General features: G+C 48.8%; 1 protein-coding gene across 1 annotated transcript; it reads right to left on the bottom strand.

Moving 5' to 3' along the window:
• Positions 1-26,318: 26,318 nt before the first annotated feature.
• On the bottom strand, positions 26,319-116,064 carry Igsf3 (immunoglobulin superfamily member 3). Its single transcript, XM_059265966.1, has 11 exons — positions 115,954-116,064; positions 114,674-115,349; positions 64,509-64,886; positions 61,777-62,187; positions 56,475-56,864; positions 52,355-52,756; positions 48,310-48,714; positions 35,845-36,255; positions 31,740-32,147; positions 28,755-29,234; positions 26,319-27,121 (listed from the first exon to the last, which is right to left on the bottom strand). Exons 2-11 carry the CDS (start codon positions 114,714-114,716, stop codon positions 26,871-26,873), a joined length of 3,579 nt encoding a protein of 1,192 aa, XP_059121949.1. The 5' UTR covers positions 114,717-115,349; positions 115,954-116,064; the 3' UTR covers positions 26,319-26,870.
• Between the last annotated feature and the right edge of the window lie 28,115 nt (positions 116,065-144,179).

Genomic DNA, 144,179 nt, shown 5'->3' with positions numbered 1-144,179 from the left:
TTTCTGACCCTTCTTCAGCTGCTCTCTCACTGTTCTACCTTAGTTCTTTCCCGAGTCTCTCAAGTTTCAGTATATATGCACACACAATCAGCAAGTCTCTGGTCAAAGCAAAGTCACAAGGCTTGAAGTCTTTCAGGGTCATAAAGGCAGGTAAGAGTTTACACCAAGCAGTGACTGTCAGGTTTTCTTATTGGCTCAAGGAGGGGGTGACTTGTAAAGGGGAAGGGTCAAATGAGAGGGAGAGAGACCTTGAATCAATTAGGGAAATCCAAGGAGGGAAAAAAAGGGGATCCACATGTAGTACTGCATTCCTAAGTGTGGTTAGATAATAAGCTGATTAGTAAACCAAGGTGAAAGTACAAGGAGTTAAGAATTTGTTAGTTCGAGGTTAGCTTGGGGCAGCACTTCCCTATCTGCTGGCAGGACGAGTGTTCTGGGTTGCTAGGCAGCCTGCGTCACGGCATGTAGCATTTGGTTCGTGAAAGCACTTTTCTGAGTTAACACCAACCTGGTGCAAGAAGTAAATCTCTTAAATTAGGGTCTTGTGTTAATAAACCAGAATTAAGGATTAAGGTTAGTGAGGTTATCTTCTCTTACCTGTAGGTGAGATGAGCTAATGCTTATCTATCTATTATTGGATGTTTGAGAAGTATTTCAGATGAAATATTTTTGTCCGGAGATGGCCCTGGCCAGAAGTTTGTTAATGAAAATAAACCCAGCTGGGGAATGTTATCCAAATACCCCAACTGTATAGGGAAAATTGTGCCCAGTAAATGATCAACTACACTGTTAGAAGCTTTAGGAAAAGAATCAAATGGGAAAGCTACAATAGCACACAAGAAATTCACTGCAGGAAACAGCTAAGACATTCAGAAGCCGAAATCATCAAGACTCCTTGAGTTCTGGCTTCCCTCGGGAAGAGTTCTTGGCTCTTCCAGGCAATAGCTTTGTCTGTGTCAGCTGAATTCCTACTTCGTATTTCTGCAGCTCGCAGCACCCACACTCACCTACAGAGCCTTTGGTCTCCAAGAGTTCAGTCTCGGGTGAAGATATCGACAGGTGAGGTCTGGATGAGAACCTCCTTAGCTTTCTTTGTGTTTTCTTCTTAAAAACAAACAAACAAACAAAAAAAGCACCGGGCGGTGGTGGCGCATGCCTTTAATCCTTTAATCCTAGCACTCAGGAGGCAGAGGCAGACGGATCTTTGTGAGTTCGAGGCCAGCCTGGTCTACAGAGCAAGATCCAGGAAAGGCGCAAAGCTACACAGAGAAACCCTGTCTCGAAAAACAAAAAACAAAACAAAACAAAACAAAACAAAACAAAAAAGCCTTAATTGAAGCATAATTCACATACTATACAATGTATCCATTTAAAGGATACAAATCTATGGGTTTTGAATATATTCACAGCTGTACAATTATCATTACCATCCATTTTAGAACATTGTCATCATCCCACAGGGAATGATATATTCTTATTCATATCAATGTATTAAAAGTGCTATTATGTCAGCAAGCAAACAACATAAATGTTGTTAATGAGATGTTTTACCTTTTGCCAGACTAAGTCCTAAAACTCCATTGTACATTTTCCACTCACAATCAGATACACTTGGACGGCCACAGACCCATGTTCCACAAACACTCAGGCTCGTGGAGATGATCCCAGGCACCTGGGCACTCGTCCCATATGTTTCCTCCCCAAAGAGGACTCTGGGCTCAGCATAGAGCTTGGCCAGTGGTCCAGAATTCTCAACCACAGGGTTGGCTACTGTGTGCAGAGCTCTCTGTCCCCTACAACCAGCCATCTAGGCTGTTCACACTCAGCTTCTGCCCCTTCAGAAGGCTCTCTTTCAAAAGTCGCACTGCTTCCCAATTAATGGCTTTAAGGTTAAGTTGCTTATGGAAGGAAGTGTTTCTGAAGGACCAGTTCTTGGAAGCTCCTTGGGATGAACCGTACTAACCACAGGGTTCATCTTCTCTACCTTGAAGGAACTTAAATGAAGTTAGACCAGCATGTTGTGAAGTCCTGTGGGTGCTCTGTGCCCTTCCCCTTAGCTAAGGCATCCGGGGAGCAGGAAATGACCTCGGCTACTGGAGATCAACCTGCTAAGAGATGAGTAATTATAACACTGTGGTGCATTACAGATATTCTCAGGACTGGCTCAGCAGTTAAGAATTCTTGCTGCTCTTGCAAAAGACCAAGGTTCGATTCCCAGCACCCACATGGTGGCTCAAAACTGCCTCTAACTCCGTTCTAAGGGATCCAATGTCCTTTTTGGTCTCTGCGGGCAGAGCATGCATATGGTGCATTTATATGCATGCAAGCTAAATACACACACACACACACACACACACACACACACACACACACAATTACATCTTAAAAAATATATTTAGAGTGAGGCATGGTGGCACACGCCTTTAATCCTGGCACTCAGGAGGCAGAGGCAGGAGGATCTTTGTGAGTTCGAGGCCAGCCTGGGCTACAAAGCAAGTTCCAGGACAGCCAGGACTCTGTTACACAGAGAAAACCCTGTCTTGAAAAACCTATATATGTAGTGGGTAGCTGTTCCAGCTTTGACCTCTAAGCACTGCCCCTAGTGTGGCAACAAGTAAGTGCCAAAGTTGCCCCTGGGGTGTGGCCGAGACAAAACCCCTTAAGACCCGAGATGCATACATGCTTGCTCTCTTGGCTCCTCGTGATCCTGGATGCTGGATTGCAGACCAAGTCAGAGTTCTACAGAGACCCCCGCTGGACTGTACCTCATCTCTCCCAGATCCTGTAACTGACCCTTTATTGGTTGTAAGTTAACTCTGAAATAAACCTCTTTTAATTACCAGATAAACTGTGTGGAATCCCCTCATTAATTGCTGATATATATATATATATATATATATATATATATATATATATATATATATATATATCTCCAAATTTATTCTCCCAAAACATTTTACTCCTTGGGTTAAAACTTTCTTTTGAATGCCTTCTCTAACAGTATTTGGTGGAGAGTCAACAGGCTAATAACCCATTACCAAGGGGGCTTGGTGCTATTTGTAGCTTATGATATGGAAGCAGCACTTTGGGAAATTACATTCAAGAACTAGTGCTCCCAAATAGCTCCTGTTTGAACTGACCAACAGAGCTTTCTGCACTGATGAACTGGGCCTTCTCCGGGGCTAACCTGTATGCCAGCCACCACATGCTACCATGCATCAAACACTTGAAATGTGTCTGTCTTGAGACTGAGGACTGAAATGTAACTTTAGATGTGTGTGTGTGTGTGTGTGTGTGTGTGTATGTGTGTGTGTGTGTGTGTGTGTGTGTGTGTGTGTGTAGTGGTGTTGTTGTTGTCATTTTTATTGTCTTATTATTGAGGTAATTTCTCACTATGTAGTCTTAGCTGGCCTCAAACTCAGAGATCCTCCTGCCTCTGCCTCCCGAGTGCTGGGATTAAAGGCATGTGCCACCATGCCTGAGCTAATTAAAATGTGAAAATATGAAAACAGGATTATATTAACATAAAATAATAATGTGAAATATGTACTTAAAATATGAAAACAGTTTTGTACTAAGTCACCACACGTGGCTACTATTTAGAAATGGCATGCTCAGGGAATCGGAAATCTAGTTTGTTAATTTGATTATAATATCCCAATGAGAAGTGATACAGGTCTTAGATGCCACTCACAACCTCATAGAAAATCTGCTCCGCAGTGTTTCATGTGGAGGAGAATCAGCCAGCAATTCATTTTGGTGACAGCTGGTGTGAATCATCTGCCCCTCCTATTGTCATCCTGGCTGATGTCCTTTAAGACTTAGGGGGTTCCTGGTCAGTAGAAAAGGACAAGCTGAGACCAGGTCAGCAGAAAAGGACAAGCTGAGACCAGGTCACCAGTTCCTCAAGGTGCATGGCTTCCTCTAGAGCTTCTAGGGGACAGAGAAATGAGGAGAAGCAATACCAGAGGATAAGTACATGCTTCAGGTTAATGTACAACTCAGTACCACCCCTTTGGTCCCTGCACCATCACCTAGAAGTGGGGTGAGTGGCAGGCAGGAGAAAGGGGGAGTCTGGCTCCAGGCCAGAAGTCGAATGTGTGTTGAAATAGACCCCAGGCACAGGGAGGCTCTGGAGCCAGTCCCAGGAGCATTGGGCTGTGTTCCCAGGCCTGCGAAGTACTCTGTGACTCAAAGCACTGGCGTTCTCTGGAGGGACCTGGCATGCGCAGCAACTCCAGACAACAAAGAAGACAAAAAAAGCCTTTGTTTCTTTTCAACTGTCTAAAACGTCAAACTCTGAATTCTTCTTTGAGACATTTATTTTCTAGCCTTTGAAAAGTCAAGTTAAGTTTGAAATTAATTTTCCTAAGAAATGTTTGCACCTTTTAAAAACAGAAAAACACTAATCACAGTGACAAGTAATGGGGCTGTTGTGAACAGCAGCCTGTGCCCTGAGCAAACTGCACAAGTAAAGAGAATTAGCTGGCCAGTGGCGGCACACGCCTTTAATCCCAGCACTCGGGAGGCAGACACAGGCGGATCTCTGTGAGTTTAAGGCCAGCCTGGTTTACAGAGTGAGATCCAGGACAGCTAGAGCTGTTTCACAGAGAAACCCTGTCTTGGGAAAAAAAAAAAAAAAAAAGAATTAGCCAGACTCATCAAAATAGACAGTCGCCGGGCGGTGGTGGCGCACACCTTTAATCCCAGCACTCGGGAGGCAGAGCCAGGCGGATCTCTGTGAGTTCGAGGCCAGCCTGGACAACAGAGTGAGTCCCAGGAAAGGTGCAAAGCTACACAGAGAAACCCTGTCTCGAAAAACCAAAAAAAAAAAAAAAAAAAAAAAGACAGTCAAAGCTGGACATGCTGCTATCCCAGCATGGAGAGACTGAGGCAGGAGCATTAGTACAGAAATCACCCTGGGCTACATAGCAAGACCTTATCCTTGTCACAAAACAAAACAGATGAACAAGCCACATACACTGGGGGTCAGAGAGGTGGCTCAGCAGTTAAGAGTACACACAGCTCTTCCAGTGTGGACCCTGAGTTCGGTTCCCAGCATCCACGTCAGGCAGCTCACAACTGCCTGTAACTCCAACTCCAGGGGATCTGATGCCATCTTCTGGCCTATTCAGGTACCTGCATTCACGTGTATGTATACACACACACACACACACACACACACACACACACACACACACACACACGAGAGAGAGAGAGAGAGAGAGAGAGAGAGAGAGAGAGAGAGACAGAGAGACAGAGAGACAGAGAGAGACAGAGACAGAGAGACAGAGACACACACAGAGAAGCATTTGAAATTTGCCCCTTTGATAATATTTATGTGTATTCTTTAATCAATATTCACAGCAGCCATTCTCAGACATGAGCAGAGCCCTGAGGTCCCCCCAGTACACCATTCTCAGCTGAGGTGGAGCCCACCAAGGTGCGGCCCTTGATTTTAGCTGTTGTCTTAACAAGTATTGAGGTTACAGTCAATTCAGAACCATGCTTTTTACATGTTTGTGATTTTTGTGTTGATTTCATGGTTTTTAAAGAGTTCCCATGTGTGGTACTGAAGCTTGGCTAGTTCCTGAGTGTGAGGAGGCTATGATACGTCACTACAAAAGCATTTGTGTTAGCCAAGCTTTATCCAGGTGCTAGCTATAGTGTGGTTGGCTGTGAGTTTATCACTAGTGAATCAACAGTGTGTTTGTTTTGGGGTGGCTTTTTTTCATTGCCATGACAAAATATTTTTGGGGGTATTTGTTTGTTTTTGTTTTGTTTTGTTTTTTAAGACAGGGTTTCTCTGTGTAGCTTTGTGCCTTTCCTGGAACTCACTCTGTAGACCATGCTGGCCTCAAACTCACAGAGATCCACCTGCCTCTGCCTCCCGAGTGCTGGGATTAAAGGCATGCGCCGCCGCCGCCGCCGCCGCCGCCGCCGCCGCCACAACCACCACCACCACCACCACCACCTGGCAAAACAAGTCTTTTTAAACTGACTTTTTTATTTTTATATACATTGGTGTTTTGCCTGTATGTATGTCTGTGTGAGAGTGTCAGATCTTGGAGTTCCAGACAGTGGTGAGATGACACGTGGGTGCTGGGAATTGAACCTGGGTCCTCTGAAAAAGCAACCAGTGATCTTAACCACTGAGCCATCTCTCCAGGCTCCATGACAAAATACTTGACCAGAGTTAAACTTCCAGGAGGAGGAGGAGGGGTTTGTTGGTCTCACAGTTTAAGGATGCAGTCCATCATAGTGGAGAAGGCAGGGTCGTGAAGCAGTTGGTCACTTAGCAACCACAGTCAGGAAGCAGACAGTGGTGAACGCTGCTTAACTCTCTCCTTTTCATTCATTCTGGGACCCCAGCCTTCAGGCTGACGCCACCCACCTTCAGAATAGATTTCCGCTGCTTTATGAAGCCTTTACGGATATACTGCCACAGACATATCTGAAGTTTGTTTCCATGGTGATTCAAAATCCCATCAAGTCGATAATCAAGATTATCCATCTTTAAACGGAAGCACACATGAAACAGAAGCATGGGGGGACTGGCTAGTGAAAATGCTTTGATCAGAGGCTCCTGGGAACCTGACCCTGTACTCCTTAGGAGCATCAGTTCGGGGCTCACTGAGTCAGTTTGTGACTTTATGGGACACAACTGAGACAAAAGAGCAGATCCATCTTTGTTAAGGTCACTACTGCTGTGAGGAAATGCCATGACCAAAGACATCTGGGGAGGGAAGGGTTTATTTGGCTTACACTTCCAGGTCCATCACTGAAGGAAGTCAGGACAGGAATTTAAACAGGGCAGGAACCTGAAGGCAGGAGCCGATGCAGAGGCCGATGCAGTTTAATGGCTTCCTTCCTATGGCTTGCTCACCCTGCTTTCTTATAGAACCCAGGACCTCCAGTCTAGGAACAGAAGCACCCTCAATAATCAGGGTCCTGCTCAAGAAAATGCCTCACAGCTAGATCTAATGGAAGAATTTTCTCAACTGAGGTTTCCTCCTTTCAGATAACTCTGGTTTGTGTGTCAAGCTGACATAAGACCAGCCAGTGTAGACTTCAACTTTCCTCTAAGGACTTAAGAGGCCCCATTCCTCTCTAGACAGCTCAATGCATCCACTCCCAGAGTCTGGAGTCAGAAGGTAGAACATTGTGTGGGAGAGAGCATTGCCCTCTTTCTAAAGGATTTTTTAAATTATGTATATGGTGTTTTGCTTGCATGTATGTCTGTGGGTATATTCAGTGTCTATGGAGGCCAGAAGAGGCCTTCAGATCCCCTGGAACTGCCAGGTGGGCACTGGAAACTGAACCCGGTCCTCTGGAAGAGCAGCCAGTGATCTTACCTGTTAAGCCCTCTCTCTAGCCCACAGAACACCAGTTAAGTCTGTCACTGTGGCTCATGCCCATCTACACAGGCACACACAAAATAAAGAGATCAATAAAATAAACATATTTCTAAAGGAAAGCATTTGAAAGATAACAAATGGGTTTAAAACACAAATCACATATAGATACATGCAGATAATTGTACCAGAATTCAGAATAATCATGTGTGTTTTTGCCCAGTCTTATCAGAGTTTTGTTGCTGTTTGTTTGTTTAGATGTCTTACCCTCCCCACAAGCCCCCATAACAGCCTCCAATTCAATAGACTATGTTTTAAAACTTCAGTGGGTAAAGGCACCTGCTGCCAAGCCTAATGGCTTGAGTTTGATCCCCAGGACCCACATCACAAAAGGAGAGAACAGACGCCTTCAAGTTGTCCTCTGACCTCTACACATGTGCTGTGGCTCATTTACCATGCACACACATACACATTAAATAAAACTATTTTAAACCTTACAATTTATCTTTCATTATTTTGCTAATGTAGAGACAGATGTGTATCACACATATGTGTGTGCGCATTGTTAAGTTAAAGTGGTCTGATGTTTATGTTCCTTTACCCTACCTTTCTTCTGGTGTGTGTGTGTGTGTGTGTGTGTGTGTGTGTGTGTGTGTGTATTTTCAAAGAAAGGGTCTCATTATACAGCCCTGATTGTCCTGGAACTCACTCTGTAGACCAGGCTGGACTTAGACTCACAGAGATCTGCCTGCCTCTGCCTCCCAAATGCTGGGATTAAAGGTGGGTGTCATAATCTTATGACTCCACCAAGTCAACCTATCTTACAATGTTCTAAGGTGCTCATGGATCATAACTGATTGGCATGCGACAACTAGTCAGATCCCCCCCCACACACACACACACACCACCAATGTGTATGGTGTTGGCCTGTACATATGTTTGTGCACCACTTGTATACCTGGTGTCTGAGGAGGACAGGGAGGAATTGGCTCCTCTGGACCCAGAGTCACAGACAGTTGTGATCCACCATGTGGGTGCTGGAAATCGAACCGGGATCCTCTGCAAGAGCAGCGCCTATGCTGTTAACCATCGAGCCATCTCTCTAGCCTGTGAAATGGCACTTTTGTCCCTGGATTTGTCCACTGCAGTAACACTGACATAACTTTCTTCTTGTGTGTATGGCTTTTGTATTTATAGAGTGATGATCAGGAGTAGGGCTAGGGTTGCTGAATCAAAGAGCAAATCAATTTTCTATTTTCATAGAAGCTGCCGTGCTGCTTACAAAAAAGATGTTACAGTTCCCATTTCCATTAGTGGCGTCTGAGACATATTTTCTCTGTGCCCTTTGGTTTAGATTCTCACACTTAGCTATTGGCCACCAGCAACCTTTTGTTGCTATTTGAAGATGTGCTTTTCTGACCTTCGGGCTGGAAGCGTCTTCCCTGTTGATGGTTTATGTTGCTTTTTCTGAGATCAATCTTTTCACATCCTTTCCCATTTTTTTCCCCTGTCAGATTGCTAGTCTTTTTCTCATCAAAGTTTAAGAGCTCCTGGTAGATTATATACATATTTTTTTTTGTTATCAGTCTTACAATGTTTTTAAATCCAGCTTTGCCTGATGAGTTTAGCAAATGGATGTCTTGTGTACAAAGCTTCTAAATCTTTACATAATCAAAATGTCTATCTGTTCTGGCTTGGTGTGGGAGATTGTGGAGGAGCAGGGTGAGAGATTGAGAGGTCAGTCAGCAGGCAGATCCCGTGTCTGCCTCAAGCAACGGTCTCCTGGTCAGACGGGAGGTGGCTCGGGACCAGGATGAGTGGTTCAAGAGACATGTGGGAGGTAGACCTGACAGGACCAGAGGAATGACAGCGTGGGAGTAAGGAAGGGAGGGGGTCTCGGGTACCTTTTCTCCAGGTGGTTAGGGATGTCATTTCCTATGACAGGGAAGGCAGGGTGCTGGAGCTAGGCTGGACGCTGGTGCTCTAAGTTGGGGACAGTGCGAGTGTGAGAGGCCTGAAAACACGGTGAGTGTCCAGTAGCTACTTGGTAACAGGTGTGGGCTTGGGAGAAAGGTGACTCAAGCACAGCATATGAGGATCACGACCAAGGAGAGCATCGGAAGGGAGAAGGGAGGGCCTGTGTGAGCCTTTTAGAAGATGGATGGAGAGAAGCAAAGACCAAAAGCAGTCTGAGACATAGACCAGGAAGGGATGATTCAGTGACTGTCGTAAGCAACAACACACGGGGCTGGGGATATGGGTAACTGATTCAGAGTATTGGCTCTGCAATTGTGAGGACCAGAGTCCAGGTCCAACACCTCAGTAATCAGCCAGTCTGAATCCCACAAAGGCCTGTAACCCCGCCTTCTAGGAGGACACGGGATGGTCTTGGGGCTGGCTGATTTCCAGCCTAGCCAAGAGTGAGTTCCAAGTTTAGGGAGAGACCCAGGAAGAGGTGGAGAGTAGTAGAGGGGGATACCTAGCGCCCTCTCCTGGCCTGCACAGGCATGCACACCTGTATGTACACACAGAGAGACACATACACGGGTAAATACCTCGGAGGGAGGCAGAGTGAACAACGGAGATGCAGATGAACAAAAGACACCAGCTACAGGAAACAGGAAACAGGAAAAAGTGCAAGAAAATTCAGATGCAAGCAGGACTCAACACACACTCGCGTGCACACACACTGTTGATTCCTGTATTTATTCTTAATTAAAAAAATTTCACCCACATGGTGACTCACTACTGTCTGTAACTCTGGTTAAAATTCCCTCTTTTGGCCACACAGATACACGTGCAAGCAAAACACCCATCTTATAAGGATTCATGACATAAGTGCAATTCAGTTTTTAACTTTTTCATTTTGAAAATATGATCACCATATTTTCAACTCCGCAGTTAGTGAATGAGAGTCCCTCAATGCCAGCCACCAACACCTCTGGCAGTTCTGACTTGGGTCCTGAGGTTGCTGCTGACTGCTGTTCTTATTTAGTTAATCTCAGACCTGGATGGTACTTGCTTAGAGGCAGGCTAACCATCTTACAGAATTTGGAGGGCAGGGTTTCTCTGAGTTTGTTCTTAAAAATGGATGATACAAGTATAAACATTTTATTCTCATGCTCTTTGTGGCCTGTAGATTTAAGCAGCTTTGATGCTTAATTTTAACTGTCAATGTGACACCATCAAGAATCACCGGGAAGGGTGTCGCAGTGAGGAACTGTCTGGATTGGGAGCCCCTGTGAGGGGGTTTTCGAGGTGGAAAGACCTGCCCTGAATGTGGACCACACCACTCAGGGACTGAAGCCTGGATGAATGAAAAGGAGCAAGCCGAGGGCTGGCAAGCATGCACGCATGCGCTGTCTCTCTGCTCTCGATCATGGAGACGGTGTGGTGGTTGTTTTGTGTTCTGGCCGTCTTTGCTTTCCGCCCATGATGGATGTAACCTGGAACTGGGAGCTACAATAGGCCCTTTCTCCCCTAAGTTGCTTTCTGCCGAGGTTTTTTAAAAAAAATCATTTGACAAGAGGTTTCAGCACTCAACTCTGTAGACCCTGATATTTCCTTCTGGATGGTGACATCACAGGTTCAAGTCTTGTCCCAGCCCTGAGACAGCAGGGGCGGCCATAGGGCAGCTTTTCTCCCCAGTGAGCCTCTCCTTGCTGTAGCTTTGGGATCACACAGTGGCTCGTCTCTGCTCTGCTGATGCTCATGCATCAGAGCACACTTCCATGAGAAGCTCTCCTGGATGATCAGAACAGTGGCCTCTTGGGAAGAAAAGCTTCCCTCCACACATCTGCACATCTGCAGACCAGAAACAGCCAGTGTTTAAAACTCTAGGCCAGCTTGGATATCAAATCATCGGTCCTCTGAAGTCCAGAAATTCTCAGGTGAGTTGTTCCCAGTTTGGGGGTGAGCATGCTCCCTGGGTATGCAGACAGAAAAGAAGGTTACCACTGTCTTTATACTCAGGCAGGCGTGAGCAGCCTGTTTCTTCCACCAAGCTCTACAGAAATCCACTGCAGTGAGACTGAGGCTAAGTCCCCTCAGCAGTAATGTTGAAGCATGGAAGCTGCACAAACATTTACAGAGGGCTCCCCATGTGCCAAGCACTTCTTCTAAGAGATTTACTTATCAACTAATTTAATCCTTAAAACTCGGAGAGTCGGTCTCATTCCTTTATTCATTAATCAAATGTTTGTGGAGTCCCTTGTATGTGCCAGACACTGTAATAAGTGCTCAAGACACACTAGAGAGCAAAGAAGATAAACCCTCTGCCCTCTTGGATTCCATGCTACAGAGGACACAGAGCACTATGGGTGATGTTAAGGGCTGGTGAGAAAAACCCAGCAGAACGAGGGCGGGGCTGATGAGTACAAATAAGGGGGGGGGGTATGGTTGAGCAGAACCCAATAAAGTAAGAGTGAATCTGAGATTATGGGGGTAGGGGGTAGAACACCCATAGGGTAAGAAGTCTCAGGTTATAGGTGAAGATTGTCTTAGTTAGGGTTCTACTGCTGTGAAGAGACACCATGGCCATAGCAACACTCACAAAGGAAACCATTTAATTGGAGCTGGCTTACAGGTTCAGAGGTTTAGTCCATTATTGTCATTATGGTCAGAAGCATGGTGGCATGCAGGCAGACATGGTGCTTGAGAAGGAGCTGGGAGTTCTACATATGGATTTGCAGGCAGCAGGAAGAGAGAGTACCTTTGGGCCTGGCTTGAGCTTCTGAAACCTCAAAGTCCACCCTCAGTGACACACTTCCTCCAGCAAGGCCACACCTACTCCAACAAGGCCACACCTCCTAATCTTTGTCAAGTAGCACCACTCCATAATGACCAAGCATTCAAACATATGAGCCGATGGGGGCCATTCCTATTCAAACCACCACAAAGACTGAGCTCAGAGGGGCTGAGACGCTAACAGCAAGCACTCCGCAAGTCAGGGGCACAGCTGATGTCCAGGCTCTGACAGTAGCTTTGAAGCCAAGTGTCACCTTGGTTGGGGTCATCCTTGTCTTGCCTTGTCATTTTACCCTCAGTTCAAGTTCGTGACTTCTCTCTGACAGCCAAGGGCAGAGATCTGCCTGTTTCAGCCATATCATCACAGCTCCCCTGCCTCCCCCGGTTTTGGACTGAAACTGAAGCCATCTGTCCTCTCAAGAGGCAACAAGGCCCTGTACCCCAAGAGTAAGACTTCCTGGAAACGTGCCTCACATTTAACCTTGGCAGCCAATCAGTTTCTTGAATGGCTCGTGCAGAATTGAGCTGCCAAATCAGCGTCTTTTTTTTTTTTTTCCTAAAAGTTTTTTAAAGACTTATTTCGTAATTGTGTGTGTGCATGCATGTGAGCTCACAGGCACATGAGCACGGATACCTGAAGAGGCAGGAGGACATTGTGTCCCCTGGAGCTGGAGTTACAGGTGGTTGTGAGCCACCCGATGTATGTGCTGGGAACAAAGCTCCCGTCCTTTACAAAAGCAGTGCATACACTTAACTCTTGACTTTCTCCTTTTATTTCTTTTCTTTCTCCCCCCCCCCCAAAAAAAAAGGGTTTTCTCTGTGTATCCCTGACTGTCCTGAACTGGCTTTACAGAACAGGCTGACTTCAAACTCAGAGATCAGCCTGCCTCTGCCTCCCAAGTGCTGGGATTAAAGGCGTGTGCCACCACTGCCCCGCTCCTTTTATTTCTTATCCTTGGCACTTAAAATCTTTCTCCTTCTTCATGGTGTTTGCCTTAAGTCTGGGTGGTCCAATGCAGCAGCCGCTAGCCACTCACCACTAGGGCAAACAGGAATGTGGCCTGAGTGTATAGTAGACACCACCCTCTGAAGCCTTCATATAAAAGAGCAGAATAGAAAATCTCATTAACATTTTCTTATAACAAAATGTTGAAAGAAAATGTTGTGGATTGAGGTTAAACAAAATGCATCACTAAAATTAATTTTACCTGCTCCATATTATATCTGTATTTGATGGCTCTATTTCAGCCTGTCCTTTCAAGACACTCAATACCATCATGCTTGAAAGTCACATCTACTTCTGGCTATTCCTGTGTTGGGTGGGATGGAGCAGAGAGCTACAGCATGCCTTGGGGGGATCCGGTTCTTACAGGGCTATTTAAAACTCCACAAGCCTTTTAAAATCTATTCTCCAAAGTCTGATTCACGGCATTTCAATACATTATTGATCATTTTATTAAAATTCCTATAAAATCCCTGCTATTTTCCAGACACTCAGTCCCTCGCTGGGAAACTGCACTTTAGTTTCTGATTTTATTCGTGGAACTTCTTGCTTTCTTCCCGTTTTTAGTTGTCGCATAGGGGAAAAGCACACAAAGTTATGGAGCAGCCAGCACAGTGGAAACTTGGCCACATATTGGAGAACCCACAGCCATGCAGGAGAGCACTATGTATGGAGAACCCACAGCCATGCAGGAGAGCACTATGTATGGAGAACCCACAGCCATGCAGGAGAGCACTATGTATGGAGAACCCACAGCCATGCAGGAGAACACTATGTATGGAGAACCCACAGCCATGCAGGAGAACTCTATGTATTTTTGCTTATTTGTTTCTGCAGTGCTGCGGATTGAGTCCAGGGTCTTGAGCATGGCAGGCAAGTGCTTTTCCACTGAGATACATCGCCAGCATTTTTGATGAAAAATAACAACAACAACAACAACAACAAAAGCAAAAATCGGTAGGCTCCAGATGAGTCCATTTCCTGAGAACAAGCCTATCTGGCTCCCATTTTGACGGAGGGAGCAGGCATGCGGTCATTTCGGTGACCCGAGGCAAGAGCTTCTTCTTTTACTTGTCCTGGTTTCAGTTTGATCCGAGGAGCCATGGACTACAAAATCACCAGCACAGGCACAGAGGTGAGAAAGGGGAAGGTGGCCATGGGGAGGAAGTGGAAAAAGAAGATGACCTGGGTCTACAGGAGGGCGAAGGGATGTTCCTCTCAAGCTAGCAACAGATGCTGGGTGACCTCACGCCAAGGGCTGCCCAACTCTTTCCTCAGGGTTTCCTGGTCACATGTCATATTCATGTGTCTGGGTTTCGCTCACAGGCCGGAGGTGGAAGGTTTGATTGGTGACTGCAGAATGTGAGAGGTTCCCTCAAGTACAAGCTTCTGGTCGCCCCACAGAAAAAGCTACGGACAGCCTTCTGTACCTGAGCAGGAACTACCTGAGAAGAAGCCAAACAGAGAAAGTGTGCAGACTTGTTCTAACTCTGTCGTGGACTCTTTGTTTTGGTAGTAGATAGGTTCATAACATATATTTGATATTGAAAGTGAATGATGTAGTGCAAAACTTCACATCTTCCATTCTGAATGCTAATTCTAGTTGTACATACGTTCATTAAGTTCCATAGTCTTTGAGTCTGTTTAATTTTGGTGTGTGATGTTTTTATTTATTCCCAAGGTTTCTTTTCTAATAAAGAGAAAAAAGAAGAAAGAAAAGAAAAGAGGTCTGGGAATTTGTTTTATTGCCTTCCCCATCCCCCCAGTGTCTGTATGTCTAGTAAACCCAGGTAGGTACTGGTTTCTCTGCTTCAAAGCAGGAAGTCTGTCTGCACAAGCCAGCCAGCCCCACTTCGTACACTTTCTGTCTTTGAGTATATCACATGTGACCAAGTGAACCGATGAGTTGACCAGGGTTGCTTATATCACCATGAGTGACAACTCAAGAGAGTTGCATCCCTGAAGGTTTGCTCAGTTTCAGAGGACACACACACACACACACACACACACACACACACACACACCCTCCACCCTCCAGCAATTGCATACTGTTTTTCTAACCCTGGGGGAAGGGGTGAATCCTGTAACTTTCCAAACTTCCTTTCCTCCTTCCTCTTGCCAGGAAGGAATGTTTCAGCTCAGAGGAAATAGCTCCCTAACACCCAGCCCTTCCTCTGGCTCACACATTCTCTTCCTCTGGCTCACACATTCTCCCCACCCCTCTTCCACCGTGTTCCTTAAGGCTTGGAGTGGGAAATACGGACGTCCGATTATTTTCTTCCTTTCAGTTATGAGTCTCTGCGGTAGGCACCACCTACTGCACAGAAGCCGTTTCTCTGCCCGAGCAAAGGAAGCTGAAAGCATCAGTAACCTGTGGGTGTAAACACAATCAGAAGACAGCCTGACGGTGCATCACATCCATTTAACAACACAGCAGTAATGGCCTCCCGATGAGACCTGTGCCCTCCCTAGCCATGGCTTTTGCCTTGTTTTATTGTACCAGACATGGGTGCCCTCCTGTGCAGTGGGCCTCAAATCAGACCAGAAAGCCACTGTCTGTGTTCCTAAGGATCATGTTATGTCGCACCGTGCAGGCACATCTTCCTGGACTCCAGCCAGAGTCCATAACCAAGTAGGACTTGCTGGAGACAACCCTCCCCCAGCAGCACACCAAGCACCTTCTCTTGTGACAGATGCCGCCACCCATCGGGGAGGGAGCCATCAGCTGAGTCCCCTGACTTCTTGCAACCAAAGCATGTGATATCTTCAATGGTCATTCTAGCATAAAAGCAATAATTGTGGTTATAACTTTCATGGTTTATGGAATGTCAGGGGCCTCCATGGCTAAAACTTGTAGGGAGGTTAACTCACCCTTTACACTGGGATTTTTGCCTAAATGTATGGGTTTTGAGACTGCCTCTTCCCACCCACGTAGGATGCCTTTGTTCAAACTCTTAGCTTCTGTTTTTGCTGGTCTTTCAGATGCTTTCCAAATCTGCAGCACACTCAAGTCTTAGTGTTGTATAACGGAACACTTTCATGGAGCATGGACAGGATCACGGAAGGCTGCTGGTCTGCTGAGCAAGCTCCTGATGGACTGGCATAGCTAGAGAAATACTAAAAAAGAAGTGTTAGCAAGGTCCAGGGAAGCATGCAAGGGCCCTACTACTTCTGCCAATTGTTTCATCACAAGAACAATGAGTGAAAGGCACTACTATCATCCAGCCTTCCGAATCTACCGTCTTTCCCCATGATGCATCCTGCTTCCTGGGCCCAGTGGCATTCATTGCTCTTGGAGGGCTGCTATGCCCCTCTTCAGCACTACTGGTCTGGGTGGGACTGGCTTATGTTGCATAGCCTAGCCCCCTGTACCCGCCACTGGTGATGAACCTGGGTCTGACGGACTCAGGCCAACTCTGTGGCTCTTGCCTTTCCTCTGGCCACACCTGGCTGGTGGTGAAAAAGTCCTGATCTGGGTGAACAATCTCCACTCTCATCCCCATGTATACTTAACTTTTGGGGAAGAAACGTCTACCTCATACTATCAGAGGACACTGTCCACAACTCAGGCAAGCAGCAGGTGACTCCACTAAAGCATTCGCTCTCTCCCAGAAATCACTTTCTGCTTTTATAATCTTGGGGAAGGACCTTAAAAATCTCGTGACCTCCTGCATTTATTTCACCAGCCCTGTAAGTTGTGATAGTTCATTAGGTCTTATGACTGCTCCCCGCCCCCCCCCACTCCCATCCAGGAACACACAGGGAAAAGCTACACACAGATAGGTTCAAGATACTGTGCCATTTATGTATTGTGTGGACTTGGATAAGGTACTTAACCTGCCTGAGCTTGTTCTCTTTACCCAATAAAACTGGTGTTATACCCAGGTGCCATGGTGAGCACTTAGAGCCTCGGCTACTTGGGAGGCTGAGATAAAGCAATTGCTTAGGATCCAAAGTTTAAAGCCAGCCTGGACAACATGGTCAGACTTTGAGAGAAAGGGCGGGGGAGGGAAAGAAGGAAAAGGAATGAAAGGGGGCGTTGGAGAGATGGATCAGTGCTTAAGAGCATTGCTGTTCTTCCAGACGACCCAGGTTCGGTTCCCAGCACCCACATGGCAGCTCACAACTCTAGTTCCAGGGGATCTGATGCCCTCTTCTGACCTCCATAGACTCCAGGCATTGCTTATATCCACTTGAGTAGAAGATAGTACACATTTTATAAGACAAAGAATAAGATTTAGCACATTTTGAAAGTAAAAAGGTAAAATACATGCAGGTAAAACACCTGTACACACAAAATAAAGTAAATTTAAGAAAGGAAATGGTGTCTATACAAAGCGTTCAATAATATTATGTTGCTACAAAGCATTATTTCCTTTACCCTGTGTGACAGTTCTGATTTGATTTTACTATTTCTCAAGAAAAACACAAGACTCTCTGAATGTGACTGTAGCGAATTGTGCAGACATGGGTCCTGGGAGGATGTGAACTAACCAGATGGACAGACAACTGATGAACTTTATCCTCTAATGCTCCCACTGAACACTCTGTCATGGGGAAGACAGATACCATAGCAAGGCAGTGAGAGGCAACTTTGGAAAGAGGAACCAGTGCCTGAATACATGGGATCCACTTTCTAGATGAGGAGACAACTGGTCAACTCGGGCTCAGCCACAGCCACAGCAGAACAGCAGGTCTGCAGAAAGTGGTAGGTAATAACGAAGCTGCTAACACTTGTTGTCAAGGTCAGGCTATCAGGCTAGCTGTTTTTGTTTGGGTTCTGGTTTTTGGGTTTTTTGTTTGTTTGTTTATTTTTATAAGACATTTCAAAGAATACAATTTAGCATATTTTAAAAGGAAAAATGTAAAACACCTGCGCAACAGATTTGTATGTCGTGTAAGGTATCATTTGGACTCCTACTGTCTCTTATTTTTTTAATGATTTTTTTTTTTAATGTCCATTGGTGTTTGGTCTGCATGTATGTCTGTGTGAGGGTGTCAGATCTCCTGGAACTGGAGATACAGACAGTTGAGAGCTGCCACATGGGTGCTGAGAATTGAACCTGCGTCCTCCAGAAGAACAGCCAGTGCTCTTAAACACTGAGCCATCTCTCCCATCTTTTATTTGTAAAAAATTAAAATACATCATTACGCCTTCCTTTTCCTCTCGCTGGCCCTTCCCATGTCCCCTTCCTAGGTCCTCTCAGATCTGCGGCCCCATTTTCCTTATTATTTATGTATATTATATATTTACACACACATGCAGGCATAAATATATAAATCCAACCTCTGAATACATTTACTGTTGCTCGTATGTCCCGGATTTCAGGGCTGACCACATGGTATTGGATAACTAATTAGGGGACTCATCAGTGGGGAAGACTAATTCTCTCTCTCAGCAGTTGTTAGTTGCCCGTCCGGGGTGAGATCCCACAGGATTTCTCCCTTGCCAGTTAGGTTAGCCTGGTTTACTGGGGTTATCATTGCTCGGGTCTGTTTTAGCAGTCATTGGGTTGCAGTATCCTGAGGATAGCTTCCCCATCATCTCCAGGAGACACAATTGCAAGGCAGACTCCCCACGCCTCCGGACCTTACAATCTTTCCATCCCTCTTCCCTGAGTCTTGGGTGCAGGAGTTGTGTTATAGATGTTTCCATTGGGGCGGGGCACCTGGTGACCAGTTGTTCTCTGTGTTTTGACCAGTTGTGGTTTTCTGTGATGGTGCCTGTCGGCTGCAGAGAAAAGCTTCTTTGACGATCAGGAACAGGTGCTCACGAACCAAAGCCCCCAGCTCTTAAGCTCTTGCCTGGTCCTGTCCACGTGCCACTGAAGTCAGCCGGTGCCAACCCATGCCAGCTCTGCCTTCCTAACAAAGCCAGACGCTTCTCACTTCCTCCATTGCCTGTCCAAGCTTCTCCTCATTTTGTTCCTGTGCTATTTCTGGGACCCCTGTTCCTCTCTACAGACCATTCTCCACTCAGTGACAGAGTTATTAAAACTCACACACACTTCATAATACATATTATATTCATAAATCAACATGTGCTCCTTAAGCCCGTTGATAAAAAGACTCTGGGAATGTGCCTGGGGGTGGGGTGGGAGGGGGATCATTTGTCTCTTCCAAAAAACCCACCCTGTTCCAGGTCAGGCTGGCCCCTGGCTGTGTAATGGGGAGAGGGAAAAACAGCAAGCAGCTAAGGGTATTAAAAAACACTGTCCTTGAGAACACCTAGAAAGGAACCCTTTGCCAACAGAGGTTACTATTGCTTATTCCATAATATAAAAATGCCTGCTGTGGGAACAGGAAGCTGTGAGCCCATCCATGAAAAGCAAGTTCCACCAAGAACTCCCAATGACTACCTCAGCTTCCCCAGTGGATTTCTGCTGGATGTTGGTAAACCCCGACAGATGATGTTACCTCAGGCTACTCCAGTCGCTATGCTGAGTGTTGTAAATAGTTTTGATGATGTCTTGCTACCTGTCTGCTACTTATGATCTGTTCGTTTACTTTTGCTCCTAAGTACTTAATAGACTCACTTGTTCAAAACTGAAAGCACAGTCATCACAGGCCATTTTCCATACTATAAACTTGCTCCATTCAAAACCCTCAGAACTTTCCGTTTCACTGATTGTCCATTTTTTGTTTGTTTGTTTGGTTTGGTTTTCTCTGTAGCTTTGGAGCCTGTCCTGGAACTTGCTCTGTAGACCAGGCTGGCCTCGAACTCAGAAATCCACCTGTTTCCGTCTCCTGAGCACTGGGATTAAAGGTGTGCGCCACCACCAGTGGCCTTGCCTGACTGTCCATCTTCAAGAGTTCCCAAAACTCATGTGAAAAAAGCCAGACATGGGGCTTGCAGGCCTCTGAGTAGATGATCTTTTATGAGAGGCAACCTAGTGCCCAGTAAGACATGCTCTAGCTGTGGCTGCAGGAACATATTGATGTCCTGAGTCCACAACGAGGTAGGGAGAGAGAAACATTGGTACTCGGCTGGCTTCCTTTTTTCTTCTTTATTCAGTCTGATAGCACACCCCACGGGACAGTGCTACCCACACTCAGGGCGGATCTTCTCTGCTAAATCTCTCAGGAAATGCGCTGATAGACTTACCCAGAGGTGTGTCCCAGATGACTCTGAGTCCATCTGAGAAGGAGGTTTAAACTCCAGGGGAAATTACTACCTAGAGTGAATTATTGCCCTTCGTGTTTGTGAAGTCTTACTTACCATTCCCTCCCCCCTCCACCACGGGTTATGTTGGGTCTAACTATAGAGTTAAGACTGCTCACTACTTTGTTTTTCAGGTTTCTGGGGAGGCAGGCTAGGCTCCCATTAGAGCTCACCTCTAATGGGGCCAAAACACTCTTCATTTACAGCTGTGCAGAACAGATCCTAGACACAGGTTTGCTGGCTGAAATGACCTCTGAATGGATTCATGAATTCAAGGAGACACCATTTCGGGAGCTTTTTCTAGCCTGGGTTCTAGAAGTTCCAAAAAAAAACCCCAGGAGTCCAGGCACTCGTCCCAATATGTCAATGAAGAAGGCAGAAAGAAGGGGAGGGGAGGAGAGGGGAGGGGAGGGGAGGGGAGGGAAAATAAATAATAAAAGCAAAGGGAGACTGATTCAATGTGGTCACATTAGGAAGAGGAACAAATACAGAGGTCCAGTGACCCCCACTCCCAAGTCCATCTTCCGGAGTCCTGACATAGGTTTAGTTTTAAATGGTAGGCACAGTGTATGCACATAGCCCATCGCTCCTCCTACTGTCCTGTGAGGCTCTCTCCTGCAGCCCTACGGACTTGATGAGGGCAATCAGAAGTGGAGGGTCAGGCTGGGGCGGTCACTCCCAGAGAGCTGTGCCCTATGGGGCTGGCCTTGAAGTGACACTATGATGGACCGAAGTGTGCCATCCCACCAAGAGGTGCGTTTCCTCTTCTCATTACTCAGCCTGCACAAGATAACCTCCCTCCCACGTTTTCCTCAAATATTAGAAGGGGCCCTTTGAGACAACTGCTAGAATGTGGGGGTTCCTTGGAGTGCCTCACACAAGCACTTCTTTTCCTGAATCTCCCAAGGACTACCAGTTGCCTTGGTTTCTCTCTTCCATTGCCCCGTTGTTGGGTGTGGATTCCATTACTTTCAAATCTATGCATATGTGTTTGTGTGAGTACATGAACACCATGTGCATGCAGTAGCCCGAGGCCAGAAGAGCGTGCCAGATCCCCTGGAACTAGAATCACAAGCCTTGTGAGCCACCAGTAGGTGTAAGGATTTGAATCTGGTTCTCTGTAAGAACAGCAAGTACTCTTAACCTCAGAGCTATTTCCATAGCTCCTTGCTCTTTGTTTACAGACAGGATGCTTTGTAGCCCACGCTAGGCTAGAACTTGACATGTTGTAAAGGGTATCCTTGAATTCCTGATCCTCTGTCTCCATCTCCCAAGTGTTGGGGTTACAGACTGATTTCTCAGTACCCCCATAGAACCCAGGGCAGGAAAGCACTGTCAACTGAGCTACATCTCCATTCTCTCCCTTGGGAGCAACCCCCTGACCCCCGTGCACCCCAGCCCGAGACAGTCTGTTAATTTAGCTTTCGTAGGCTTGGACTCTTTCAACCCACCAGACCCCAGGTCAAATTACTATTCTCAGACCTGTACTTTCAGATCCTCCTTCCTGGCTGTCCCTGTTCTTGTAAAGAGAAGCATCAAGCTTGGCCCTGTGCAGCTGACGGAGTGAGGGAATGCTTGTCTTGTGAGGACTCTGCTGTCCAAATAGACACCAAAGCATGTTGTCAGTCGTGAACACGAAGCATGCTTCTTGTTATCATCTCCTTTACCTTCAGGTAGGGACCCAGTCACCCAGGCATGTGAACAGGAATTCACGTATGTCTCAAACCAGCCATAAAGTCGTAAAGGACTTTCTGTCACTGAATTCCTGGGACCCCATGAAACCTACTTTCTATCACATGTAGATCCTGGGAACCAGGCAGGTGCAAGGTGTGGCCCAGAAAGTGAGAAAAGACACTCTCTTCTCCACCCTTGACAGTCAGTCAGAACGTTCCACCTGGGAAAGGCAGGAGAGGTCAGACTTCATGCACCAGGCAGCTGTTAGAAGTCTGTCTTGGAGCGGGGCAGGAACGAGGAGTATGTTGTGTGTGAGCCTATCACCTGGCTGGTTTTCACAGGCTTGCCGCTTCTGTCTTTACTGTGAGGAAACTGGCTTGGAGAGAATACACAGCTTACCTAAGACCCAGTGGGGGCCGAGTCCAAAGCCTCCCCTTTGCCCCGCCCACACAGGAACGGACGGAGATGAACAGGGCTTTGGGACTGAGCTGCAAAGGTTGTCAGTACAGGCAGAGGCCAGCTGCAGAATGGAGAGCCCTATCACCGGGTGCTGGGGAAGTGCCTCAGGTCATGGTCTCCATGTACTGGGTGAGGGTGGACTTGTTAGACCCTTGACTGCGCTCTGACCAGTGACCAGGGCCAGGCCTTTCATTAAGAGAACGGCTGTGTTTCTATCAAGATTCTCTAGATGTGCCGAGAGGCCCTGCACAGCCGACTTCATGAATCAAAAGTGGCTTAGGATGCCCCATAATGCACTTGGCAGAGAGCCAACCAGCTCCCTTCACATGCTGAGAACTGTCTCTACTTCCCTTTTTAAAAGGATTGCCTGATGTGTGCTCATCCTGTGACTGGCGTTTGTGTCTAGTTCTTCCTTCTCGCCACTGTGGGAAGTTGTGGATGAGAAGGTAAGAGATGGCCCAAGAGGCTTGGACCACACTTTGTGGCACGCCACTCTCTGTTGTTCTGGGCTTTAGTTTTGCCAACCACTTGGAACTACAGTGTAGAAATCTGGGACACGGTGACAAGACACAGCCTCTAAGTCCAAACACACAGATGGTCATTTTCATCATACGCCTCACGGGGAGGTACATGCTCATTTTAACCCCAGGGCTTCATAGGGGTAATCTTACTCTAGAATACTCTACTCCCCCTTTTAAAATTTAGTTCCTGGTAGGAAGAGGGCATTTGGGTGGGGGGGAGATCATGCAAAAAATAATGGGTAAGACTTAATAGGGAACCATTTGTGGGTACCTAAGAAATAAACAGTCACGTTTTCACCTCCTAAGCAAAAATAATGCATAAGACTTAACACGGAATCATTGTGGGCACCTAAGGGATAAGCAGAGGCAGTTTTAACTGTGGCCAAGCTGGCAGCTGCAAGAAGGTGATAAGAACAGAGCAAATGGGGCCGGGGGCAGAGGAAAGCACATGGCAGAGCCTCGGGACGGCCGACTGAAAATGGGAAGGGAGGGGAGGAGCACACCTCCTCTGCTTTTCTGTTCCCTCCTCGGCACCTTCTATGAACTGCAAAGACCCAACCAAGTGAGATCACCACCGGGGCCTCCATCCTCCCTGTGCTTCTCTGTCGACCACTCACAGCAGTGACCGGTGCTCAGTCCCACCGCCTGGGACTGGCCAGCTCCTAGCCTTACGTCTACCTGGGAAAATGCCTGCTGACCACGTCCACTCGTGAACACTAACGGGGCTGGGGAAGGGACGGTGGGGTCTGTGGCAGAGACCCGAGGGAGCCGGCAGGTTCTTTTCTTCCCGTGTCTTTTGACCCTAGATTTCCCTCCCAAGAAAAACCAGTCACGTAACCCGTAACAGCGTCAACTTCCCGGTCTGCCTTGCGGGGCCCCAGGGCTGCTCTGTGTCACAGCTCCTAGGGCAGCAGTCTAAATGGGGTAGGGGTAGAGTTGTAATACATTTCAGCATGTGGCGAAAGTGTCTTGAGAAAGATTTTTATCGTTTGTACAAAAACATAATTTAGGCTGGGCGAGGGCATGCATAGAAAAGCTACAGCTTGTAAAACTCGAACCTGGTACCTCGGTCCCAGGGGTGGGGCTCCAGGCCACCCACCGAGCACAGTCCCGCAGGCAGCCGGAGGTGGCTGGTCCAGTGAGGGGCAGGAGGACATCAGACTCCAGAAAAATGTAAACAGCGTAGTGTCAACGTAATTTACTACAGTCTCTGCAGTGTCTATAAAACGTCTTAGTGCAGTGGCTTACAAATAGTTTCTCCTTTAAAAAAAGCGAAACAGACCAACAGCTCTCTACTTCATGCATGGATGGTCTTCTCACTCCATCTCTCTTCAACAATGAACGCAGAGAAACCATTGTTTGAAACGAATATGAAAACTTGCTACAGAGACACCCTGGTGAGAGAGGGTGTGGTCGGGTAGTGTCCTGGGACATGCCTAGCACAGTGGAGCGGACAGGTGTCAAGGAGTCTCTCGAGTCCTTTTCGTTCTGAATTTAGAAGACCAAAGCCCCGGCATACAATGTGCAGTGAGGTCTTCCAGCCACTGGAGGGCACCATCACCATTCCTCTGACAACACATGTCCATAGAACCAGCCACAGAGAGAGGGCCTGGGTTTTTGTTTCTTTCTTTCTTTTTTTTTCATAAAAAGCTCAGAGTTCAACGTTTGATTGCATCCCCCAGCCCTACAAGACACACACACACAAAGCAGTTGTTAAAATACTGACTTCGGTTTCTTTCCTCCTTGCAAACGCCCTGCAACTGCTTCACAAATGTACGTGCAGCGTCAGTGCACCGCTGCTACAGAACCCATCTGAAATCTTAATCCAGGCCAGCCCTCTGGCGTCTCTCCATTCAGAGGCAGAGTCAATCTTTCCTCATTGACTCAGCCTAAAAACCAGGAGTCAGCATTACCCACCGAGGGCCCACACCCACAGAGGGAAGGAACAGAAGAAAAGACATTCTTTCTTTGTGACGGAGCCAATTTGGTCCCTCTGAAGTGTTGGTGCAGCATAGAGAATCAGCAGGGTAGGCACCCGAGGGATTAGGGTGGCTGTGCCTGGAAACTTCCCAGAGGATCAAGGGGAAAGAGGAAGGTTTGTCTTGCCTCCCCTGCCCTCCTCTGCTACCCAGAACGTGGCCTACACCCAGTGGACCCCTTGAAAGGACCTGTAACCACGTGGCTCAGTGGCCTGGAAATCCCACAGCCTCCGTGTTGTGCTGACCATTTATTCCCATTAGATTTACTTCTGCAATCTTGGGCGGCTTTTTCCAAGGGGCTCTACCTTGGGATTCAGAGTGCAAATTCCCAAGGGAAGGTATGGCTGGTAAGGATGGGGGAAGAAAGGGGGGCTTCACGAGATCTCCAGAGCGAGTGAAAGGCAAAATGAAGGATTTGCAATTGATGGGGCTCTAGGGCAGCTAAGCATCTGGCCTAATAACAGCGGAGGCAGTGGATTTTGAATTTGTGGGCTGAAAATTAGAAGCCACTAGTACAACCAGACAACCTAAACACACACACACACACACACACACACACACGCACACGCACACGCACACGCACACTCACACTCTCTCACACACACGCCAACAAAGGGAAGGGACAACCGCTGACTCAACACCTGTGGCCCCCCAGTCTGCTGAGATTGGGGGGCAGCTCGGATCACAAAGGGCTGCACCTGGTCCTCTCCTAGGACAACATCCCCACAGCAGTGAGATTCAGGGAGAGAGCAGTGATAGATGAGGAAGACCTCATCACCCGGCGGAAGGAAGACAGAGAGGTAAGAATTCCTCCAGCCTCTCCAACATCAGGGTCTAGAGACCCCCAGCCCACCCTCTACTCTCCCACACTCCCTATGATAGCTCAGCACCCTCCACTGGACCACAGTGCTCCACTCAGGGCAGCCCCTTCCAGGTTCACTGGACATGTCCCCTTGACAATTTGGCAAAACACCTGCAGATAAAAGCTCCCTGCTCAGGGGTATCAATCAAGAGACTGAGCTTGCCATCATCAAGACAACAAGCAGCTTCTTTCTCCGTCCCTAATCACTGGCTTTGGTCACTACAAAGATAGGTACACTCAGGGCGACTCTCAGAAACTGGGCACCATCTGGAGCCCTCAACCTGGCCTCCAGGTTGGCTTGCTTTTTTTTTTTTTTTTTTTTTTTTTTTGGCAAGGATGGGGTCCCCTTTTGCCTCCCTGGTAGATCAGCTGGCTGGATACCATCTAATCCTAACAGGTTCCGCGGGGCTTCTTCTGCACATGTGCAGTTCTTTGAAGCAAAATTCAATGCTTTCATCTTGACTATAAAGTGGTTCCAACAACTCCAGCTGAGGGAAAAGATAAGATACAAATTGGGCCCACGCTACACATATTTTTCAAGTCTTGCTAAGAAAGTAAAAAAAAAAAAAAAAATGTTTGGGTGTATTTTGATCCACGGGTGGCATTTTCAAATGTGCAAAAACAAAAACGTCTTGGAAGAGATTTCTTGTTACTATAAAGTCGTCTTCCTCTTGCTTTTCGGTTGTGAGAGAAAACTCTTCCACAACATTATGAGATCCACACGGAGAGGACCAAAGGGGCTTAAAAGAGTACATTACACTGAACAGGAAACCCCGTAGCACCGGTCCGAAAACACTAGACAGACTGGTGAGTAGATGCGGCCCCTGGAGCTACGCACTACGTTACCAAAACCAAAAACTAGAAACCTAGGGCGTTGGGATCACGACACCTGGGTGCAAACAGCTAACCAGGACTGCCGCCTGGAGGCAGTCATCTCCACGACTGGGATCTTCCAACACGGTCCAGGTCTGACTGGTTCCTGCAGAGAAACTGCAGAGTTCGGGTGCTGTGGTCTGTCCAATCACAGAGCACGGAGCAGCGAGGAAAAGCCCACAGGGCTCCCCTGACCTGACCCTGCCATGGGCAATGTCTGCAGGGGGCCACCCTCCTTAGTCTATGGCTCCTGGATGGATGCTGAGCACAGGGGGTTCCAGGCAAGTCGGGGAGTAGTTGAGGTGCGGCTCCTTGATCCACAGCAGGGGCACCCCGTTCTTCCCCTCCGAGTTCTTGCTGGAGTTCCGGCTTTTGAAGCGCACCAGCAGGATGGTGATGATGAGGATGCCGAAGATGGGGAAAGGGTAGAAGAAGACGAAGTAGAAGAGGGCGTCGTTGGAGCAGATGAGTGACTGCAGGGTGGAGCCTGGAAGGCAGCAAGGGACCAACCATGAGACGGGAGGCTGGACTGCCCGGGCCTGCTCCTGAGACTTCCCCAAACACTCTCCCAGCCCTCCCCACCGCCGCCAGGGACTGGGAGACTTTTCCCTGTTCTTTTTCTCACAACACCCCAAGCACTCATGCCTCTTAAGTTCAAATGCTGCAGAGTCTCCATTTCCACTGAGATCAACACGTCTGCCGGGAAAGTCATGTACACTCGAGCTTACTGACCGTGAACTGGCCGGTGTCTAGGGTGGTGGAGAAGCTGACTCCCATTCATTCTTACCTTCCTTCGTTGTAAGAGGGTATCTAACATGCCCTTCTGTGCCTAGGTCTACCGTAGACTGCTATGCCGGGGAGTCTAGCACATTCCCTTCCTGCCTGCTTCAGGAGCAGCTGTACTGGGAACGGCACTTGCTTACCATTATCAACTCACATACCACTGTGGGCCATGGACGGTGTCCAGTGTCTGGCTGCACAGGGGGGGACTTACAGCCAGGAGCCCTGACACCAGGTCAGTATTAGCCCTTGGCAGGAACCCGGCCTGCCTTCACGAAGCTTATCCCAGGTGTCCACAGAGGCAGGTCAAGTGTGTCCTCAGCACTTCCACTCCTGACACGGGGTGCACATTTGGTTCAGGCTCTGTTTCCCCTCCTATCATACGGTTGTACACCATTGGAATTATTAAGAAAAGTCAGCATGTACTGATGGTTGGCAAATTTATATCAAATGACTGACAGTCAACCACTCTCAACCCATACACATTTCAATGTCACTTAACATGATATGGACAGGAGGTGATACGGGCAGAGATTTTTTGAGCACCTGAACTGCAAATCAAGATGACGGGGTAGAGCGAACTGGTTGAGGATGAGAACCTGAGATTTCTTCGGTTCCTGGATTCTAAGCTGATTCTACTAGAACAAACACCATGTTCGGCCCGAGCGACTCTATGTTTTGACAGACGGGCAATCAAAAGAGTATTTCCTCCAGTCTGTGTTCAGAGTAAAAGGCCCTCATAGGAAGGAAACTGTGTTCCAGGCCATTCTGAGGTAACAGGCTGCTGTCGTGTGCCTCCAAACTCCTCCGGCTGTCTTTCTAGGCTGGTCCCAGTGACCAGGAAAAATCTACTATACCCACCCCTAAGTCATCCTCCAAAATAAAAGTGACCCGGAAACATGGGGGACGGAATGACTGACGGGCTTTACTTCTTTGCCCGCTCCTGTGAATCTGGAAACACTTGCTAAGTCACTGCACACCGACCTGGCATTCTAACATGTAACAAAGAAACACCAAGCAAGACACTCACACAATGAGATCTTACTGAAACAGACTCTGGTAGAGGTCAGATTGACCATAAAAGCCATGTGGTACCTCATCACTTTAATTCCTAGCCCTGGTTTTTTGTTGTTGTTTGTTTGTTTGTTTGTTTTTGGTGCATGGGTAACCTGAGGGTCAGCTCTGTGGGCTAGTGTGTCAAATTCTACATCTCAAACCCTACTAGTAAATGCCCACTGCAGTTAGGAAAAATGCTTAACCCACAACCAGGCTCTGAGTTTACTTTCTAGACTTTGCAGGGACAACAGTCACACCCCTCTTCTGTAACTGGGGGAACTCACTTGTGTCCAGCACCCGGATGCCAATGGGGGCCGACTCCTCCTCTGTTAGCCGGTACCACTCCTTCTGAGGGCTGGGCAACCACTCCTCCACATGGCAGGAGTAATTGCCTGTGTCGTGGGGGTTCGCCTCAAGCACCGTGAGCCGGTACAGCAGGGGTGAGAGTCTCTGGAAACGCAGCCTGCCCTCCCAAGGGCTGCCTTCGGGACCAAAGACAGCATCGGGTCCCACGCTCAGCAGGACCATCTTCTCTGCTGGATCTCCACTGTCCTCGTCTTCCGATGCCTCCTCTTCCTCCTCCTCTTGTTCTTCAACGCCAAGGCTGCCTCTTTTTCCTCCACCTTTAGTCCTTAGGGAATACCAGGCCACAGCAAAGCGGGAGTCTTGGCTTGATCGCGACAGGATGCTGCAGTCTAGTTGGAAAGCTGCCTTCTCGGATACCGTGGCATTGGGGACCACTGTGTCCACCTGCAGGGCGGCGTCTGGCGAGGGACAAGGAACAGAGAAGGGAGAAAAGGCTGATTCATTTCCCTAAAACAAACCAAACAGGCCAGGAAGGTGTCTCCAAAGGTAAAAGAGCTTGCCACACAGACCTGAGTCCAAGCTGCCCCAGAACCCAGGTCAATAAGCCAGATGCCATGGGTTTGCAGGAGAAAGGGAGGGTGCTGGAGAGCTGGCTCCATGGTTAAGAACACTTGATGCTCTTGCAGAGGACTGGGGTCCAACTGCCAGCAGCTACATAGTGGTCTACAACCATCCTTAACTCCAGTTCCAGGAGACCCAATACCTTCTGCTGACCTCTGCAGGTACCAGGCACGCATGTGACTCATACACACACACACACACACACACACACACACACACACACACACACACGCTGACAAAAAACTCACAAAATAAAATTTAAAAATCTAAAAATTTTTTCTTGTAGGGCATGGTGGCACACATCTTTAATCCCAGCACTTGGGAGGCAATGGCAAACAAATCTCTGGACGTTCAAGGCCAGCCTGGCCTGAGAATTCCAGGACAGCCAGGGCTACATAGTGAGATCTTGTCTCACCACCCCCACAAGTAAATTAATTAAATAAATGCATCGATAAACCAGGGAGAGGGAGGGTGGGAGGGAGGGAGGATGGAGGGGATCTAGACTGTGTACAGGTCTCAGGCTTCAGGACCACACAGGATCACACAGTGCGGCAGGATGGAAACTTTTGGCCCCTCCGTCTGCTCTCATCAGCTGTGCAGAAATCTCCTTTGGGTTTCATTTCCCTTGTTAGAGAAGTCTCCCACTGGGGGTTTGAGGAAGACTAAACATCAATCTAACTGGCAAGGACCTAGCTGGATCTCCCTAAGTGTCTGTCTCCTCCCACTCCACGGGGGGGGGGGGGGGGGGGGGGGAGAGCTTCCCCAGTGATCTGCCGGCTGGGAGTTGGAGTTGGGGGAAGTGTGCTCAGCAGCCATTCTCTACACTTTACTTCCAGGGAAAGACACGCACCGGCCTCCAGGAAAGGTTTCAAAACACCACCAGCAGCAAAACAGCCAACTGTGTACGTGAAAAAGAAAACTCCAAGGAGGGGATTTCTCCTCCAGCACGGCCAAGCACGGTGAAGTCAATCAATGCCCCTCTCCTGAGACAGACTGGGGCACAACACAGCTGTGACTCTAACATCAGCTCAAATTAGATGTGGCGCCACAAGGGGAAGAACTTGCAATGGTACAAGGACCACGAGAGTGAACATCAAGATGCCCAGAAGATACAAGGCCAGGCATTCGCACTGACAGGTCGCAAGTTCAATTCCATGCCATGTCCTTAAGGGATGGTTGACTCCTTGCTCTGATAAGGCTCAGTGGTGCTGTGATGCTGCAGGAGACATGAGGACTCTGCACATCTTAGGCTTAATTATGTGTTAAATGTAACAATAATTGCACCCAGTAATTATATGCGTTTAGACACTTTAGAAATGGCGATAGAGACACGAGGAACAAAGGGCCACACGGAAAAGTCACTAGTGCCAATAAAATGATTGGGAGAGGAGGGAGGTTAGAGGTACGTTGCTACTTTCTGCCTTTTAAAGAACTATTCTTTCCCACAGTAAACCCACCAGCCTAACTTCTGAACACATGGCTACTGTTTCAAGGTTTCCGTCATATCAACCACCTGTTCCCATCTGAATGTATGCTTTAAAAGGAAAACAGTCTTATGACCTAGAATAATTAACTGCTGGCTTTTATTCTAATTAAGAAATCTAATCACCTGAGGAGAAAGCCTGATGTGCGATTTCCCATTCATAGGAAAAACAAGTGGAGAGAATTTAGAATACGAATGTACAATATAAATGTTCATATGCTTAACTGCAAATGATCTCTTCCTTTTCTTAATAAAAGGATTTATTTTTATTTTATGTGCACTGTCTGTGTAAGGGTGTCGGGTCCCCTGGAACTGGAGTTACAGACAGTTGTGAGCTGCCACGTGGGTGCTGGGAATTGAACCCGAGTCCTCCGGAAGAACAGCCAGTGCTCTTAACCACTGAGCCATCCATCTCTCTAGCCCCTGCAAATCATGTCTTAACTAAAATTTTATTCAGGATCGTGGTAGTTAACCTTTATTTTTGACCGTATTTGGAATCACTTAGGACACGCCCCTTTGAGCATATCTGTGAGGGCATTTCCAGAGAGGATCACCAAGAAGGGAAGACCCACCTACCCTGAATGTGGGCCGCAGCACCCTACAGGCAGGGGTCCTGGTGACCCAAAGGCAGAAAGGGAGAAAGCCAGCTAAGCAGCGGCATCCACTTCTCTCTGCTTCCTAACCAGATGCAGTGTGACCCAGCTGCCTCCACGACACCCCACCACGACACCCCACCACGACGGGCTGTCTCCATCAAACCAACCCTTCCTCCCCGAAGTTGCTTCTCTGGTCACAGCGACAGGATAAGTGCCTTTCAAACACTCAAAATACTCTTAACACGGAAGGCTAGGGGCCTTACCAGGTCGCATGACTGTGACGACCGTCTGCCCAGCTGTGTCCTCAGCCCGTTTATACCACACACCACTGGGGCTGGGCAACCACTCCTCCACCCGGCAGCTGTAGGTCCCGCTGTCCTGGACCGCCACATTCTGGATGAAGAGCCTGTACACGCCGGAAGACGGGCTCTCCAAGTGCAGTCGGCCCTTGAGGTTGTTTTTGGCGGCCTGTTCACCATAGTGGAAGGTAGCATCTCGGCTCAGGTGGGCCACTGTTTCCCGCTCTGGGTGGTTGGGCTTCCAGACAAACCATTCCACCATGAGCTGGGAGGTGACGCTGGTACGGTTCAGGACCACACACTCCAGCTGGATCTGCCAGGTCTCCAGAACAGACAGGTTGCCCTGGGCTTGGCTGAGCTTCAGACGGCTGTCTGAACAGGGAAGAGAGAGACACTGTGACATGACGAAAAGCAGGGCACGGCACCCTGAGAGAGCAGTTAACGGGTGCCCTTGGGGCACAGCAGAGTGTCTCATACATTTCTCAAACACGGCACCCTAAGTGTGTTGAATCCCTGGCCACGCGTTCAGAACCCTTCCCTAAGGGCGTTAGGTGTTTGGGGGAGGGCAAACAGGCGATAAAAGAGGAACTGCATAGACTCCAAAGTGTGTGGTTGACTGAAGAGGTAGCTAGCAAGAGAAGGGGCAGGCAAGGGCACGGACAGCCCTTCTCCCAGCAGGGGTAAACTCGAAGTTGAACCCAGGGTCCTGCACATGCTAGGCACGTACTATACTACTGAAATATCGCTGTGGCTTTGAATGAGAATGGCCCCCATAGTCTTATATATTTGAATGTTTGGTTCCCAATTGGTAGAACTATTGAGAAGGATTAGGAGGTGTGGCCTTGCTGGAGGAGGTGTGTCATCAGGTGTGGGCTTTGATGTTTCAAAAGCCTACACCACTCCCAGTCTGTCTGTCTGTCTGTCTGTCTGTCTGTCTCTCTCTCTCTCTCTCTCTCTGTGCCTGGGGTTGGTGGATCAGATGTAAGCTCTCAGCTACTGCTCCAGCACCATGCCTGTCTGCCTGCTGCCAATGCTCCTCACCATGATGGTTATGGACTCACCCTCTGAAACTGTAACAAGCCCCCGATCAAATGCTTTCCTTTATAAATTGCCCCGGTCATGGTGTCTCTTCACAGCAACAAAACAGTGAGCAGGACAGTCCACCAACCCTTTGAACACTGTGTTTTGAGACAAGGTTTCACTAGGTTGCCCATGCTGGCCTTGAGCTTCTGTAGCCTGGCAGGCCTTGAACTGGTGATCCTCCTGCGTCAGCTGTCTGGGAACCTAGGATTACAAGCCCACACCAGCAGGCCTGTGTGAGGAGTAAATTTTTAAGTCTGACCACATGATAAATGGACTATGCAGAGCCAGAACCATAAAGGAACTGCCAAGGAAAACCCAGTTTAATATGCATAGACACTGGGCCTCTGAATGGCTTCTCTTTCAAGGTGGGGAGAGAAACAATGGGATATCAGCACAGGAAAGATGGTACTGATGAGGCTGGGCAGTGTAAACAGCCACCAACAAGGTTTCCCGACATGGAAGAAGTAGCATCCCTGCAGCTGCACAAAGGACCCGAATGAACCTCTCTGTACGAAAAGATGCTAACAGCTATGATTGTAAACACACAACGGAGCCTTGGACCAGCATCCCCGAGTGACCTGTAAAGAGGAGGAGAACCCGACACACTTACTCTCTGCACTTCAGTGTTGTGTGGATGGTGTGTTCCACACAGAAGATTGCTGGTACAAATAAAAGGCAAAAACAAAACAAAACAAAACAAAAAACAAAAAAACAAAAACCCAAAATGATTCTATTTTTAAACAGTTTGGCCAAAATATACATATGAGATGTTAACGCTGGCACTGTATCTGAGTTGCAAGACTACGATGCTTTCCACTGTGGGTCCCCACTGCCTGCAAAGGCTCAGTAATGTATGCTTTCTCATCAGGAAGAAGGGGAGGGGGACAAGGAGCAGAAAAAAAAAAGAGAGAAAGATGCAAACCATAGAATCAACTGAAAAAGAAAAGCTGTTGTAGTCAGCATCCTGGGAATTTTCTGTACTAAGATTTGTCACAGGAGAGATGTCACTATGCTTGCTGATGGGGATCCTCACGGCCCTTTCGATTGTCTCACTTAGCTCGGCAGCAGGCTTAGATGGAGAAACCCCTTCAATATATTTAGTGCCCAAGAGGACCTTCCTGGCATCAAACCAAAGGAGGAAAGGAAAAAGACCAGAGACGAGAGAAGAAACCTTAGGAGATGGGTATCAGAGGGGCGAAAATAACATTATCCTTGGGAAGTGGGATCACAGGAGCAAAACTCACATTATCCTTGGGAGGTGGGGATCAGAGGGGCAAAACTCACATTATCCCTGGGAAGTGGGATCACAGGAGCAAAACTCACATTATCCTAATGGAGAAGAACCGGGATGGAAGGCAGAGGCAGGGCAAGCGAGATCCCTGCAGGCCTCACAGCAGCTGCTGGTCAGCTCTCAGAAGGCCCTAGTGACACACTGCAGCATGGGCTGCAACCTCAGCAAGCTGGGAGGCTGAGGCAGTAGATCTCAAGGTCAAGGCCTGCCTGGATTACATGGTGAGTCTGAGCGCAGCTTGAGTAACTGAGACGTTCATCCCGGGGCCTGGCAGGCAGGTAGGACCCAGGTCATGGGATGGCCACAGAAAGCACCTCAGAGATGGACTTCCTGCTCTATGTACCAGTGAAACAGTCAACAGAACATGCCCCTGTGTGCCACATGGATCCCAGAACACAGGGCATCTTCTGCGAAAGGACGGGAATGGTGTCTTTACATCCAGCATGCATCAGGCCACATCTGGTCCCATTGCTTTGCTGGGAGTCTGATGAAGAAACAAAGTCCCTGATAATTCAAGGAGCTTCATCTAGTAGAGACCCAGGCAACAAATATGCCTATGTGCATGCATACATGTGTGTGTTTGAATACATAAACAGCATAAGGTAGCTAAAAAGTGGGTTGGAGGTATAAACATGAAAAGCGCTTCACAATTACCGACATATGAATAAGTAAATGGACAGACTATCAGGGGTGCTATGAACTGGGAAGGGGAACCAGTGATGGGTGCTATTTAAGTTAAAATGAAATAGGAGTGCCTCTCAGAGGAAGACAGAGGTAAACGAGTATCTTTGCCCAGTATGTTCCATGCTGAAATAGTAGTACACAGGCCCTGTGCTGTTCAAAGAAAGTCACCACCAATCCCTTCATCGGCCAGTATGTACGAAGGATGTTATGCCAGTGGCTGAAGGCAAAGACACAGGTCTGACTGCACCATGCTTATGACGTACTGCAGAAGAGATGCAGACAATTACCATACTGTGTGGACAAGGGATACGGGAGAAATCAGGGTAGACTTCCTGGAAGTGGTGCCGAGTGAAGTCTTGGGGATGGGACGAAACTGGAGAAGTGGAAGGAGGGGTTCATTACAGGCACAGGAGACCACAAAAACAGACAGGACTGTGCTCCTGGCCCTTGAGGAAGGACAGAGGGTGACAATACCCACAGGACACACGGAGGAAGAGAGTGCAGTGAAGGCCGCACCACAAGGGGAATTGGGAAGCCAGGCTGACTGAGAGAGTCTGAGGGGCCTCTCTACATTAGGAACGAAATAACCAGATTTCTCACGAACTGTTCCAGGGTGGGCGTTACAGGCAGAAAGCTGGCCAGGGCTGCCCAGAGCAGAACTGAGGCTTGCAGGGGCGAATCAGCTGTCGCCCTGGAGGTCACCTGCCTGTCTGCATTCTGGAGACCTCAGCTGGCCTCAGTATCTCATTGAAGAAGCTCCCACAGGAGCGTTGAGGATGCTCAACTCAGCATCAGGACAACAGCAGGTCTGGTACAGGGCCTGCAGGGCATCAGAATTGACAGTCTGTGCATCTACAACCACACCCAGGGTGCCTCTGTGGCAGCCTCAGAGAGTGTGTGTGTGTGTGTGTGTGTGTGTGTGTGTGTGTGTGTGTGTGTGTGTGTTCAGAGTTCCCCAGGTCCTACGGTCTCTGGAGTAAACACACAGGCCCATGATGGCCACACGCTTACCTGGCTGCTTCACGGTGACCTCGGTGCGCCCTGAAACCTCCTCGGCCAGCTTGTACCAGGCGTAGTTGGGGCTCAGCAGCCACTCCTCCACGTGGCAGTAGTAGCTACCACTGTCACTGACCTCAGCTCTCTGCACAGTGAGGCTGAACAGGCCCCCTGACGCATGCCTCTCAAACTGCAGCCGGCCTCGCAGGCCCTCCTCCTCGGCATAGGTTCCATACTCAAAGGCTGAGCTGTGCGTGGTTTTGAGAATGAGCTTGCCATCTGCGTCCGAGGGCTTGTGAACGTACCACAGCACGGCGAAGTGCGAGTTCTGGCTGGTCTGGGACTTAACGGAGCAGTTGAGCTGAATTGGCCGGTTCTCCACCAGCGTGAGGGTTCTCTTCGACTTGCTCACCTGCAGCTTCGTCACTGCGAAGGGAAGAGGGAAACTCAGAGGGCCGACAGTCCTGGAAACGAGGCCCGTCCCAAGCTCACGTCTCGGCTGGGAGACCGGGTCGGTCCAGCAGGGAATATACCATGAGTGAACATCCTTCACGACCTCCCCCAGTGTTAGCCACCCATCTACTGGCCCCCCTGTCCATTCTCCGTGCACCGCTGACCACCCCCAGCCAAGACACCAATCTGCCCAGAGCTTGACCTTGCTTAAAAAGTTTAATGGCTCCCAACTGCCTGTAGAATCTACAGAGTAAGATTCACCTGGCCAGCACGAAGAAGCCCGCTCAGAACTTGGCCCTTGCCTAACTGTTTTGACTCATCTCCTAGGACTCCCCCTCCACATGCACCGCTCCCCCGCCCCACACGCTTTGCCCTGAGCCCTGGCCACTGGCCTGCTGTTCTGCCGCCTCCCCGCCAGACTCTTCTTCCCACTCCATCTCTTGACCCTCTCTGTCTCCCATCCCACCAGGCAAGGTTTTTCCTCCCTTGGTGCCTTCTGGTACCCAGGCTGTGTGGTCCCCCCCACCCCCGACACTTCCATCTCTCCCCTCCCCTAGATGCTCAGCTCCCAGGAACAGAGATCAAGCTTTTCCATTCAGCCAGCTGACATTTCCCATCACCCACGGTTCCACTAGGGCTGTAAAAAGCTGAGGACACCCTGAGAGTGGGACAGTCTCAGTCTCACAGTGCTAACTGCTGGTGGAACCCCTTACTTCTGGACCCTAGAGCCTAGCACAGTATCTAAGCTTCAGAAAGCAAAAAGCCCTCCCTCGATGATTGCTAGGATACTGGAGATGCGGCAACGGGCAGTTACGGGATGTTGGTGCAGATCTTGAAGAGGACAGCAACGGACGGAGCGGAGCCAGAACCAGCCTCGCTTCCCTTACTATCGTAGTCCAGAAGCAACAGGGATGGCCCACTCCAGAGAATAATAATAGGGATGGCCCACTCCAGAGAATAATAATAGGGATGGCCCACTCCAGATAATAATAATAGGGATGGCCCACTCCAGAGATCCTTGCTTGATAATGGAGACGATATTCACCTTTAAGGTGTCGAGAAGCCAAACTCTAGTAAAATGTATCTTAGGATGATAATTGGAGGATTTTACCCTATATATCATCACACTTGCCTCTGCTCTTCCTTACCAACCTACTTCTTCCTACTGAAAACAGAAAAATACAACAAAAAGAAGAAAGGAGAAGGCAATTCTCTCAGTGAACCGATAATCAAGGCAGGAGTCCACCACACTCCATTCTTCACACCTTGATTCCGGACCACTTTGCCAGCTGAGGTTATGGGACAGGACCCGCGGCGAGGAAACAGCTAAGGCCCCTGCCGACTGGCCAGGCCCATCTCCAGGCCAGGCTGGGCAGCCCATTTCCTTAAGGCTGGAGTCCAGCAGCTGGAATGCGCAGAAACTGTCCAGGTGTGGGACTGGGCCCCTGGTTGTGACCCTGGGATTCTGGCCAGCTAGCTGGCCTGTTTCATTAGCGGCTTCAAGGGCTGAGTCCCACGTGTAAGGAAGGAGAGTTTCTGATGCCACAGACCACTCCTCTGTGTGTCGGGGAACACACAGATGTTCAGGATGAATATGAAAGTTTGGCGAGAAGGCAGAGCAGGGTCCCACACCCAGCACCATTACTACAAAAGCACCTCTGAGGATCTGTCTCGTGTTGCTGAGGCAGACTTTCTCCTTGTGAAGGACTTTTGAATTCACACACAGACATCAAGACGGGCCATGGCCCCACACTCTAGCATCATCTATTTTTCTTTTCTTCAAACACAGAGTGCTTCAGGGCACACTGGGCATCTTGGAGCCTGGGTTGGCATTAGCCTGATGGTCAACTTTTCCAAGTGGACTCCTGTGAGTCCTGAAACAACCTGTTCCCTTTCCGACCCAATTCCCCACATGCAAACGGTATCTCAATCAGTGCAGACAACACCACCTGAATTATCTGGTGTATGGCCAGATGAACTGGGTTGTTCTGTGTGGAGCAGAAAGAGCTTTAACATGTATTATTAATTGGGGCCAGATTATTTTTGCAACTGTTACTAAGGAAACCTCAATTGCTATAGTAACCGCATATGTTAAACTGGAATCCTATGACTCAACTTCAATTCAGTCACATGGTCAGAAAACCAGAAGCCAAGGAAGAGAAATATTTCAAAGCATTTCCAATTTTTCTTTTTCTTTTCTCTTTTTGCTATCCCATGTCAAAATATTGTGAAGTATTGGGGAGCTTAAAAGAGAGGCACTTTTGAAATTTGGTACATGTCTGACAGACGGGCAGGGGGTCAGCTCTTACTCTAAGCTCAGCATTTCCTCCCATATCTCCAGGGTAGGGAGGACACGTCCTGAAGCCTGGAGGAGTCAGGAGGCTCCATGGCTAATTAGGAAGCATTCACAAGCCTGTCTCAGCATTGCCCAGGGCAAGGAGCGGCTGCAAGCCTCGTCTCCCTCCCGGCTAGGACAGCCTGGGCTTTTTAAGGACCCGTGTTTTCATCTGCAAATAAGATCACTAGAAGTGTGCATCTAATTCACCCAGAGTGCCCGGCAGATTAAATGCAGTAGCTAAGAGTTTAGTACCAGGCTGGGTGTACCCTGAATACTAGGTAAGTTTTAGCTCTTCTCATTCCCTTTTGGTTTCTATTTCTGGTCCCAAGATCAAAGCCCATCATTAGATGGGACACTGATAAAAGTGGGCAACTGAACTTTTAAAAGTGCTGTAGATAGGGCCGTCAAGCTGTCTCAGAGGATAAGGGCGCCTGCTGCCAAGCCTGGTGACCTGAGTTCAAACCCAAGGACAAAGAGAACTGATCCCATCAGTTGTCCTCTAGTCTCCATGGTGTGCTATGCCACGTACCTACTTCCTATAACACACACACACACACACACACACACACACACACACACACACACACACACACACAAAAATAAAATAAATCCTCAGTCTGGAGAGGTGGCTCGGTGGTTAAGAGCACTCACTGCTCCTCCAGAGGGCTTAGGTTCAATTCCCAGCACCCATAAGGAGGCTCACAATTATCTGTAACTCCAGGCCCAGGGATCCAACACCCTCTTCCGGCACCAGGCACATGCATGGTATAGACATACATGCAGGCAAAACAACCATATACATAAAGTAATCATAAACAAAAACTTCGAAGTGCTGTGGACCAGCAGCATGAGACGACTGGGTGGGTGTTTCTCAGAAACAGACTCTCAGGCCCACTACGTCCGAATCTCCATCTGAACAAGATTCTTAGGAGAATCAGACTTGCCTTCTACCAAGGAAACCCCAGACTTAGCTGCGCAGCAAATGGACTTGGAGTCAATGAATGCTGAGGCGAAAGGAAGACACTCAGAAGTGAGGCTGAGTTAATCTCCAGTCAAGCAGCAGGAAGTGAGAGAATGCAGCAGGAGAAGGGGCAGAGAGATGGGCTGGCCCGATGGCAAGGAAGGCTGGCCTGGCCGTGCAGTACACTCACACGCCAGCATCTGCCTTCCCAGCAGCTCCCATCATTCACAGGAATGCCCTTTCTTGCTGCAGATGGACAGTTTCCACCCCAGGTTTGGATCAAACCTAGGAGAGTCTGTCAGTCAGCCCAGGAAAGGCTGCTGAGCCAGGAGGAACAGGGTGCATGGGGGACAGAGAGTGAAAAGGGGGCGCTCAGCAGCAGAGAAGAGCAGTTGTTCCCCAGCCAACCTGCCCCATCCTCTGGTTTCATGCGTGCACTGCTCATGTGAAAGGCACCTACTCCACCAGTAAACGATTCTCCTTAAGCGTAACCATAGCTGCCTTATACCAAGGGCCATTTTTAAAAGGGCTTCCCTTTTTGCATATGTCTGGGCAAAAGAACTATGACCCAATCATTGCTAATCACATGGGTGATTGAATAAAAACCCAATTAATCTTTTAAAAGAGGGGTCATTAATTCTGACTGTGATGAAAGAGCGAGAACCTTGCAAAAAAGCTGTGGTCCCTGAGCTGGGCTCCGAGAAACACATGAGCAGGTGTCCAACAGGTGAAAACAGAAAGGGAAAGGGAGCCCAGAGCAGGCAACAAGGCCAACTTCTCTGTGTGCTGATCGGGGAAGAGGCAGTGGTCAGGCATGGTGGATGAAGTTACAAAGCTGAGTGGCCAACACTGTGGGGTCCCAGGGCTGGTTCTCTATCTTGCCCACCTGTAGCTCTCAGAGAGGAACTGGTGGATAAGTAGCAAAGCTACCTGGGAACTTGTTAGAACCATACTGGGTCGGAAATAGGGGGAAGAGGGACACCCGGGGACCTGTGGGTTTGTGAGCCTACAGGCCCTTGTGGTGCATTCAAGTGTGAGAAGCCACAGGTTCAGCAGCATGGCAGATAATTCTGGGCAGGAGAGCAAGGAAAGAGCAGAGGAGAGGTGAGGAGAGATGGGTAGAGAATGGAGACGAGGAAGGGAGACTCCGTTCTCTCTAAAACATCTGACGGGAATGCCAGGGACAGAGGAGGCCAGGGGCTGGGGCAGGAAGTGCAAGGAAGCAGGTCATCAGGAGACACCCCTCCCTCAACATGCACACACGAACGTATGCACCAACACATGCACGCACACCCTGGGAAGCGAGCAGCAAAAGCAGCTGCCACTCATGAAGGGACTGCGCTTGAAGTGCCGATGCCTCAGTTCCTGCTCTTGTCCTTCTGCACGGCCACGACCTATCCAGTCTCTGATAAGCTCTTCCTCAGACTGTCAGCCTGAAGATGAGTCCCCCAGCCTTTGCCCCAGCCAAGGAGAACTTCCTAAAGAGAAAGCAAGGGGGTGGTCACTCCCAAGCTGACATCCTGTCCCTGGGACAGCAGTTCTCCACAGGGCAGACAGCTACCTTACTCCCCTGCCACACACCACGCATCTTCACGGGGATCTGGAAGCAGCAAGTCTTTTGATTGTTACACTGGTTTAGGAAGTGGGAGATATTTAATGGCTCAAATTCTCTCCAGTAAAGCTCTGTCCCGTGTCCTGTATGACTTTCAAATGACATTCTACGAGTGAGAATTCTGCCTTTGAGCCTAAAGGCTACTTCACTCTTATAGTAAATACAGCACTCTTTCCCCTCATGTTTTTAATACACAAGGTCAACTAGGAGAGAGCTTTATCTTCTTCAGTCACCCCCTTTGTAGTAGCTGTCACTGCAGTTAATGGCAGCATGCACAGCCCCTCCAGCCATGGCTGTGCCCCCTCGTCACTGTCTTTGGGTAGTTATTTATGGTGAGATGCATTTTGCTACAAAAACTTTAAAATATATATATAGTCCTCCTAGCCAGATGTGGTGGCACATACTTATAATTCTAGCACTTGGGAGGCTAAGGCAGGAGGATCACGAGTTTGAGGCCAGCCAAACCAAACAAAAATAAACAAAGAGCACCACTGGGGGAACCTGACACTGTTTAAAGGTTATGCGACTAGAAAATTACACTGAATTTTATTTAACTTCATTTCAGGTTAGTAAAGGCAAACTGTCATCTAAAAGGAGGTACACGTTGGCTGGCGAGATGGCTCAGCTATTAAGAGTACATATTGCTCTTGCAGAGGACCTTAGCTCAGTTCCCAGGACAGGTCAGGCAGCTCACAACCACCTGTAACTTCAGCTCCAGGGGATCTGATGCCATCTTCTGGATTTCTGAAGTACCTGTGTTCCTACACACACACACACACACACACACACACACACACACACACACACACACACACTAAAAAGAAAATCTTTACTAAAAGGGTATATGGTCTACACATGATCGAATCCCTAATTCTCCAGGTTAGGACATTCCTACTTAATAAACTCATCTCATGCTACCCTCTACCCTAAGCTCTCTACAAATACTATGTGTTCCTCACTAGTCCTAGCAAGTAAGTATTAGTCCCAATTTTACCAAGATTCTTTCTCAGTCACACAGCCAGTGATCTGGGAGACCTGGAATCCCACCCAGGCCATGTGGTTCACCATTATTTTTAAAAGCATGAACTGCCCCACCCGATGTGTCCATTGCCCGTGCTGGCTCAGGCCCACATCTGGAAGGTCCGAATGCATTGCCTACTCCATTGCCCGTGCTGGCTCAGGCCCACATCTGGAAGGTCCGAACGCATTGCCTACTCCATTGCCCATGCTGGCTCAGGTCCACATCTGGAAGGTCCGAATGCATTGCCTACTCCATTGCCCATTCTGGCTCAGGCCCACATCTGGAAGGTCCGAATGCATTGCCTACTTCCATCTGTAACCTCCTCCAGACAGTCTGCACTGGAGCCCCGTGTGATACCCACTTCTGCAATCCCAGCAGATGCTCAGACATGCCCACAGGGGTAGAGAGGGCTGGGGCAGAGGGAAAGCAGAAAGGGGCTGGGAGGGGAGACAGCAGATTAGGAGAATCCCAGGCACACCCTACCCCGCCTGACCTGTCTGCAGACAGAGCAGTGACCCTAACTAGCTGACACCAGTAACACACATCAGGTAGATTCCTGCTGCCACAGTGGCAAGAAGGCTGAGGCACTAGTGGAGGGCTGAGAACTCCTCTGGGGCTCTCACACTCACGCTTGCTCTGTCCTGCAGAGACAACAGGCAGAAGCTGCGTGGGTAGGAAGAGAACCGAGACGGCCCTGGGAGAATGCAGGGCCACTCCTCTGTGAAGGACAGCGCATGTTCACATACCACGGACGCACACAGTCATAGGAAGGGCCCTCAGCTGGCTCAATCTGCCAGGTCAGCAATGTGAACGCAAAGAAAACGGATTTGGCAACATGCAGAGGGCATTAAATATTCATCCGCCTGCCCATCAGTCGGATCCCAGCAGAATACACCCACTGACAAGCAGGCTTCTACCACCGGACGGACGCTGTCCGCCTGGAGGCTTGTTTATTGCTTTGTCAATTTTAATGCACAATATTTAATAGTCAGACCAAGGGATGGTCATAAACATTTGCAAAGTGAATGCTGACATTTCCCTTATTGCTTCTGTATTTAGCCATGTGAAATTGGAGGGTGTTTTTGGAACTGAAGAAAATCAGAAGGAAGCAAGATGATGCTTCACAGTTAAGAGAGAAAGAAAAAAAAAAAACTGAACAAGAATGGAACACATTGGACTGGCTAAGTCTTGCCTAAGTGCTCCACGGGATCATTCAGATAAGAGCAGACTAAATCAAGCACAGAAAGGGAGGTTGACGATTGCCTTGGGATCACAGGCTCTGAAGCACGCCTATGGAATGCAAGTGGCCAATGAAAAATGGGCCATGGACGGGCAATGGACACATTGGGTGGGGCAGTTCATGCTTTTAAAAATAATGATGAACCACATGGCCTGGGTGGGATTCCAGGTCTCCCAGATCACTGGCTGTGTGACTGAGAAAGAATCTTGGTAAAATTGGGACTAATACTTACTTGCTAGGACTAGTGAGGAACACATAGTTAGTATTTGTAGAGAGCTTAGGGTAGAGGGTAGCATGAGATGAGTTTGTTAGGTAGGAATGTCCTAACCTGGAGAATTAGGGATTCGATCATGTGTAGACCACAGCAAGTCACTTCTGACAGCAAGTCGCCCATTCCAGGTAACCAGTGAGCTTGGTGAAGTAAAAGCAGTAGTCTGGTCCCCATCAGTGGTTCTGGCAGGGAGCAGTCTGGGTACAGACCACATGGCACTTGACTGCAAAGGACTTTACAGCAGTGGAAGCAGATGATAAATGGGCGGAGTCAGTCACCGGTGCCCGAGGTTCTTGTTGATTCTCCTCAAGTAAGAACATTCACTAAAACATTCTTTAGGGATGGATGGTATCTCTTTGGAAGATGCTAACCCAGGCTTGGAGGAAGGAGGCTGGCACTGGTGTCCCCTGGTCCTAGAGCCACCTTTAGGCAGAAGTGAGAAGAAATAAAGGAACCTGAAAGAGGTATGTATTGGATTTTTGTCTTTTACAACTTGTGTGTCAACAAAGCTCCAAATGCTTTGTGGCCTTAATGCCATGGATGACAAAACCAGACAGGGCACCCACATAAAGTACCTGGTGCTAGGGTGCAGCCCTGGGAGTGGAGTGCTTGCTTAGCACACACAAAGCCCTACATTACACACACACACACACACACACACACACACACACACACACACACACTGTACCAAAGGATGCCGGGGGAGAAGAAAACACAAGTAAGTATAAATTTGGCTCATTGTCTACAAAGTACATAATAAAATTACAAGTGGAGCTCTGGGGCCAGACTGCCTGTTTAGGCTTGAATCCTGGCCCTGCCACTCATCATGAGTCACTGGGCAACTTATTCACCCTGGGTGGCAGAGTCCTCATCTGGGAGCTGTGTCAGGCACCCACACACCCACTGACCCTGCATGGACTAAAGGAGAATGAAGTTGTCAGAAGCAAGGCGTTTACAATGGTGACGGCCACACATTGCTACTGTTATTAATCCTACCAGTGCTGTGGTTTCCACACACCAAGGACCTGAAAGGAAAAATATCCTCCATCAAGGATGTCACGAGGTTGAATGCTTAGTAAGATGTGATTACATGGTTTTAAAAAAGGGCACTATCTCCACTACCAGCATTTTTCATTAAGGAATACTTACACTTTGGTTCAAATCCCAATCTCCCACTCATTGCTGATGGTGGTGAAGTTGGGGGCAGGGCACTGTTTGCCTGTCCACTTATCAAACGGAAACTAAATACCTTCCTCCTGGAGTTACCACAAAGTCTCAGTGAGAGAGCACACCCCAAGGACCCAATACTGTCTCCAGTACACAGTCTCCTTGCCCCCAAAGAAAGCACCTGGACTAGCTGAACTGGCTGAGCCTTTAGGGAGAAGAAGCTCTTTGGAAAGTATTCGGTAATAAGTGCCTAAATAATTACCACAGGAGGCAGAACACTCAGGGATGCGCCCTCCCTGGTGTCTCAGCCATGCTGGGAGCCACACGCTCTTCCCGGTGCCTACCTTTGCTCTTCCCAGCCTCCAGAGGGCTAGCACGTGTGTTACTGTGTAGCCGTAAGCGCAGACCTTGTGACAGCTATTGCCAGGAGCTTTCCCTAGGGAGGACAAGGCAACACCTCACCCCCTCCAGGTCCCAAGAGCAAAGCAGAATTCAATTCTGCCAAAGCTCACCTGGGCACTGACTTTATCCAGCTCAATTACAGAGCAGCAGGCGAGGGGTTAATGGGCAGGAGCAGGGATGATTTCACAGCAAGCACACTGGAAGGTGTTCACCCAGCTGCAATGGTCCAGAGACACAGCTGTGCAGATGGAACCCACTCTCCTAAGTCTTCCACCCACCTGTCTACTCTAGCCTGCCCATGGGATCACCTGCAATTAACGCAGAACTGCGATACAACTAGGTGGGAAGGGCATCCGGATACACAGGTGAGGGTCCCATGACCCTTCCTGACCCCTCCTTCAATGAGGGAAGAATCAATGGCCAAGAAGCCCAGGTGGAATGATCTTTTTGCAAGCAGGCCCAGGAGGCTCCTGAAGATGGTGGCAGTTTGGAACGCTCAAAAGTGCCCAGTGCCAACCACTACTTGTGAAGCCACAGAGTCTCCGTGGCATGTTGACGCTCAGGCAGATGCTGTTGCTGGATTCAGCCTTCTCAATGGCAGTCCAAGTTTGGAAAGCAGGACTTGCCCCTCTCTGGACCCCTCCATCTCATGTGTATGAGACACAAAGGCAGTCCTAACCCCACGGGCAACGACAGTCAATAAGATGGTGATGGGAAGAGCAGATGTATCTGGGCTCTCACCTCAGGCTGAGTCTCAGCTCTGCACCTTTGTCACGGCTCATAGTAGTCAAAAGAGTCCCATAAATCTGAATCAGAATCCAAACAATGAGAACCCTAATGAACGAGGTGCACACACGTGCTTCTGGGTTCTAGTCGATTCCAAGTAGTAACAGAAACAAGGAGACAGCAGGGGTTATTCGGCAGGGCAATGGCAAGCAAGGTCTCGGGGGGCACTGTCTCTGCTACCTTCCCAAGCTGCAAAACCAGGACAGGCACTGCTGCTCACAACACTGACCTCGAGTGGCAGACAAGACAACGAGAATGCACAATTACCATCCCTAAGTACTCTACTTCCTACGGCAGCCAGCGGTATCTCCACACCCTGCACAAGAGCTTACATCCAGTGGGGTCTCCACTTAGTCCATTAACCTGAACACCCACTGAAGAACAGCCTCTTCCTCAGCATCCGGTTTGCCCAGTTCAACTCTAATTGGCCGGAGAGGGTCTCAACATCTACAAAACCCTTTGTTCCTAATGTGGTACAGAAGAGGCCTCTGTGACGGGGTCAGGCAAGGGGAAGGATAAACGCAGACCTCACCACCTTCTAACCTCACATTGCTGAAAACTTCCCCATCTGTGTGTGGCCCTCTGAAGGGACCAGGCTGGGCACTAATCATAGTAGGGGAGAGTGAGTGAGTGGGACAGAAAGAAAAAACCCAACTGTTTGTAAGTTCTAACCACCACCATTGGCTGTGTGTGGGGGCCTTTTCTTTCTTTCTTTCTTTCTTTCTTTCTTTATTTATTTTTGGTTTTTCGAGACAGGGTTTCTCTGTGTAGCTTTGCGCCTTTCCTGGGACTCACTTGGTAGCCCAGGCTGGCCTCGAACTCAGATATCCGCCTGGCTCTGCCTCCCAAGTGCTGGGATTAAAGGCGTGCACCACCACCGCCCGGCTTTAGGGGCCTTTTCTATTCTAGGGGTGCAGCATCCTAGACTGGGCTCTCTGCTCCAACAGCTTCCAACCTAGCCAGCCACATTACTCCTCAAGCCAGTGGAAAACCTGATGAAGGTGTCTGGAGGAACCTCCGCTGCAGGACGCTCCCCAGGTTAGCACCTTCGGGATGACTGGGCTTCCAGGAGAAAGGAGTTCAAACTTAGCCCACAGGACAGGTTCCAAGACAAGAAAAGACTATGAAAAAGACCACATGGTTCCTCCAGTGACCAGCCCTGCGACCTCAGGCTAGCCCCTTTAATTCTTCCAGGGAATGTGAAATTCCAATCAAAGGGCTGTTCTTCCCCATCGGGGACAAAGAAGCTCAACAAATACCTCTGTCTTTCTTTTCTCCTCTAAGTTCCTAAACAAGGAACAAGGAAACCCCACACAAAATTACGGCCAGGATTATAAGCCTGGAGTGGCCCGCCCACATTTTAATGTCAGTGTCTACACACACACACACACACACACACACACACACACAGAGCAGGCTGCAGGCTGGAGACTATTCTAGATTGACAGAGTGCAGAGACAATACAACTCTAAGTGCCGTGTGCTCCCCACTGAAGTCTCCTTGGAGGTGGGGGTTACACTGAAGGACATAGCTAAGAAGTGAGACGGCACCAATGATGAATTCCCGAGTTGGACTATGTATGGGGTTGTGGTTTGGCAGGACAATGTCCTGTTCTTAGGGGTCACATACTGGAGGATCTACCAAGTGTCCTGGTGCCCTCCACCTACTCTGGAATGCACAAAAAGGGGGGGGGGTAGTGGGAAGGAAAGGAAAATATACACACAGGGAGAAAACACATGCAGTAGACATGAACTGTCCACCAAGGAAAGGGAGCACAGGTGATCTGAGTTTCTCAGAGGTGGGAAACAGATGCTGGGCCAGGGCTCGGTTTCTCTCCTCACGTCTCCCAGTCAGGCAAGCATACGCACTTCATGTCTTTCCATGTCACATAAGCAGACATCCTCATGGCTCACATGTCATGGCAGAACATGCCTCCATACATGACACTATGTCAGGTAAGAACAAGCATTCGTATCTCATGTCATAGGAGCACACATCCTCAAGTCTCTTATCACGTAAGCACACATCCCTGTGTCTCACGTATCCCATGCGCAGACATCTTCCTGTCTCACTGTGTCATTTAAGGACACGTCCTCGTGTCTCCTACCACATAAGCACGCACCCTTGCGGGCCCACCATGTCACATCAGCACACCCCCATGTGTCTCACCCTGCCGTGTAGACCCACCTGGGCCCTATAGCAGGGAGGCACTGCGGCCCGAGCACCCACCTGGTTGCAGCACCCGAATCTCCAGCAGGTTGGAGGTCCTCTCTGCCAGCCTCGTCCAGGTATTGTTGTAGTTCCTCCGCCACAGCTCCGCCACACACTGGTACTTGCCGGCCTCTGTGTCACTGGCCCGGCTGATGCTCAGGCGGACGTTGTTGCTGGACTCGGCCTTCTCGATGGCGGTCCGAGTTCGGAAGGTGGACGACCTGTCTCCCCACTGAACCCCTCCATCCCGTGTGAAGGTCACCAGATCATGGAACTCAACTGTGCCCACTGGCTGGAACCGCCATGTCACTGACACGGGGACGCGGGATGGGTAGTGGGGTTTGATGATGCACTGTAAGTCAAAGGAGTCGCTGTAGGTCACCCCTGGAGTCCGGGAGATGGCTGTGACGGCAAAGCCCGTGTCTGCAGGGAGAGCGAGAGATGAAGTACAGACAGCACCTGGCTTTTCCGGGGCAGTGTGTCATCAAATACGGGCCTCCTGGCAAAGCCAACAGGCAGAGTGGAGGCTGCAAGTTCTTAAGCGTTCTTGTCACAGGCAAGCTATTTCTTTAGGTACTGTGTTGAGGCCCAACTCAACAGTTCCTAAGACTTCACACAAAGAGGGCCCAGGCTATTCTTCTAAGCAACCCATCCCTGTCTCCTCCCAGTGAGACCTGAGGTCCTCATGTGGGTTTACAGTACATCTTCCTCTAGGGTAAGACACCAGAGCCTTCTCAAGGGCTCATACCACATGGCCAGGATCATTCCTAGCAATCCCAGAATTCTGTGCAAAAATAGCAGAGGAAAAGAAGTTCCAGAGCCAACTTCCTTCACTGCACATACCCAACACCCAGATAGCTGTCCCTGGTCCTCTAGCGCATGACGAACTGAAGTAGGCAGGTGAAGGCTGCCAACGCCTCCTCTAATTCCCCAGCAAAACCAAGGATCAGACAGGTACTAAGGGACATAGGACAGGAGGGCCTGGTCTCCAGGAGATGGACACCTGAGGTGGGGTGAAGCATCACTCCTAAATTGAGGTCCCTGCGGTCTGAGGGGGCTGTGAGTCTCTTAGTATTCCTTGCTGACTAGGAAGCATCCCTGATCTCTAACACTCACTCTCCAGTACACAGGACCTTCAGTGTGGATGAACACACTGCTCACAACAGTTAACGGTGGCCGGTATGTGCTGAATGCTGCATGCTAGGCCTGCTGTCAGGGGCTTGGCTTTTATCCGTCACTGGATCAACGCTGTACTTCAGGCAGGCTTGCTACCCCTTTTGCAGAGTGCAGAGAAGTCAAATACACCACCTGATACTGAGTGTAGTGAATGGCAGAGTCAGGCTACAGACCTACGTGCACCTCATTCCAGGGCCTGCCTGGGGCTGCTCTGCCCACGGGAATCATCAGACTGGTCAAAGGCACCAACTCTGCAGCAGGCAGTCAGTCACCTTCTTAGGACAGTTCCCAGCTGTGTGACATTAAGCAAATGATCTAAGTTCCCGCTGCCTCTGTTTTCCTTTCTGTAAAGGGTCCTTGTGAAGGTTAACTGAGTATGTAGCACATTGTTTACAGTCTAGAAAATATGTAGTTTGTTTAAGAAACAAAAGCGATGAAATACTTGAAAGTCTGTAGGTGAAACACAAAGAGTCTTCGGGCTTTCCCTAGGGAGCTGTTAGAGAATAGGTCGGCAAAAACTGCTGAACTCTCCGGATCTTCAATTTAAAAAATGAAGACACAGAGACTGATCCTGTGTGGCTGGGATGGCAACTTAGGCAGTGGTGTGTAGGACACAATGCCACAAGAGTGGTACAGATCAGGGATGCCAGGGAACAGGCCTTGTGCTGGGTGTTCCTGGCTTCCCATATGAAGCCATGGTGCCCAGGCCAACACAGGCTACACCATGGACACAGACCAGAGTGCACATGGCTGAGATGTCCCTCCAGTCACAACGGTCTATGGGCAGCCTATTAGTTCATCCACACACCTGTCACCGCTGAGGGAGATCCAGACAGAAATGTTTATGTGTCACTGTTTACTTTAAGTAAGACCATGGCTGGCAGGACACCCATGGTCCTAGTTCCAGAGGGAATCTAGAGACAGGGTCAAGTGAGCAGAGGCCGCCTCAGGATTCCAGGGGAGTGCTACTCAGCATGTCCCGGCTGTGGGAGCAGCCAGATGCGTGGTGAGTTTAAGAACACTCCTAGGGAAAGAACCCTGAATCACCCTTCCCTGGATACCCCCTAACCGCCTCGGTGAGGAAAAATACATGTAACAGATCCCAGAACCATCTCCCAAGTTCCCCTGTCTGGCTTCACAGCAGTGCCAAGCACAGGCAGCAGGAACTGCGATCATCACTGGAGGAAGTTTCTAGAAACAGAAATCCGAGCTGCCCGGGGACTGCAGAAGGCAAGCCCACCTTTGGGAGGAAGCTTTCAGAGAGCAGATGCAATTGCAGTGAGGGGGGGGGGGGGGGGACGGGACACAGAGGCTGCATCTGGGCTTTCCGTGATGCTGTGTCCGTTCCAAGTCCCAGACAGCAAGCCGGTCTAACCAAACGGGCACCACGGAACGCCAGGGGTCTGGAGCAGCTTACGGTTTCCCTACTGTTTGCATCTTTCTTTTTTTCTTTTTTTCTTTTTTTTTTTTTACTGCATGTCTTGCTTGGGGAGACACCTTGTTACCCTGAAAAGCTCTAGAACCGTGGCATGTGGCTTCCCCCTTTGTGAGGCAGCTGGAGGGAAGCCCTGGCATGGGGGGGGGGGCATTAAATATCAAATAGAAAACTTTTTTTTATCACCAGACGATTGAAAACAGACATTTAAGAATAAAGCAAAGGCGATGCTAATCTCGGCAGGGAGAACAAGGACTTGGTTGCAGTCAGCTCTACTCTACGCGGCCATCTTCACTGGGTGCTCAACAGCACCATCAGCCTTACCCTCAGGGAAGGTGGTGACTCAGTCCTCGAGAATGGGGACAGACAAAGCCTCCTGATAAACAGAAGGCCTGACAAAATAAGTTATCTTCCCAGCAAAGTAGCAGGCTGGTCTTTTAAAATGTGATAGACCGATTGCATCTGGCAGATAACACAGACAGAAGCCGCTTTGGATACCCTGTGAGAAGCAAATCTAATACTGCTTGGTTTCTGCAAATCTCGAGGTATCTTTTCACTCCGTGCAAATGCGGAAATGTTTTTTTCTTAAGTGGGGGCTTTACCGAGGAAGAGATAAAGACACAGGCCTACATGGGACCACTGAGCTGAGTGCTGAGACTCAGCCAGACATGGGGCAAGTGTATCGTTGGCAAAGAGCTTTCCATCTTGTTCAGCCACTTTTGGGGGGCTGGGCTGTGAGCAGCTGGGCAAGAACCCCTGTGGACAGAAGAAACTTATCACTCTACCCAGTCACTCTTTTCTTTCAGGCCAGTTTTACCACAGCCATGTCCTGCTAGTTGGTAGCACTAATCTGGCTAAAATCTTGATACCACCCAGTCCTAGGGGTGGTCACAGCCCAAGAGGGTCACTAGCCCCAGATGCCCCATCCACCATCAACTGTTAAGTTTCCTCAACCCTGAGCATGCTACCCTAGAGTCCTTTCAACGAAACCCTCTAGAAGACATCATTATCTCCAATCAGAACTGGTTTTCCTTTTTGGCCGAGTGTGTGATGCGATGCATATATGAGTATATGCATGTTTGTGTGTGGTTGCATGTGCGTATGTATGCATGCACAGGCCTGAGATTGACGTAGGCACCCTCAATTGTTATTCCACCTTATTCATAGAGGCAGGGTCTCTCAGTCAAACCCAGAGCTCACTGGTATGGGTGGTCTCAATGGTTAGCTTGCTTTAAGGAGCCCATGTCTGCTTCTGAGGCTGGAATTACAGGCATGATGTCAAGCCCACTCAACGTTTTCCTAGGGTTCTGTGAACCTGAATTCCAGATCTGAATGCTTACGGAATGCACTTTAACCACTGAGGCATCTCCCCAGGCCCTGCAACCAGAACGCTGATAAATAGGGAAGGAGCCGGACACAAAAGCATCGGCCACTGTCCCACTGCTCACTCACCAAGAGCTGTGATGGAGACGAGGGTACTGGCACGGCGCTCTCCCACGATCTGCCATTCTCCATCCACGGCCCGTACCCACTCCGTCACATGGCATTCGTACTGGCCCTCGTCCTCCTTCCTGCTGTTGAAGATGCCCAGGCTGAAGGCGTTGGGCTGCACCTGCTCCATCTGGATGCCCCCAAAGCTGCTGCGCTCCCAGTAGGACGAGCCCGACTGCACGGTGCCATCCCGGTCTAGCCACATGATGTTGCTGCGGCGGTTCTGCCGATCGACAAGCTGCCAGATGACAGAGAAGCGGCCCTGCAATCTGCCCACTGTGCGGACGCTACAGGAGAAGTGCAGATCCTCACCCTCAAGGATGACGCTGGCATTGCTGGCCACCTCCACGGAGATGCTGCTTTCTGGGGAGAAGAGAAAGTTCCACACTGAGGGTTTTTTACAGTCTCCACGGCGCCCTCCTCACAGATGACGCAGGAAGAAGGGTGCAAACCGAAACCCATGATTCTGACAGTGACACTGAAAGGATTCGAAACACTCTGATTTGTTTTGAAACACAACTTACTGTTGTAAGACCTGGCTGTTCAAACTGGGCACTGCTGCCTAGATCTGGTGGCCTAGAATGCTCTATGCTTGGTGTAGTGGATTGGGATAATGAGGTCCTAAGACCTAAGAGTAAATCAGAACCTGAGAAATATAACACAATGACAGGATGTTGATAGCATGAAATTATTTATGGGTGACCTGTTCAGACGCAGTTCAGGGCTTTTGGCTTGGAGTTTCGTCGTGAGGAATAACTTCCGAATCCTACTGCCCCTCAATCTTCCACCACTTGGAGCTACAGCAGTCAAACAAAAGCTATAAACATTCTTAGTGTGCCATCTGAATCCTTCAGGGAAGTATTAGGAAGTAGAAAAAAATGTCAGGAAGTGTTTGGAAGATGGCATGTGCTTGTGTGTGGAAAATGGGGCACAGATGGTCTAGTCTCCCAGAGTGTGTGGAGAGCAAAGTTTCATGCTTTCCTTGCCACAGAAGGAGGAGCCACAGCCAGCGGCTCACCATCTACCGCTCTCCTCTTTACTCACTTACTCAGCCGTGGGGCACCTCTGCTCTCTGCCCTGACAGTCTGCCAAGCAGCAGTGGAGATAAGAACTCCACTCCCTGCCTAGCTTGGTCTAGCCTCTGTCCCTCCTTTGGATAGCTGGTCTCAGTCAAGGGGATGAGTTAAAGTCCATAAGCCTCAGCTGCTGCTTCTGTAAGATACCATTTTTAACTTACAAAAGATTAAAAAGCAAAGAGGACAAGGCATACAGATCGTGCAGCACACCCAGTACGTTTTTTAAAGGTGGTACCCACAATCATGATTGATTTTACTATACTCAGGGATACTTCTGCTTTCATAAACAGCATGGCTAACACTTTCTTAATTATGCATATATTATTCTGTATAATTACCTGTATTGGGTTCAATGAGCTCATAAGAATTAAACAACACAAAACATAGTGTCATAATCAATTTGGACTCAATTTTCTAGGCACCACTGATGATCGATTAAGTCCAATCCCAGATCAAGAAGCACACCCGATCACTGCAGCGTTTGGATCCACTTATTCTTCTCCCCTTTATTTCCCCCACAGGCAGAAACAGAAAAGAAGAGCAGCAGGCCTCAGCCCTAGCTTGTGTCAGAGTGAGTATGCTGGACTTGTTTCACAGGAAGGAGGTCTGGACACGGTGGGGCAGCACTCTTCAGGAGGACAGCCTGTCCAGGGCAAGGCTCTGTAGAGCCATCGTCCACAGTGGCTGCGCTGCCTCGACTGTGGAATCTTGGTGTTCTTACCAAGCCTCAACTTATCATGTGCAGAGTTGGGATGTTACTGGTGCCGACTTAGGGTCATGACAGAGAGAAGGAAATGGGGAGGAGGGGCAGAACCGAGGGCTGAACCTAAGGCTTCATGGACGCTCTGTAGGCATTCTACCGCTGGGTTACAGCCCCAGGCTTTAAATTTGTCATCATTAATATTCTTCCTCACTGTTTTCAACTCAAGGTGAGATACGCAAAAGGCAACTTCAGCATCAAGGAAGAAAACCCTTCCGTCTGTCTTGTACAGAAGAAGGACCTGTAGGACATCAGTCATATGCTCGACTGTTACCCCAGTGGACTCTAAGGACATGCTGGATGGCTATTTGGAGAAAGCCTGGAAAACCTAGATAGAATAAAAGCCTTCTGGCAGCTGAGGCATGGGTAAACACAGATCTGGTGCTGCACTGCCCATTGTAACTATTTATACAGGTTCCCAGACTTTAAAAAGGTAGCCAACAAGTTAAAAATCCTCCAGACTGAATGAAAACCAAGACAGAGCTAATGAAAATCTGAGTGTGTGTTCACAAATGAAATTTCCAATCAGGAGGCTGCTGGCGGAGCACAGGCAGAGCGCAGAGCAGCGGGTTTGGAGTTAGAGCAAATGTTCCTAATGCAATTGCAAGTCAACCACTAACTGAACAACCGGATCAGCCACTTCCCTGTGTGCGCACTGACGTCTCCATCCACAAGATGGATGTAACACTAGCTTCTACAGGGACTGGAGGATTGAGAGCAGAGAGATCATTTATGCAGAAGCACTTTGGGTTCTTAGGAGGAAAGGTGCCATTAAAATCCAGGGCATTATCACCATTACCGATTGATTGTTATTCTTCAGTAGACTTACCCAAGTGGCCTTGGGGCAGGATCTGGTGCTGCTGGGGGACTTTAACTACCCAGTTATCTGCTGGAAAAGCAATATAGCAGGCCACAGATCATCAAACAAGTTCTTGGAAGGGCTGGGGGAAATCTTTTAGTACAAAAGATAGAGGGAGCCAACAGTGTGGCTGCCCTTCATGCCGTCCTTACGAAACAATGAGAGATTAGTTTAAAAGTTTAGAGTCTGTGGTTAGGGCAGGCACAGGAAGACAGGACAAAGAGTGTGGGCATTCAATCTGACAGTTTCAACTGTACGTGTGTTTAGCAAGCACCTAATCTATGCAAAGCATCATGCATCGCGAGGAAAGCACGCGAGTTCAAGGTTACGTACGTGTGTGTGTGTGTGTGTGTGTGTGTGTGTGTGTGTGTGTGTGTGAGTGTGTGTGTGTTCCAAGTACAACGAGCATGACAGAAAACAATCCCATTGATGAAAACAGAAAGAAGGGTGACAGGCCTCCTCTATTTTGGACTTCACACTTAACAGAGAAACATTTCAAATACATAAACGTGTAAATAAAAATGGAAAGGAAATCATTACAAGGCGAAGAGGAGGAACAGTCCTGGGAACTAAGAAAAGGTTAAAGGTTAGTTCTTAAACTAGACCATCTTGTTTAAAATCAGAGCTTTGTAAGTTTTGATTAACTTTTTGCTAAGAACAGAACTGTGAGAGAAAAGAGATTAATAAGGACGTCTTGGCACTATGGACATTTAAACATGGCATGCACACACACTGTTCATCTCTGGAGTTCCCAGAAGAGTGCCACCCATCCTGACATTGCCAGTGTGCATGGAGGCAGAGTCCCTGGAACAGCCTTGCGAGGACCAAGCTCTTGATCCAGGAAGACAGAGACCCCCATCCACTGAGCACTTTCTATGCACATTAAGAGGAACCTAACACTTGGTGCATGCTAGCAAGTACTCTATCACCCACTGACTTTTAACAATGCAATTTCAGTACAGAAGAGACAATTAGGGAAATACCTGCCTTGATACCTGGAAAAACCCAGACAGCAAATCCTTCTTAATAATGCAGCTGATGATATCCAAATCCTTCCCTAAGAGATGAGCTCTCCTTAAGTGAGATTTCAAGGCAGGCCTCTGCCCACTTCTTTTGGGATTTAATTCCCCTAGAGGAGCAAATGACTTCCTGGTCTTCCTCCAAACTGAGCTGGCAAGGCTGGTGTTTTACACCGAGCTACTTGAGCTCAAGTCTGCAGGTACCATCTCCAGCCGAGACATGCCCCTGTCGCTTTGTAGACATGGGGCTGGAGGAGGTGGAGAGGCCCTCTCTCTGGTCATCTTTATCCCAAATTCTGCCCCTTCTCCTATAGCTAGTCTCTCTCCCTCTGCACCAGGAACTAGTAAGTGGCGCACTTCTACTTACTGAGGGGAAGGACGACGATGGGGATGTTCTTGGGACGCTTGCTTTCCTTGTCAATGAACTCGCCAGTGACAGTCTTCTCTCGCTCTGTCACCCGGCAGTTGTATTTGCCACTGTCTTCCTGGCGGAGGTGGTATATCTTCAGCACAAAGACACCGTCACTCTCTTTGGACACTTTAAGCTGTCCCTTGGCTTCACGGTGGGCAAATTCACTGTTGAGGACGGGCACAGCATTAGGCCCCATGGTGGCGATGAGTGAGCTGTTGAAGGCCCAGGAGACGGCAAAGTACCGGTCGGGAATGTTCTGAGCCTCTAGGATACATCTGAACTCCACCGGCTCACCCACTGTGTGCAGCCTCTTATCTGTCTCCAGACGCACGGTGAACTCTTTGTCTGGGAACACAAACAAACTGGATGCATTCTGGGCAAATGGGGCTGCAACCCACTAAACTGCTTCAGGAAATCCCTATTCCCCTGACCTTCTTCATGACAATAACCACAGAGAAGATTCAGTGTTCATCTTGGAGAGAAAATCCAACTCTAGCCATGTAAACCCTTAAATACCAGAGTCCCAGCCAAACCCAGGAGGTCTAAGGAGTTTGCCATTCCCATCTAGACCAATAGGGCTCCGTCAATCGGTATGCTGCTCCAGATTAAACCAGGGCATGCAGACAAGCCTAGTCTCACTTAGATGGCAGATGCTCTGCTAGAGCAACATGACTACAAGTATGTTTGTTTGTTCAGCAGTTACTGTAAGACTCACCTCACAGAGGTCTATGAGACACAATTTGCGTAGTCTAGGTGCTGACCCCAATTCTAATCAACACACAGATGGATTTATTGAGATTCTCCTCCTTACCACTATAAGAACACTGAAAATTAGGTAAGGGTAAGACAAACTAGCTACATCACACAGACTGTCTTAGCACTAGCCTACAACCTGCCAGGTCATGACTTTAAGCAGACAGAGCAGGAAAGAATCCGCTAACAGCCAGGTGCCTCTGAACGTGGTGAAGGATCAAGGCAGAAACTCTTCCAAGAGCTGGTATCTACCTAGGCACAAGCATCACTGCAAACAGCATCACAGATCTCCAAGAAATAGCATATAGTTGACTTAAGAGGCGTCACCTTGTATCAGGAGGCACTCATGGCATACAAGGGAGGGGACAGGAAGACGACTTAAGACTGGGAGGAAGTGGCATCATCTCCCCTTGCTGTGGGGGCCTGGAGCTCCTAACTCCTTCCAGTTCTAGCCAAGTTCCTTGCAGAGAATATGGAGGGAAAACTCACATCACAGTGGTGTGTGAACTTTGTAAGGATTCATCAACATCAACACCACAATGGCCTTCCCTTTGTGGCACTCCCAGGCCATCACCCACCACCATCTTCGAGATCCATGCCTCAGCCATCCCAACCCATCCCTCACACTCTTCAAGCCTGTGAGAGCCCTGTTTCCCTGTGGAACTGGATCAGGTAAGGCAAGCAAGCTTCTCTACTCCAGTCCAGCTCAGCCTCTGTCTTCTCTTCATCCTTCCTTCCCACACACGCCAGTCTTTTGAGCCAGATACCATTTCTTGCTAGTGACTAACTCCTCCCTGTATTACCCAAATTTCCTGACATAGCAAAGTCCTCTCAACAATACCCCCGACATGTCAGCTGTGGCCCTCCTCCCCTTCTCAAACGAAACAGTCCTGGGAGACAATGGCAGACAGGAACAGGTTTTACTCCACTACTGTCTGCTGGGGGAGCATCCCCAGATGAGTGTGCCCATGTTATCCATTGTCATCATTAGCCCTCCAATCAATAAAATACAGTAATTCGTAACCCATCAGCAACCCTAAAAGGCACACCTTCCAGATGACTGCAGCATGGGACCCCAGGGGATCCCAGGGCCTCAGACCTTCTCATTTGTCCTAGACTAAGCAGGCTACCACTCTGGCTTTCCTCTTTTGGACGCCCTAGATGCTGCTTATCCCATGAGAATGTCCCAAGTTCCATGTAGCCTTCACAGTCCCTGGCTGGAGATGCAAACTCCCCTTTCTGCAGAGCAATCTGCTCTTGATTATGCCCAATCAACTGACTAAGGAATGTGGATTAGGTGATTCTATATCCCTTTTGCCTAGTCCACTTGTCCACAGCCACCAACCCAGTGACAGACACCAATGGCTGACCTGGCCCTCATTCTCCTGAGCCAGCTCTAGCCTCTGGGATTGCCCTCCTGCCTTGGTTCCAGGACGCCGTCCCTTCTGCCTTTCCCCTGCCCTGGCTGACCACTCTGCTCCTCTCACAATGGGGCCTCCTTTGACCACCTCCTGCCATGGATCTCTTGAGCTTGTTCCCATTCTTGCCCCACGGACTTTCCAGAACCCTCCTCACTTGGGTCAGGGTCAGTCTTTAAACCCTCTACATGTCCATGTCCAATGACACAATGGGTGTGCACTGTTATGAACGTCTCTGAAAGTGTGCTTACTGGGGGATCCCTCGCTTAAGTTACAGAGACAGCCAATGCTGCCACTAACAGGTCAGCAGACCTCCCAGCTGGGCTCTGCAAGTCCTCATGACCCTTCACCTCCCTTGTCTTCTCACAGTTGAGGGAATCACGGACGACTCCTTCACCACATCTCTATCCTTCTGCCTCCAGCACCAGGGCTGCCCTCCTAGGCCACCACCACAGCCTGGCCGTGTGAGTTCTTCACAAGCCTGTCTCCTGATTTCATACCCAACCTGTCTAACAAATGTCCACATGCCCCCTCCTCCACATGCCTGAGCTCTTCCTTCTAAATGGCCCAATCAGATGGATAATTCCTAATTAAAATCTCTGTTCCTGCGGTGGTGTAAGGGGAGGAGACCTCCTTTACGTCATGTAAAATCTTTTACTGCTCAATAGGGCAGACATCTGGCTGAAGCAAGAGAGAAGCACACAGCTTCTTGTGCGCTACCCACTGGTTCCCACACTTGCACGTGAGGAAGCGTACTCACCCAGGTGCACCTCTCTGGTATCCCCCAAGGACCCCCTAAAGTTCCAAGAAGAATGGCTTGACAACGCCTGGTCCACAGGGTCAAGCCCATGCTCCACCTCACAGTATGTAGCTGCAGGTACCCATCCTTCCTTCCTTCTTTCCTTCCTTCTTTCCTTCCTTCCTCCCTCCCTCCCTCCCTCCCTCCCTCCCTCCCTCCCTCCCTCCCTCCCTCTCTCCCTCCCTCCTTCTCTTCCTCCCCTACTGCTCAATCTAGACCTCAACATCTGGTCACTTGACTTTCTTCTGCCGGCCAGCTACCAAGTGACCTATGCCTCCCGCATTTCCTGCTGCTGTCTGCTCAACCTTGACACAGCTCAAGGCACCAGAGGAACTGGAATTCCCAGATTTGCTATACTAGCATCTTCTCCAGGAAAACGTAGAGCTCACACAGCCTTCACTACTCACACAGCACTCAGCACCCTAAGTGCGCAGAGCAATGTCGTGCATCTTGGCATCCCGATGCCTCACACCACACCTTCAGCGCTGTAAATACTAATGTCTATTCAAATAAACATGAAGCAAAAGACTGGAAGCTGGAGTTGCAACTCCTGAGCCTGAACAGGAACACACAGTGAAGCTATCAACACTTCTTTTTCCCATTAAAATTTTCCTTTGCTGGCTTAGGCTGGATATATTTGCAGGACAAATTCAAAATGTCCTAATTCTACATTGGTAAGATTAAAATAAAGAAGATTAGCTGATGCAACCTAATTTAAAAGTATTAAGACTTGAAATTAGGCCCAGACTTTTTTGACACTGATCTTAACATCAACCAGGAAGGAAAACGATAAACAGGAACTAAAGCCTCTTGGATAAACTTAATATTAGAAGATCCAGAAACTACTAAGAGCCCTGGTCCTAAGTGTGGATCAAGTGTGCCCTTCTCACCAAGCAAGAATCCAACCTTCTTTTGCTTTCACACCCATCAAGTGTCCAGAGGATCCTCTCAACCCTGTTCCCTCCAGAGCTGTGCTACACAAAATGTAGGCATGTAAGAACGACCGGGGAAGTACATCAGAAACGTAGCCTCCCAGTCCCGCTCCCAGCAGTCTCCGAGTAGGGACTCCAGGGATGAGTCAGAAAATTTAGTATTAGGTGAGTCGGAAGCATTGCTCTCAAATGTCACAGTACCCATGCAAGGACCGAGGTAAGTGACCACCAGGACAAGAAGGACAAGAGACAGGTTCTGACAAGGGTGCGACCACCCGCAGCATAGACACTTCCTCTCCTCATCAGGACCAACAGCCCTCAGCAGGCCACCTCAGTGACAGCTTGATGACCACCCTCCAGCCCAAGCCAGGCCCACGTAGGAACCTGCCCCAGCTCAGCAGAGGCAGCCAACAGCTGTCAGTTCTACACTGGAGCTCTGCAGGTGCAAGAACCGGGAGGAGAACCTGAGTCTCAGGAGGTGCCAAGAGACACTGTGGAGGACTGCGGCTTGCCAGGCCGCCATCACTACCTCAGTAACTGAAACATCATCCAACTGGGTGGCATCCACGGCTAACAGGAATGGGAACCCAGCGGTATAGGATACCAAGATTTTCTGTGAAATCTCTCATTTTTAAAATTTTTTTATTTTATGTGTGTCTTGCTGCATGTATATATGTATATCACACGTGTGCTTGGAGATCAAAAGAGGGCAAAGGACCCCCTGGAACTGAAGTTAGCAATAGCTGTGAACTACCATGTGGGAGCGAGGAATTGAACCTGGGTCCACTGCAAGAGCAACAAGTGCTCTTGGCCACTCGCCAGCCATCTCTCCAGCCACATTTTTCTTCAAAATCTCTCATTTTTATTTGCAGTTTCTTTTCTTTTTCTTTTTTTTAAATATTTATTGATTTATTATGTATACAGTATTCTGTCTGCTTGTATGTCTGCAGGCCAGAAAAGGGCACCAGATCTCATTAGGTGGTTGTGAGCCACCATGTGGTTGCTGGGAATTGAACTCAGGACCTCTGGAAGAGCTGCCAGTGCTCTTAACCTCTGAGCCATCTCTTCAGCCCAAAATCTCTCATCTTTAAAAAACAAATCTCTTATTCAAAATAATGTACGATACCACATTGTAAAGAAAACACGACAATGAGCAGAGGCCCAGTATGGGCAGCTGTCTGTGACTCACTGGGAGTTGGGTCTCTGTTCCCGTTTTCTACAGCCTACATTACAACCCTCTCCAACCTCACCCTAACCCCTACTGTGTTGTTACGGTCACCAAACAAGGTGTCCCCACACCCTCCTAGTGTCTGACTCCCCACCAGGTAAAGGACAAGAAGCAGAGAGAGACTGACCGGTGGGCTGGACGTTGACGACAGCACCCTCGGAGCGCTTCCGGGTCATGGCGTACCAAGAGCCATCTGGATCCTGGATCCACTCGGCAGCCTCGCAGTAGAACTCGCCCTGGTCGGAAGGCTGCAGGTGGAAGAGGGTGAGGCGGAAGGTGGTCCTCCCCAGCTTGTCCAGCCGCACCTCCCCCAGGCTCTGCCTCTGGGCGTATTCGCTGCTGGAGTGCAGGATGAAGTCGCGGCTCAGGGCGATGACCTCCACAGGCTTCTCGCCACCCTTCCGCCGAAGCCAGGATACGGAGAGGTGGCTGTGCTGGTCGCTCTCAGTGGACACTTCACAACTGAGCTCCAGGGGGTCCTGTTCCACTTTGTGCAGAGTCTGGGGGACAGCTGTGGCCTGCAGGGAATCTGGGATCACTGTAACATAAAATGTTCCCACGGAGGAAGGTTACAGGGCTGCAGAATCTGAGACTCGCCTTCCCGGAGGTTAGGGCCCTATTCCACACAGAAACCACTGTTACAGCCTCAACAAAGGCAGCTCTGACAATCGATTCAAGGCCACACACAACCCCCGAAAGGCATAGAAACCTAAATACGCTTTTCTGTTATGATAGCTAAGATAATATTTTTGGCACTGACACCTGCTTGGTATTTTAACGACACTCAGAGCAAAGACGGATTTTATTTGGAAAATGTATACAACAAAGAACTCCCTGAGAATACCATATAAGAACAATCGTTGAGGTCTAACAAGATCTGTTGCTCATTTTGGTATTGCTTTGAGATACCTTAACCTCACGACCTGGACCTTCTGGCTTTACATTCCTACACAGTCCCTCCCTTTTCCCTTCTCGACCTACTCTCCATCCCACCTCCCAGTTTATCTCATCAATGCACTGTCCTTAGAAGGCTCCTTACAAAGGACACTGGGGAGTGGAACCAGAGAAAACCATCCTCACCCCTACTTTGCCCTCGTATTGGGGACAGAACCTAGGACTTCATAAGTAACAAGCAAGGACTCTACTACTGAGCTACAACCCTAGACCCTAGCTCTTTAATTTGGAGACAAAGTCTCACTATGTTGTCCAAGGTGTCCTTGAACTTGTGATCTTCCAGCCTCAGCCGTCCAAGTGGCTGGATTACGAATGGACACCAGTAGGCCTGGCCTGCTCCCCTGTACCTTCACAGGATTCATCCAAGTGGCCCACAGCAGAAGGAAGCCACAGGACACAGAGGACTCATCAGATAAATGAAGACACTGCTGTGTCCCATCACTGGAGTTTTATTCCGACTTTTATCTTTCTGAGGGTTAAACACCACCCCCACACTGCTGCCTCTGCTGCCTGATAAAGGCGCTCCAGTCACTACAAGGGTACATCTTCCTCCCAGAGCCTGTCCCAAGACTGAGGCTTAAAGTCCTCTTACTAGGACACAGGTTCATTACAGGAATGAAAACTAAGCGAAAGCAGTGTCCTTATCGACAAAGACCCACCAACACGTCCTGCCTAACTGTGGGAATGAGAGGTAGAGCTCAGGACGTGGGCACAAACAGGAACAGCCTGCTCTTTGTCCTTTCTCACTGGCAATGGGTAGCCAGAGATGTCCACCCTAAACACTCCCCACCCTTCCAGCTGACATCTTCTACAGCATGCAGAGAACATGCAGGGAGAGAGGCAGTCCACAGCTTCTTAGCATGCAGCCAGGGAGGCCTGGGTACCAAAAGCCCTACTCTCTCCCTGTACCTCAAAACCTGTCCTTTTTGCTCATCATTTCTGAGGGACGGTGTCCAGGGAATTTCACCCCCAAACAGGGACACCTGTGTGTTGTCAATTACTTCACATTAAAGAAAGACCCTTTGGACAGCAGTAGATGCTTCAAGCAGTGATATTCCAGTGCCTGTCTGCCCAAAGGGCAGGCCTGCTGAAGACGCTCTTACCTTCTATTTCTTCTCTGGATTTTCTATTAATTAAACTCATATCGACAGGAAAGGAGATTAAGGAACACAACTGCTCACAGGCAGCTTCAGTCACAAGCTACTCTCTGTCTCTGGGATCCACTCACTCCCCACAGAACCATTACTGTTGTCTGAGCATCGGCCCAGGTTGTTCACTAAAATCACTTACTATCCCTCCAAACGCTCTCGTTCCCTTCTCGTCCCCTCTCCCCTCTGAGCGTCTGGAACTGACTGGGTTATTGAGCAGAAACTCTCCGGAGACACACACATTGCTGCACTCCTCTGACGCCCCTCCTGCTGGATCTATGGTCACTTCATCCTGGCCTCTGCAGGGGGGGAGCTCTGCCTTGCTCTTATTGGGGCTTTGCCTCTCTCCCGGCTGATCTCATCCACTTTACCTTCCAAACCCTGCCTCCAAATTGTCGCCCACAAATGTCCTTGCCACAGGGCAGTCCCTTGCCTCGGCCTCCTGGATGCTGGGATTACAGGCATGAGGTACCATGCCCGGATCTTGCCTTTATACACTCATATTGCCTTTCACCAGTAAAAGGTCTGGTTAACCACTGAGGTTCTTAATGTTCAAGAGAACTCTCCCAAGGGTCAGCCTTAAAATAGTGTTCACGAGTGTACATAGAAATCGTGTTCACTCATGCTCCCTAATGTATTCTAAGATATTTGGGGAAGAATCTGTTTCTCAGTCATATGGTATGCAGCAAAGGTACACGGCAACAGAGGGGACTCAGGCCGGACACTGGCCACATGAAAGCAGTGTCCCCTTCCTTACCCACTAGGTCCATCTTGGCACTGTAACTTCCAAAGTAGCGCTCATCAGTGTTGGGGGTGTGACATTCATACTCCCCAGCATCCCGGGCTTGCAGATCTGTGATGTGAAGTAAGGCCGAGTTCCCCTGGATTCTCTCCACGTAGATCTTCCCACCTCGGACTCGTTGGGTGTAGATGGCGTAAGGAAAGGAGGAGTCCACTGTGCTAACAATCTGTACTTCACGCTGCGGGGCGGAGGGCAGGTAAATGGACCACTGGAAGTTCTGCTCCGAGGGACCCTGGTAGCCACTCACGTTGCACCAAATGGTGATGTGGGAGCCCTCTGTGCGGTACAAGGGCCCTTCCTGGACGGTGACCTGTCGCTGTGCTGACACCACACCTAAGGGAGACAGACACAACAACGTGCTTACTTTTCTGACCAAATGCAAAGCAGACAGCAGTCCCCGGAGGCTTTGTTATTTGTGTGACATGATGGCAATATAAATAGGTTACTGGCCCTTTCCGAGGCACCCTGTGATTTATAAATATTAATTAAAACACTGTAGTAAAGCTCTGTATCTAATTTGCATATATGAGAATTTGATCGCACAAGGACGCGGCTCTGTTACTTATTCAACAGTGACCCTTGTGAATTTCATTTGGTCTCTCTGTCATTTATACGGCAGTTTTATATCTATTTATTAATGCTGTTTATAAAGTTTTTAATAAAATGAACAGGAAAAGTTGAATCCTTGGCACAAATCCAGCCGAAAACAAATAAAAGCAACCGCTTTGTAATCTGGTTGAAATTAAATGTTTCTCCCATGATTAGCACGGCTGGCCCAAGAAAGTCATTGAGTCTTTTTCATTTGAGGGGGGTGGGCTGTGCCTCACACTTTATTTCCATCTCATCCCAAGGAGCATCTCCTTTTCCCTGTACAAACAGTGGCAAGCAAATCCCGCAATGGCTGCCGGGTTATAAAGAGTGAGCAGGAATGTGAAGCCAAGCAGATTCCCACCAGCAGACAAGCAGAGCGGGGCAGTGCAGAGGAAGACCTGAAACAAGGTCAGCTTGGGCTCTCGGCTCTGATTGGCCCGTCAAGCCCCTGCTTCCTGGTTCCAACACAGCTGCCCAAGGTCACTTCCGCCTCTGCCTGCCCTCTCTTTGCCCCACACATTGCCTCTTGCAGGGGCAAAACCTAACTATGGAGACTCAAGTTTCTCACCCCTGCCATCTGCTGTGCCTTCAACAGGGTCTAAATGTGCCCCACAAGGGGTCATAGGCTGGAAGCCAAGCCTTTGGCGAAGTGAGAGGGGAAATGAGGCCTAGGACAAGGGCAAGAGGTCAAGAGGTCACGGGAACTCTGGAGGGATCAATGCTAATAGCAAACCCTCCATCTCTGGCTTCCTGCCTCACTCTAAAATGGGTCCTCACTCTTGCACATGTCAGGATAACATCTACCATGTTGTGGCCCAGTCAAGAGGGCCCTCACCAGTAACAGAACACACAGGGCCAACCAAACGTCTTTGGCCTTTGATCTCTAAAACCATGGCTTTAAAAAAAAACACAAAAAACAAAAAATACTCCACTTTAGGATTTTGTTACAGCAATAAAAAATGGATTGCTAGCTGGGCAGTGGTGGTGCACGCCTTTAATCCCAGCACTTGGGAAGCAGAGGCAGGCCGATCTCTGTGAGTTCAAGGCCAGCTTGAGACCAGAGACAGAGCAAGATCCAAAATGGCCCGGGGCTACACATAGAGAAAGTCTGTCTTGAAAAATTAAAAAAGAAGAAGAAGAGGAGGAGGGGGAGGAAGAGGAGGAGGAAAATGAATTGCTATATCTGACCATTCCTGAGCCACTCAAACATGGAGAGACACCTCTCTGCATGCTCCCTGGGCAGCAGCTGGGTGTGGCAGATGCCAGGGACAGCAATGTGTGGCAGAAAGAGCATCTGAGGCCTGGCTTCAGGAGTTAGCACAGCTCAGACCAGACACAGATGCACTTTCGTTTGCAGGCCTTGGTCTCATCTTACAGAAAGACTCCAGAGAGGACAACATTGCAATGCTGGTGATGTCACTTAGCAGCTGAGACCCTGTGTAAGTCACTCGAGGCCTTATTATAAGCCTCAGTTTCCTCCTGTGCAAGACGAAAAAGACTGGATGTCTATAAAGCCTCCGACTTGGAGCCTAAGACACAATTAATACTCAATAAAAAGCACACAATGGGCCGGGTGGTGGTGGTGGTGGTGGCGGCGGCGGCGGTGGCGGCGGCGGCAGCTACGGGGGGTGCACACCTTTAATCCCAGCACTCGGGAGGCAGAGGCAGGCCGATCTCTGTGAGTTCGAGGCTAGCCTGGTCTACAGAGTGAGATCCAGGAAAAGGCACAAAGCTACACAGAGAAACCCTGTCTCGGGGAAAAAAAAAAAAAAAAAAAAAAGCACATAATGGACCTAGATCTGGAGACAGATCTTGGTCAATAACTGCTCAGGGACATTTTGGTAGCCTCCTGTGAATCTTGGCTGCTCACACCTACCCAAAGCTCCAGCCCACTCCCATGAAACCTTTTCTTTTACCCAATAGAAACTTAGCCCAAGCAGACTCAGCTTCTAGGCAAGTGGGATAACGCTAATCTTAGTGGGACACAGCTCAGTCCAGCCCAGGGGGCCCTTGGGCCTCAAAAGCAAGCTAGCCTAATCTGCATGACAACAGACCCCCCCCCCCAAAGGCCAGCTGTGCAGAGGGAAGTCCTGTGGTACTTGTATCTGTGCCGAACTGTTTCAAAGTCTTACAGAGAATGCCATCCTGGTTTCAGCAGAAGCAGCAAAATGAGAACAAAATATATATATTATTTTACAAAGGGCAGGGAGGGGTTGAGGAGAGAGCTTAGTTGGTTAATGTGTCTTACCACACAAGGAGCTGAATTTAGCCCCCAGCACCCACTGGCTAGGCACCGTAACCCACATGTGTAACCCCAGCACTGGTAGGTAGCGACAGGAGGCTGGCCTGGGGCTTGCTGGCCAGCAGAGTTAGCCAGCTTCTGGGTAGTGGGCAGAGAGCAAGGGGAGCCCCAGGTCAATGCAAAACCTCGTCTCAAAGAACGACGTCAAAAGGTGATTAAAGAAGATGCCCATCATTGACTTCCCTGTTGTGGAATATTCTTTTAAGACGTGTTACATTGGCTTATGCTGTGGAATATTTGTTTAATGAGGCAAAGGTATGTTGTATTTGTTCAATTCTGTGACGCTGTGTTACTTTGTCTAAAACACCTGATTGGTCTAAAAACAAGTTGAATGGCCAGTGGTAAGGCAGGAGAAAGGATAGGTGGGGTTGGCAGCAGAGAGAATAAACAGAAGGGGAAATCTGGGAAGAGAGGATGAAACAGAGAGAAAAGAAGGGGCCAGCCACCCAGCCACACAATCAGACAATAAATAAGAAGGAAAGGAAAGATAAACAGAAATAAAGGTAAAAGCTAGAAGCAAAAGATAGATGGGATAATTTAAGTTAAGAAAAGCTGGCAAGAAACAAGCCAAGCTAAGGCTGGGCATTTATAAGAAAAAATAAGACTCCATGTGAATTTATTTGGGAGCGGGGTGGCAGGCCCCCCACCTAAGAGTAAAGAGTAATTAAACAACCAACTACACTCCCCCCTTCCACATACAAGTACATGTATGTCTATGTGTGTACACACACATCCCAAACCGAAACCCCTCCCACCCCTCCAACCCCTCCCACACCACCACCCCCCACACATACATGAGGAGAGGATACCTAAGCAAGACAAAGTGACATGTGAACCTGTTGCTTTCTGCTTGATGACAGCTATTACTATATTTAAAGCCACAGCAAAGGCAACTAACAATAATTTCCAGTGTTAAAATTTGGCACCTAACATGAGTTTTATGAAATTTATACACACATACACATACACTGTGACAGTTCACTCAAACACTTGAGTACTCCTGGAATGCACAACACTATGAAAACAAGTTGACTACAATCACAACATTAGGGCTCCTTGACATTCAGTCTGCTCTGTACGTCAGTGATCTGTCACTGAACAGCTGCAAACACACCATGCCCACTGCAAAGAAGACTGGGGGCAGCTTAGAGAAGGCCAGCACCTTCCTTGCTGAACTGCTTCTCATCTTTGGACCCACATGGAATCACAGAGACACTGAGGCAGGGGAAGCTTCAAAAACTAACAGTGCCTTGATGCCTCCGATGATGTCATCCATGTGGGCTGCAGCCTGGGGCAATTAGTTCTCTCCTAGCACCATGTGGTCCCCAGGGATGGAACTCAGGTCACAGGCTTGATGGCACGTGTCCTTACCATCTCACCAGCCCCATGAAGTGCAGCTTAGGCATCAGGATTTTTAATTGCCCCCATGTAATCCTGAATATGTATATCGGACTTAAGAACTGTCTGCTTTGGGGTTGGGGAGATGGCTTCATCGGCCATACAAGCATAAGAACCTGAGTACAGATTCCCATTCCCCATGTACAAGTTGATACAGCAGCGCAGGCCTGTGATTCCAGTGCTGGGAAGGTGCAGGCAGTCTAGCAGAATCAGCAAGCTCCAGGCTCAGTAAGAGATCCTGTCTCAGAGGAAATAAAGCTGAAAGCAATCAAGGAAGACATCCGATGTTGAATGCTAGCCTCAAGTGCACACTCACATGAGCACGAATACACTCACAAAGAACTGTCAGCCTTAGGATGTCTCTTTTCTGAATCGAGCCAGTCAGGTGCCCGATGAATGGACACATCCCAACTGAAAGCTCTCAACAGTATAAGCTCTGGGTTTGGAAGATTCCACAAAGTGCCATTCTCCTCCTGTTTTTTCTTGTCCAAAGAAAACAGCTGAGGCCCATCTGATGCAATACACGATAATGAGCTTAACCAGCGTGCATTCAGCTCACAGACCTTACACAAGCACAGATCCTACACCCCACCCCCCACAAAGGGTAAACAGTGTTAAGTGCCTGAATGAGCAGGGCAACAGGGTCAGAAGAACTCATCCAGACCAGCAGCAGATTACAATCAATCCTGACAAATAAACAAACACCGACCTGTATGTTAAAGCCATACCTCTTTATTAATTATCTCTGTCATTCCCTACAAACAGCTCTTCATACCTGAAAATAGGCTCTTCTTAGGAAGTGGGATTGTTTGTTTGTTTTCAGACGTGTCTTGTTGACTAGTTAGCATGGCTACTTTTGAACTTTTGGCAATCCTCCTGTCTCAGCCTCCCAAATGCTGGGATTACAGGCATGCATCACCATACCCAGCAAGGAGTACTTACTACAGAAATAAAGTGAACTTTCTTCTCTCTAGACTAATTCCCCTTCCACACTCCACACTCGCAATGTCCTGGAAAGTTTCTGCTGCCTTCAAACAGACCAGGTACCCAACTCGGCCCAAGGCATCCATCTGGCCATCTCCTTCCTTAGTCTACAGCAGCAGGTACCTCCCCAAGAGGACTTTTAAAATAATAGTAATAATAATAATAATAATAATTTTAAATAAATAATAATAATTACAACTTCAAGCATTCTGTACTCTTCAGATGTCTTTGTAATAGGCAAATAGCACTTCTGCAATGAGAAAAGAAAGACCGAATATCATATATAACCATATAAAAAGGACTAGAAAATAAATACTGGCCATAGGATGACAAGTGATTTTATTTCCCTTTTATATTGCACTCCTCTGCAGAGTATGAACCAAAGCTTTACCCCAAAATAAAAATGATACCTGACTGCAGTATAAAATATCTTTAGTTACTAGTAGAGTATAATAAACATTTGTATGAAATGTCTGTATTGCTGTGTGTGTATATATGTGTGTGTGTGTATATATATATATATATATATATATATATATATATATATGTGATATATATGCATATACTTCATACATTTGGTCGAAGCCCTAAGTCCTGAGCGCCTAATGCCCTTGCAATATTAATGACAAAAGGCTTCTGATACCCAATGAGCCTCTTCCAACCATATCAGAATTTGTGCTAATGAGATGACTCAAGGTGACTAATGAAACTCAAGCCCTTAGAGTTTCCAAAGGTGGCCATGAGTAGCAGGTTGGAAATTTCAGCTCCATCTGAGATCTATAGGAACAGGAGGGGGCTAGAGACTAAGTTCAACCACCAGTAGCCGCTGATTTAAAGAGGCATGTCCATGTAACAAAACCCTCCACAGAAACCCTCAGTGATGGCCAAGAGCAGTGGTGCACACCTTTAATCCCAACACTCTCAGGAGGTAGAGGCAATAACAGGCAAATATCTGTGAGTTCGAGGCCAGCCTGGCCTACCTAGCTAGTTCCAGGCCGGTCAGAGTTACAATGAGACTCTGCCTCAAAAAAAAGAGGAGGAGGAGGAGGAGGAGGAGGAGGAGGAGGAGGAGGAGGAGGAGGAGGAGACAACAAAGAAGAAGACCTCAGTGGTGGGTTAGGATGTCTTCTAGGTTCATGAACACACTGTGCCAGGAGGACAGTATCCAAACAAGCCCAAAGCTCCTGCACTAGGGGCTCTATACTTTGCCCAATATGCTGAGTAGGGCTGGCCTGTGGGGACACAGGAAACGCAGAAGCAATGCCCCTGACTTCTGAGGGTGGATCTCTCTATCTCTCTACTCTCAGATCACATATTCTATGTGAGGACATCAAAGCAGCCAGATGGGGGCCCACCTGAGGCTTGGTGCCACCAGCCAACACTAACCTGCTAGCAGCTGACAGCCACCAAGAGTGGATCTTCCAGCCATAGCCAAGCTTCACACGCCAGCCAGCTGGCCCAGAGAAGACTGCCTCTTCCTGGGAGACCCCAAACCTGAAATACTACTGAATTCCTGAGTCACAGAGACACCCCACCCCCACCACTGCTGCCCTGAAAAGGTAAACATTTGTTGCTGTTATTAGTTAGGGCTAAGTTATCCTGAGCCAATACACAACAAAGACTCCTTCCAAGCCTAAGATTAAATATAAAACGACACCCCATGCATTATTTATATATTCTAGGGGGAAAGCCCATTTTAAAAAACCCTCCAAAGAATTATTCAAGCCCTAAAGAGCCATGGTCTGTGGGCAGGTGGAGTCGGCTGTCTCCAGCCACAGAAACACACACTGTGAGTCACCTGACTGGCTTTCAAGGCGTTGCTTGTCTGGAGCTGGAGAGATGTTCGGGCGTTAAAGGCTAGGCTCACAACCAAAATGTCAAGACATGTTTGTCCAAGGATACGTCCATATTCACTATGTTCAACCTAGCGAGCCTGGCCCTGGGAGACATGACTCAGCAGTTCATGACCAGGGAGTGGCCAACACACTTCACATTCATTTCTTGAAACATGCCTTGGGATTCAAGGAAATACATCTCTCATTGAAGGATCCAATTTTTTAGGTTCAAGATGTATGACTGAGCACTTATTCAAACATCTGGGCTATGTGAATGCATGACAGCTCCGCCGTCAGCAAATCGCTTGCTGCCCAAGCTTGAGGAACTGAGCTCAAGCCCCGCCCCTCAATGCTCACTCAACACCCAGAATTCTACAGGCGACTCAGGCACACTGATTTACCAAAATACCTAGAATAGGGCTTGAGTGACAGCTCCGTCAGCAAAGTACTTGACACATGAGGACTCCATTTTGATGCCCAGAACACACATTTAAAAAAAAAAAAAAAAAAAGCTGGGTGTGGCAACGCCCACTTGTAATCCAGTTTGGGGGAGGTGGAGACGGGCAGGCCCCTGGGCCTTGCTGTCCTGCCAGTCTAGCCTACTTGGGGAGCTACAGGCCAATGAAAGACTCTATCTCAAAAACCAAGGTTGATGGGGTTGGAGAGCTAGCTCACTGGCTAGCTAGAACACTCACTGGCTGTTCTCCGAGGATGAGGGTTCATTTCCCAGCACCCATGTGATAGCTGACAACCATCTATTAACTCTAGTTCCAGGGGAATCCAACAGTCTCTTCTGACCTCTGCAGACACCAGGCATGCACAAGGTATACAGACATACATGCAGACACAACACCCACACACATAAAATGAAATTCAAAATAAAAAATAATAAAGGCTGGTGGTGCTTGTGGGACAAACCACAAGGTTGACTTCCGACGGCCAGGTGTGCACAGGTGCACACACACATACACACACATACACGAATGAATACATACATACACACATACATGCATGCACAGAAATGAAGTAAAGGAATGATGTAATGCACCATCTATCTGTCTCCTGGGGAACCCTGAAGAGCAAATAATACTTGAAAGCCAACAAATGAGTATTTTAAAATTTCATCTCACTTCTACCAATATGAGAGATCGATCTAAAAATGGGTCTCACAAAAGCTCTAAGTACAGGAGTATTAAAAGGAACATTAATGTTTAACTTTGGGTTAAAGATGCAAAACAGCATATGTACACAGTGAAATACGTTGGAAGCCCTGTCCCTAGAAAATAACAAAGCACTCACAATATAGTATTGAGCTGCTGAGTAGTGAAGGCAGGGCTGCCTCTCACCTGTTACAAGAACAGCAGCACCCCCTGCCCCCCACTTTCTCATTTTTCTCCAGTTTTTAAATTAGCAAGTACATGGCACTTGAAGATGAAGATGAACGAGGCCAGTGAAGGGCCCTGCCCTCGGTTTTGTGCACGTCACCTCGCCTGGACTCATCCTCGACTGAATGAGGTCGATTTCATTATAGCTACACTTACCAGAGGAGGAAATGGTCTTCAAGGGTAAGTAACTTTCCCCATGACACAGAACATGACTAATGGCTTTTCCCGGCACCGTGGCTCGGTGAGTATCAGAGATAAGTGATAAAGCACCAATCTGCCTCCTCGCCTAGTTAGCCCTGAAGGAAATGATGGGGAACCCAGAGAACTCCAGATGTCGAGGGGAACCTAAACCCGGCCAGCCAAGCGAGTCAAGACAGTCTCCAGATAGGAAAGGACCCAAAGGGTGTATCAACCAACACCTCAGTGACAGCATCTGAGGAGTCCCAACTGTGAGCCTTCAGCCAAGGGAGGACCGGGAGTGGGGATAAGCTAAACCCATCCTCTGTCAGACGGCCTTCCATGTCAGGGGACAGGCAGACACAAGTCAGCTGGACTCACTGAGCCCTGAACAGTGTGCGGTACTGCTCTACCTACTCTTCATAGGTGACCGGATTTAACCCTCACAGCAAGTTATGAGTTATGAGAGATAACCCGCAGTAGAGAGACAGAGCCTGAGGGCTAGAGGGTGAGAAGCAGAGTGGGGCTAAATGCACCTGCACTAAAACAGTACATTAAAAATGAAGGTTATGGCAAGGTCAGTGCCATGCCCATCCAGAGACAGGCTAACCAAGGTCCAGATACGACCTATGGGGTGCGAAGACAGCCAAGACTCACTGTGTAAAGCCACAGGCGCATGGACCAGGATCTGAGTCCTCACTGTCATCAGAAAGGTCCCTTCAGAAGAGAACAGAGGTGGACAAGGTGGGACACACGGGGGAAATGGGATCAGGGGTGACATATACGATCCAAGTCTGCAATCTATCTCCCAGCTGTCGGCACCTCCGGGCTAAGGCCTCAGCCAAGCCCACTGTGCTCGGCCCAATCCACAAATTCTGTAAGCTCAACACAGTGACCGTTTTAAACTGCTTAGTCTTGGGCTGATTTGTTACGCAGCAAAGACAACCAGTGCACATGCTACGCTTTCACTCACTGTGTCTTCAGAACCTATCAGATGATGGATACCAAGACAGCACTCTGAGGGAAGGAGAAGTCAAGTGGGTTCGTCTAAGCTGACATTCCTGATAGAAATGACACTGACTACTGTGAACGATGGCATCAGCGAGGTGACAGGTGACACCCTCTCGGCCTGGTCCAGAACAGCTTCACAGCCACAGCGGCGTCTGAACGGTTTTGAAGGATGTGGAGCAGGGCATGCCACATGGAAGCATGGCTGCAATTCTAGGCTGAGCAGGAAGATGGCCTGGGTCTGTCCTGCGACCACGGGGCCCTTCAGTTTCAGTTAGGAGAGGGCACAGAGAGACATGAACAAAGGCAACCTTCCTCCAGGACTGGAGAACTGAGGAAGGCACAGAGGTAAACAGGGAGATGGATCAGATTCCTATTTCTGAATCATCGCTCTCGGGGCCGCTGGAAGACAGAGCAGAGGGCAAGGCTAGAGGCAGGGATACCAAATTAACAGTCAAGGGACTCAGCAGGAGACCCGGCCTGCTGAGGGACTCAAGGGCACGAGTTTCATCCATTCATCTTTTCAGTCTTAAAAAAAAAAAAAGTGAATCTCCTCCAGTGGTGCCTAAAATAGAAATGGCCTAAAGATGATTAATAAATGTTAAATTATTAATGCCACTCCTAAGAAGGTGTAACTACCAATGGTTCACTTTGCCTCAGATGATTCCATGTCCCTGACACCTGCACTGCTGAGTGACCAGCGCCCGGCCCGTCACACACGGACGCTCAGCTAGGGTCTACTTCCATGCAGTCCCTCACAAGCGAACACTGAAGCTCCGTCACTGCTAACCCACAGCCTGGGAACACTGGAGTCGCTATACTCTTAGGCCAGAAGACTGGCTTTGCTTTTTTTTTTTTTTTTTTTTTTTTGGTTTTTAAATCAGAATGTCACAAAGTCTTCTGATCATTATACTGATCCTGCTCCTCTTCATCTTCTCAGATTGTCACAGATGTTACCTCAGGGACAGCTCTCTCAGACTTTTGATACAGGGCTGTGTGTACATAACCACTGAAAACACACAGTACTGCTCAGAATTTTCATTAAATATTATACTTTAGGGGCCGAAGAGATGGCTCAGCGGTTAAGAGCACTGGCTGCTCTTGCAGAGGATCCCAGTTCAATTCCCAGCACCCACATCAGGTGGCTCACAACTGGCCATGATTCCACTTCCAAGGGATCCAGCACCCTTTTCTGCCTCCGCAGGCACCAGGCATGCATGTGATGCACAGACATACATGGAGGAAAAGAAATCTTTAAAAAATTAAATATTCTTTATAACGATGTATGCTCCTTTATATGGCTATAATATTCCATCACAGGGTCATCTCATGATGAGTATTCGGGTCATGTATATGTGTACATATTTTTTCTTATTACTGACAACCCTTTATAACATGCTTGTCCTTTCTCATCTGAATTGACGCAATTCCCCCGATTTTGTCTCAGTGACCACTTAGTGTGAGTTCCAGTAAAGGGCCATCCCCAAAGCAAGAACCGCCTTTCTGCTGCTCAGGCTCCCTTCCAGAGGACCTTGCTCTTTCCACCGATGACGGGTTCAGCATCACACAGCCCAAAGCCCACACCCCCTGCACTCTCAATTCTGTCCCTCCTGAAGAGGTAAAGGAAGCAGCCCACAGTTCCACTTCATCCTCTCTCATCCCTCTCTCCCCCTTACACCCATGCTAAAGACGGCAGGAAAGAAGCTTCCAGAAGGATCTGCAGCAGGGGACAATCTGTAGCCTGTTGCCAACCCAGTGCCCACAGCTACAGGGTAGACACTTCCCTCCACCCCACATGGAGTCAACGCAGCAGTCAATCACAGTGTTTCTGTCTGAATGTAAGTATCCGAATGCTTTCTATTTTCTAGATGGGGGGGGGATTAAAAGATGGGATCAGATTACTCGCCTGTAAATGCACACCTTATAATTACCCTGCCCGCTCTCTCTGGTCTCAGAAATGATGGCAACGAGCTGGGTTTGGGCTGCTTGCTGCAAAGGGCAGCCTCGTGGCACCACTCTTGTGTGTCATGGACCACAAGCTTAGTGTGACTTCCTGTAAAGGACTGCCACAGAGAACCAGCACATGCCAGGCTCCCTGTCACAGGGCATCCACAACTCCTGCTGTCACTATTTCAGGCTTGGGACTCCAGTCTCCCCAGATTCTCTGTCTCTGGCAAAGTCTCTGCTGTGCGTCTGCCTCTTTACTGGCCCCACCACCCCACCCAAACAAGGATGCCCAGAAGAACCAACTCCTCCTCAGCTTCCGGCATTTAGTCCCTCCTGTGTGTCCTCCCAAAAGATGCAGGGTGTCATCTGCATGCCCTCGATGTTTGATGCCCAACGCGGACATTAGCAGAAGCTGCTAGGACCAGCCCTTGCTGAAAACAGGCTGGGGGGGGGGGGGGACGGACACACGACTTCCCTGAGTAGTGTCAAAACGTCACTCACTCAGGCAGCAGAGCAAGGCAGCAGGCTGGGAGGGGCTTTTCCAATGGCTTCAGGAATAAGGCCTGGCTATGAAGAGGTGGCCACTGCTCCAGGAAACTAGGGGGAACTCAGTCTGCCACATCCATCAACACAATGTCTTCATTCTGTCCCCTGGTACCCAGGCAGGAGAGTGAGAAGTACTGGGGTATACAGCCCTCAAGGAAGGCACAGGCTCTCAGTAGGGACGGTCAGAGGAGCCAAGCAGTTCCTACTCCAGGAAGCCCATCTACCTCTCACACACTCCCCTGTGCAAATCTCCAGTGCTCTTCTCACTCCATGGCAGGCTCTGCTAGCCAGTGCCTTCCTGACAAGGTCCCTCTGGTCCCCTGGAAGTGCTGAAGTGGGCCTCTCAGTGGTCAGGTGGAAAGACCAGGGATGAGCCCATACCGATAACCACCAGGGATCTGAGGTGAAGGGAGAAGTATGGAGGAGAGACAGCAGCAGCCAGTGCGTATGAGAAGATGCATGGCAGGATTTCTGAGCAGTCCAAAGGATCACAGGAGGAGAGCTCTGTCCGGATCCCTGCTCATCCAAGCGTCTGCCCCCCAGTTTAGAGAAAGCATTGGCAGAGTCAGGCTTGTTAAACATACAGATCTATTGTCTCCAGAGGAAGAAAATGGCTGATACCTGGTCACTGGAAAGGCTGGAGTGGGTGTTGTCTAACCTGGTGATCTTTTTACTATTCTATAGACAGCCTTCCTTTTGAATCCCCCAAAATCTTGAGCATTGTGTAGGCCCTGATCCTGAGCTTGTCTCTATTGAGTAGAACCCACCTGAAAGAAAGAGGCCCCATGCACTCTGCATCCTCCATACATAGAATCTATCCTTACGATTATTACAAATCCTTCCTCCTTAGGCCTTGTTCCGCGCTGTTTATCAGCCAATGGAACTCATTCTTATTGTAAACGTCAAAGGTGCTTTGCGGGCGGTGGTGGCACACGCTTTTAATCCCAGCACTCGGGAGGCAGAGCCAGGAGGATCTCTGTGAGTTCGAGGCCCGCCTAAGCTACAGCGTGAGTTCCAGGAAAGGCGCAAAACTACACAGAGAAACCCTGTCTCGAAAAACAAACAAACAAACAAAAAAGGTGCTTTGCTACTTTGCTAGGGAGTTTCTATGTAGCAATGCCTAAAGCTTTGTTCTGAGAACTGTCACATGAAAACCTCTCTCCAAAGTTTTACCATGCTTAAATGTGTAAGAAAAATAAACCGCAAGGTCAGACTCTAGAAGTGTTGACCCTGGTCCTGCTTAAGTTCGCTGACCCCAGTTTCCGCCTTCACCTCACAAGGATTGTTTCCCTACCAGCGGGGATGCTTGCAGGATCTCCCTGAAACTCTGCCCTCGAGGGCATGTCCTTCACCCAGCCAGTGTGAGCTCCAAGGGCTCTGCTCACACATGCTCACTGCTGGGACTGTGACATCTCCAAATCCTCTAGGCCAAGCTCAGATATCCAAGTAGCTTACAACATGGCCATTAGTTGTTGTTACATGTATGAATGTGTGATGGCATGTATGTGGAAGTCACAGAACAACTCTGTGGGGTCTGTACTCTCCTCCACCTTGGTTTCCAGGTCTCTAAGCTGTGTAGCAGGAACCTTAACTCAATGGCTCAGTTTGGGGGTTCCCCCCAAGCTATTTCTTTTAAAACAGTCCTCAAAATCATGGCTCCGTTGTGGCATGTATTCGTTCTATCCAGGTCAAGCAGTGTGTGGTCAGACGGGCACCTGGAGTCTTGTCAACCAGACTTAACTGCTTAGGGCAGGGATTTAAGCACGGGTGGTTAGGCCCCTGAAACACACTTAGCATTTTCCAGAGAGCAATCTCTGCTCTCAACTAAAAATAAACAGTCTCGAGCCCTGGCACCGATCCTGCGGGAGTTGCCACGCACCTGTGGCTTATGGTGACACTCATCATTCTCCCCTTCCCCTCATCCCTGGTGTCCACGGCTGGTGGTCCAGGTTGCTGCCCTCCTCTGTGGGAAGCCCTGGGATCGTACAAGTCAAGGAAGGCGCACAGAGCATGACTACACATAGGTAGTGAGCTGTGGGCCCACCTGGCTTGTTCTTCTGCGGGACACAAAGTAGTCAGCATCACAGACACACAAAGTAACCCCGGGGAGAGGTGCATTCTGTAGCAACCCAGACAAGAGAGCAGAGGATACATGGGGCCAGGATGGGTGAAAGTGCCAGAATGCACCACGGGAGGAGCATCCAAGAGAAAGACGAGGTCCACTACGAAACGACTCAGACAGAAAGACGAGGTCCACTACGAAACGACTCAGACAGGCTTGGTGGCACACACCTGGAAGCCCAGCACTTGGAAGACAGACAGAAGGATCAAGAGATGGAGGCCAGCCTGGGCTGCACAGTGGGACCTTGTCTCAACTCCTTGGAACAAAAAAAGGTAAACCAAAGAATGTATTGAGTAAATCACAGCATCCCTTCACTAGTGACCTGGTCACCAAAAGTCACAGAAAAGATCCTGGGGGTTTAGCTCTGCAGGAGAGTGCTTGCCCAGAATGCTCTGGGTTCGTCCCTAGCAATTCCCCACCTCCACCCCTCCAAACACATACACACACACACACACACACACACACACACAGAAAATATAAATATCTGAAAATGCATAAGGCATGTTACCAAGTAGAAGGGGGGGAAAAGAAGTTATAAAAAGAGTTGAAAGTATTTTTCCAAAAATAAAGAACTACTCCCCCACATCCAAATGCATGGAGGAAGGTAGTGGGCTTTAGACCGTCTACAGCATCTGTAGAGAAATGAATGAGTAACAAAGGATGGGCTTCTTCCCTGCACTGTGTTCTCTAATTCACAGCAATGGATCACAGCCAAGTTCTCCAACTACCTGCTTTGTAGAACCCACAAAAGGAGGCAGTATTCTGATGCAGACTACCCTGAGGTGGTGTAAATGTGACAGGAATTGTGACCAAAGGCTTGAGGTGGGACAGGAGAGCAGAGCTAGGAAGAAAGGGATGGCTGGGGCCCGCCTGGCCAGGGAGGCTGGGCAGGTGTGCGGGTGTCAGCTGCCCTCTGCTCAGATTCTAACTGCTCGGGGACCTGTATGAACAGACATGACCTCCTTTACTCTTATTTTTTTCAAGCTTCGTCACTCTCCTGTAAACTCCTTATTTTCTGAGTTATTAAACTTTCAATTCCACGTTGATCCTTCGAACACATCTCTGCTGTTGGCATCTCCCAATCGGATGCCTCCAAGCAGCATTAAGAGACACCAGGAGCCCGGATTCAGATTAGCCTTCCAGGACTTCAAGAGGGCACCTGAATGGCGGATGGCCCGAGGAGTCCTGAGAAAGCAGAAGGCAGAGAATTAATATGCAGGCTTCCTTGGGCTGACTGTGACAGGGCCAAGGATGTGACACACACTGCGGGGCTCGTTCTAAAGCCCTGCTGAGTGTGAGGGCCCTGCGGGACCTGAGACAGCAGGACTGGGGTTGCGAACATCTGCAACAGGGGCCAACCCAGCAGTGAGGGCTCAAAGCCTCCACCCTCCGTGATGCAGACTCGGCTCAGATTCTATAAGGGGCTCCCCAAGGTGCACCCTACTATTTCAGGTAGATTAAGCTTTCTCTCTCTGGAAGGCAACAAAAAATATGAGAGCCATTATCTTGAAACAAGCCGTCCTCACCATGACTTTGTTCCTGGTGGGTTTTTTATTTTTGTTTTTATTTTTTGGGGGGGCATTGAGATAGAGTGTTACTAGCCTTGGCTGGCCTGGCACCAGGATGTCCTACTCACAGAAATCAGCCTGCCTCAGCCTCCTGAGTGCTGGGATTAAAAGGGTGACCCGTGAAGCTGGATCCTGGAAACTGGACTAGGGGAACATGGGATGAAGAAAGGACAAATACAGACATGAACAGAAAAGCTAGGACGGGGTGGGCCTTGAGCGCTGATGGAGACACACCAGCAGCAGCTCAGAAACTCATCGAGTTCACTCTGAATTACGGAGACGGATTTGGATTTATTTTATACAGGGAGTGAGGTTTAGCAGGTTTAGCCCATCTCCGTAGCGGGTCTCTGTAAGGGAGCAGTCTTGGGCTGTAAACATCTCGCAGGAGGAAGCTGCAGTGACATTTCTGGCACACACTGTCACTAGCTGTACAGAGAACAGAGGAAGGCTTTGCCGTACCCATGGGTCTGAGGCGACTGGGGGAGGGGGGTGTCCCTGACACAGTTGTGCTCATGTCAACAAACACATCCATTCCACACTTCACCCACTCCCCAGAGGCGTGCCCCACTTCTCCCAACTTCTCACCGGAAGGAGAAATGGGGGCTGAGGACCTGTCCTTCCAGACGCCATCCAAACCTGTACTACGCTAGGACTTCCACGGGGGCCTCCTCTGTCAACTGCACAAGCATTTGGTAGAAAAGTGTGCTGTTCCCATTTTACAGGTGACATAAGAGAGGCTCTGAGACGCCAAGCTCAGATCATTCCTTCCACAAATACTTATGGTGCTGCTTCTTTGCTGAACGAGATGCTAAGGGGCCAAACTCCGAGGCCACAGCCCCAGTCTAGGAAGGAGAAAGAACATATACATGGTGCTTTGAAGGACACGTGGACGACAAAGTGAGGAGTCCTTCCTGAACAAGGGATAGGGAAGGAGAGGGGGTGGGGAAAGTGAGGGGTGTGGGGTGGGGGCCAGGCTTAAATTCAGGAAATTGGTATTTCCACACAGGGACACAGGATCTCACCAGAAGGTAGCCTAAAGACAAAAGAGCCACTGTGGAGAGCTGGAGGTCCAGAGGACAAGTGGTACATGGTTGGGGGGCAGGTGCACGTGGGCATAGAGGACAACCAGGAAGGGCGGCAGAGAGCAGCCAGATCGGGATGGGGCCCAGGAGGCTGGCTGACAACCTGTGAGCTTCAGCCTGTCTGTGCACAGTGGAGGGCCACTGAGGAGGAAAGGCAGGGGGTGTGCACCTCAAACGGCGGCTTAGAAGATGGGAGAAGGGGTGATCAAGTCTAGAGCTGCTGAGGCCTCAGCTAGAGCGGTCACGGCTGGAATGGGGGAAGAAGAGGGTAGGCAGGCAGGCAGGAGAGACACAAGGGGCATGTGGACAAGAGACAGGAGTACACAGGGTGTCCTGGGAGCCATCTCCACGCGGGTCCTGAGTGACTGCTGCCGGAAGAAATCCACCCTACCTTGTAGCTCTAAAAGCCTTCGCCTGCAGCCAGTGCTCAGCAAGACAGAGGGAGCCGAGGCAAGAATGACGGAGCAGACAGGATGGCAAGCACTGTGACAGCCGGGGCCTTCACAGGCCACAACAACCTGCCCATCGATTGCAGAAGGATGCCAGAAGACAGTTAATCCAAGGCCGCTTTCAAATACCTGCCATTCGATCTCCTCCCAGTCCCTATCCGCTGCATACCCCGAAGCTCCCAAATAAGCTTTGCTGGCCACAAAGGTCAAGATAGAGCCAAAGTCACCAAGGCAGAGCCCATTCCTGGAAAGCAGTGGACTCCAAATTTACACATTCAATCAAGGAAGGGCTCTGAAAGCTGACGGAGAGAGGAGAGGGAAAGGACAAAGGAGACATTCATGCTGGAAAATAACCCTGGCAGGGATGAGTGGGGGGGGGGGGGGGTTGGCCTCATGGCAGGCCATGTGCTTAGCCTAGAGGAGAGGACCAGGTTCCATCTCCAGCAACACACACACCCCAAAAAACAAACAAACAAACAAACAAACAACAAAAAAAAAAACAGGACCAGAAGAGAAAACAACCCCATGAATGGCTACAAAGGCCGACACTCTGATGGGGCTGCATGTTTGAAATACCTTCCTGAGAACCAAAACTCAGAACCAATCAGCACCCCTGGAGGACTCCCCATTCTATCTACTGATGGGGGGGGGGGTTCAGAGCACTTCTGTGTACAGCAAGGTGGGATAGGGACTGAGGAGGGGGCCAGCATCCCTCCGCAGCAAAGCAGACGACTATCGGGTGGTGACATGAGTGCCAGGTGACATGAAGCAGCATCTCCGGCACCAGCTTCACGATAACTGCTATCCAAGGCTTCAGCATTCCCAAAAAGCAGCCCTGGGAGGCTGGGAGAGACGGGGTAAACTCACAGAGCAATGAATGGGCATGTGAGTCTGAAGGGTACATTTTCAATCCTTTTTCCAGATTTAGGAAAGCCATGAAAGAAAATTCCAGCTTTAGGGGGTTAAAAAAAAAAAAAAAAAAAAGATTATGCCCATTAATTGTTGCTGACCTTGTCTGGCAGGATTAGCTGGCCATACCTGTACAGCCACAGGGCCCAGCTCCAGTGCATGGGGAAGCAGGCCCAGCCCAGGAAAATAAAAGGCCACAGTGGGGAACGGACAAGGCCACCGACAGAAGTGGCTCTGGAGAAGTCCTAAATCTCCCCCTTGAGGGACGGTGACACTGTGTTTACTGGGTATCTGATTTACTTGCCAAGGCAAAATTCCAGAAGAAAGCGAGCCTGGGACCGTGCAGGGTTTCCCACCGCTGTGATCCCTGCCGGGCTCATTGTAAAGTAATGAATTTTGTGGACACTTGCAGAGAAAAATAGCTTCCAATGCTAGGGATCGATGGTGGGCACCGCAGAGACACGGCTCTCAGCTTCCTCAAGCTACAGCTGGGAACTACCCAGAGTTCAGTGGCAATCTGTCCCTTGGAAGGCCAGATAAGAAGTCAGCCCCAGGCCTCGCCTCGGCAGGTCACACTGTCCCACAATCCAACCATTGAAGATGCCCTGGCCCAGGCATTCCTGTCATAGCTGAATCAAGCATCTCCCTCTTCCTGCTCTAGGGTATCGGTTGGGGGAGGGGGCCACAGAATGTCACCATCTACACAATCATGTTCAGCAGGGTTCCTCTGGGTTTGAGGGCCATGTGTGTTGTGGGTACAGATATTTGATATTATAATTTCCTTTCCAGGGATGAATTCTCTATATACCAACTTTAAAAAAAAAAAAAAAGGAAAAACAGATAATCCTTTAAATCTCTTCTCAGCTCCAAGACTGTGTAATTCCAGGAATTGAACCGTGTGACTCAAAGCACCTGTGTTTCCCTAACTTACACACTCCTCTATGCCAGGAAGAGGCACTCCCTTAAGTGTTGGGAGGGGGAAAACTGCAGAATCACGATCTCAGGATCAAAACAACACAGAAACCATAGAAAGCCAGGATGAAGAGCATCCTGGAAGGATCTGACTGGAATTAGAAGCAGCACTTAAAACTGCAGGTTTAGGAAAGGCTGGACAGAATCCAGGGCCGAGGTTATCCCTGAGCCTGCAGATTCTGCCTTCTCTGAAGGTGGGTAGCCCAGTCTGGAGGCGATGCCCATGGCCGTGGCAAGGCCGCCATGCTACGGAGGCGAACCGAAAGGCTCAAGATCAGCTCAGCTCCGCAGATGTGGGCAGTTCACAAAGAGTTAAAAATGGTGGAGGCCATACACAGAAACCAGGCGCTGGGGAGGGCTAGGAGAGGGAGGGGCAGGAGAAGCTGCTTCATCTGTGCTGACTGCCTAGTTTGTAATTTTTTTCCCTTTGAGGCGGGGTCTCACTATGTAGCCCTGGCTGTCCTGGAACTAAGTGGACCAGGCTGGCTGGCTTCAAAGTCAGAGATCCACCTGCCTCTACCTCCCACATACCAACCCCGCTTCTCTCTTGTACTCCTTTTTATGTAAGCACATATGTATGCATTGCCTACTCAAAAAATAAATGAATAAAAATTCAAGCTAAAGTAATATAGGGAGATGGTAAAAACAGACAAAGATAATTTTAAACTTTTTCCTAATAAAATACTGCTTAAAAATCTTTCGGTTAAAAATTAAAAAAAAAAGAAAATAGAAGTGAGGGGGTGGCCGGAGCAAGCAGAGAAAACACTAGAAAACAAGGGCACACACACGGTCCCAACAGAGCGCATCTCCTTCCCATCCTCACTTGCTCACATCTGCCCGTCAGCACCCATATCTATCCTGACTTGTGCCCAGGACACCTCCTGCACTTCCTCCTCCATCCCCCCCCCCACACACACAGCCCTCAGTCATCTGCTGCCCCCTCTCCTGTCTCTTGGCTGCCACCAGACCTGGGGCAATGCCTGGTGCTCTGCTCCACCCCAACCATTCCCCCACCTGAGCCAGAGTGTGCTTCCCAAGCCGGGAGCAACGCTGTCCCCCTTCTTCACCCACCTGACGAGTGGCACTGACCCCCGCTGGAGGAGTGCAGGTGGCTTCCCTCCTCTTCAACCTGACGAGCTGTGACTCTAGCCGAAGTCACGCTCTGGGACTTCGAGCCTGGATATAACAGCTCTACAACTTCTCCAGGTAGCCTGGGATGCTCATCTGGTGCCAGGAGCTGCTGTGGACACTCTGACCGCTCGAAGGCCACCGGTACTCGGAAGAAGCCCCGGGCCTGCACCCAACTCCGGTTCCCAGTGTCCCCACACCTGTTTGCACCTGGGCCAGAGCCAGTGCTTTCTTCAAGTCTTATTCAGAGTTCGTGGAAGTCACTAAGACTTAGGGCAGCTCGGTAACTGTGGCCTTTGCCTCTAAGCAGTGGACCCCAAAACCTAGCCTTCCCCACGCCCTCCACTATTTCTTACTGGCTTCAAGGCCTTGTGCCACCAATTCCAGACACTTATTCAGATAAACTCAGCACTTCAGTCTACTCTGCCTGCCCCTCCAGACAGTTCTATTATTGCCCTCCCCCCACTTTCTGGCCTTCAGGAGCCTGCTCTTTCCTCCTTTCCTAATTTGACCCTCACTCAAAAGCCGTGCCTGGGTTCTGCTCAGTCCTAACACTGTAGGCCCTGGCCCTCTTCTCCTCCTGTGTCAGGCTGGCCACTTTCCCAGGCACCTGCACCTGGGGCTGCCTCAGCTGCCTCCCAGAACATCGCCCTTTCCAACTCCCCACACACAGTTTAGAAAAAAGGACTATTTTTTATGTCCCACCCACAATGTTCCAGAAAAGACTTAAGGCAACAGCTCAAGCACTAAGAATGCTCCTCTTCAAACACTATAATGACCATCTTTGGGGGCACTGAAATAGAGCCCCATCATTCCAAGAATTAAATCAGCACCTGCCCAGGGAGTCTCTGGCCTGCATCCACAGTAGGACTCAAAGCACTTGAAGTCCTTCACCTGGGAGAAGGCCTGTCCTCTTCTCCGCACCCAGCTCGTGGCTAGTTACAATTTAAAGCCCTTTACTCTGCTCTGCTAGGAAACGGCCCTCACCTCCGTCATCAGGAAGTCCTCCTGTGCTGTGAGTCCACACCACAGAAACATTTCCCCCCACACCCACCTGCCTCCCTGGGCTGAGGGCCACCACCATCCAGAGCCTTATCTTGCCTCATCCTGTTGTGCCCTCTGTGCCCCAGGAGGTAGGTGCCCAATATAAACGCTTCTGAGATGGATCACCAGCCTTTCACCTGCAGCCCCCAACCCAGCGCACCCCCGGTCACAGAAGGCATCCCACCAAACAAAACCCCTGCCCCCAGAGCCCAGGCCACATTCACACTCCCTGGGAAGGAGGCCTCCACCAGCTAGCTCTACCCTTCTCTGGCTGTCACAGAAGCCTACTACGCTCTCCTCCGCGCCCTCAGGAATGCTTCTCTCGTTCCCATGTAGGCTTCAAGCACGTCAAGAGCAAAGGCTGGAGATTTCTGAGCTCAAGTCCTTATGGCTGAAGAAATGCTATGCTTCAGTAACATTAATAAAATAATGGTGCTACCTGTGGCAACTTAGGTCTGAAGGCCAGAAAGATATACTGGTGCTAGATCCCCAGTCCCTAGGATGTAGTGTCCCACATATTAAGAGCTCAAACAAGCGAACAAACAAAAACAACAACAAAAACATCAGCTGAATGAATGAATGAATGAATGAACGACCAAATCGTCATCCTGTTTTAGAGGATGAGGTCTGCCCAGCCCCCTCTGCACCAGGCACCATGACAATCACCAGCAAACCCATAAGGGGATAACAGGTACCTCTCCCTGGCGACACAGCAACCTCCTCTGTCCAACCCTGGGTTTCTCAACGCCCACCCCTTCCAGTTCCAAATGCAGGGTTCCATGGGAGGTTCTGGACGGCATCCAGGACTATTTATCTTCCAGGCTTTACAACAAATGGTGACAAATGGCTCTGCAGATCTGCTGGGCCACGGAACAGAGCAGATGGGACTGCAACTCACACTCCTAGCTTAAATTCTATCTAGTGCTGTTTCAAATGAGGGCATTTACCTAGGAACTTGGTACAAAGCGGTGTTTGGGGGCGGGATTCCACCCGTAAGTCTGCCAGCTGCCCTCACTCTCCTTTATGTGCCCTGACCACAAGGCCCTAAAGTGGAGGAAGGGTGGGTTTCTGGGGTGCAGAGTTGTAACCACCACCAAGCTCCACTACCCTGTCCTGGAGTCAGCCCTCCATGAAAAGGAGGTCTCTACTGACAGCAGCCATGGCGGGAAGCTTGTCTTTGGGGCTGGGGGTACTGCCCAGTGGTAGGGAGCTTGGTTATCATGTGTAAGATCCTGGTTCCAGCCAGGGAGAGAAGTGGGGGGGGGGGGGGGTAGGAAGGGAAGAAAGAGGAGAAAGGATGGGAGGGGAGAGGAGGGAGGGGAATGCAAGGAAGGGGAAAAGGTGAGAAAGAAGGAAAGAAGGGGAGGGGAAGGGGGAGAGGAGGGGAGGGGGAGGGGAGGAGGGGGAGGGAAGGAGGGGAAGGGGAGGAGAGGGGAGGGGAGAGGAGGGAAGAGTAAGGGAGAGGGGGAGGAGGGGGGAGGAGAGGGGAGGAGAAGGGAGGGGAGAGAAGGGAAGAAAGTCCTGTTAGGACCGACACCAACAGGGCTCTGAGATCTTGGATACGGGACAAGCTCACTCTCATGTATCTATTCAATGGGTAGCAGCTGAGTGCATACCATCAACAGGATGCTGGCACTGGCACTGAGTCCCCAGGACATTCATGGGCACAGTCTGCTGGCTTACGGGCCAGTTCCGCTCCCCACTTCTTGCAAACAGGCTCCAGTCTGTCAATGGCCCTCAGCATGTTGTCAGAACTGCATGCTGTTTTTCTTCAGGTCTGACCAGGATGGAGTAGGCAGAGCCGGGGACACGAGACAGCTTTGTTTGGGGGCCCCACTGCACAGCAGATGCATGCCAAGTAAAACCCTCTATGTACCCCATCAGTCTCCACCCCACACACAGTGTGCATCTGGAGTCCGAGTCCAACAGACCCAAACCGTCAGCCTTTCTCCTGCCTTGCCAGTCCGTGCACCCGCGGCCCTTCTTGCTTTACCATCGTACAGATAAGGCCTGGGTACACGGCCTGGTGGTAGAGCACTCAACCAGCATGGTGAGACTCCGGGTTTAATTCCTACGGCCACAAAGACAGACAGACAGACAGACACACAGAGACACACGTCCTCAGATTAGTGCAATGCCCACTTTCATCAAACTCACTAGGAAAACGAAGTTAAGGACAGAATCGCCCAACACACCAAGAAAGAGTTCTGAGAACACACTCTTTCTCTGTAGTCTTCAAGGCCTTCCTGTATTTCGGAGGCAGTATCACTAATACTCTCTGCACTAGGCTCCATCAATCCACCCCACCAACCACTGCCAGACAGGTCTGCCCATGGCTGGCCACACCATTCCACTCTACTTGGGCACTGAGGACGCTTGTGTGGCTAGGGGCAAAACTGCAGTCACTGAGATGGGGTGTGAGGTCCGCTGGAAGAGAGGGAACATGGGAAGCAGCAGGGGAGAGTGGACAGACAGGGAGAGGTCGATCGTTTGTGAGACGCTAAAGATAGGTCCTGCCTCCTGTAACATGGATTCACCCGCTCCTTCTTACCCATCTAGGGTCTACTGTTCTAACGGGACTCAGCTCAAGTCCCATCTCTCCATACCCATCCTCCCTACTTCTGCGCAAACCACAGGTGTGGAGACAGGTGTGAGCCAACGGCAGGTGACAGAAGAGAAGCTGCCTTTCAGATGGATCCGACTCCCTGAGGCCAGGAGCACTCCTGCCTGGGACTTCTCCGTCCTCTGCTGCTCTTACCTGCTCCGGAGGAACAGTGAAAAGCCAGCTACAAGGCTTCTTCCCCAGATCACTGGAGCTGCATAGCTCTGCTTTGTCTCTACCTCTAGGCATAGATGTCCAGGAAATACCTGGAGTCACAGGCCTCTAGGAATTCACTAAATGTAGGCAAAACCACGAACTATCATTAGATGACAAAGAAACACATTTCCTCGGGATCAGGAAACAAAAAAATGCTAAGTTATCTGAACTCAGTCAAGAGAGTAACACCAGAAGACACAGTGTTCCTGTCCTCCGCCCTCTTTATTGTTATTTATTTATTTAAAGATAGGGATTTCCTACACTGCTAATTTTGATCAGGCTGGTCTTAAAACCACAATTCTCCGGCCTCAGCCTCCCTCAGAAGCTGAGACTACTATAGGTGCATGCACTCTACCCACCCAGTGGACATCAAGCCATCTATTTATACACTGATGTATTTATATTATTTATTTGTTTGTTTTTTCAAGACAGGGTTTCCCTGATAGCCCTGGCTGTCCTAGAACTCACTCAGAGACCCACCTGCCTCTGCCTCCTGAGTGCTGGGATTAAAGGTGTACGCCAGCACTGGCTGGCTTATTTTTTCAACAGGGAAGATTTTAAGCATCCAGAAAGTGTATAACAAACACCTATGCACATCCACGGTGTGCCAAACCCTAACACTCTGCCCCTTTTGCTCTAGGCTTTTTCCTAAGGAAGAATGAATTACAGACTCTGCTCAGGTCCCTATTTTGCCACTTCTCAACCCTGTCACTCCCACCTGCCCCAAAGCAGCCATATTTCTCACACACTTATACTTTTACTACACAGTCGTAAACAACATAGAGCTTTGTATGTCTTAAAACTGTCGGAAATGACATTGCTGTGCAGGTACCATTCTGCATTTTTTTTTTTCTTTTCGACTTGAGGAAACACTTTCTAGAGTAATCCTCGTTGACACAGGTTAGAGCATTTGTTTCAACTGCTGCATGTCAGAGCCTGCTGTCCTAACAGTCGGTGATGCCCAATGAACTCATTTTCCAACTGATGAACTTTCAACTGGCCTGCAACTTTCCATTGCAATCTAGAGTCTTCTAACTGTCCCCAAGGGACCGCTCACCCACACCAGGCACTGTTCAAAGCTCTGCAACAATGCTGCCCTGATTTATAGTCCCCAGGCAGCATTCCAGTGTCCCCGCCTTGTGTCTCCTCAACTCCTAGTACTGTTTGACATTTCTACTGATCCACTGCGGATGAAAGGTTACCTTCTTGTTACTCTGAAAATGAATTTTTAAATGGGAAAACAAATGCCTAATAAATTCAGCTTAATAGACAAGAGTTTTGCACAGCACCCGGGAAGGTGCTAGCAGACCTCGTTTTCCTGGAAATCATACTGGGTGGTGGTTGGTGCACATGAAACAAGATGAGCCAAGAGCTGGAACTGTCAGAAGCAAGTACATGGGACTTCATGGCCTCGCTCCCTCTCCTTCGGTTCCCATTTGACATTTTCCACAGCAGGAAGGGAAAGAAAGGAAAGCCGTGGTGCATCCGCCAAGCCTCTCCAGAGAGCATCAGTGATGGCGGCTGGAGGCAGAAGATGCCTGCAACAGTGACCACCGGAGGCAGGGAACCCCACAAGTCAGGGTGGAGCCTGCTGGTAAGACTAGGGGGGGCAGGAAAAGGAGGCCAGGAGAAGTTTGGGAGTTGCGTTATGTTTTCATTCAGAAGCTCCCAACGCTAGCAAATTCACACTTCTAGTGACCCTGTACAACCTGGCGGCACCTAGCAAAATGTTTTGAGATGTTAAAAAAACAAAAACAAAAGCCGAGAGCTGGCGAGATGGTTCAGTGGTTAAGAGCATGTACTGTTCTTGAGTTTAGTTCCTAGCACCTACATTAGGCAACTTATAACTTACAACTCCATATAACCCCAGCTCCAGAGACTCTGGCATCTCTGCCCTCTATGGGCACCTGCACACACACACACACACACACACACACGCACACACACACACACACACACACACACACACACACACACACTTAAAAATAAAATGGATTTTGAAAACTACATAAAATAAATCTTAAAAAAAAAAAAAAAATCACTGAAGCCAGGCATTGTGACACACACTGGGAGGCAGACACAGGCAAATCTCTCTAAGTTTAAGACAAGCCTGGTCTACATAGTGAGACCCTGTCCCCTGTCGAAAGAAAGAAAGGGAGGGAAAGAGAGACAGAGAGGAAAGAAGGGAGGGAGGGAGGGAGGGAGGGAGGGAGGGAGGGAGGGAGGAAGGAAGGAAGGAAGGCGGGCAGGCACGCACGTAGGCAAAGAACTCAAGTTTTTACTACTAAATTTTTTTTATTTGAAATACAGAACATTTCATTTGTTTTTATATTCTGCAATTTAAAAAAATCTGTCTGAATTATTATTTAAAACACAGAGGCCAGAGACATGTCTCCACACATAAAAGTGCCTGCCACACAAGCCCCACAGCCTGAGAGCAATCCCCAGAACCCACGGATGTGCTGGGCATATCTGTAATCCCAGCACTCAGGCCGTGGGACAGGAGGCAGACAGGAGTCCCGGAAGCTCCCAGAAGCTCCCAGGCAGCTAGACCTGAGCATACGAACAGCGGCAGAAGCAGGGGGACAGAGCACCCACTCTCTAGAGTCTGTCTTCTGACTCCACATTTGCACACAAACCTGTGAAAGCACAAGGATGTACACACATGCACAGCATGTGTACACACACACACACAGATACAAAACTCTGCAGTTGGTGAGGGGCATCTGAGTCTGCTGGGTTCTGGGAGAGGAGGGTAAGTCCGGGATCACTTGGCAAAGACAAGAAGTCAAACTGTCTTCCTCCAAATGGAAATGCAATAATGGTTAAGAACACTGGAATTCTGGGTCCCTCTGGAAGCCAGAACAGGTGGCAAGGAGGGAACCCTTGCCTAAGGAAAGGGGTCCAGGAGCTGGAGTTGGTCAGGGCTCCCAGAAGGTAAAAGATGAGTTGGAAAAAATGAAACAGAACAGCAGGGCATAGTGAATCACACCCATGCCCCAGCACTGGGGACACTGAGGCAGGAGGACTGCCATGAATTCCAGGCCAGCCTGGGCCACTGAGTGAGATTCTATCTAAAAAACAAACAAACAACCAGAACGGGATTCAAAACCTTTTCCCTGGAAGGAAACAAAACTTCCTCCCACACCAGTAAGAAGCGCACTGGCTCAGCAGGGCTAGGAGGTGGGCAAAGGGACAGCCCGAACTAGAACTCAAAGCCACGGTTTGGAACGGGGAACACAGAGACCAGGAGCTGGTGTCTGGAAGCCAGGGCCCTGGCACTGCAGCAGACACAGGGCTCTCTGCAGAAGCACTTCTGTGGCAGCGCCATCCATCACTTCTCCGTGCTAAACCCTGGAGCTCCAGGAGCAGATGTCAGCAGAGGCCATCGGGGCCATTTGCCAGCAAGCTATGGGCAAAACTGCTGAGCGACATCATTCTTGGGTGCCTCTGCCTAGTGTGGCCTTAGAACGTCTCCCTACCTGGACCCTCTATCTGTCCCAAAGGGGGCAGTCCTCCCATCCCCACCTCTGCCCCTGAAGCAATTATCTACTAACCACAGGGACTTCCCACCCAAGAGGCCGCCATGAGAAGCAGCACCTCTGTGTGGCTCTATTCCCAGCGCAATGAGGTCATCTGACCCTGTCCTCCCATCCTCCACACGGGGAACCTAGATTTCCTGATTCCCAAATTCATGCTCTTGTGGCTGCTCTCAAGATCCATCCCGAGGCCCCTCCTCCATGCTGCATCACAACTACTTCTGCCTCACACTTCCAGGCCACCAACAGAGCCGACCAGGAGGGTCACTGGAACCCTAACTCTCCAACAGTGCTCTGTATCTCTCCACTCCTCAGCTGCACGTTCCTCCTCCGACACCAGAGGACCCATCCAGACATCTCCACATCCGCCTATGCTCAAAGGCAAGAAGGAGCCTTCTTGCCAGAGTCATTCCTGGGCACACGGTCCTCCTGGGTGGTCAGGCATGGGAACCAACAGGATAAGGGGGGGGGGGGGGCAGCAGTGGCTTTCTGAGGGCTAGTTTTGCCTCCACAGCTAAGCACATACTCACAGACACAGCCACCTCCAGAGGTCACACTGTCACACAGGTTAAAAGGCTTCTGATGTGACACATCCTTTATCCCCTGCGAGACTGAATGAGACTTCTACTCCACAGTACTGAAGGCAAAGTCCAGAAGGGCCGGGTGACTGAGCCACATTCATGGACACTGGCAGAAGGAGGGAGGGGCCGGGAAGAACTTCCACTCCCAGGGCCAGGCCTGGCCGCCAGGTGAGCTCACCTGCCTTCTCCGCCTTTCCCAAACATGCACGGGGTTGGTGAGGCTGCTTCCAGACTCGCACGCTGCAGTAAGCTTCCACAGTGTGCGCACACCCCGCATCACCAGTCCTTTAGAAAACATGACCTGTGCTTCCCCTCGCTGCAGCCTCTGAATCAGAGGGTGCCTAATTATCAGTGGTCCCCCCCACACACACACTCAGGAAATTCTGCCTCACATAAAGAAAAAAAAGAAGAGTAAATCCAACCACATGTTCCTGCGTCCCTCTCCGTTTCAGACTCCACACGGAGCAGAGCTGTAACCTGATAGCGGCCCTGTCTGGTTTTGGCTCTTTCAAAACGCGGGGGACCTAACAGGAAAGCGATGCAGGGAACTGCAGTCGTCTGGCTGCTAGTCAAGAGGAGCCCTGAGCAAGGAGAGAGAGAGAGCGAGCCAGGCCTAAAATGGGCTACAAACCAGGGACTGCCCCTCACAGCCTGCACACCAGCAAACCGCATCTCTCTCTCTCTCTCTCTCTCTCTCTCTCTCTCTCTCTCTCTCTCTCTCTCTCTCTCTCTCCCTCCCTCCCCCTCCCTCCCTCCCTCCCTCCCTCTCTCTCTCTCTCTCTCTCTCTCTCTCTCTCTCTCTCTCTGGTAGTGTCTCCAGCGTCCCATGACTTCTGTGCTCAGGTGTCTCTAATTCACCTCTGGCTAGGGGCCAGCGTCTTAGGTGTGAACTAACACATGGAAAGTGAGACACACAGCACAGATTGTTCCAGTGTCCACAGGTAACTGGGTCCCCATCAGAGCAGAGGGAACCCCACCGGCAAGTCTCAATGACAGCTAAGCCTGAGCTGAAAGCCAGCAGGAGGAGGAGGGGGCAGCATTTGGGGAAAGCAGCTAAGGGTTTCCCCAAGGAAACATCTCCACCGGTTTCCCCAAGGAAACATCTCCACCGTCAACCGGCTTCCCAGGGGTTACACGCTCCCTGATACCCCATGTTAAAAGGCAGGCTCAAGGCAGAGGGACACTGTAACATAACAGGAGAGGCTCTGAGTTACAAGTCAGAAGTTCCAGGTCTTTTTCATGGAGGACTAGTCAAAGTGTGGGATGGTGCAGCCTAGATATTCCTTATAAAGTCAAAAATAAAATTACTGGATGGCCCAGCAACTGCACGCCTAGGTATCTACCCAAGAAAAACACCTCTGCGCACCAAACACCTAAGTGTCACGACAGTTTTACTCTTAACAGTCACCAACTGGAAACACCACCAGTGTCCGGCTGCTTCTGAATGTGGTAAATCCATACAATGGAATACTACTCTGCAATTAAAAAGGAATAAAGTAGACACACGGCAACATGAAGCATTATGCTGAGAGAAGACAGATCCAAAGGACAACTGCAGGATTCCATGCCTATGGAGTATGGGACAAGGCCAGTCTGCACTAGCAGGACTCAGATGCCCTGCTCCCGAGTACCTGGAAGTTGGGGAGGAGGCCAACCGCGAGGAAGCACAGGGGACTACTGTACACTGGGCTCTAATAATATAGACCTAACGGCTTCTGTGTGTCCAGGCTGCCTGACGACGTAGCTGCCCTTCATGCTGACGTGTGTAACTGTTCACACTTGACAACATTCAGACAACTACAGACTTTCCAATCAGTGAATTGTGCTTAATGCACACCGCACTACAATAAACTGAATTAAAACACCAAGCTCCTTAACCTTAGCTTGACATGGCCATGCTGGCTGTAACCTGAAGAAATGACAGGACCTTCTGGGACTCAACGGCATGACCACCCCATGGGCAGGCATCCGTAAGGCTAACTGGAAGAACATGCGTGAACACACAGAGCCTGGACTGGTGTGGGAGTACAAGAGACACCTACTCCTGCTCGCCTTCCTCAGTGCAGGAGGATACCCCAGAGAGCCACAAACCCTCTGGGCAGCTAAGTCAGAAACGAGCTAGAAAACAAGCGACAGACAGTGAGCACAGCCAGACCCTAAGAGCAGTGTGGGTAAACCATCACGGGCTCACGCAGGCCGTGGACTTAGGGAAACCCTGGGCTCGGGGAAGCCACAGATGTGGGGACACGAAAGACACACGTTAGTCCCAAATGCTGCTTGCTGGGATGTGGGGTGCAGGAGCAGCACAAAGCAGGGGTCTGGTGGCAACAACGTGACCATTCAGGCAACAACGTGACCATTCAGCTCAGGGTCAACCCCCGGCCTCGGCGTCTCATTTCCTGTGCCTTAACGAGGGGTTGTGCACGCGCCCTCCCTCAAATGCGACACAAAGTTCCCTTTATTAACTCGCTGTGACTCGCAGCTTGTTCCCGCTGTCTCCGTTTGAACCCTGCGGCTGGAACATGGATCACAGGCTTCAGCCGTTCCCTGTCATTCCCCACAGGCATTGTTGCATGCAAACAGAGCACTCCTCGGCCGGGCCTCAAATGAAATGCTGTTTTATCCAGGAAGACAGAGACTTCGGGACACAGGCCAAAACCAGAACAGCTCCAAACACTTCTAGAAACCTGAAACTGCCAGGACACACGAGTTCACACACAGATCACCCCTCTTAGCACAATACGACTTATCCATCAAGACAAGGTCAGCGCTCGGCTCACCAACAGTGAAACAAATTTCCTCCATTAGCTGAAAGAGAGCTGGAACCGGGCAAAAGTGGTACCGAAACGTATTCCAGGTAACCCAGATGGCCGGGGGCAGCAGTGAGTGAGTTGTCATCTGTGACACTCGCGGAACACAGCGCTGAGATGTGAAAGGCAGCTGAGAGAGCGTGCCTGAGGCCACTGCCACCAGCCAGGACAGCCTGATGGTTGACCAGCGCTCTTGCCTATTACCTGCCTATGTTTCAAGCAACTCGAATTCAGGGAACAGAGCCTGGCCCTTCCGGCCCACCACCCACTGATCGATCACGCACCTTCCCCAGATCGCCTCTAACTAAGTGCTCCGACGCGGCCCTACACTCAGAGGGCCAATGCCCGTTCCATCCTCACACACAGCCTGGGACATGACGGGCCGGCCCTGTTCTCAGTGTACAGGGAGAATGGTGAACCAAAGAAATCCTCAGCGCCAGGCCAGAGAAGGATGGGACTGGCAGGAGTCTGGGAAGACCAAGGACAGTAGAAAGAAAAATGTTCAAATGCTGAGGGGACACCTACAAGTCACAGTTGCAACAAATGGTCAAAAAGATGACACTGAGGGGCAAGGGAGACCAAGGTAGTGATGCCCAAAGGACGAGGCTGAGTAGCCCCCTCCAAGCCCTCTGTACTCACCCATCACATTCGGGACTGGCAAGCACTCAGTGACACCCAAATATGGGCTCCGCCTTCTGGAGTGCAGAAGGCCACGATGGCCTTATCAAAACTGAAACAAGAAAGAACTCCCAAGGGAGATGGCAGGGTGGTCAAAGATCACGCCTTTATGGCTCGAAACTATGTACCGTGGCATGAATCCAATCTCCAAACGGCCAAACCATGCTGAAGGCAACCTGTGGCTGGTCAGCTGAGGAGGGCAGCAACTCTGGCCAACACTAATGGTGCCTACCACCGACCAGGGCAGGAGCTGCGTACCCGGCCCCGCGCCAAGCGCTCCCCCTAAGGGCTCCAGTTACCTCTCAGCACCGTGCTCACATCTCCTCATTTATGGTCGAGGAACCGAGACCTTGGAAGCGTTCGATAACTTGCCGAAATTCATGCTGCTGTCTCCCAAGCAAATGTTTGCTGAATGCTGGTTGGGGGAAAGAAGGATGGATGACTAGAAAGACAGACAGACAAATGAAAGGCTGGGCTGACAGTATCACCCTCTTCCAGGGATTGAATGTGACACAGGCCCCGTCGGACGGAAGAAGAAAGCTCGGGGGGTGAAATACGAGTGGCTGCCGGTGAGCAAAACGGCCTTGACAAACACTCCTGACGACACCCTGGGTTGTGGGAAGGCAGAGGGAGAGGAACTGGAGCCCTCGCTCCGTTAGACGGACGGTGCTGTCCCCGTCTTTCAATTTTTCCACTCAGAGAGCAAAGTCCCAAGTAGGCAACGCCATCTGTCTCCCCGGCCTGAAGGGTTTTCTTCTGGGGGCTTCTGGAGTCAAACAATGGGAGCTCCCACAGCCACACGGTGAGAAGGAGAGGGTCTCGCCCCTGCCTCAGCTTTGTTCAGAGGGAGAGCCGACTCCCCCACATGCACTCTCACTCGCTGCCTGACGAAAACCAGATGTCAAGTGCCCCCGGCACTCCTGGGGCCCTGTGCTCTCAGGACAGTAATGGGAGCCAGACAGCAGACAGACTGCACCCCAACTAAGCGTGCAGTGCAGCCTGGCTGCGCCTAGTCGGGGCTCCAGAACCTTTCAGGAAAAGGCGCCTTTTGGGTGTCTTCAGAGCAGGGAAAGATAAGGTGTGAGTGACATTCCTCCTACTCAGGGACTAGAGCTTGCTCTTGAAGCTCCACAGTTCACTGGCTGACATGCCCCACAGTCACCAGTAGATACCAGTCACCAAACGGTGCCCTCTGCAAGACACTTTTGACTTTCCGGAGAGAGCAGACCCACGGAGAGAGCAGCTGCATCACTCATGAACAAGAATTCCCTCCCCCTGGAGAGCTGAAAGGTCCTGAAGCCAGGACAAAAACCTGATGTTCAAAACAATGAGAATCCCAGGGATAGAATGGAGTTGACCCATAAGCTCTAGCCTGCTTGCAAATCAAGACAGGAAAGGAAGACAGCGACAGCCTGAAGACCACACGCCACGCAGACCGCAGGGCAGCCAGCCAGTGGCGCCCACCGCACTTCAGCGTGTGTCCACTGATCCGTGGTCTGTCACGTCACAGTAATCCCTGGCCGCTCACCCTTAGAGTCTAGCCCATTGTCTCACTGAATTCCAGGTCTCCTGACTTGGATCTCCCATCATTGTCTCAAAGCCCCAGTGGCAAAAACCAAATAACATCTCCCTAAAATCTGACTCTCCCAAATTTCCATTGCATGTCATTTTCCAAGTCATTACACACACGCCCCCAGAGTCAGCGTGCGGATTTCACTGTCCCTCAATAGCCAAGCTGCCCTTCGCTGGTTACTCTATTCCTTTACCATCTTCCTGAGACGTCGTCACCCCCATTCCCTACACCTCCCAACTCGGAACTCATCCCGACAAATGAATGCTTCCGCAGCTTACACTGTCCACTTAGCTTTGACTCCCACCAGCCCCCACTCCCAGTCAGCCTGGCTCACAGCTCCTTAATCCTACTTGCACCCCAGGGTCCATGCTCATGAGCCTCTCCTCTCTGCCCAAGGGCCTACAATACTTTCATGTATAAATCAAATATCAAAGTCTACACACACAATCTGAGGTCCTGTGGAATCCCGATGGAATTAGGACATAGTGTCACCATTCTGACCATGCCACCTCCACGTTCACACCTAGCCCCTTCCTCAGACGCCCTCCTGCTCTTCCACACAGATCCTAATCCCTCTTTGGGGTGCATCCACTCCAGATGCACTCTCCTCACTCACACGCTCCCTGTCAGTGTACTCCCCTCTCCTTTCCGGCTAACCGCGGGGCTGAGTGCTGGCTCCTAACAATACGCTTTTTGATGACAATCTGAATGGCTCTGTTTCATGAAAAGAAATCCCATTTCATGCTCACTCAGGGAGTGTCTGATATAGGTTGCCTCCAACTATGAGCAGCCAAAAATATCAACTAGTCCGGTAAACATGGAGAACAGAAAGTATGGAGGCTAGACTGCTCGCTTTCCAGGGCCTCCGTCAAGCACCTTAATCCCTCCCCGTTTCTTCTCTCTAGACAAACTTGCTTCCTCCTGGTGATAAAACAGCTGCCTTGCCTCCATGAATCTAGTGGAAGGAGCTTTTTCCCCTTCCCGATGATTCCGATGAGAAAATGTTTTCCCCACAATTCCCTAGCAGACATCTCAAGTCTCATTGACCAACCTCATTGGCCCACATCTCAATGACGGACTGCTTAGAACGATCAGCACTTACTCCAGAGCTGGAAGGAGGGTCACCTTTCCTGGAGTGGTGTGGCATCCAAACCAACCAAATTGTCCCCCTACCCCCGCAGCAGGAAAGAATAGCTGTTACATGAGCAATCAGTTATTCCTGCACCCGCAGAGGCCAGGTCATACATCTGTGTTTCCCCTCACACTTCAGCCCCATCCTGTGCTGGCACAGGAGGATGCTCGGAAAATAACTGGGCTGGAGCAGAACTAGAAATTACCCTGTGCGTGTGAGAAAATGCTGAGCACCATGGCATGGTGGTACAATTGGACATTTGTGTACAGAAACTAGAAAGACAGCCATGAAATCCTAACAGATGCAGAGACGTTCTCCTAAGAGAAGGTTGGGGTACTCTGATCCAACTCCAGCCTGGGCCCAACTCCCAGTTCCACAGATAGGGAGTGGGACCCCAGCCAGAAGCTGGGCTTCCAGCAGGCCCAGCTGGGCCTTCTCCTCAGTTCAACTCTTGCCTCTGATGGACTAGTGGGCTCCAGTCCAGCCCACAACTCACCACACATGAGTTCCAGGCTCAAAGGAAGCCATGAGAAGGAATGTTCATGGCCATCCAAAGTACCTGAGCATCCTGTGTAGGTAGACCTGTCAGTTTTCCTTCACTGGGACAAGAAGCTGAGACAATTCCAAGGTTTCAGCCCATAGCTGTTTGGTCCTTTTGCTTTGGGGCTTGTGGCAAGGCAGGACACCATGGCAGAGAGCGAGAGTGGAACCAAGGGCTAACCTCATGGGGGCAAGGAAATAAAGACATAAAGAGGAAGTGGCCTTTCGAAGAGCAGGACCCTACAGACATAACTTCCTCCCATTAAGCCACAACCCCCAAAGGCCCCATGGCTTCCCCATAGCATCACAGGCTGGTGACCCAATCCTTATCACATGGGCCTTTGAGGGACATTCAAGATCCAAACCACAGCTCTGTAGCCATACAAATCATCAATGAATGCACAGGAGCAGGAGTGCTAGCCCGCAGAGATCCTTCAGCTGTGGTATGCCTTCTCTCCCGCCTCTTTTCTGCCCAGGCCAGCCAACCCCTAGCCCTGCCTCCCAGTTCAGACTTTCTGCATACTCTCCCAGCTTGTCTGGCTATTGATAGAACTGCAAGTTCCAAATACACATGTCCCCATGTGGGGCTAAAAAGGGACCTAAAAATGTCATGGGAAGCACACAGGAGGCAAGGTTCCCCAGCCTCCCTACTCTCAACCCTACCCCCACCCTGCCCTCCCAATGCCCCCAGGCTGTATCAGAAGACTACACTACTTGAGTTTTAGGAATTCCCTTCTAAATACTGGAGCTGACATTTCTTTGGCTAAAGAGAACCATATGAAATACTAAGAGGTAAACCAGCCGGCCTGCCCAACCCACAGCCCACAGCCTGCCAGCAGCTGACGACGGCTATGAGTATGGCCCAACATAACATCATTGACTTATTTAAACCATTATTATTTTTTTTAACTTGACTGCACCATTTTCTGTCATTACCTTTGTAAATGACAAGGTCACGTCGCAATATCTTAAGGTTGGGCACACCTAGATCATGCATTCAACCTTCAATACATATTAACTGAGCAACTACTAGGTTGAACCCTGTGGCCCTGCTGACATTCGGCTCTTTTGCTGACCTTTGGAACTGGTAACACTAAACAGTTCATCTTAATATCAACCCTGTGCCAGGCAAGAGCAAGAGTCTTGAGACACTACAACAAGTCACAGATACAATCTCTGCAAGGATGGGGGTGTACAGTCTAGTGTTAAACCATTCATTACAAAAGTAACCCACCGTTTAGCCTCGGTGCTCTCATCAAGGACCAGGGCACCAATCCTCTTGTGCATGACGACTTCACTGTTTGTCTATAAATGGCATCCTTGCTGACAACCCGCTGGGACTGTATAGGCTAGCACAGGAGGCTGAGTCCCCTCCACAGACACACTGCCAAGCACACAGAGCACATTACACATTCTAAATGTATTGGCTTCTGTTGGGACAGGCAAAATCAGGTGTGTGGAAGCATCTAGAAAACTATGGAACCTCTGATACTGCCGATATGGTTGAGTTAGGGTCTTAACAATACAGATCTTAACACAGCATGTAAACTACCCGCATCCGGGAGTTTCCTGGGGACTATTTAAAATACTTAGGAGAACAAACGATTCTCAGGCACAATCTAGTATTTCAGAAACTCCATTTGCATCAACAATGGGTCTGCTAATTGCAAATCATTCTTACTTCTCTCCTATAGCGAGTCCCCCAAGGATCTTTATTAGGCACTCCATTAGCCTAGTCTGAGTTGCAATATTTACTTACAAGTAATAACAGTGAATTTCTTGAAAAATATTTGGTAATTCAGGCATTTCGCTAATTTAGCTGATCTTCCTCATTAGTCTACACTGTTAGGGATTTGATCATTCTACCAAAAGAAATGACTGAGGCTACACTTGAGGTTTCGGCCACCAAATCCTTTCAAAGGGTACCTTTGGTGGTGGGAACGTGAGCTCACATTCAAAGTGGGTGGAAACAGAAAATCAATAGACGACAACTTGAAGAACCACTGTAATCCAATTTAGTCCAGCCACGAGTCCGTGTGAAGTCACGTCCAAACCATAAGCAAAGCACATGGAAATGTCAGATCCTGCACCTCTGATGTTCTGATGATCCCGATCTCATTTGTGGGCAGCGGGCCTCAGACGGTTTTGCAGCATCTCCCTGAGCCAGCTCCAGACACACACTGCAGGATCACGAGTGAGCCGGGATGAGATCTTCACTCCAGTTCACTTATTGTTCTGGGTACCAGCATGGAGACTTAGTAACACGCTGGTCACATTCATGGGGCATCCTGAACTCTCTTGACATGGCAAATGAACATCGGGCCTTGTCCCTGTGCCAGAGACACACAAAAACCTGCTGCCAGCCAGAAAGACACAAGGCCTTTCCAAAGAACACCAGGCCCCATCCCTCCTCCTCCTCCTCGGCAGAACCCTGACAAATCTTCCAGATGCAGGCAGGATGCTCATGGGCTGGGGAGATTATGTTCTGAATGTCTTAAGAGATTAGTTACTTAAAATCCTCTCTGTGACTTCAGTCATCCCTGCCACAGACACAGAGTAAAAGGCTCCTTGATTAAAGCTGAATGCCTACACACTGGCAGAAGGGAAAATATGCAGAAGAAAACAAGAGTCGGATTCCTGATGGGCACAGCACCAGCTCCAGGATGGGAACCGGGTAACAGTGACAGCGAGGCATGGAGAGAAATCATATGTTCGGCAGCAATGCCAGGCCCCTGCATCCACTCCTTCCCTCCAGATCACAGATATCAGGGACGGAATCTGATTTAACCCCAAAGGAGGCCCTGTTCTCCCCAAAAGCCAAATGTGGGAAACTGCAGATCCTGTGGTGGGGTAAGAGCGGAAGAGTTTACCTGGGATGTTTCAAGTACAACAAAGCCGATGTGCAGAGCGACGTTAGGGGAATTTTCCAGGCCTTCGGCCGCCCCTTCGCTCACCTCCTCAAGGCCACCACCAGCCTCTTCCTCACCTCTAGAATAATTTACCTCTATAATTAAGAGGGCTGCACAGGAGACCTGCCGGGATTCTTTCGAAATAAATTCAAGTCTAGGGACACATTAGTTCTGGTTCTACCTCCTCCTTCCCAGAAGCCCACTGTTCTAGTCTCCCAGCCAGAGACTATCATTATTCCCAGAGAAGGCTAGGGAAAGAGCCGAGCAGGGTGCTCAGATAGGATCTTGCTTTTTCTTCATAGTACACCACCACAAGACTGTTCAGTACGCAGTTTTTCATTCTCAAACACCAGAAGACAATATAAAACTGTCCAGCAAATCATCTCTAAGCAGAGTCAGAGAGGGCTGTCTAGTTTTCTAGTTTGGGGGTAAGCCTGGAACAGATGTGTAATGAGCCCCCCCCCAAAAAAAAAATAACAAGTGTGTATATGCATCTGTGCATCAGAATTCCCAGACCACAGCAGAACCACTGCCAAGTAAAACCAATGAGGAAAACCAGAATGGCCTCAGGCAAGCACTGCTCACAGCGAGAAAGCAGGCCTAGCACAGAGCACTCGGGGGCAGCAGCTGCCTGCGTTGGACCACAGCCATGTCCACCAGGCAGTTTATAACCAGCCTGAACCTGCAGACTTAAAGACTACTGGAGGGGGAAGAAGCCCCTGGCTACCCTGGAGTCCAACAGGAACTCAGGAGAAGACTACAGAGGAAAGCCTCTCAGGGTTACCACCAAAGCTGTAAGGATGCCTAGCAAGGGCCCCGCAGTGCTGTGGCCTGGGCTATGGACTCCTAGACAGAAGTCACACCGCAGGAGACAGGGGACACATGGAAGGTGAAGAAGACCCATCAACCTTCCCACCAAAACTCCAATACAAGGAGAGAGCCTGGCATGGACGTTGTCTCCTATCTGATGAGAAATGTGCTCTTTTTCTATTTCTCTTTTACTCTAGTTTCCTAGGAATTCAGAGCCACGGATGAAGCTCCCAATTCCCCAAGAAAGACAGTATCCCCAATAGTCAATAACAACAGTTGGTCCCCATATCCAGACAGCATCCCCAACAGTCAATAACAACAGTCAATCCCTGTATCCAGACAGCATCCCAGCAGTCAATGGCAAGAATCCACATATCCAGCGCTCAGGATACTTGCCTGTTTTCAATAGAAAGAATTTCTCCTATACCATCAATTACTTCCATCTCCTCACATCAGCAATATTCTAAATCCTTTCCCTAGTGGTCCTTTGTCATGGGCTGCCCTGGGTATTAGTAATCCATGGCCATTAAAGAACCGAAAGAAGAAAAAAGAGAGGAAGGATGTCAAAGTGACAGCCAGAAAACAGACTTACCTTAGGGACAGACGAGGGAGGGAGAAGAGGAGGGAGAGAGAGAGAGACCCTTTGTACCAGAGCGTTTTAATTAATCCCCCTATTTATGAAAGATTAAAAATACTTATCAGGTGACTACTTCAGAGTGTTCGTCACGGCGTTAACTTTCAATTCCGAGGCGTTTGAGATAACAGAACAATGAAGACTTGGAGTAGACACTCAAATATTTACTGGGTGAATGGATAAAAGGTTTCGGGAAGTCTTAAAGTAGATTCTAACACAAGAGGGCTCCTCTGGTGGTCTCCGGAAGGGTGACAGGGGTCAGACTCAGTTTAAGAGTCTCCTACCATATGTGAATTCAACAACCATCGCCCCAGAATAGCAGCCATTTTTAAAAGGTGAACCAGGCTCTGCAAAGCCACACCGGTGAGCCTGAGAAGTAACCCATCTTGAGAGTATCTCTCCTCAGGAGGCACATGCTGTAGGCAGCAGGGGAAGGTTCTCTTCCTGGGGTGGAAATCTCAAGCGGGGAGGGGGCTGCTGCCCGGGAACTTGGAGGCTAGTTCCTTCACTGTGATTTGGGGGAATTATGTGAAAATGGAAAACTCAGTTCTTTTCCAGCACGAGAACAAACAAGAATGTTGGATTGAGTCAGACGCAAACCCCAGTGTTTATGGCTGTCTCCTTAACAAATCCTCAATGGGTTTCATTTTAATCTGACAGAATTTCAACATTATGACAAACTGGTCAGTAAAACATGAACATGCTTAATTTGTCAAATTTATGTGTTTTTCAGAGAAAATATCCAAGATAAACAAGTCGATTATCCTCATTAACTACACTAACATTTAAGGCCAGTGTTTTTATTATGACTCTTGGTTGCCTGATGATGGGGAGACGGAATTATTCTGTTGTATAGCTACTGAATGAGTTCACGATTCCCCGGTGACTTTACAAATTACAGCCTCAGCTAGCTATAAAATAAGCAAATCAGTTCTGATATGACTATAAAATTAAGCCTGAAAAAAAGAAGTGAGGTAAATCACCCCTTTAAAATCATGTTGTGGAACAGAATGTTCTGTATGCTTCCATTTATGTCAGAAAAATGTGCATTTGAGTACACACGCCGAAGTGTCTGAGAGACTATATACTAATCATAAGAAAGATATATCAAATCCAATAAGGGGTGTGGGACAAAGACAGGAATGTGCACGTTTTAATTTCTGTTTTTCTTTTTTCTCTTTTTTTCAGTGTTAAGAATGACACTCAGCTGGCGGTGGTGGCGCACGCCTCTGATCCCAGCACTCGGGAGGCAGAGCCAGGCGGATCTCTGTGAGTTCGAAGCCAGCCTGGTCTACAGAGCAAGTTCCAGGACAGGCACCAAAACTACACAGAGAAACCCTGTCTTGAAAAAAAAAATAAAAAGAATGACACTCTGCCACCTCCACAGGTAAGCAAATGCTATACCACTGGGCCAGCCCCCAACCCCTACTTCTTATATTTCTTACGACAGAGTTACTTTCTCTTGTTACCTCTGCCAAAAACAAAAGCCTCAAAATTAAAAAATAATACAGTAAATATACGCTACCATCTAATTTAAAACCAGTATCTGACCATCTTACTGTAATACTCTAGCCTACAGCATTCTATTTAACTGTTTTAAATTATGGCTTAATTCTAACCAAATGCTCTGTTTAAAAAAAAAAAATTAAAAAAACAAAACTCTACTTTTCCTGTAGGTGAGTCCTACCTAAGAGATTGTGACATCTCATTCTCTGGAAGTCTTTTTTCCCTTTCTCTCTTGGCTTCCTCTTTGGACTGACAATAATACACATATTTATGGAGTCTGACTCGGTGTTTTGATTACACAATGTGTACATTCTCTAGAAGTCCTTTAGTCAACAGTAAGAGTCCCCAGGGCGGGGCAGGGTAGGGCTGGGCAGGAGCAGCTTGACCTGCAGCACCCAGTGAGAGCTCAGCTCCAAGCTCCTCTTCTCTCCACTGAAAGTGCTTCCTGGCTAAGTCAGCCAAGGTTAGTAATGTAAATAAGGGACGCACACCACTGAGTTACCCAAGGTCCCAGAGGCCTCAAGCCGCCACTTGTGGTCAGGAAGCTGGCCACCTTGGAGATTTCAAAACACTTGAGAGTGTTGCCAATCCCAGTCCAGAGCCAAGGTGCCAACACTCCAGTATACAGGTGTGTGTGGACTTCGGCCATCTTTGCAACCCACAGCCCAAGCCTGACAGCAGGATTGTATGCAAGTTTGCTACCATACTGATTCAATCACATAGGAAAGGCACACTAACTATTACTTAACAGACGATGTCTCTGAGAAAAAGATTTGAAAATGGGCAGCTCTTGGGGACGAAGGAATGACAGAACAGGCCCTTGAGAAGTGGAGGTTGGAAGCCTGCCTCTAGACCTAGGCCCTGCAGAGAACAGAGGTCACCAAGCAAGGGGTACCAAGCAAGGGGTACCAAGCAAGGGCGGCAGCAGACAACACTCTGGAGTACCAGACAATGGTGCCACGGGCATAAAGTGATTTGTATGCAAAACTAACACCAACTTAAGGCGGGCCTGGGCAAACAGCATCAGAGAATCACCAGAAGGAACACATGACCAGCATCAGTTTGGGTTTCATTTTCAATAAAGAGAACGATGAGCACCAGCAGGTGGGGGAGGGCGGACACTGACTTCTTGAATTCCCAACTCTACTGCTTCTGCTCTGATATCAGGTGATGAACACCGAGAACTGAGAACTTGGTCTGTTCAAGAGCAGGCATGTGCCTTCCCTTCTACCTCCGGATCCTTTGGATGACAACCTGGGGGCTGGATGACCACTTCCCCAGTGAACCTCCAGCTCGATGACCATTTCCCCAGTGATCCTCCAGGTCGATGACCACTTCTCCCAGTGATCTCCAGCTCGATGACCACTTCCCAGTGATCCTCCAGCTCGATGACCACTTCCCCAGTGATCCTCCAGGTCAATGACCACTTCTCCCAGTGATCCTCCAGGTCAATGACCACTCCCCAGTGATCCTCCAGGTCGATGACCACTTCCCAGTGATCCTCCAGCTCAATGACCTCTCCCCAGTGATCCTCCAGCTCAATGACCACTTCCCAGTGATCCTCCAGGATTCCCACTGACAACTTTCTCCGCCACCTGTCTCTGACCCCGAAACCCAGTTTTCATACCAACTGTCTGCTCCAATTCTTACCAACCAGCACCAGGAGGACCTGGCTCACTGACAACCTTCTCCATCCTCCTAGAAGTTCCTACAATCCTGCCAAAAATGTCACTCCCCTGGTCCTTAGAAAAACGTCTAGAATTTGAGCTGCTCCCGAAAGCACTTCCAGATGGACCAGTGACCAACTTCTCCAGCATCTTCCTCACCTGAAGTCTCTTTCTTTGCTGCCCTCGTTCCCCGACCCCCAACAATAGACACCCCTCCTCTAAGAGTGCGTGATGTCAGTGCTGGCCAGTCTATCTGCCAATCAATTTGCCTTTTGTTTCTCTGGTGGGCTTAGATATATGTCCTAGGGCAGTGGTTCTCAATCCTCCTAATGCTGGGACCCGTCAATACAGTTCCTCATGCTGTGGTGACCCACCACACACACACCATAAAATTATTTCATTGCTACTTCCTCACTCTAATTTTGCTACTGTTATGAGCCATCATGTAAATATCTGCCGAATATGAAAGCATTGTGGCCCACAGGTTGAGAACTGCTGTCCTAGAGGGCTAGGTGACCTCTGCAAAGCTTTCCCTGGATGGTGGAGAAGACACTATCCGGTGAACATAATTAAAGGGCTGGGCTGAAACTTCACCCGAACTCTCATTAGTATAAAGCCTTATTATAAAGCCTTTTTAAATGCATCTGACCACCTTCCAGCCGGGGAGAGTTAATATAATTCAATCTTCAATTTAGGACCTTGCAGGCCCCCAGGCTCATCATTCTCTCCTGCTACTATAATTATAGATGGAAAGAAAATGTAGAGACTGGGTGGACAACTGCTTGAAAGGTGAAGTGTAGAATACACCCCCAGCGTGTGAGACTTGCCCTCTGAAGGTGGAGTTGAGAAAGGAAAACAAACTCCACTCTGGGGTTAAGGGAGGTCCGCTGCTAAGGTCTTTGTTGAGTACCTGCCTCTGTGGTCACAATTAGTCATTTAATAAAGGGTTCTTCGAGAGGGAATTTGGCAACATGTGATTTTCGACAACTACAACCTTGATTTTTATGTAACTGCTCATTTCTTTGAAAATCAGGGGGGCATTCACGCACAGGTGTCCTAAATTTTCTTAAATTGAAAAATCAACGTTTTATAAGGAAGAGCCATGCTTCACTTCACTGGGAAGTTGAAAAGAAACAGGTGTCTGCTGTGGCAAATGAGGAACTCCCAAAGGAAGCTAAAAATGTGAGCCGAAGAGTGGCACCCCCCGCCAGGAGGCACCATGGTTCTGGGGGCACCACAGTTCTCCCCTGGAGTCCCTTCCGCCAGTCTCAGGCTCCTAGCTCAATGAGAACAGACCCGGCTCAGGATTCTAAGTCCATGCTTCATTCAATTCATTACACTCTACAGCCATCCTCTTTCCAGCACCATCCAACCTAAACTGGAAGCTTCCACTTCAACTTCCTGTCACTGAGTCATTTCTTCAGCCCCTAAAAAGTCACTCCCATGTCCCGTCTTTATAACTGCTGACTCCTGCCCACCCCTCCACACCCTGCCCATTCTAAACACTGGGAAAGATACTTCATTAGAGGCTTTGAAAATCAAGGAGGCATTCATACACAGGTGAGCTAAATTTCCTTACATTGAAAAAGCCAACATTTAAGAATTAGAATATTCGCGTTTCTTCCGCCAACCACCACAAGTTTTGGGGCTGGCTATTGAACCCTGCCAGTCTGTGGGGGGAATTCAGGAGGAATGTAAACCTGAAAGTGAGGAATGACATCTTTATTCTCACTAGCCTCTAAGTGAACCTTAACAATCCCTTTGATTCCCCCAATAATGTTTCTAGAATCAGCGATTCTCGAAGCAGAAATCACACACTTTTAACAATGAAGTCAACACATCCTCAAAATACCAAACACTCATCACTATCCCAACACTAATGCTTATTAGATTCCATATTAGGAGTTGTTAGTTTAATGTGTTATTAAAGAAGAATGCTACGCTATCACATAGTTATTTTTGAATATTCTGATAGCTCTATTTCAATATAATTGATTTCCTTTGGGGAAGGGGTATTTATTTTTATATTTTTAAATGCTATGCTTAGGTTCACCAGACTGCCAAAAGGAAACACAAAAGACCCAGAACCCCTGTTTGGTAGAATGAAGGCTTAAGAGCCACCATCAGAAACACCTGGGTTCAAAACCAAACCCTGGCAACTTCCAGCTCCTTCTAGAGCAGTAGTTCTCAACCTTCCTAATGCTGCTACCCTTTACTACAGTTCCTCATGTTGTGGTGACCTCCAACCATGAACTTACTTCATTACTACTTCATAACTGTAATTTTGCTAGTATGATGAATCACAGTGCAAATACCTGATATGCAGGATATCTGATACGCGACCCCCCAAAGGGGATCTTGACCCACAGGTTGAGAACTGCTGTTCTAGAGCAAAGTTAATTCCTCACCTTCAGCTGGGACATGGCAGCCAACAGGAAAATAGTATTTACTTGTGAGGGCTAGGAACACAACTCAATGGTAACCAACGTACCTAGGGTACTATGGGTTCTGGGATCCACTGCCAGCATTGCCAAGCAAACCAAACAAAAGTATGTCTATTTACCTTTGAACCCACTCACCAAAAATTAACTGAACCCCTACTTCCTTGGTGACAGGCACAAGACAGTTCTGGGGCTCATGTAGAGACCATCCTTAAGTTCTTTACACTGAAGGCCACACTATGGGAAGTGTTGGCGCGTAACACCCTATAAATACAGTATTCACTGCGAACGCCACACATGTTCTTTGTAATTATATGCTGGCTTATGTTGCTTCCTCGGCAACAACTGTTGGTTCGTCTAGCTCATGTCTTTCCCAGTAAGGCTCCTTACTGGCCAGAATCTGGGCCTCACTCTCAGAAGGAACGGCCTGTTTGATAAAAAGAACCCCAGATTTGGAACGGACAGTCCTGGCTTCAGTACTGTACTCGGCCACTTAAAACTTTGTGGCTATGGCAGAAGCCGATATTTGTCCACCAAAACCTGCTCTCTGCTTAAAGCAATACAGCCCCAGGTTTTAAGCATGGCCGTGGCACTTGGGATAAGCATACTTCCCAGTCTTTCTTGCAGTTAAGTATGGCCATTATGCCTAAGTTCACGGCAATGAGAATATAAACAGAAGAAATGTGCATACCTTCCGGTAAGTACCCTTAACATACAAGATTCATCATGAATCCTTCATTAATCCTTTCTTCCCTCCTGATGGCTGGAGCCAGATGGCCATATTGGGCCCTGAGCTAATATTGAGAGTTAAGGCCATGCACAGGAAGCAAGCCTGCAGGAGACTGGGGCCCAAATACCACGCAATACATTAATCTGGCCAGCAATCCATTTTAGGCAAATTACTTAATCTCCTTGGACTTCAACATCCTGGTCTATAAAAGGATGGAAATGTAAGGTACCTATTGCCTAAGGTTGTCTTGAGGACTGAATGATAGGCTTGGTTCACAATAAGGACTGGAGTTTAAAGAGGGGTATTACCGTTGCCATAGCAATAACTGTAGCCCTGCTGCAATGGACAGTATAGCAGAAGGGGCAGAACACAGCCCTGGGTACAGAGAGGTGACTCAAACCATTTCTACAGTATAAAGACGCTACTGTCTGGATCTTAAATGACCCCCATACACCCAAAGGTTTGGACCACGGGGTGGCGGTATTGGGAAGACAAAGGGCACAACTTTCAGAGGTAGGGCCTGGTCTTCGGTCACTGAGAGCATGCCCTTTAAAAGTACAGTACAACCCAGCTCCTTCTCCTCCTTTTTCATCCTCAACAGTGAGGTGAGGCAATGAGGTGAGCGGTCTTGCCTGCCCCCACCCCACTGCTCCGCCACCAGGATGCTCTCTCTGCCCCCAAAGCAGCAGGGCCAATCCCTAGAGCTGTAAGGCTCAAATGAACCTTTTCTAGGTTAGTTATGCCTGGCATTTTGTTATAATGATGGAAGGCAGACTACCACAAGGGGCATCCTGGCCAGGCCAGTCCTCCTGACAAGAATCTCTTTCTCCAGCACCTTCATGGGATGGTCTTTGAAGTGAAGTACACCATCCTTTCCACAGGGTGAGGACAGTAGGCCTAGCTCGTCCCTCCATCACGAAGCCATCCCTGCTTTAGACCCCTCCCCTAAACGATGTAAACCCCCTCCTCTGTCATCTGCTCCCTCCTTCTCTTCTGCCTTTGATCGTCTTTGATGCTCTTGCCTCTGAGTTCACGCCTATCAGTACATCAAAGTTTCCTTCCATCTCTTTGGGAAGCACCCTCTGGCCTCTCTGCAACAACTGGAAGGAAGTAATAACTTCATCCCATCCTGTTCACACACAAGGCTTCCCAAACCCTATAACCAATGTATGGGTACACTGGAGAACACAAATGCCCGCTAACCATCGGGATGTTCTGTGTTGGTCCAGGGGTGGCTCATCTCCCACGTTTCTCACTGCTAACACTCTCAAAGCTACTTCATCTTGTTTGCAGCATCCACACTGGTCTGGGAGGTCTACGTCTTCATGGTACACAAAACTGAAGCGTGCTCTCTGTATCAACAGCCTACAGGCATCTTTTCAGAGTGGTCTCTTCTTGTTTAAGAAGACACAACCCCTACTTTTCTTCTCTTACGTATTCCACTGCCAGCTTTTCATGTCACCTTTACTCACACAGGCTGTGCCCAGGCACAGACACAGTGCCAGCCACCCCATCTCTCCCGCTCCATTCCCTCTTCCTCCCACTCAGATGAGCCTTGATATCTCTCTCTCTCTCTCTCTCTCTCTCTCTCTCTCTCTCTCTCTCTCTCTCTCCTCTTCTGCCCCTCTGGCTCCATCCATTCCTGTCAGTGGAGATTCTGCTGTTCACCAGCCCAGGCCTAAGATGCCTTTGGAATGGAAACAAGAGGTGGTAGCAGCCGGTGGCTACACACTGAAGAGCCACCTGGGACAGCCGAAGGACAGGAGACTGGGCAGTCGGGAGGACAGGGACAGAGACTTGCAAGATCAGTGTCCTAGACAGGCAATAAAAGAGGACCCTGAACCAAACTCCACACACCAGCAAAGGAAGGGAGCAGAAATGTGCAGGCCTAAGTAAGGGTCACACACATCTCACAGATTCACCTTGCAGTGCCCATCACAGAAGGTCGCAGTGTTTCCTAGCTCAAACTGTCACATCTGGAGGACAGTTCCTCTATCAGTCCCACTTTCAAGCACTTAACCTGACTCAACTTTCATACAACTGTATTCTAGGTGTGCGAGACCCGCACGCACGGGCTCAACACCTCCAGATTCTTTACTGTGTTAGCGTCGCAGTACGCATTGATTCACATCACACAGCAGGAATGCTGACACATGAGTCAGACCACACCAGCGGCCAGCAGGAACCAAGACTGAAATGTGTTTTCTTCCCTCCCCAAACACCCTGTGCTTCTCCCAGGTGAAGACTAGTAGGAGGCAGGCCTCCCTGGCCACGCTGCCAGCTATCAGGTGACAGGCCAAGAGGATGCGAGTCCCCCAGAAGGGGCTCGGAATGGGGCGGGCATTAGTGTGCCTGTCCACAGTTCCAAACACCTCCACTTTCACACACATCTGGTCTTCCACCCCAGGAGCCCTTTACAGCCACCTGGAGACTCAGCTTCCTCCAGGGCCCCTCTTTGCACACGAGGGTGAGGGTGAGGGAGGATGACAGCACTCAGTGGGTGCCAGGGTCCCAGCTCCCCTCCACAGAGGGACCTAGAGAGCGAACAGCAGCGAGACCAGCAGGCAGCCTCACATTTCTTCAACAGCCAAAAAGAAAGAAAGGGTGCAAATGTCATAGTTCCCTGTTTTCCCATTGGTGGCTCCTCCGGCCCTGGGCCCCACCCATCCCCTCAGCCACACACCCAAGCCTGGGAAGTGGGGCCGGAGAGGGTGGGGGGGCAGCCTCTGTTTGTGTTCTTTCCAATCGCCATGAATCACTAACTGCTGATTCAAGCTGAGACACAAGGACCAATACTATACAACACATATAAATGCAGTCTAAGAGACCAGCCAAGGGAAACCTACCTACCTGCTTTCCTTTACCTGAGCACACAGGAGACATGGGGACCCTGTATCCTAACAACAGGGTCAGCTGACTAAACTCTCAGACAGACAGGGGTGTGCATGCCTGTGCACATGTGTGTTGGGCAGGAAAGGGCTGGCACTAATATACTCACACACTAATTCCCCGACTCAGCCAAAGACTCCATTCCCACTCCAGAGAATTTGGTATCACTGGTCTGAGGTGGTTACCTGACTACCAATTTTTTTTTTTTAAAGATGCCTTAAAGACATCAGCCTATACCCAAGTTTGAGCACCACTGAATAAACACATTGATTATGAGTTTCAAACACATTTCGAGGCAGTCAAGATTTTTTTAGGACATCTTACATGCTTTAATTGCAGACTTTGGGTGTTTTATTGAGATTCAGATGTCAATCAAGATGAGGCTGAGATAGGAATTCAAGTCTCTTAACTCCAAAGTCCATCCCCATTCCACACACCTGTCAACTTTTGTAAGGGTGCAGATAATTCACAGACAACCTCCAGGGATAAATTCCGTAAGTGCAAGACACCTAGAATAGAGAAGCAAATGGCCAACAGCCATAACTTCTCAGAATGCAGAGGACAGAGTCACACAGAGAAGGTAGGGGGTGTGTCCATTCTTGAGGTCTGAGGAGATCCCGTGAGAGAATGAATGCACCGGGTGCTGGATATCGAGTTTAATATAAACCGAAGCATTGGAAGATACACGGTGGAGATGTGCTCCATGGCATAACAAGAATGGACAGGGGCTGGGGATCTACACTGGAGATGGAAGCCTGCAGAGGGCCAAGGGCCCACTTCTGAGACCACAGTTTCTTTCTGCCTCCTACTGAGTCTTCGCATTTGTCTCTGAGGGTATGATCACCACTCATCCAAACACACCCCTTGCCAGGCCAGCCCCAGCATCTCCAGCCTCACCTCCTACACGGGCCATGAACTGGGCTGCGTTGGTGCGGAGACACAAGACTAGTTAGTGTCTTCAAACACAGTTAGCCTACAGACTTCTTAGGCAAGACAAAGCCTCCCTTCAACCCCTGCCCCCAGCCCACCCACTCCCACTTCCCCCTCCAAAAACAACAGGAAGAAAAGGCACCGTCATTCATTAAACCACCTTTCCCAACAGAGTGAGAATTATGTTGTAACTTCCCTGGAACCGCCAGACCCAACACAAAAGTGAAAACATTGGAAGCATCAACCCACACACCATCCCTAATCCACAGGGGCTTCACCCAAAGGCCCAGGGCAGGAAACACACCTGCCTTAAGACAACCCATATTCCACCAATGGACCCTCTTGGTATTTTTATCCACTGTCACACTCTGGCTACCCGGTACTGCCCCCCCAAAGCCCAGTGTTGATGGGAGAGAACCCCAAGGAAATTAGCAATGAGAGCAGGTTTAACTTTCACAGCCGTAGAACTGATAAGCAGCCACTTACCCAGCACAGCCAGACAGCTCAACACTGGGAAAAAGCACTTCATGTCGGCGGCGGCCGCAGCAGGAAGAGGACACTTTGCACAGGGCACTGGGCTTCTCCCAACGCCTAATCTCTCGTTACTGCCAATCCACTTATAGCTCCGGGGAACAGTTTGGAAACAGAACTTCACAGGGAAAAAAACGAGAACCAGTCAAAGACAGAAGGAAGGGAGTTGGGGGCAGGGGAGGGGAGCGGCAAGAGAGTCCTCTACGCTAAAGGCAGGGTCCAGAGCAATTCCGAAGGCGCTCTAGGCTTCTGCCACATTGTATGCCTTGCAGTCTCCACCGGAACTGTGGATTCTGGTGGATTAATCCTCAAGGAAAATGGGAGGAAAGAGAGTCTGAGAAAAATCCTTTCATCCGTTGATTATACAGAAATGTCCTTGGCTTCGCAGTGAAGGTGTCTGAGATCTCTCATTCGGATCCCCCAGAGGGAACCAGGCAGGTTTTGTCAAAACCTGGGCCAGTCAAAGCACCCAGACTGGTAAAGACACTTTGGGTTTCTTCATCAAAAAGTCCATCTCCATCCATGGTGATAGGTCACGGTGCTGTCACCTGCCCCAGAACCTCCCAGATGCACACGAAGTAAGCTGGCATTCGGTAGCCCCGGGAGCGGTCCCACAAAAGCCGGCAGATTTCTAAAACAAACACAGCAGACGTTTATCCAAGGCCAACACAACCACCGTAAAACCGAGAGAGGCCGAAGCGCCGGGTTGGCCGAGCCACCCGGCTCCCCTCCCTGGCTAGGGCAGCCCATGTGTGTGTGCATCCTGACCTTGTACAAGTCTTACCTTCCGTGCCCTACGCCTCAGTTTCCCCGCCCAGAGCAAGGCAATTATGATTGTTCTCAAAACACTTTCACCAAATGCCTCTTCACTCGCGGGCTTTTCCCGTCGCGGTCCACGGAGCGGGGCGCGGCGGGCAGCCCCACCCTCGGCAGCGCGGGTCGCCACGGGGCTGGCACGGGGCCGCGACTCGGGGCGCCGGCCGTGGGAGCCGGGGCGCGCCGCGTCCCAGGTGGCCCGCTATTGTTTTACCTCCCCGGCGGTTGCTTCTGAGACGCTGGCAAAGAAAAGGCACCGAGAAGAAGGGAGCCCAGGGCTCCGCTCGCCGTCGACCGAGCCCGCCCCGTGCGCGCCGGGTCGAATGGAGGAAGGGGCTTGGGCCCGGGGCGGGACGCCGCCGATCCCCACGCCACGCTCCCCGTGCCCCCGACCCCGATCCGCGCCCGCCCGCTCTCACCTCGCCCGGGGTCCCGCAGTTCCCAGCGGCCGATAGTCCGCCAGTACGTGTCCCGCACGCCTCCCAGGACGCGCAGCTTCCTCCTCGCCTCCCGCAGCGGCTCAGGCTGCCCCGCTCCCGCCCCGCCCCAGGCCCCGCCCTCCAGCTCCCGCCTGGCCCGCAGCTCCCGGCGTGGCGAGCAGGGGCGAGGGCGGTGGCCTCACAGGGACACGCCCCCGCTACGCCCCGCCCACCGCCCCGGAGATCCCAGGCTGCGCCCGTGCGCAGCTGCGGACCACCTGGGATGAGCTGATGGAAAGTTCACCCCGGGTTCGCGCACCGTGGCCCCTTCCCAAAGCCCAGGCCCTGGTGTCGCGTCTATTGCCCGATAAACAATAGCAAAGCGCTTTGCTGGAGACTTGAATTTGTTTTCATAGTGAACCCCCACATTGTGTTTTACTCTAGTCTAAAATCTGGAAAACAACCCCGAAAACAATCCGGGTTCTTGCCCAGATGCCCCCGCTTCCTAGCGGTGCGCCTTAGCCCGTTTGTCTCGGTGCCTCAGTTTGCTCATCTGTTACGAAAAGGAAATAACCTCTGCTTAATAGGGTTCTGTGAGATGTCCACGCCACACTTGTAAAGCACTTAGCGGAATGCCTCATATGTCAAAAGCACTCAGTAAAAATGAACTGTCATTATTTTTATAACAGTGCTCTCCATGCAAGTGCCTCCATATTAGTCAATTACAAACACAAAGTGCTAAAATGACTCATTACAGACAGAGCAAGTCGGATCGTACCGCCCTTTGCGGAGCTTGTTGTCTACTTGGGGTCACTAACATGAGCCGTAGATAAGTGGAAAATGGGGTCGAGGAAGGCTCCCAACCCTGTGTTGTTGGGGTGGAATAGGGCAGGATAGGGCCCAGGAAGCTTCTCTTAGAGAAAATGGATAATTCCGTGGAACAGAATACAGGAGAGGAGGAAGAGCGGACATTACAGGCCCTGGAAACACACCTTTCTTAAGAGGCCCAGAGAGGAAAGACTCAGTACCTATGACAGAAAGATCTGTGGGCTCCTAAGTAGACTGGAAGGAAGACTAGCAAGAAGGGGTCTGTAACAAAGAATCAGAAGCCAGAGCGGTGAAGGATTTGGCCTTGAGATTGGGTCCAGGAGACGCCCTTGATGGGTTTGAGTAGGGAACTGTGGCTAACAGACGTGCATTTTATAAAACCACTTGGCTTAGGAGTGGAGGGTGGGTGGAGGAATTTTCCGGAAGACTGAAGATGTCATGGCTAAGGATGGGTGAAAAAAATCCAGGAAATGGAAGTAACCAAGACCACACAGGCAGCTACAGGGACAGAGTGTGTTGGGCGGGCCTTGGTGTCACCCAGTGGGATGTCCAGGTGAGTATGAGAGAGTCTTGGCGACAGAGATCAGGACTCACAGGATGAGGATGGAGGTTTGAGCCTGAGATGTCCAAGCAGCATCATGATTGGCTAGCCATGTCCAAAGAAACAACCAACAGATTTCAGAACTCAGAGAGGGACTTATTGGATTGCATGAGAGCAAAATTGTGTACTGAAAGAAAACCTTGACGGGCTAGGGAGATGGCTCATTTGGTAAAGTGCTTGCCATGTAAATGTGAGGACCTGAGTTTTGATCCCCAGAACCCACATTTAAAAAAATGTGGATGGCACTTGAGGGGCCATGACTTGCTGTCCTCTGGGTTCTACACACAAGGGCACATAAATGCACACATATCCACAAACAAAATGAATGTACTGATAACTCACCCATCCCCCCAAAGTCAATACGTCTATTATACAAGACAATGAAGACCTTGTCATAGGGGTACCCAGGTAATTGGAAAGTCTGTTTGTCCTTTCCCTTCTCCCTTGGCTGTAAATTCCTTGAAGGCAGTTCGCCCTGTAATTATCATTTATCCACAAACAACTCTTGGCATTTGATCTGCATATGTAATTGAACTATAAATACTTCTATCGTATCAAATTGAATACTTATCGCATATTTAAAGTATTGTATTGAAAATCTACTCTCATAGCTGACATATTCCCTCTTTCCCCCAAGAGGACAGTGGCTCTGGTGTCTCTCAGCTCTTGCTAACTAGACGCCTTTGCTTATTTCCTAAACATCTATGTGTGAAGAAATGTCTCTGTTCTCTTAGTACATTCTCGTGAGAAACAGACAATGAGACAAATAAATATATTACACAATGGCATGTGTGCTAAAGAAAGTGAGGTGATGGAATAGTGTGTGTGTGTGTGTGTGTGTGTGTGTGTGTGTGTGTGGTGGGTGAGGCGAGACAGAAATTCTGTTCTAGGTGGGCTGGTCAAGGAGGATCGCTCAGGGAGGTATTAAAACAGAAACCTGATTTAGACACAGGGAGGAGGAGGAAATGGCGATGTCTGAAGGAAGAGTGTCATAGCTGTAGGAGATAGCAAGTGTGCTAGGCCAGTTAACATGCTCTGAAATTAAAAGGGGTTTTTTCAAAGAGCGCGCGCACACACACCCACACCCACACACACCCACACACATATATGTGTGTGGGTGTATGTGTGTGCATGTACAACTTTATGCCACAAGAGGGCATCAGACCCTACTATAGATGGTCGCTAAGACTTGAACTCAGGACCTCTGGAAGAGCAGCCAGTGCTCTTAACCGCTGAGCTATCTCTCCAGCCCCTAAAATACTTTTGTTTTGTTTTGCTTTGCTTTTCAAGACAGGGTTTCTGTGGCTGTACTGGAACTCGATCTGTAGACCCGGCTGGCCGTGAACGAAGAACTCAGAGATCCGCCTGCCACTGCTCCCCAGTGCTGGGATTAAAGGTGTGTGCCAGCACCGCCCAGGTTAAAAGTATTTCTAACATATCATAAAGGAGAAATGGGAGGAGTATGATCCAAGAAGCCACAGAGGTCAGACTGTAGGACCTTGTGGGCTGGGAAGCACTTTGGATCATGGGCTTTGGAGAAAGAAGAGCAACAGGAAGTGGGAGGAAGATGATGGACAGGAGTCTCTGACATCGTTCAGCTGAGAGGGGGTCAGAGCTCTGTTGAGGGCAGTACATATGAAAGTCGTGACCAATGGATGGAGTCTGGGAACCTTTCAATTTGCACTCTCTGAAGAACTGAATATGGAAAAGATAAGAGGGACCAAGAAATCTTCTTGAAGGTCCATCTCAGCCTGCTTGAGAGCTCTCAGCCCTATCAAGCTGCCTACACCTTCCCAAAACTCAGTTTCCTGGGTCCTCTACCTGGACCTCCAACCTTGAACCTCTACACTCAATAATCCCTTGTCTGTTCCCAGGTTTTTCCTTCTCAACCTGCCCCTCCTCCACCATCGGGATGCCTAGCAACCCTCTCTTTCAACCTTTGGCTTACATCATCACAGCAGATTCCCAGCATTGGGTTCTTTCTAAATTCCACATTTAGGAAATATCTACAATATGCAAATAATTGTGAGAACTGCTGGACAGGGAGAGAAAGGCACAACGAAAACAATGTCTCTGCCTCCCAGACACAAAAAAAGATGGGACGAAGTAAATGTGAACCAGAACCAGGGTTGATGGTCCCGGCAGGAGATCAGAGGCAGGCACAGAAGTGAGCTGGAGAGGGTCCTGACAGGGAGCAAAGGCACCAACTGATCCCCCGTGTCCCGCCTGCACATTAGCCTTGCTTCACAACACTTCTCGTTTCAACTTTCAGTCCCCTCCTAGACTGGCCGGGAACAAGGTAGGTATTTTGTGAGTCTCGGAAGACCCCTTAACCTTCTCTGTCAGGGAGCTCAACACATGAAGCTCATGGAGCCAGATGGAGAAACAGCCACAGGAAGAATTGGGGCTGGGTGGACTAGACTGAAGACACAGTCCCTGAGAATTCCCAGGCAAGTACCACTGGTAGGCATGAAGGACCTTGGTATCTGAGTCTCCTACTTCAAGAGAACCAGGAAATCTAGATATTTCCTAGAATTCTTCCTAATTTCTAGTTTGTTAAATGTTCGTTATTTTGTGTGCATGTGTGCTACCGTGCTTGTAGGGAGTCATTTCTTGTAGAAGTCATTTCTCTTCTTCTATCCTGTGTGTTCTGAAGATCAAACTCAGGTCACCAGGCTTGGCAGCAAGTGTTCTGTGTGGTTGCTTTGGCAATCTTGGGGACTGACATGCTCCGCAAGTACTCTACCACTGAGATATGTGCACAGCCCCCTTTTTATTTTGAGACAGGGGCCACTTACTAAGTTACCCAAGCTGATCTAGAATTGCCTGCGCCTCCTGTATAGCTGGGGTTACAGACCTGCCTGCACCACCAGCCCCAGGGTTTAAATTAAATGCTGTGGGGAACAACATTTGTTTTTAGATGAGGTATGGTCAGGAGGTTCTGTGAGTTTGAGATTTCCAGACCCACAGATGGTTATCATCAAAAGGATCAATTATGAACCAAAAAAAAAACAAAAAACAAAAAACAAAAAACAAAAAACAAAACCCAGCAAGAAGTTCAACTTTTAAGGCAAAACAAAAAAAGGATGGCTACCAAAGTTCTCCTTTGTCATCTGAAAGAAAGCTGGGGCAAAGCGTTTGGTCTGAGGATAGCAGGTATGGATTACACTCTCGCGAGCAACCCCTCCCCGACTCTCCCGTGGTGCCGACTGCTCTTCCACGCACCAGGAAGTGTCCTGTGAAAAGAGCAGAGCCTCCTACCTCACAGCTCAACCCCAGCGAGGCTCGAAGTGTGCACTGAACAGTTCTCCTGAAAGGCAGCTTCCCTCGGTGATTACCTCCTACACAGACAAGGATCCCCGGAGCCGAGACTAGGAATAGCTTACACAGGCTGCCATCTGTCTTCAAACACACAGAGACTATTATATCTTGAGACCAGGGTAGAGAGTGGGTAGTCCCCAAAGGCTTCACCCACAGGTGGGTTGCTCAGAACCTTCCATGCGCCACCTAGCGTTAGAGAAGTGAGTCGGTTTGCCTGGTGGAACTCTGATGCCTGATTATCCCAGAGGGGAAAGTCTAATTCTACAAAACAATGCTTGCCTCTTTCATTCCTGATAACGAGCAATGGCTCTAAACACTAACGCATGAGTTTGGGGCCCGAGTCTGTGTTTATTGACAGCTAACTCTGCACCAAGCTTTTTCGTTTTGGTTTTTGAGATGGGTCCTCACTCTGCATCCCAGGCTGGCCTGGAACTCACTATGTGGTCCGTGTTAGACTCGAACTTGAAACAGTTCTTATGCCCCAAGTGTAAGGACTGCAGGTATGAGCCTCCGTGCTCAGCTACTTATCCTTTCTTTCCTGAGGTTCCTATTTATAAATGTGAGTAGCACCCACCCTCAAAGTAAGGTTTCATGTGTTAGTGGTCTGACGCATGGAAAGAGCCCAGCCAAATGCCCAGTTCTCAGTACCCATGAGCTGTTCTTTATACTAATGTGTACTTCCCAACGTCCAGTGAGCAATGGGACAGGGGCAGGGTCAGAAGTTCCAGCTTCTCATCCAGACTTTGTTGCTATGTTCTAAGAACCTTCTGGACCCCAACTTTTCGTTTGAATCCTAATTGGTCTTAATAATAAAAACCCGGAGCCAGATATCAGGGTGAAAACTGAAAGATCAGAGAAGCAGAGCAGCCACTAGAAAGACTTTTTTTTTTTTTTTTTTTTTTTTTTTTTTTCCCGAGACAGGGTTTCTCTGTGTAGCTTTGCACCTTTCCTGGGACTCACTTGGTAGCCCAGGCTGGCCTGGAAATCACAGAGATTCGCCTGCCTCTGCCTCCCGAGTGCTGGGATTAAAGGCGTGCGCCACCACTGCCCGGCTAGAAAGACTTCTTACCTCTAGGAATCCTCAGACAGGAAGGGCCGAGCTCCTGTCTCCACTCCACCTTATCACTTCCTGTTTCCTCCCCCCAAGTAATGGAATCAAAGGCATGGGATCCCAAGTGCTGGGATTAAAGGTGTGTGCCACCACTGCCTGGCCTCTAGTGGCTAGCTCCCCACTCTGTTCTCCAGACAAGCTTTTTTTGTTAGAGCACACACAAAGAATCACCACACCAACTTCTTTCGTCAAATGAGGTTGAGTAAACTAAAGTCCTAAACTGGCTACACATGAGTTAGTGCAGACAGGTTTAAAGGTACGGGTTCCCGGGCCATCTAGAAGATTCTATTTCTCAATACCTGCTTGAGATTTGGCTTCACAGAACTTTTAAAGGCCAAAATGTTAGGATGTGTCAGCTATAGTCTGAATGTGGTTCCTTGAAATATGGCTGCCAATGCCGCAGTGTTAGGAGGTGGAGGGACCATGAAGAGGGGATTAGATCATGGGGCTCTACCTCCGTGAGGGGTCACACCACAGGAAAGATAGCCTGCTTGGCTATCTGGCGCTTGCTGCTTGTTCTCCCACCGTCTCACCCAGGCTCTTCAGCACATACCTGCTTCCCCATCCACTTTGCCAACATGTACCAATATGTCACAGGGCTCTCACCAGAAGTCCAGGCCAATGCCACAGTCATAGGTCTCCAAAACCACAAGCTTAAACAAACTTCTTTCATCTATAAATCACCCAGTTTCCACCACCACCACCACCACCCCCCCAGGGGAAGGAGGTGTGCCTCACTATATAGACCAGGCTAGCCTTGAATTTAAAGAGATCCACCTGGCTCTACCTCCCAAGTGATGGGATGAAAGGTGTGTGCCGCTTAGCCTGGTTCGTCACGTGATCTTAGGTATTAATATTACAGCAATAGAAAGACTATAAACATGGATCTGCCTGGATCCACAATCACATCCTCTCTCATCAGCATTTCTGGTTTGACTAGAGAGCCTCTTGGCTACACAGTGTCCCTTGGAGTCAAAGAATCAAAAGTTGGTCCCAAGTGTGGTCTGCAGAACACCCTGGTTCCCAGCCCCAAACACTGAGCGTTTGATGGCTCTCCTTTCCTGACTGACAACCTCAGCAAATCCTGCTTTGTTTAGTTGGTAACCTAGCAGCCTTAGATCACCCCCCTTCTCGCCCTTCCCTCTGTGAGTTCCCTCCCCTTGCTAAAACGCTGAGGAGCCCCAGAGGCTGTGGGTCGGTTAGATGCCTTGCTGCTTGTCATGTTGGAGTGACTTCTCTGCGTTCCATTGGCTGACCCCCAAGCTTTCTCCCGCTCCGTGTTGTAGGGCTGCTGGGCTGGGTGCCCAGGCCGGCTGCCACTTCCAGCCACACTGTGGTCCAGGGGAAGAACTCTGAAGAATTTTTTTGGTCCCTCTGGTGAAGAGGAAAAAAAAATTATTTGGATTACAATGCCTGTCCTTGTTCATGCGGAGGTGGGTCATCACAGATCTGAGATTCTAAGAATCCCAACACTTGAGAGCAAAGCCTAGCAGAACCTTCTGGATGGGGTGCTTTTTCTGAGACATCTGTTACCCCACGATCGCCAGGGCTGTCTGGGTTGATTTGGCTGGCATGCTGCCTCTCCCCGTAAAAGAGTGCAAAGACGTTGGCAAGCCTCCCCCCAAATATACATGAGCCTGGCTGACAGTTTCAAAGTTCACTTGCAAGTTAATTATTTGGAACCCAGAGCATATTTTCCCATAACAGTAATATGATAGATGCTGATTATATTTCCAGAATGACACGCAAGTGTGCTTAACCCTTCACATGCCCGAATGTGACCCACTGAAGAAGGAAAACACAGTGAACCAACACTGTAGCTGAAGCATCGGGTATTCAGTTATCCGGAGAAAGAGCACGGATGCAAGACTCTTGTCTTTTGAAGAAGAGAAAAAAATAAATATTCAGGTAACTGAAAACAGTGTTCTATGCCCTAGGGTGTTAAAAAAGGTAGGCCTCAGGGCTGGAGAGACTGGAGAGATCGCTCAGTAGTTAAGAATCCTTTCTGCTCTTGCCGAGGACCGGAGTTCAATTCTTAGCACCTATATCAGTCAGTTCACAACTACCTGTGATTCCAGCTCTAAGGGATCCAATGCCTTCTTCTGGCTTCCACCAGTACCCATGCATATGTGGCATACAAAGACACAGAGATACACAGAGATAAATAGAAATAAATCTTCATGAAAACTGAAAGAAGGCAGTCCTGTTTTCTGCCCTCCCCCACCCCCCGGGATTGTGTTCTGTGTGCTTCTCTGTTTATTGTACGTCTTCCCCCAGAGAATGGGAGCTCAGAGTAGCTAGAATCAGCTCTGCCTGGTTCTCCAGGGTATGCTCAACATTTAGAATCAAGGCTAATACACAGCATGTGCTCAACAACTGCTAGCTGAATGAAAAACAAAAACAAACAAACAAAAAACCAAGTTAGCAAAGAGAAACGCTGTCAAAGCTGGATATGGTATCACTTGTGTGGAAGTGATCTGAGTTCAAGATCAGCCTGGTTTATAGCAAGTTCCAGGCCATCCAGGGCTACATAGTAGCTTAGTTTATACTTTAATGACCTCAGGATCTTCTATCTGCCCTTCCAAAGTATACATCTTATCCCAGTACTCCAGGACGCTGAGGCAGTAGTGAAGTTCCAGTTTAGGCTAGCCTGAGCTACACAGTTAAGACCCTAACACAAAACAAAACAACATCCCAAAAAAGGTATACATGTTTCTAAAGTACACATGGGACCTTTGTGAGGCTGCCACATGCTTACATAGGAAGGACTCGGACGTCTTCAAATGGGTTCTAGGCATCTCCCTGATCTCGCTCCAACCTCCCTATGTTCTTGGTTCTATCGGTAAGCTGTGGTTTCCCAGCCATGCCTGTGTGTCCGCCAGGTACTCCATGAGGTGGCTGCTTCCTTCTTGTACGGCTTCCACTAGCTTGGCAAACACCCACCCTGTTTATGAGTAAAACCCACCTCTCCTCCCCCTTCTTCCGGAGTGAGTTCATGTCTTCGACGGCCAGGTAGAGATGTCTAGGGCGATGCTCTCCCACTGACTTAGTCTCTTTGTTTAATGCACGTTTTCCCCAATGAGTTTCTTGAGGTTGGAGACCGGCCGCTGTAACTGCCTAACCGTGCTGGCACTTCAGTGGAAGCATCTCAGAATGGATTCCATGAATGAATGCCCTTGAACTTACTTTCATCACAGATGGGGCCTCAAGCCCTTGGGCTCTAGGACACTGCGGTGGCTGGGATGGGGACATCTTGTAAGTTTTCAAGTAGGGTGACTTGGCCACGGCACTTGACTCCCTTCTTAGTGGATGTGGGAGGTGATTCACATAGACACTAAGAACAGATTTTTTATTTTGACTTATACAAAGAACTTTAATTACTGATCATTCTCTTTAGTTCATCCACAAGAGCTGGGAAGGACCATCTGCTGGGGATCTCCAAATCCCATACCCAGCCTAGTCCCAGGGGCCCTTGGGAAGCAACCAGCAGCAGCAGCAGCAGCAGCAGCAGCAGCAGCAGCAGCAGCGCTCGCCTCCCGGCCTCAGAGCTGTCTGGTGTTTAGGAGCCTACACATGGACCTTCAGTTCACAGTGCAAATTACCCCATATGGATGCCGACAAGCTTTCTCCGAAGTTGCTTGTAATTTTTACCACACTCAGTGACCCCTCATCTTCTCCTTCCCTACACTTTATAATTTGCTATTTATGGATGAGAGCTGGGGAGCCACAGAAAAGGAAGAAAAGAGCTGGGGAAAGAAAGGGCAAACCAAAGGAGAATTGGATGGGGAAATACAGAGGAGTAGAAGAGACAGAGAAGAAAAGAGGGAGGGGGGGAGGGAGGGAGGGAGGGAGGGAGGGAGAAAGAGAGGGGAGGGAGAGAAAAGCTTGAAGTAACCACAGATATCTGTGAAGTATGTCTGAAGTATTTCAAACCCAGCAGGGACCTTGTGGCAGATCTTCCACAATTAATAATTGCCCAGAGGATCCCGCACGGAACAAAGCCTGTTTCTCAGCCATCTCTCATGTGATAACCCAAACGCAGGAGCTGCTATTTTTCCCCAAACTCTATCAACCACCGCCATCTGTCTTGGTCCTGAGCTGTTCAAAACCATTTTTTTCCCTTCACATGTGAGTGAGTGTGTATGTGTGTGTGTGTGTGTGTGTGTGTCTGTGTGTCTCAGATATCAACAGTAGGACTCAAGTAGCCTTGACTACAATGACTGGCTTGTGGAATTCCGAAGTAACTCCCCTAGCCACTCCTGGCCACCAGATGTCAGGCAGTCAAGTCGGCCTTCCTTTCATCCTCGCCCACCACAGAGCCATTTCAACTTTGTGGTGGAGGGGGTTCACAGACATTTGTGGGCTCTACCCGGGATCTGAATGAGGTCTGATCTTGCCTGAGGCCGGCTATGGGGGTGGAGAGAGAGAGCAAAGTCACCTAGAAGTAGGGCTGGATTGGGGGAGATTTGTGCGGAAGGTTCAGCAGAGGAGAAAGCTTGCTCTGTCTGGGAGTCTGGCCTTGGCCACCAGGAGAAAAAGAGAATGGACAAAATACCAAGACATGTGTGGGGCACCATGGACGGAGGCTGAGGAGGGGAGCAGGGACCAGGGCTCCTTCCCTGGGGGTGTTTGCTGTGTGGCTTTTTCTCAGCTGGACACTGGGACCTGTGTGGTCCTAGACATCATCCCTTCCACCAGCTCCTCCATCTTTTTCTCTTCCGAGTCCTTCTTTCTTAATGCATGTTTTACCCCTCCCCCTTTCCCTCTTCCTTGCTCCTTTCCTTTCACGGCTACTGATTTGCAATAACAGAATCAGATGGAGGTAGTCAGATGTCCCACTGGACAAACACACTCAAGTCAGAGCCCGGGGAGCTGGTGGTCCTTACACAAGGATGTGAGGGGACCGATGGAGACGGTGACATTAAACTCATCAGTTAACTCAAATTCCACTTCCACACTTCCTGTCACTTTAGTATTGCTTGTCAACTTGACAGGTTCTTAAACTGGAGGGGAAGCCTCTAGCCATGCCTATGGGGGACCTTCCTTCTTTCCTTCCTTCCTCCCTCCCTCTCTCCCTCCATCCTTCCCTCCTTCCCTCTCTCTCTTTTTTTAGACAGGCTCTCACTACATAGCCCTGGCTAGCCTGGAATTTGAAATGTAGACCAAGTTGGCCTTGAACTCCCAGAGACCCAGGAGCTTCTGCCTTCCTCCTGAGTGCTGGAATTAGACATTTGCCACCTCCACCACGCCTGACTGGGATTATCCTGATTATGTTAATTGGTGTGCAAAACCCGTCATAACCGTGGAAGGGGATCCTGAACTGTATAAAATGGAAAAAGGGAGCTGAGCACAAGCATGCATTGGTTGCCATCTGTTACTTGACTGTGGCTACAGTGTGACCAGCTGTTCCAAGCTCCTGGAGCCTTGACTTTTGCACCGCAATACCTTGAACTGTGACCCACAATAGACCTTTTCTTCCTTAAGCGGCTTTTGTCAGAACATGTTATTACAGAAACGGGAAGAAAACCAAAAGAACTAAGGCGTTCTCTTTCACTGGTGGAGGGGTAAAAAAGATTTCTCCTGCCCCTCTAAGGTTCAACTGAAATGAATCAACAATAGACAGATTAATAGAAAGAAAAGGAACATAAATTCATTAACATGAACAGGACCAGGGAAGAAATCACAGTGCATGTAAGCTCCGAGGATCCCCGAGGGCCAGATGGTGAAGGCTTAAGTAACTTCCGGATCTCGAAAGCTGGATTCAAGAAAGGTCATCTCATTATGCAGATGAAGTCGTCTCTGGGGTAACCTCTTCTTGGGGAAGAACTGACAGATAAGGGTCTAGGCTGGAGTTCTAGGGCTTACACACTTCTTTCTCCTAGGGCGGATTAAGCTTTCCTAGTTATTCAGTGAGACTCCTCAGGAGCAGACTGAAGACAATTAATTACCCCTTTTTTTTAAATTTTTTTTTTTTTCTGGAAAAAGCCTTCCTCAATCATACAAAGGAATTCCCGAGAAAGTGCCTCCCTGCATTTAGTAAAACTGGGGAAGGACAGATCGGAATAATCTTGATTCTGAGGCAAATTCTCTTTCAGCCAGTCAAAGTGTCAATCTCTGAAGCATCATGTTTTGGGTTCTTAAACTGGTTATGTGGCCTCAGGACTTTTTTCTTCTCTCTCTCTCTCTCTCTCTCTCTCTCTCTCTCTCTCTCTCTCTCTGGGTTTTCTCTGTGTGTAGGCTCTGGCTGGCCTGGAACTCACTCTGCAGACCAGGCTGGCCTCAAACTCACAGAGATCTACTTGCCTCTACCTCCGGAGTGCTGGGTTTAAAGATGTGTGCTGCCACCATCATCAGGCCTCAAAATATTTTTTTTAAAGATGTATGAACTAACAGGTGGGTGCTGGGAACCAAACCTGGGTCCTGTTTAAAAAAAAAAAATGTTCTTAACTGATGAGTCATTTCTCCAGCCCCTCCCCTCTTAAAAAGGTTTATTTTAGTTTTATGTATGTGAACAAATCTGTGTGTATGACGGAAGAAGCCGGAAGAGGTTGTGAGTCATCCAAGGGGATACTAGGGACAGAACTTCTGTCCTCTCCAGGATCAGCAAACACTTAACCACAGAGCCAGCTCTCCAAGCCCTGGGAGAATGATCTTAGTCAGCCTGTTGTGTCATCTGCAGAGTGGAGACCAGAGCATCTGCTTTATTGGGATCTTTCCTCAGAGGGTTAGTGGCGTGGTTTGTCCTCACTGTCAGCTTGACTTGGAGCCACCTAGGAGACGCCCAGAGGTGTCTCTGAGGAGGTAGGTTCCTGAGAAGTGAGGTAGGAAGACCCACCCTGAATAAGGCTGACACTGATTCCTGGACTGAGGTCCTGCACTGAAAAAAAAAAAAAAAAAAAAGGAGCGAGCTGAGCACCAGGTTCACGTCACCCTGCTTCCGGAGTGCAAGCATGCTGTGACCAGCTATAGCCTACTCCTGACGCCGCAACTTCCTGCTATGGCGGACCATGACCTGCACATCTTCCTTCACTCGCCTTCGTCTGGTGTGTTCTGTCACAGTATTGAGAAGAGTAACAGATACAGTTAGCATGGGAAATAACAGTGCACAGTGAATGTGCGGGAAGTTCAGCCATTTAACAAATAATACTGACAGTATTCTGTTATTATATAATGTTATATAACTGTATGACATCGACATTAACAAATAACACATAGAAGGTAAGCTGCCTGCTAAGTGCAGAGTTCTGCTCCCGGTGCTGAGAGAACAAGAGACAGAAAGAACCCCCTGCGCTCATGGAATTAGTGCGCCACAAGAACAAACAAACCCACAGATAAGTGAAATAGATAACATATTAAAGTAGGGAAAACCCTAAAATATAAAGTTCATCAGATGATGGGAAAGGCTTTGAAAAAAGCCAAGAGGGGTAATAAAGGAGCATCATAGTACTTGGTGTGGGGTCTCACAGCCCTCATAAGACAGAGACAGGAGGATTACCATAAATTTGAAGCTAGATAGACTATAGAATAAGATCCTGTTTAAAGACAAAAAATGTGGTGGTATTGTGTTCCCCGAAATATTGTGCACGCTAATAAACTTGTCTGGGGTCAGAGAACAGAACAGCTATAATATTAAACATAGAGGATAGGCAGTGGTAGCACACGCCTTTAATCCTAGCATTCCAGAGGCAGAGATCTACCTGGATCTCTGTGAGATCAAGGCCACATTGGAAACAGCCAGGCATGATGACACACGCCTTTAATCCCAGAAAGTGAACCTTTAATCCCAGGGAGTAAGGGCAGAAAGCAGAAAGGTATATAAGGCGTAAAGACCAGAAACTAGAAGCTTTTAGCTGGTTAAGCTTTTAGGCTTTGAGAAACAGTTCAGCTGGACCCATTCGGATGAGGACACAGAAGCTTCCAGTCTGAGGAAACAGAATCAGCTGAGGAATTGGCAAGATGAGGTTAGCTGTGGCTTGTTCTGTCTCTCTGATCTTCCAGTGTTCACCCCAATACTTGGCTCCGGGTTTGTTTTATTAATAAGACTCTTTAAGATTACATCTGGTGCCCAACGTTCGTGGTATGAATTCTCGAAAAAGCTACTTGCCTGTGGCCTTGCAGGCCCCAGCTCAGGCCAGAACTACACTTGGCTGGTTGTGATGGCTCACACCCATTGGATTTACTGAAGAAGGCAGAGGAAGGAGGATCCCGAGTTTGAGGCCAACCTAGGAGAAGCTTCGGCTGGGGCTGAGCCACAAACAGTGGTGGGACCATGGAGGCAGCGGCTGCTGCTCCGAGTTGCTGGCTCCTTCTCATCGTGTTGGTGACTGCGGTGATGCTGCTACCTGGGACAAAGGGTTTACTGCTGCTGGTTCAGAGAAGAATTGCCAGGACCATCATGTTACAAGAAAGCATCAGCAAAGGTCAGTTTGGAAAAGTTTGGCAAGACAAATGGTGGGGAGAAATTGCTGTGAAGATTTTCTCTTCTAGGGAAGAACATTCATGGTTCCGAGATACAGACATTTATCAGACTGTGTTTGCTCCAAAGCACAGAGGAGGCACACATACACACACACACACACACACACACACACACACACACACACACCAAAAAAAAAAAAATCTAAAGGGAACCATGACCATGCCTAAGACATGACAGAGACTTTGGAATCTTCAAAAGGATGACAGGATCCCACAATGATGATTCCACATGGACTATGGTAAAGCCATTAAGCTGATTAACACCAAGGAAAGATCAGCTTGGACTACAAACTGCTCAGGACAATTTTGAGATGACTAGCTGAGATGATCCAGCCTGACAGACTACTTGAACAAGGACTTGAAACAAGCCCTGCATTTTCTCATTATGCAGCAACTGGACAAATGATACAGGACTTGACAATTAACCCAAAATTTTTCTTTTCGGGATCCCCTAAAGATGTCTTCACCCCCAGAAAGCAGGAAGTAATTTTAAGAAAATGACGCCCACATTCCCAAGAAGTGGGATGGGAGGTTTTTGGTTGTTTTATGAGTTATGAATATTGTCATTGTTTATGATGGTTGGTTACAAGTTGTTAATTGTTAATGGTCAGAAAAAAAGCTGAACAAGGAAATTAGATTCAGAGTTTTTGTTAAAAAAAAAAGAAATAGAAAAAAGAGAATATAGATAGGAGGTAATAAGACTCTTTAAGATTCATGCTACAAAAACAAACAAACAAACAAACAACAAAAACCCTAAACCACTGGCTCCAGGTTTGTTTTATTAATAAGACTCTTTAAGATTACATCTGGTGCCCAATGTTCGTGGTACGAATTCTGGTGGTTTGAATGGGTATGGCCCCTCCATAGACTTACGTGCCCATAGGGAGTGGCAGTATTAGACTGTGTGGCCTTGTTGGAATAGGTGTGGCCTTGTTAGAGGAAGTGTGCCACTGTGGGGGCGGGCTTTGAGGTCTCATATATGCTCAAGCCATGCCCAGTGTGACAGTTCACTCCCTATTTCCTGCTGATCAAGATGTAGAACTCTCAGCCCCTTCTCCAGCACTATGTCTGCCTGCATTCCGCCATGCTTCTGGCCATGACCAATGAGCTAAGCCTCTGAATCTGTGAGCCAGCCTTAGTTGAATGTTTTCCTTTATAAAAGTTGCTGTGGTCACGGTGTCTCTTCACAGCAATAGATAACCCCCTAACAAAGACACCCACCCCAAACCCCAAACGAAAAATACCCCCCCAAATAAAAAGCATAAGTCCAAAAGAGAATTGCAGAGAGAGGGGGGCGGCTGCACCAAAGGACAGCCAGAGATTTCCTGTAGATGTGACCTCTGCAAACGGACTGGAGAAGGTGAGGGAGCCGAGGAAGCCCACATTGAAGGAGGAGCGTCTTGAGACTGGAGTGGTGTGTGGGACCTGACAGGTGGCCTGTGAGAGAGGAGGAAATGAGCTCAGAAAGGAGGCATGCATTGGGGTGGGAGGGAGCAGAGAGTGCCAGTGTGAAGGACCTTGCCTGCCATTAGAGACTTTGGAGGGAGCAGGAGGAGTGCCAGGACCTGGTTAATGTTTTAACAGGGTTGCTCAGGCTGCTGTGTGGACAGGAGACTGTGCAGGTGAAGGAAACAGGGAAAGCAGTTTAAGATCAACCAATAATCCTGGTGACAGATGGTGTGGCGTGGACCAGATAGTGGTGACAAGAGACTGGATTCAGATTTTTATTTTTATTATTTGTGGAGCTGGAGAGATGGCTCAGTGGGTAAGAGCACTGGCTGCTCTCCTAGAGGTTCGATTCCCAGCACCCACATGACAGCTCACAACTGTCTGTAACTCCAGTTCCTGGAGACCTGACATCCTCATACAGACATACACGCAGGCAAAACGCCAGTGCACATGCAATAAAAATAAATGTATAAAACAGAGAGAGAGAGAATGAGGGAGAGAGAAAGAGAGAGAGAGAGAGAGAGAGAGAGAGAGAGAGAGAGAATATTTATTTGTACACCAGGCACAATAGCACATGCCTTTAATCTCAGCACTTGGGAGACAGAGGCAAGCTGATCTCTGTGAGTTTGAGGCCAGCCTACTCTACATAGTAGGTTCCAGGACAGCCAGGGCTACATAGAAAACTGCTGACTCAAAAAAAAAAAAATAAAAACAAAAATCTGATGATCTGGCACAAAATCATGAGCAGTCTTGACAGAAGCTGGTTGCACATGGGAAATGCACTGGGGGAGATAAACTTCAAATAGTCCATTTTAAAGTCATTCATGAAAAGGGACAAGGGTGGCTGATAAGACTAAATGACACAGAAAAAGTTTTAAACATGTAGCCTCATCAGGCTTGGCGACACACCCCTTTAATCCCAGTGCTCAGGAAGCAGAGACAGGTGTACCTCTGAGTTTAAAGCCAGTCTTGTCTATATAGCAAGTTGTAGGCCAACCAGGGCTAGCTAGTGAGACCTGGTCTTAAAAAAACAAACGGTCAGCCGTGGTGGTGGTGGTGGTGGTGGTGGTGGTGGTGGTGGTGGTGGTACACTGGCACACCATTAATCCCAGCACTTGGCAGAGGCAGATAGATCTCCAAATTCCAGGTCAGCCTGGTCAACAGAGCAGGTTCAGGATAGCCAGGGCCAATCAGAGAAAACTTGTCTCCAAAAACAAACAAAGAAAGAAAATTAACGTCAACACAAAGAACAAAAAACCCTGAAGCCTGAGGCCCTGTGGCCCTCTCATGTCTCTTCCTGTCTTTAGAATATGATTTTATGCCGGGCGGTGGTGGCGCACGCCTTTAATCCCAGCACTCGGGAGGCAGAGCCAGGCGAATCTCTGTGAGTTTGAGGCCAGCCTGGGCTACCAAGTGAGTTCCAGGAGAGGCGCAAAGCTACACAGAGAAACCCTGTCTAGAAAAACCAAAAAAAAAAAAAAGAATATGACTTTACTCTAATACATTCTGCTTGCTCAGATTCTGTGGTCCCGGTGAAGTCCTCTCAGTGAGAACACAAGAACTGAGGTACCCCCATACCAGTTGAAACAGATTTGGGCTTAGTGGTAGAAGTAAAAGATGGCAGATGTCATGAATTCTCTCTTAGACTTTGTGAGAGATTGTTACCTTAACAGCGCCCCCAATCACTCTTCGGGATTTGCATGCTTTGGGATCAGAACACTGCCTTCTCATGTGAGACCCCCTAGCCATTCTGCTGGAACACCATATGAAGGGAAACCCTACCCTGGAGGCCCAGCCGGTGGACCTCATAAACCATCCAGTCCCAGGACTTCTTCAGAGGACTTCAGTTGTCCAGCTGAAGCCAATGGAAATCAGAACCATGTAGCCAAGCCAAGCCCAATTTGCCACTAGGACTCACATTGTTTTGTAGTCATAAGTAACTGGTGCAATGATGTGACATTTGAGGTGTTTGGTGGACATTTAAATTAAGGTGCCATGTAGGCAGTTGGGTGGCTGAGTTTAGAATCCAGGAAAGATACCCAGGCTGTAAAGACATATTGGGAACCATGAGCATATGGACAAATAGTGTAATCACAAGGGTGCCGAAAACACCAAGGAAGGAAGAAAGTGTATTTAAAGAAACCCAAGGCAGAGACCTGGGGCACAGTAGTGCTTGGAAAGGAAGAGGAAATCTGCACATGTGATAAAAAGGACCAGCCAATAGGTAAAACACCAGGCATGCATGAGAACTAAGGACAAATGCGTTTCTGGAAGAAAGGAGAACTCATTGCATTGAAAACCTGTAACTAATTACATAAGATGGTGTGATGACTAATCTTCACCATTAGACTTAGGATCACTGTGGAAACTCATTTCTGAGGTGTTTCCAGAAAGACTTTACTGAGGAGGGAAGAGTCTCCCTGACTGTGGGTGGCTCCTCCCCACATAGACTGGGTTCCTGGACTTAATACAAAGCAGATAGCCAGCCACCAGCATTCATCTCTGTCTGCTTGGATGCAGACACAGTGTGAACTTCCAAGAGTCTGTCATGCCTTCCCGACCGTCATGGACTGCGTACCTTCAAACCTTGAGCCCAGACAAACCCTCAAGCTGCTTTGACAAATATTTTGTCATAGCAATCAAAAGAGAAGCTGAAATAGTGGGGACCAAGAAGTGATCACTGGACTTGGCCCATGAATGCCTGGGTACTTTGAAAGTTTCAGTGAAGTTATAAGTGTGGAAGCTGCTGAGAAGTTACAGAAAGAATGGAGGGAAGGAGTTAGAATTAGGATGACTGAGCACCCCTTTGAGAAATTCTAGAAATTTCCATCTTACAAATGAAAAAGAGAAATGGTTCATAGCAATGGAAGGACATGGGGACAAGAGAGTAGTGGGGGCGGAGGGGGGTTGTTGTTGTTATTTGAGACAAGATTTCAAGATTTCTCTGTGTAGCCTTGGTTGTTCTAGAACTCGCTCTGTAGACCAGGCTGGTCTTGAACTCACAGAGATCCACCTACCTCTGCCTCCTGAGTGCTGAGATTAAAGGCGTGCACTACCATCGTCCAACCTGGTTGTTTAAGGCTGTGAGCATGTTGTTTATGGACAGAACTCAAGCAAGCGTTTGGAAGCTGCTTTTGTTAAGCCAAGCCAAGCCAACCAAACAAAAACACTGGGTCCCTCACTTGGGTCCACAGCTTAACTAACTAAACACAGAGGAAGCCTGGCATCTCTGTTTGGTGTCTGTCTCCTTTACTCTGGCTCACCCACTGACTTCCATAGGTCAGTGTATTAGTCACTCAAGGAATGTGTTTCTAAGCCTGTCCCACCCCTTTCAAGGCTGCAAGGACTTGAAGAAATCAATCATCTTCTTAAACTTGAAATTATCTTCAGTTCCAGGAGGAACAGAACTTGGCAGGATGGACCATTCCCGGTTGAGGTCAGTTATGCACTTAGGGAAGGCCGTATCCTGGAGCAGGAGCGGCCATATTGCAGGAACCCCTCAAATGATGGCAAGGATAAGAACTTCTCTGGACCACTTTGCTAAACCAGAGTTGAGACAATGATGGACAGGACCACACTTTTACCAGGACTGCTTAATTATGAGACTTCTTGCCCATTTCCCAACTCTTCCTCTATTGCAGCCTAAATCTCATGGCAACACACCCCAAGGACAGACTTTGAGGGAAGGGGAGGGCTGGACTCCTTTATTTGATCTTTTCCCCAACATGGCCACATTGAATAAATCTTCCTGCTTCTCACTGTTACTCTTCTAATTGGCATAACGGGACAGGTGGCCAAGTATAAGTTGTCAGAGCTGCTTTAGGCTTTTACCCTAAAAACTTTGGTAACAGAAGGATCTAATAGGGAGGAGAATATCAGTGACGCAGGTGACAGGAAGGAGATCAAAGGATGGTGTCCTTGAGCAGATGATTGGACTGGGGGCCCTGGTGTACAAGTGCAAACACTGGCCTGAGCTGGAAGCAAGGGAGTATCACATAGAATGCTGGAGGAAAGGCGCATAGTCACTAATGTAGTTAAATTCATAGGTAGCTGTAGGTACAAGAATGTGGGATCTCTCGGTAGAGCTGAGGATGGATGACGATATTTTAGAGGATTGAGGGGAATGGAAGGAGGAACTTCTTATTTAGAAATAGGTAGTTTTCATTGCTATTACATCCCTCCCCGTAGAGGGCAAAGGTTCCCAGTGAAGGCTAGCAACTTCCCCCATGCACCAGCTTTTACTCTCCCCTGAAGTGCTACAAAATGACATTAAACTCAATAAACACAAAAGACAAAACCACAGGAAAGAGACAGGGAAAACACAATAACAACATAATTTGGGGAACTAGAGAAAGCAGAATGCTGGTAACTGACTAAATTGAATCAATACTGTCTTTAGTTACTTTTCAATTGTTGGGAGAAAATACAAGGACCAAGGAAACTTAACAAAAGTAAGCATTTAATGTGGCGCCCCCGGTTCCAGAGGGTGAGAGTCCATGATCATCGTAACAGGGAGCACGGCAGCGGACATGGTACTGGAGCAGTAGCTGAGTGCTTGCCTCTGACCCACAAGCACGAGGCAGACGGAGCTAACTGGGAACAACATGGGCTTTTTGAAACCTCAAAGTGACAGTGACACACCCACTCCATAAGGCCACACCTTCTCCAGCAAAGCCACACCTCCCAAACCTTCTCAAACAGTTCTACCAACTGGGGACCAAGCATTCAAAGATATGGGCGTTTGGGCTATTCCCATTCAAACCACCACAGCCCTAAACTTGTTCAGATGTGTAATAGTCCTGTGCTCAGGCTAATCTAATTTTGTTTCCTGACCAAAGCTCTTCATCTTGACTAATGTGAGTCAAGCAAAGGAATTCCAGTTCCTATGCCAGCAACTCTTTCAGTTATGAATGCATTGTAATTCTGACCAATAATATACACATCTTCTAAAAGACAGTCCTAGAAGTACTGGTTTCTTTGCTTCTCGCTGCTGTGTACAAACAGAAACAGGACTTGAAGCAACTATAGTGACCAAGGCTGTCCAATGGCCTAGCAGTCTTCAGTGACGTCACTGATCATCAGGTGCAACCCTGGAGCTTCCCTTCCTCCAGATCTCTCAGTATGTGAGATACAGTTATATCTTTTTCTCACGGACCATGACCTTTTGTATTGACTCATGTGTGATTTGCAATCGGAAGAATTGTGATACCGAACATCAGCAAAACAAAGGCAGAATTCATCTTAGCATCATTGAAGACACAAATTGAATTTGGTGTAGACAAAATAAGAGCAACATGCCAGACACAGTCTAGACACAAGAGAGCACACCTCCCCTTCCATGATTACTTTATAACAAAGTCTATAGCAACGAGTTGGGGTGACAAAGTGCAGACATTCTAGAAAGCAGAAAATGTTAGGTACCTTGAACGAGATATGAGATGGCAAAGCTGTGGATTAGTGTTCATCAAAGGAGTAGGTGGGTGATCCCTAGAAACCAGGACGAGGCAATAACAAATATAATAATAATTTCTGGGTGCTCTGGAAAATCAGGTGGTCAGCTCTGTTTGGCAGACTGGCAACCTAGGTACAAAGGAGCCGGGGAGATAATGATGCAGAGCTGCCGTGGCTCAGGATTGGAGAGTCCTTAAATTACACTGAGAAATCAAAGCTTGCTTTAGGTTAGAAACAGTGGCCATGAGAAAGTTTTGTTGTTTTGTTTTTGTTTTTTTGAGCCAAGATCTCACTATGCAGTTTTGGCTGGACTGGAATTCACTATGTAGACCAGGCTAGTCTTGAACTCACAAAAGTCCTCCTGCCTCTAACCCACTGAGTTATTTATTTGTTTGTTTGTTTGTTTGTTTTGGTTTTTTGAGACAGGGTTTTCTCTGTATAACAGTCCTGGTTGTCCTAGAACTCACTTTATAGACCAGGCTGGCCTCAAACTCACAGAGATCTGCCTGCCTCCTGAGTGCTGGGATTAAAGGTGTGCACCACCACATCTGGCTTTTTTTTTTTTTTTTTTTTTTTAAGTAGAGAAGAAATATAACCTGAGCTGACCATGAGAAACTCAGGGGATGGGAGGTACATTAACCACACCCTCAGAACATACAGATGTGGAAGACAGATACACCTAAAACCTCAATAAGAATAAACAGAATCACATTTTAGACCCAAGCAATGGGAGGAAGCAACAGGGCTGGAGAACTCACCCTCCACTCAGACAAACCCCTCCAGTTTTTTTCTCTGTATCTTACCGGCTCCATGTAACCCTACGGTTACCCATTCCAACCACGGTCTGCCTCCCAGCTCATCTTGCTCAAGTCTGCATGCCACAAGCCTGTCCAATCAGTCACGCTGTCCTTGCAGAGCCCTGTGAAATACTACTGATAGATTCAAGTCAAACTGCAGCCTGTGAATTAGCACGAAATGATATATTTAGTGCCTTCATGCTTAAATTGATTAAAAATGTTAAATTTAATTAAATTTACAGACACTAGCAGACAATATAAAACTGTAACCATAAGCCCAAACACCTGTCCATCTGAGAGAGAGAGAGAGAGAGAGAGAGAGAGAGAAACAATCTGTCAAACTGAGCACGGTGGGTTGTGTCTGGTTCCATTAATATTCATTTGCTACTTGCTAATCCTCCTTGTCATCTGGCCAGTGGAGAAACAGTAACAGGTGCCAACGATTTAATAAAAATGTAGTGGAAAAAAAAAAAACACTAAAAGCTGAAGATTCTATTCTATCCATTCTCTCCATTCCCTTGATTTTTCTGGGAACTAATGCATTTCTTTATTCAGTTGGAGACTGATTGAGCAGTGACCGTGTGCCAGACACTGTGCCAAACAGAGTAGGCATGAGGAAGTGAGACACAGTCCCGACTTGCAGAAGATCGTGGGACAAGCCTGGTCTGGTGGTGCAGGCCAATGATCCTCACTGAAGGAGGAATGTAAGTTCAAGGGCTGCCTGGGCTAACCTGAGTTCAGAGCTAGCCTGGGTAACTTAGTGAGACTCTGTCTCACAACAAAGACTTTCTGAAAACAGAGCTGAAGATGTGGTTCAGTCACACAACCTTTGCTCACACGGGTCAGGCCCTGGGGTTCTGTCCCCAACAATAACCACAGAAGCCCCAGGAAGGGAGTGCTATGCTTTGGAAGAAGAAATACTGGGCCCGAAGAGTGTCTTAGAGACACTTAGAGAGTGTCATGAAGCTTGGGAGAAGATGAGTCAGAAGACAGAAGTCTGTGGAAGCCAGGGTTTCTCAAAGTGGAACTGCATACACCAGGCCATTGTCCGTGGAGCTGGGGGGGAGGGGTGATCAGGGCCAACTCAGGGTTATCAATTTTGCCATTTAATGGACTGTTTACTCAAACGGCCATCTGCTAGGGTCATATTTTAGAGAAGAAAGGACATTTTAACATCGCCAAAAGACAAAATGGAACTAGTCCAAAGCGTTCACGGCTTTGTGGTTCTAGACTCAGGCACTGTAGTTGCACAAAGTAGAGTGAGCGTTCCAGGGGACTGAGCGGATGGGCTCCGTGCCCTAGACAGAAGAGGCAGGGGAAAGCAGAAACAAAGAAAAAGCAGATGGGCTGTTCCAAAGCCCTGGCCTTGTCAGGCAAGGGAGAGAGACAAAACAATAGAAAAATAACGAACTCTAACTTCAGGTACTTGTGTGTGTGTCGGGGAGCACACCAGGATTAGGGCAGAGTAGCCTTCATTATCCTGCTGACTGAACCTGGCCGGGCTGGGAGTTTGGCTATCATCTCTGTCTCCCGATTCCTGACAAGGTCAGATAAACAGCTTAGTCTCACGTTGGTGACATGGAACTTCATTTTAAATGACTCCGTTTTATTTTTAGCCTGGTCTGTCGGGACCTCCTGCAGGAGGTTACACCAAAACAGCCTTCTCCTATCACTTATATCTCTGCAGTGCCAAAAAGAGAAACAAAATATTAAAGGATATAACTTCAGGAGAAAGAGCCGCCCTTTAATTGTCCTTTAAATGCAGCTCTGTGAAGAACCCACCACACCACACCACACCACACCAGCCCAGAAGACGGTGGTGACAGGGAGACTAAGTCTCAAATACAAGACAGTCAGGGCAGAGGGTCCGAGGAACCCGTCCTCCATATTTTTGTGATGTTATTGTGTGTGTGTGTGTGGTTTTTTTTGTTTTTGTTTTGTGGTTTTGTGTGGTGTTTTGTTGTTGTTGTTTTGCATTTGTTCGTTTGTTTTTGTTTTGTTTTTTCGAGACAGAGTTTCTCTGTGTAGTCTTAGCTGTCCTGGAACTCACTCTGCAGACCAGGCTGGCCTCGAACTCACTGAGAACCACCTGCTTCTGCCTCCCAAGTCCTGGGATTAAAGGCGTGCACCACCACCGCCCAGCTGTTTTGTTGTTTTTGTTTTGTTTTGAGACAAGGTCTCACTTTGTAGCTCCAGCTGTCCTGGAACTAGCCGGCCTCGAACTCACAGAGTTCTGAACACCTTTGCCTCCAGAGAGCTGGGATGTAAGGTGTTTGCCATCATGCTCAGATCCATATATGTATTTGTTGCTGCTAAGGTCCTAGGAACCCCAAGTCTGGGAAGGAGAATCAGGGGAACAGAACCAAAAGTCTATCCCCATGTCACACACTTAGTTTTGAAGTGTGTGTGTGTGTGTGTGTGTGTGTGTTAAGGAGTGAGCAGGGCTTTGTGCGTAAAATTAATAAAAATGTCATGACCGCATCAGTGTTATGGAAGACTATGACCTTCAGCCCACCACGGTCTAGGCGTGTGGGTCTGTGAACCTGCCTACTGTGTAAGCCACTCCTGACCGGTCTAAATTTCAAAGGCATGAGCCAGTGGTGTGGCTAGGACCCCAAAAAGTTTTGCATGGAAGAATCTTCCCCAAGCCTTGTGCAGCCCATGAAGAAGGCCAGATTTGGGGAAGAAGGAACACTAGAGAAAAGCAGAGGATCAAACCCACAAGATGTCACAGAGGTGTCCACAGATACGCACGACTGAGACACGGGTTTGGCCAGGACTGGCTCTCCACAGAGCGAAGGGCCCCTTGCCAATGGCGGGTGGCATAGGCCGCCCACTTGTGGCCCTGGAGGCTGGGAGCAGCAAGGACCTGCTGTCTAGAAACCGCCAGATGGCCCAGCATTCTGGACTTGGCCTGCTCCACATTTTATCTGTCAGGGCCAGAGCAAGCCTTTCATAACCCAGAGCCCCTCCTCCCTCACAACCCAGGACTGGATAAACTAAGGATTTAGGTTTGACCGTTGCTTTCATGTTTCAGGGGTCTGTGTGTGGAGACTAGGTTGCCTATCAGACCAGCTTCTGCTCAAAGCAAGCCTTTTCTAGGATATGCGGAGCTGGAAGGCAGGAAGCAAGGTCATTTAAAAACTCAGCGCTGGAGATCAGTGGTGGAGAGACACAGAGGATAGAACAGAAGAAAGAAGAAGAGAAGATAAGGAGGGGGAGGGAAGGAGGAAGTGGGAGAAGGGAAGGAAGACACCTAGGAATACAGGGCAGGAGCCTGGTTAATCTTCTTGAAAGAATACAGCCTCAGAAATTCACTGGATAATAAGCCCCGGGGTCCCCACTTAACCTGGCGTCGAAGCCTAAAGAGAGTCACGTGGTAATAAAAGTGAGAATCCATACACATGTATGAAGACGCCTTTATGAAATCCATCACTGTGTATGCCAATAAAATTTTATATTTTAAAAACAAGTTTGATTGACTCAGACAGGATCGGGTGCCACAGACTTTCAAGTGAATCAGACTGGGCAGAAACGTGTCTGATTAGAACAGTGGCTCAGTGAGTGAATTTAGCTTTTTCATTTATTGTTAAGTCTCTCTCCAACTGCTTATGAATGAAAAAGTACAAAGCTTCAGAAAGCATGAAGGAGACTAGACAAAGGCTACGTATTCCCTTCCTGGGAGTCGCTGTTTCCTGTCCTTCTCCTCTGTGTGTGTCTGAGTAGGGTGTGGTGTGTGAATTACCTGACTATATACATATGTGTGCATGCATAAGTAGTCATACATATACATGCATTTTTTGCTAAAGTATTTCAAAGAAAGCCACAGACATCATGACACATCACTATGGAACCACTAAGTATAAGGATAGTTCTTTTTTAAGATGTAGTTTTCATCACTCAAGAGACAGAGGCGGGTAGATCTCCATGAATTCTAGGCCAGCCTGGTCTACATACAGAGTTCCAGGCCTGCCAAGGCTACCTAGTGAGACTCTGCCTCAAAGGTTAAAAAAAAATTTTTTTTTATGTGTATATATATATGTATGGCATGTGTGTTCAGGGGCCCGGAGGCTGGATACCCTGGAGCTGGAGTTACAGGGCTTGTGAGACTGTCTTACTATCCTACCAGCCATCTGCAAGATGCCCTTAGCCCTGTGGAAAGCAGCTGTGACTGAGCTCCTGTCCCAGCCATGTGATCCTGTGGTGACTTCTGTGTCATCTTCAGGACTCATTTCTTAGCTCTCAGCTCGGTGCTGGGAACCGAACTTGGGTCCTCTGGAAGAGCAGTGAGCACTCTTAGCCACTGAACCATCTATCCAGGCCTGAACAAGAATACTTCTAAGTCAGGTAGGCGGTGGTGGCCTTTAATCCCAGCACTTGGAGACAGAGGTAGGTGGATCTCTGAGTTCAAGGTCAGCCTGGTGTACAGAGCTAGTTCTAGGACAGTCAGGGAGAGCTACACAGAGAAACCATGTCTCAAAAAAAAAAAAAAAAAAAGAAGAAAAAACAAAACAACAAAAATTTCTAAAAAATAAATTTTACGTTAATGTAGTAGTATTCTTTGATGTAGAGTCCAACTATCTAAAAATGTATTGTATAGTATTTTTTATCACTCATGACAATTTGGCTGTTATATTTTAGGTTTCTTTTCTTTTTTTTTTTCAGTTTAAGAGAGCCACCAGGATCTCTTTAGTTGTCTGTGTTAATGACACTGTCGCTATTTAAAGAGTCCAGCCGCTGTCTTGAAAGTCCTACAGTTTGGATTTTGTTCACCATTTTCTCATCATTACACGCAAACTAAATGTTTGAGGCAAGAATAGGACATGAGTGAGGTGTTCTCAGGGGCAGACGGTGTGTTTGCTCAGGATGGCAGGTGCCCGGGCTCCATCCCCTGCACCACAAAACCCAGGACAAAAGACGCAATAAGGCAGTAAAAACAACAACCAAAACAAACACACACAACCACAAACCAACTTGAAAACAAAACCAAACTACCTGCCCAGGTTATGGGGAGGCAAAGCTCTCCCATTGCCCGTGTCTGTGTCTAATGAGGTCATTTCCCCTCACACTTGTGACAGTCACTCCTGGGGCTGTGATGGCTTGCTCTTCAGTGTTTATTTGCTTGAGAAGATCCTTGCCGTGTGGTCCAGGCTGGCCTTAAATTCTCAATCCTCCTGCCTCAGCCTCCTAGGGTAGCGTGCTCACCACACTTGGAAAGTTTAATTATTTGGCTAAGGCAGGTGATCTCAGATTTCTCCTCTGTGGCTATAACTGTGGTGATACACTGTGTACCCTAATAAAGCTTTCCTTGAGGATCAGAGGACAGAGCCAGCCATTAGATTAGACATAGGAGCCAGACAGTGGTGGCACACACCCTTAATTCTATCACTCGGGAGGCAGAGATCCGTCTAGATCTCTGTGAGTTCAAGGCCTCACCGGAAACAGAGACAGGCAGTGGTGGCACACACCTTTAATGTCAGTACTGGGAAGCACAAACGCCTTTAATCCCAGAGAAGTGACATGGCTGAGCAGAGGAAGGTATATAAGGCGTGAGGAAACAGGAACTAAAGCAGTTCTGCTGAGACCCTTTCGGGTGAGGACTCAGAGGCTTTTCAAAGTCTGAGGATTCATGGAAACAGGATTGACTGAGGAGTTGGCAAGGTGAGGTTGGCTGGGTCTTGCTCTGCTTCTCTGATTTTTCAGCTTTCGCCACAATATCTGGCTCTGGATTTTTTATTAAAAGACCATCTAAGATTTGAACAACAATACCTTTATGCCTTTGTAATGAATAGTTTACATTGTGGGTGTTAAAGTCTGCTCCCATCCAGGGAGAACATCAGCCACCTTTGCAGAGAAAGCCCCTTTCTCCTCTTACCCCTTCAACACCCCCAACGGAGTGACGTTAGGAGAACTCGCCCAGCATCCAAGGGGCTGCTCCTCCCAGCGTGAAGATTCGTGAAGGTAATAATTAAGAATCATAACATTTCCTAATGTTTTCATACCATTTTACAGTTTATAGAGCATTTTCACACATACGGCAGCTTTTGATCTCCCCCTAATTTTCCCTTCCTTGTCTGAGTCGTTCATTTACTCACTCCCCGATCCCACCTGACCGCCTATGAGCCCATGGGTTGGCAGTGAGGCCCTGGGGATCCGATACAGGCACAAGTCTCTTCCCAAACTTCAGCAG

Source organism: Peromyscus eremicus, chromosome 6 (genome assembly GCF_949786415.1).
Source record: "Peromyscus eremicus chromosome 6, PerEre_H2_v1, whole genome shotgun sequence".
Classification (NCBI taxonomy): domain Eukaryota; kingdom Metazoa; phylum Chordata; class Mammalia; order Rodentia; family Cricetidae; genus Peromyscus; species Peromyscus eremicus.
Note: the sequence above shows the minus strand (reverse complement) of the source record. Positions and strands in the feature narration are given on the sequence as shown.

Coding starts and splice junctions, on each gene's coding strand:
- Igsf3 (XM_059265966.1), bottom strand. CDS start 114,716: ATGAAGTGCTTTTTCCCAGTGTTGAGCTGTCTGGCTGTGCTGG. Junction 62,188..64,508: donor TGCCAAGATGGACCTAGTGG/GTAAGGAAGGGG, acceptor TTTATGTTACAG/TGATCCCAGATTCCCTGCAG. Junction 36,256..48,309: donor GATTCGGGTGCTGCAACCAG/GTGGGTGCTCGG, acceptor TTCCCTTCGCAG/TGACGAAGCTGCAGGTGAGC.